The following is a 144,179-nucleotide window of genomic DNA, read 5'->3' on the forward strand; positions in this document are numbered from 1 at the left end:
CATGGCTTGGGGCACTCCCCATTTCAGATTTTCTCAGATAGTCTCAATATCAATGTTTTGTTTCCTTGTCCAACCAAGTCACCTTTCAAATGTGTATACCTTGCAACTCAGCTCTTTTCATTCTAAAACATAGCTTCAGGATATACTGTCAGGAGTACAAAAATCTATGCACAAGAACAGTCATCAGAACTTTATCATAAGACCAGGACTACACACTCCAAATAACCAAAATATTGTGATTTGCTTTTATAAATGATAGTATATCCACCCAATGGGATATAATGGTTACAAATGATAGTGGATAGGCCCTGGCTGGGTTGCTCAGTGGATAGAGTATAGTCCTGGCACACCGAGGTGACAGGTCTGATCCCCAGTCAAGGCACATAAGAGAAGCAATCAGCCTGACCTGTGGTGGCGCAGTGGATAAAGCGTCGACCTGGAAATGCTGAGGTCGCCGGTTCAAAACCCTGGGCTTGCCTGGTCAAGGCACATATGGGAGTTGATGCTTCCAGCTCCTCTCCCCTCCTTCCTCTCTGTCTCTCTCTCTCTCTCCTTAATGAATAAATAAAATAAAATAAAAATTAAAAAAAAAGAGAAGCAATCAATGAGTACACAACTAAGTGGAACAACAAGTTGATGTTTCTCTCTCACTCCCTTCCTCCTTTTCTTTCTCTGTCTCAATCAAGGGAATTTTTTTTTTAATGATACTGTATATACAGGGGCAAAAGTAGGTTTACTGTTGTGAGTACATGATTTTTTTTAATTTTTAAAATTTTTACTGATTGATTTCAGAGAGAGAGGAGGGGGAGAGGGAGAGAGAAACATCGATCTGTTTCTGTATGTGCCCTGTTGGGGGATTGAATCTGCGACCTTTGTATATCGGGACAATGCTCTAACCAACTGAGCTATTCTATATATGTGGCCAGAGCCAGCATTAATTCTTGCATTATTTTCCATATGGACAACTATAAAATAACTTTTGCTTGACCCTGTATTATTAGCACAGAAAGAAACTTAAGACCTTATTAAATGAAAATAAATTCTAAATAGTATGGGGAGGACAGATGACTTGGTTTCTTCAACAAAAATGGAGGGGAACTATAATAGATTATAAACAGCTTAAAAGACATAATCATGTGTAATGTGCTTGAGTCCTGATTTAATTAACCAAGTGTAAAGTGGTCACTTTTTTAAAAGATAATTAGGGAAAATTGGACTTCGATTGATGTAGTGTGAGATGGTACGAAGGAATTATTGTTAATTTTGTTAATGGAAGCATGATTGTTTAAATAAAAGTCCTTATCTGTTATGAGGAAAAGTGGAAAATGAGTAGGTAAAGTAATTCTCATTTCTGATTTTAATTATACATTTTATATGTATAGAAATGTATGGGGGAAAGCTAGAAGGAAGTACTCCAACTTATTAGCATCCCCGGAGAACAGGCTATGGCTGATTTTCTCTCTTTTTTAGCTTATCTGCCTTTATTAACAACAATGTACAAACGTGTGTGATAAGGGAAAGTACAGTCAACATTATCTCCTGGTGACCACAGCACTGTGAACAACTGACTTGAGGAGCCATTTGGGATTCCTGCCAGGAAGGAAGAGCTGAGACAGACTGGTGGAACCCAGGAGTCCCAGACACCTGGTGGTTCAGTGCACACAGAACCTGTGAGCTCACAGCAGGACCCACAGGGTTTCACACTACCCACCTGAAGCCTGGACCTGGTCCCGAGGGAGCTATCTCCCCATCATGCTTCTCTGGTGCTGGACCAGAACAGCCTCACCTTCTTCCTGCAGCTGCCTCCTCACTATGGAAGAACTGCTGCTCCACCCTCACCCACCTGGGCTGTGCCTCTGCCTCCAGGCCTATGTGGAGTACAGAGAGGCCAATCAGGACCTCCAGCAGGGAAGCGAGTGATAAGCCAGATCTCCCAGGCTCAGCTCTGGACTGTGTAGAACCCTTGGGGACCACACCTGGGAGACTGAGGGGAAGGAGCAGAACAAGGTACTGTACAGGTCACAGGTGTTTCCAGAGGCTGCCCTCCCCCCTTAAGCTACCCCCTTCACGCATACACTGGGTTGGAACTGAAACCCAAGAAGGCCCCTCACACCTCAGTCCTGAGGGACATCACCCCCCCTCAAGGAGGTTCTCACTCCCCAGGGCCCTATGGTGATGGGAACCATGTCAAATATCAGTTTATGGGCTGGAAGACCATAAGCTCATCTAGCCCAACCCTGCTATTAAGACAGGACGAAACCAAGGCTTGGATTGAAGTGACTTGGCAAATCACAGTTAGTTGGTGGCTGGCCCAGGATTAGATAGAACCCAGGGATCCTGGCTTTGAACCAGTGGTGGGATTCAGCCGGTTTGCACTGGTTCAGCAGAATTAATATCTAGTTTTTTGTTGAGTTCAGCAAACCAGTTGTTAAAATGGCACTTGTAATCAGGGCTTTCTCTAAGGTGGGTGCCTGGGCAGCTGCCCAATATGAAAATCACAGATTTACATTCCTTGCTTTTTTTTAACATTCATCTGAGCAGGAGCGTATTCTAAGTGTCCATAGTAATGTTCATTCCGTCCATAGGTGAAAAAAAATTTGATGGAAATATGTTTGCAGTATTAATTTATTCATTTCATAAAACTCATTATACCTTTGATGAAACATTTTAATCCCACGTTTGTTACTTCAGTAAGCAAACATATAACGTCAACAGAAAAAGTGCCAAACAACCAGGAGGTGACATGTCATTAGGTCATTAGGGCAGAGAAATGGTTGTTAAATTATTTGAATTTCACCACTGCTTTGAACCGTTTACCTCTGCCCCTTATAGGCCTCATGGGTCCAAGACCAGAGAACAGAGGCTTCTTCCTATGTGGCAACCCCAAGAAGCTCCCACAGAGGGTAAGATCCAGTAAGCAATCACAGCAGGACACATCCAGTGCCACTGTCAGTTGCCTAGGGAAGGACCTGGATGTCTGACTCTGCTGGCCGCCGGCCGGGGCTTTCAGGAGAGAAGGGAGTGGGGAGAGGGGTGGGGGCCATGGAGCGTGGCAGTGCAGCTCCAATACGCCAGCCAGTGCCTGGCCCAGAAAACAGCTGCTGCTGCCTTGAAGGCACTTTCCTCCAGCAATGTACTCTTCGCCAAGCCACTTCATCGCCACTTCTCCCTGCAACCTGTTCTTCCCTGAGCCCTGGAGGATCTTGGTGTGTGGAAAGGGACAGGGACAGTGGAGACCTGCCTGCCACCAAAGGATGTAGGCCCGTAGTTTATCTTCTGTACTCCAAGCCTAGGTTGAGATCATGTGCAGAGGACAATTCTAGGAAAAGGCAAAAATCCAATATTATCTGCCTCCTGACTCCTAACTCCCGGCTAACCAACTTCCCCATTGTCCGTCTTTGCTCTTCCAAAGGGAATAAAACAGGAGCCAGGAAGGAAGAGGCAGGACTGCGCTACACAAAAGTAGGACAGACATGGCCTGAGAACCGGGGATGGGGAGACCAGAGGTGACTTCATGTCAGCATATGTAGCAAAGGCAGACGGTAAGTAGGAGTTACTGGAGCTGAGTCCCCTTTCTCCTTAGGCATCCACGGGGCAGCCGTGCTCTCCCACCCATTTCCACCCTACACCCTACTCTATGCTGGGAGTGCCAGCTGGGTGGGGTCCTCAGTGTTGCCTGGAAGCTAACCAGGTGTCAGGCACTTGTGACAGAGCACACAGAGGCCAGGTGGGCCACCCACACTTGGGAAGCTCATGGGAAATTTATATTCCTGGTTCCAGGATTCCAGGGCTGATCCGCTGAGTCAAACAATATTTATTCAGCACTCAGTGTTGGCGGCAGGAATGAATTCTTGGGTTTCTTGCAGCCCCTTCCAAACAGAGGATGCAGAGTCAAGGGAGCCCAGCAACAGCTCGGGAATACTGACTGACTGGAGCCTCGCCACTTCAACAACTGAATTGGTGGTTCATCCATACCACCTCCTTTTCTGCCACACTCTGCCCTGCTTGGGTAGCTGTCAAATGTCTCCCTTGGGTGATTTGGAAATGGGAAGTATTCCATGAACTGCTGTTTTTCTTGTCCTTCTTTTCCAGGTGAGAACAAAGATAGACTCCTGCATGCAGAACCCATCCAGTCATCCAGTAAACCCCCTCTGGGGCTGATGCTCTGCCCATCTGGGGCCATGCTCACAACTGAGCTATTTTTAGCACCTGAGGTGGAGGCTCCACAGAGCCATCCTCAGTCCCCAGGGCAGATGCGCTAGAACCAATTGAGCCATGGCTGCAGAAGGAAAAGAGAGAGAGAAGGGGAAAGGGGTGGGGTGGAGAAGCAGATGACTTCTCTTGTGTGCCTTGATATAGGAATCAAACCCGGGACATCCAAACACCAGACGACCCTCTACCTCTGAGCCAACCATTCAGGGCCTGAACTGCTGTTTTCAATCAGCCGATTCGCTTAGGAATTGCCCATGTGGCAGGCATTGTGAAGCTCATTTAACAGACCAGAAAATCGAGGCTCCAAGGCATTGACTTAGAAGAAAGCCAACCCAATCACCATTATGTAATAAGTGACACGTTTTGATCCTTGGTAGTCCTACCTTTGCAGCAGTCCCCTCTGCAGCTCCTCAATCCCTTTCAGGTTCAGTGGCCTCTCCCCTCTCCCCCACCAATTCACAATCAAAGGAAAAGTGGCTCCTTTTGAACTTAACCCAGTGAGTCCACTTCCTTCAGGGGCATTTCTATTGGAAGCTTTCCAACTAGAAGAAGCCTTTCCTTCCGCATGAGAAACTTAGTGGTGGTGGGGCTTTGGGCACCACTGAGCTGGAAGGAGAGTTTTGAGAGAAGGCAGCTGGCAAGTCTGGCCCTGGGGCTAAATAGGACTCAAAGAAGTAAACACAGGAGGCGATGTGACTGCTGAGTGTGTGCATGTGTTGTGCATAGACAAGTCTCAGGATCCTACCCTCCTCCAGAGATGACATAAGAAATGTAGTTATGTGACCTTGGGCAAATTACCTCATTTCTCTATTTCTTTAGCTGTAAAATAATCACATGTATTTGGCTTGCTATGAGGATTAGAGATCATTAATTTAAATTTCCAACAGTCAATGAAATTACTTTTGGTACAAAAAAATGTCGTGCTTTCCCTCATGGGAAATGATAAACCTAAGCCCATTCCTCCCTAAACAGGCACAAATCATGACAGCAGTCAGGCACTACAAGCAGAATTTATTGCCCAAAGCAGATTGAGGAATTCCAGGCACTAGTCACAACCTTCCCTGGTCACAAGAGAACCGGAATCTCTTCAGTCACCCTCCCCCCACCCCCCAGGTGAAGTGAGGGATTAAAGGCTGCAGCCCAAGTTATGTCACAGCTACTACATCCTCATTCTTGACTAATAATCTAAAAGTCACGGATGGACATAATGTGATTAGACCCAACTCTTACACAGTCAAATTAAAGTAAGGCCACACTTTTAGAGATATCATTCAGATGGAAAGGTATCACGAGACTTAACTGGCTATGAGAAAGGAAAAGGTTTTCTGTTTACAGTTACCAGAAATATATGGAATTGTATAACAACCATGTGTTAGTTTGAGCCTAGGAGATGCTATTTCTGTGGTGCACCGACCAAACCTCCTGGGCCGATCAAAGGCATGATTTAAGGACTCCCATGAGGACTCCTGTGACTGTCCTTAGAAGGCGTCTCCTGGTTGCCTATGACAAAGAAGCCTGCAGTGGCTGCCCCTGAACAAGGAAGGAAGGGTGGGGGTGGGGAGTGTGGCAAGATGGTTATTCACCTTGCAAAGTAAAATACACAGAACTCTCAGGGGTTGAAAAGAGGCAGTCCTCAAGCAAGGCAGAGAAGTACCCTGGCTGTTTCTCCATCTGGAGAAGGCAAGCTGGTTTGACCTCATGTGGGATTTGGGGTTTTATTTGTTGGATTGGTTTTATAATTGTCCTAGACCCAGGAAGGTCAGTCCCTTATTCTCCTTTTGTAGTCAAACCAATGTCTACAAACACTGTGCTCTAATGTAAAACTGCTGACAGCCCCTCAGCCCAGACCCTGAGCTGCAGAATGTCATGAAAAACAGCTTCTGGGACAGTTAAGTCTTGATAAAGTTGTCTCTGAATAACTCATCTCCCAACCTCCACCTGGTCACATTCACAGCAGAACCAGGAACTCAACAGATTTTTTTCCTTCCTCAACTCAGGCACTCCAGGAAGAAGGGAAGTTCCCCGCACCTACCTGTCAAGCTCTGCTCCACCTGCTGAACTTTGCTCACCATGACTGGTAATTCTGATTAAAAGTTCCCCAAACTATCCCTACTTGTCTTTTTAAGGCACACCAACTCATCTGTGTGAGGCTCTCTGCTTATAAGGAATTATTTTAATTATTCTTAATACTTAAAAGGAAATTCTGACTTAAAGCCCGCCTTTGCCCAGCTGTTTAGCCCCGAGATGTGAAGAGGGTGGGAATGAGGGCAGAGACCAATTAAAATCAGGGATTTTGGTCTTTGGGGTCGCACTTGATCATGACTTTCAACCCCAATCCTTTTCTGGATGTTTCAAAGGCCTCCAGAGCTTTCTCCAGAGGAAACCTATGGGTCACTAAGGACTTAACATTCACAGAGTTGGATGCGAGCATCGAAATCGCCATCGGCCACCTGTAAAAGATTACAAGTATTGCATTTAACCTTCAGGAAGAAAGAGCTAGGCCCCCAAAGTACCAAGCACAATATCAACTTGGCTGTATGTATTTTCAACACTGTGGTTCTGCCTGGGCAATTCTACAGACCAAAAATGGTGGAGATGGCCTTATGACTTGTAATTTGGAAGTACCGAGCTTGTTCCTGAATGTCCCCTGGCCCCTCTGCAATGTCTGCCATGACGCCTAGAATTCTTATTCTTTTTTTTCTTAAACCTAGAATATTTTTGGCATGAAGGCATAAGGTACATGGAGGCCACTGTAAAAAGTCATAAGTCTCAGGGAGAAAGGCTAGGATAATGCAATCACACCCACTGGCAACTCAGCTTGAGAGAGTTTACTGGAAAACTGGCCCACTGCTGAAGGAATGACTATAGACTTTAAAGGTGGCTGGAAGGAACATTGGTGAGGGATCGAGTTTCCTAGCAGGGGAGAACAAGGGCTCAGGTGAATTAAGACCCTCTCGCTTTCTATGGTGGACCCCGGGGTTCTGGATTAGGAGCCAAGGGACTTGGAGAACTCCTCGCAAATAAATAGGCAGAGACTCTTGGTCCCAGAGGCCTGACCTGGTCTTGCTGACTACCTGCGACCACACTCACCCATAACATACTCACGTGTTACAATATCGAAACACGCCCTTGATATCCACTTCCCGGGTGGCTGCATGCACTAGAGGCACATTGGTCATCTCGGAACCGAGTCCCACAAGCACCAGCGTCCCACCAGAACAAGTGGCCTGAAAAGGAAGTAAGAACAAGACTTGAAAGAGAAGAAAATGAAGACTGCACACTCACAATAACACTGCTGTCACATAAATATCTCTTTTTAAATTATATTTATTTTTAAATTTAATTTTATTTATTCATTTTATTGCAGGGAGGGAAAGAGAGAGAGAGAGAGAGAGAGAGAGAGAGAGAGAAGGGGGTAGGAGCAGGAAGCATCAACTCCCATGTGTGCCTTGACCAGGCAAGCCCAGGGTTTCCAACCAGCAACCTCAGCATTCCAGGTCAATGCTTTATCCACTGCGCCACCACAGGTCAGGCCACAAATATCTTCTGATTGCATTCAAAAACTTTAGGGAATGATTCTTTCTATATTGTTGAACACTTCAACATGGTCATCAAACTCAACAAAGCACCAGAGTAAACATTTTAAAGATACTGAAATAGCTCTTTCCACCATCTTTCCGTGCCGCCATAATGGTGCACATGAATGTCCTGGCTGATGCTCTCAAGAGTATCAACAATGCTGACAGGAGAGGCAAATGCCAGGTTCTCATTAGGCCGTGCTCCAAAGTCAGCGTCCAGTTTCTAACTATGAGATGAGCATGGTTCTATTGGTTGAATTTTAAATTATTGATGATCACAGAGCTGGGAAAAACTGTTGTGAACCTCACAGGCAGGTTAAACAAATGTGGAGTAATTGGTCCCAGATTTGATGTACAACTCAAAGAGAAAAATGGCAGAACAACCCGCTCCCGTCCTGTCGGTTTGGTTTCATTGTACTGACACTTTGTGTTGCCACTGACAACCTCAGTGGGCATCAGGGACCATGACAAAGCAAGATGGAAATGCACAGGAGAACACCCAAAGGATTCTTTCTCTAGGGATGTAATACATATATGCAAATAAAATGCCTCAAAGGACAAAAAATAAAACCAGACACTAAAATAATATTCTTCCCCATTGGAGGACCAGAACAGTGGGAGCATCTTCTGCTATATACAACATCCCACAAAACATCCCACAAAATAGTCAAGGTTCTCCAGACCTCAGGGAAAATCTTCCCTACAAACCAGACTGATCTTCAGCAACCCTTGAGCATCTTTCAAAGCTTTATTAATTCATACCAGATGCTAGCTTCAGCCACTTCCTCATCTCACACCTGTTCCTCCTCCGGAGTGCCCACCCACAACACAGGACTTCTGTCAAACCTCTAAGGAACCATTCTGTTGGTGAGAAAACTGCTAAGCACGATACAAGTCGGGAGGGCTATTGGAATTTTGTGGTTTACAAACTGCCTTATACGCGTAAGCTGGCATTTAGCAGAATCTCTGTTTTGGAGACATGCATCCCGATAGTGTTGGTCATCATGGATTTTGACTTTCTTGAACATCTGCCTTCTCAGTTCCCTCCAGGAGTGGGCTGGAAAGTGAATTTTCTCTTGATAATCTCCACATAATTCCTGAGTGTTGTGCCTGCTCCACAGATTTTGGGGGATCAATGTGCTTGATGTCGTGAGACAGAAAAACGAGCAGTTCGTTCCAGTCCCTCTCTCTGAGGGGAAGAATATACCAGGGAGACAGGCCTGCAGCATGGGGGTGTTCGCACTTTTCAGCTGTGGGACCCCAGACCCTCTCAGCCAGCTCCCCAGCAGGGTTGCCAGAGGTACCAATAACAGTGCTCAGCATGAGGATGGGCTCACTGTGTGGCATGTTTCGAAGCGAAGCCCAGAATCGCTTACAAACCACCTGTGACAGATAAACTCTGTCAGGAAGGGGGAGAGTATCTCACAACTGGAAAATGTTGCTGTCTCCCCTGGAAAAGTGGGGGAGAGAGGTCAAAGTTGTGAGCGAGCCACAGAAAACTCAACCAAAATATTTTCTAGGAAAATTGTTTTCTAGGAAAGACATTGTCTAGAAAAGATATTTTCTAGAAAAATTGTTTTCTAGGGAAGACATTTTCTAGGAAAATTGTTTCCCCGTCGGCATGTCCTCTCAGCCTGGCGAGGAGGAGAAACACGGTCAAACGTGTTTCCTTCCCTGGCTGCCAGGAGGCTAGCAGTTTGCTGACCACAGACAAAGGAATGCTTTGACCACCTGACAATTGTTTTATGGGTGTAAACATCAACCCTACTCTAAACATTTGTCATTTCCCAGGAACATTATCTATGGTAGTCATTATCTGGTAAGAAAATGACTCTCTGATATGCCCATGTACGGTGCCTCCACCTAACCTGCCTGTTATGGGGTGGCCTGTAGCATTCTATAGCACCTGTCATGCATGAAATGGCTCCACGCCCCACTCAGGAGATGCGCAGGCCTCAGGCCTGGTGAAGCCCTTGAATTACATTTACCCTCACGCCCACCTCGGGTAGCCTGGCAACAGGGCCTCACCATTAACAGCTTGAGAGGCCAGCTGTTTCCAGATGCTCTCCAGGCAGGAGAAGAGGAAGGAAAGCCTTGCATTGAGACACCATGTCTTATACTGCCTCTCTGTGGACAGGGGTCACTGACCTGCCACCAACTTGAAGACAATAGCCATACCTTACTCAAGGTAACTAAGACATGTCATGGGCTGACTGATCACACGCATCCTTGTTTCTCTTTGCCTCTGGGCGAGGTTACCACCTGCTCCTTCCTCCTTCTACTGCTTATTCTGCCATGGGCAGCTAGTAGGAGAAGAACTGGGCAGCTCTGCCGGGGTGCCAGGCCTGAGGGCCCAGCCACACAGCTCAAGGGGTCAGCTTTCCCCTTGAGAATGTTCTGAGTGGTGCAAAGTGCCCTTGTACGTGACCCAGCTGTGACTCAGAAGGAAGGAGGAAGCCCTACTGCTGCAGGGAAGCAGTCTGGGAGGCAGGGCGGGAGTGCCCAGGGGTGGCAACTGTCATCTGTGCTCCCCCAGCCCCGCCCCCTCCCACCTCAGCATGCTTGCAGACGGGCTCCCTGCGCCTTCCTTCACTTCCTCTCCTAAGCAGTGGACAGAGTAGGGAGAGCGCAGGCATTGGAGCAGTGGGCTCAAAGCAAGTCACTGTGCCTCTCATTGTAAAATGTAGAAAATGATTACTAATTTCACGGCAATTGTACAGATTGGGCATCATGTTTATAAAGCACCTACCAGAAGACCTGGCACACAACAGGGCTCAGAACCTGTAACATTCTTTCTCCCCTCTTTTTCACACTTTGATCTGTCAACGCTACTTCCCCTCCCCACCTCCCTGCCAACTTCTCATAATTACTGATAGGTCCTTGAAGGATGAAATCAGATACTGACAGCTTATCTGTTCCTAATTCTGGGAGAGGCAGCAGTAACTGTGACCCTGAAAAATCACCTCACCTTTGTGATTAATGGCTATCACTTTGTATAAATGACTCAAAGTCAAGTTTTCCTCAATAAAACAAAATAGGGATTTCCCACACTTATTTAAGACATGGTTCCCTGTTCCTCCTATTGATCTTTTTATCAAGAGCATAAGTTTTATGACCACAGATACAATCATGACAGCAACCACATCATAAATGTCTGGGTCACTTATGTTTCAAGGACTGTGCATATGCGTTACCTTATTTAATCTCACAATGAAAAAAAAAACCACCCAAAAAACAACAACAAAAAAATACACCTCACAAGGACCCAATGAAAATGTAAGGATGGTGTCCTATTTCCATAACAGAGATAAGAAAAAGAAAACAGAGATACAAAGAGATCACTTAATTTTGCTGGGGGGACCACAGAGCAAGTCAGTGGAGAAGCTTGATCCTAGGGGCCCTGATTTCTACTTGGCTCACTGCCCTGCTCCGATTCCCTGGAGATGCCCACCAGTTTCAGCTGCCCTCATCCCACTCACGTAGATGCCCGCCTGGATGGCGGTCTCTGCCCCAGTGCACTCGATGGTGACTTCTGGCTTGCGCCCCAGGAGACCTTCCACTTTACTGGCGATTTCCTGAGGGCTCTCTTTGGAGATCTGGAGGACGAAGTCAGCCCCGGCTTCCTTGGCTTTAGACAACCGAGAGGCAGACAGATCTACAGGTGAAAAAAGGTTTCCTTCAAGCTGAGAAACGAAATGGTGGATTAGGGAGAAAATAAATACGGAAATGCAGGTTCTTTTATTATTATTATTATTTATTCATTTTAGAGAAGGGAGGGAAAGAGAGAGAGAGAAAGAGAAGGGGGGAGGAGCAGGAAGCATCAACTCCCATATGTTCCTTGACCAGGCAAGCCTGGGGTTTTGAACTGGCGACCTCAGCATTCCAGGTCAATGCTTTATCCACTGCACCACCACAGGCCAGGCCAAGGTGCAGATTCTGATGGCAGTTTTGCTTGAGTATAATGGGGTGGTGTCGCTGAGCCCAGCACACATGGTCTTGACCTTCACATTCCTATACATACCACACGTCTACACACACACACTCTGAAAGACATCCCCTCTTCAAGCAAGCACATACACTTTCACAGACATGTTCTACACACACACTCTCTCTGATAGCTTCTCACACGAAACACCCTCTGCATTCCCCCATCCATACATCCTCATGCCACAAAACTCTACATACTCACCCACACATATGCACACTTTCAGACACCTTACACACACACACAAATATTCTTTCTCACAGATGCCTTCTCCACCTACACACACCCTTTGATACCCCACATGTCCGCATGCATGCCACACCTCTCGAAACACACCCACACATGCTGTTGGATAACCTCACCTCATCTCACACATATACACTCACGTCTCTCCCCCATACCACCCACCTCATACACAAACATCCTCTTTTAAATATATCACGGTTCCCAATAACTCCATATCATACACATATACACCCTATCTCCTGGGCTTCAACAAATGAACCTCTTTTCAGGACTAAGTAGGCATCTCAGGTCCAGACATAAAGAGCCTGGTCCCTTCTGCACAGCAGCCACTCTCTCCCAGCAGTTTCAAAAGACTCTCCTCCTGAGCCCTGACCTGGTCATCCCCTGGGTGGGCTTTTCAACCCTGGAACCAGGAGAAAAGAGGAATCCCTTTAGAAACCCAGTACCCCAAGGAGGATCTTATGCCTCTGCCTCAAACAATGGACTCCGTTGTTTCCCCACCTCGAGGATATTTAAAAAGAAGAAAACCTTACCAGTCACCACCACTTGAGCTGCGCCCATTGCCTTGGCCACGAGCAAATTGACCAGTCCAATTGGCCCTAAATAAAGCAGAAAATTTGTAAAATATGAAACATCAGTTCTTCCCCTTGTCCAGGCTGTAAACAAGAACTATATATTTTGTGTACCTCTACCATCTATCCCAGTGCCGGACACATAGTGCGACCTTAACAACTGTGTGTTGAATGCATGAGGAATTGTTTTCTACATGAAATTTGCTCATAGGGCTGGGTTCTGTTTGACTCTCTCCTAAAACATATCTATGAGCGTCGGCCCGGAGTGAGGAAGTCCTGGGTTCGATTCCCAGTCAGGGCACACAGGAGAAGCACCCATCTGCTTCTCCACCCTTCCCCCTCTCCTTCCTCTGTCTCTCCCTCTCCAGAAGCCAAGACTCCACAGCCTCTGCCTCAGGCGTTAGAATGACTCAGGCCTCAAAGGAGCAAAGCCCCAGATGGGGAGAACATCGCCCCCTGGTGGGCATGCCAGGTGGATCCCAGTCGGGCGCATGTGGGAGTCTAACTGCCTCCCGCTTCTAACTTAGGGAAAATAAAACAAACAAACAAACAACAAAAAACTCCAGATCTATGAATCTTCTACTTACTCTTGGGTACTGCTTGGGGATAATATCAAAGAACCAAAGGACTCAAGGAAACATTTTTTTTTTTCAGAGAAGAAACCATCTCAGAAGGTCTGGGTACATTTTCCGATTTCCTCTTTGATCTCCTACCTTCTCAGAACCCACCACACCTCCCCAAGGAGAGACATTGTTTTTCAGTGCCCTCTGGGGACCACCATGGAGTTTCCTAAATGAGCTGGTTCCCAGAGCTGAGGCAGCTGTTCAGAAAGCCCCGAGATGTTCAAGTGACTAAGAATCAGCTCGGAGACCATCTGCTCCCCCACAGTTTCTACCTGCTGGATGCCATGATGATTTAAACACAAAAAACAGATCCACAAAATCAGGTTATGCAGAAAATCTCTGGGAATTTCCTTTTCTTTAATTGTTATTTATAGATTTTAGCAACAGAGGAAAGGGGAGAGAGACAGGAACACCTATCTGTTCCCATATGTGCCCTGACCAGGGATTGAATCGGCAACCTCTGCACTTCGGGAGGATGATCCACCTAACTGAGCTATCCGGTGAAGGCCTTTGGGGACTTTCTTTTTGGACACTTCCCTTGAAAATAATTTTATGAGTTCCCCCAGAAAGCAAACCACTGGAAAATATCTGAAATATCCAACAAAGTGATTAGTTAAATAAACTAATGTGGGTTACCAGTTAAAATTATGGCATAACTTTTATTTACTGACATAAAAAGTTAGTAATATATTGATTTTTTTAAAAATATTTATTTTATTGATCTTAGAGAAGAAGGGAGAAAGCAAGAGAGAGACAGGAACGTCATGTTCTCTCTCTTACTCTCTCCCTCTCTCATTAAAATCCCTGAATAAAAAAAATTTTTTTAAATGAGTAGGTAAAAAAATGAAGTATATTCAATACAATCTCATAAAGAAAGAAAAGAAAAGAAAATAGCTCTGGCCAGATGGCTTTATGGATAAAACATCCCAATGCACTGAGGTCACGAGTTCAATACCCAGAAAGGGCATGTACCAGAAGCAATCAATGAGTGCACAGCTGAATGGAACAACTAAGTGGAACAGTGAGTTGATGCTTCTCTCTCTTTCCCTCTCTCTCAAACCAATGGGGAAAAATAAATTTTTTTAAGAAGAAAGCTTCTAGGCCTGACCTGTGGTGGTGCATTGGATAAACTGTCGACCTGGAATGCTGAGGTCACTGGTCAGAAACCTTGGGCTTGCCTGGTCAAGGCACTTATGGGAGTTGATGCTTCCTGCTCCTCCCCATTCTCTCTATCTCTCCTCTCTCTCTCTCTCTCTCTCTCAAAATAAATAAATAAAATCTAAAAATTAAAATTAAAAAAAGAATCAGCCATGGATATATAAATAAATGGAACAGCAAAAACCAATGTTTCTCTTTTATAAAAGATAAAACTAAAAAAAAAAAAAAAGAAGAAGAAAGCTTCTATACCAAAATGTTAACAGTTATTCTCTCAAGCCGATGGGGCTATGAGTGAATTTCTGTGTGTGTATAACTTACCTTTTTATACTATAAGCAAAAAGGTATTACTTATGTAGACGTTTAAAAAAATCCACTGGCTCATTTAGGCAAGTGTGTTCTATACCCGTCACCCCACTTAGGAAGCCCGGTGGTCACTGATTTGGCTCTGCCAAAGCAAATCAGTCACAAAAGTATATGAGTATTAACTCAAAATGAATTAAAGTCTTGAGCACAAGACTTGAAACTCCTAGAAGAAAACATAGGCAGTAAGTTCCTTGACGTCATGCCATTGTATAAAAAAACCACACCTTTCTCTATTCATCCATGGATGGACACTTAAGTAGTTTCAATATCTTGTTTTGATTTTGGCAAAGACTTTTTTGGATTTGACACAAAACTAAAAGCTTCCACACAGCAGAGGAAATCATAAACAAAATGAAAAAGGCAACCTACCAAATAAAATATTTACAAATCATGTATTTGTTAATGAGTTAATATTCAAAATATATAAGAACTCATGCAACTCAATAGCAAAAAAATAAATTTGTAATTAAAAAATGGGCAAAGGATCTGAACAGACATTTATCCAGAAACATACAAATGGCCAACAGGTATGTGAAAAGGTGTTTAACATTACTAATTATCAAGAAAATGCAAACCAGAACCACAATGAGATACCACCTTACACCTGTTATTAAAGATAAGAAATAACAAGTGATGGGAAGACGTGGAGAAAAGGGAACCCTCTTATACTGTTGGTAAGAATGTAAATTGGTACAGCTACCACGGAAAACAGCTAGTCTGGAGGTTCTTCAAAGATTTAAAAATCAGAACTCTTAAATGATCCAGCAATTCCACTTCTGAGTATTTATCTGAAGAGAATTAAAACACTAACTGGGGGAGAGACATGAGTGTATATGTGCCTGGCCTATGTTGGCACAGTGGAAAAAGTGTCAACCTGGAATGCTGAGGTTGCAGATTTGAAACCCTGGGCTTGTCTGTTCAAGGTATATATGACAAGCAATCAATGAACAACTAAAGTGAAGCAATTAGCATTGATACTTCTCAACCCTCCACTCTGTAAAATCAATAAATAAAACCTTTAAAAAAAAAAAGAGAGCCCTGGCCGGTTGACTCAGTAGTAGAGCATTGGCCTGGCGTGCAGAAGTCCCCGGGGTTCAATTCCCGGCCAGGGCACACAGGAGAAGCGCCCATCTGCTTCTCCACCCCTCCCCCTCTCCTTCCTCTCTGTCTCTCTCTTCCCCTCCTGCAGCGAGGTTCCATTGGAGCAAAGATGGCCCGGGCGCTGGGGATGGCTCCTTGGCCTCTGCCCCAGGTGCTAGAGTGGCTCTTGTCGCAACAGAGTGACGCCCCGGAGGGGCAGAGCATCGCCCCCTGGTGGGCAGAGCGTCGCCCCCTGGTGGGCGTGCCGGGTGGATCCCGGTCGGGCGCATGCGGGAGTCTGTCTGACTGTCTCTCCCCGTTTCCAGCTTTGGAAAAATACAAAAAAAAAAAAAAAGAGAGAGAGATGGACCCACATGTTCACTGCAGCATTATTTACAACAGCCAAGAACTGAAACAACTTAAGTGTCCACTGCAATGCATGTACACACAATGGAATATTACTCAGTCATATACAAGAAGGAAATCTTGCTATTTTTCACAATATGGATGGATTTTAAGGGCATTATGCTGAGTAAAGTAAGTCAGACAGGGAAAGACAAGTATATAATCTCACCTGTATGTGGAATTAAACTTACAATTATAAAATAAGTCATATGAACATAACATACAGCCCAGTGACTATAGTTAATAATACTGTATTGTGCCTGAGTGGTGGTGACGCAGTGGATAGAGTGTCAACCTGGGACCCTGAGGTCCCAGGTTCGAAACCCTTAGGTTGCCAGATTGAGCGTGGGCTCATCTGGCTTGAATGTGGGATCATTGAAATGATCCCATGTTGCTGGCTTGAAGCCCAGGGCTGCTGACTAGAGCAAGGGGTCACTGGCTTGGGTGGAATACCCTCTCGCCATCAAAGCACATATGAGAAACAATCAGTGAACAACTAAAGTGCTGCAACTATGAGTTGATGCTTCTCATCTCTCTCCTTTCCTGTCTATCTGTCTCTCTCTCTCTAAAAAATAATAATACTGCATTGCATATTTGAAAAAATTGCTAACAGAATAAATCGTAAAAGTTCTCATTCATACCAAGATAAAAAACAACTTTGTGACTCTGCATAGTGATAGACTTGCTGTGGTGGTCATTTTGCAACACAGCTGACCCTTGAACATGGGTTTGAACTGTGCAGGTCTATTCATATGCAGATTTTCAATAAGCACGTACAGGACTGTAAATATATTTTTTCTTCCGTATGATTTTCTTAGTGTTTTCTTTTCTCTAGCTTACTTTATTGTAATAATACAGTAATAATACATTATAACATACAAAATATGTGCTAATCAACTGTTTATGTTACTGGTAAGACTTACAGTTAACAGTAGGTTATTAGGACAGTTTTTGGAGAGTCAAACGTTATTACAGGGATTTTCAACTGTGCAGGAGAGGGTTGCTCCTAACACCAGTGTTGTTCACAACTCACCAGTATATACAAATATCAAATAATGATGCTGCACACCTGAAACTACTGTTATACGTCAATTACTGAAAAAAAATTATGAGAAATATTAGATCACACCTACAAGGAGTGTGAGCATGCTGTCAAGTCACCAGCAGTTAGAAGTCTAGAATGATTCAGTCTGAGGTTTGCTGGGTTGGAGGAGAGAAGGCAGCTTCCCCGTGCAGGCAGGGCACAGGCTTGCAGTGAGCTGGGCTATACTTTCACTGATGGTGAGCAAGGCTCACCTCATTCCAGGATGGACCAGAAGGCTACTTCTATGCTATGATTTGGAAGTTCTAAAAGTTGCTCTTCCCTTTACTATCAAAAACATCTCCCTTGTTTCCTGTCTAAGGTTGAAAATATAATCCCAAATTGCATTCTTTAAATGAACAAAAGAGTTATGTTGCCTAGAAAATAACATCATTTCTGCAGATATTAGTTTATTTAGCAAAGTGCTGGTCACTGAGATTATGGGACACTGTAACCCTCTCCTACCTGGAAAGATCCTAGGACCAATTTCAGCCTTTGTAGGGAGCATGAGATGGCAGAGGAGCCCCCACATTCCCCTTTAATGAGCTCGTAACTAGGGTAGTGTCTGTTTCTTACCAGCTCCACATACAAAGACCTTGTTCCCCAGGGTGACTCCAGCTCGGCGGCAGGCGTGGATCCCCACAGACAGTGGCTCAATCAGGGCCCCTTCCTCAAAGGTGACATTGTCAGGAAGCCTGGAGAGTCAGTCATTCAACACACTCAGTTATTCCCTCTGGGTTGATAGGAATAACAATAGCTAGTATTTACTGAACATTTATTTATGTGCCAGGCAATGTGCTAAGCAATTTATATAAATTCACTCATGTAAACCCTCAAAACAGCTCTGTAGTAGGTACTATTATTCCTATTTTACAGATAAGGAAACTGAGCCTTGGAGGATTAAATAACTTGCTCTAAAGGTTCAAAACTAGTCAGGAGCTCCAAGGATTTGAATTTGAAACCAGGTATGTACATAAGCCACATTCCAGAATCTCATCTTTTTCTCAAACTGTTAAGCCTTTCTGGTCTCACTTCAGCAAACAATCCTGGCAATCAGCAGCTTTGCAAAGCAGTGATTTAGAAGTTGGCATCGTTCTGCTCATTGTCCCCATCGCACGTTCCTGAGACCACACCGGAGAGCAGCAGCTGCCTGGCTGCCCCAGGACTGGGGGAGGTAGAGAAGGGACCAGTCTCGAACACAGCTGATTAAGGCCGGGTCACCTTCACCACTGGGCTCTTGTTTTTCACTTCCACGTTCACTGGTATCTTGATCCTTTTAACAATCCCACTGACGATGACAGCAAACATTTGAATAAGACTTTACAGATTAGAGAGCTTTCTCACCCATTATCCCATTTGATCCCCACCATGACCTTGTCAGGTGGGAAGGACAGGCTTTATTTTTTATCTTTAGTCTACAGAAGAGGAAACTGAAGCTCAAGGACATTGAGAGACTTGCCAAAGGTTACAATGCTAGTGAGTGGAAAAGCAAGATTTGAACCTAGGTGTCCTGACTCCGTATCCTCTGCTTGTCCCGTATCAGCTGCACCATGGTACAAACAGTTCTGTAATTATTATCTAGTTTCTGCTTGCTCTTAACAGTCCAGTATTTATTTATTCAGTGCCCCAAAAACTCCACATGAAAATCCTCAAGTTCCAAAAAGAAATAAAGGTGGCAACCAAACCACGCACTCATCCCCATGATCCTTGTCACTGCTCACAATCCGCAGAGGAAATGACAAGGCCTACAAGGTGGCCTAGCTGCCAGCCACCAGCTTTTCCCTCTCCCCTCCTCTCTGCTTCTCTCGCACTGTTGCCTCCACTCCAATCTGCCCTCCTGCTCCGATTGCTATCATCACACCATCAACTCTACTGGAAGAAGAATGTTTGTGCCCTGGCTGGGTAGCATCCTCCCAATACACCAAGGTTGTAGACTTGATCCTGGGTCAGGGCACATACAAGAATCAACCAGTGAATGCATAAATAAGAGGAAAATTTTTTTAAAAAGGATGTTGTTTTTTTAAAAAAAGGAAAAATGGTGACAGAAAAGGATTTGACTTTGGGGTGATGGGCACACAACACAATCAACAGTTCAAATGCTAGAGAGATGTCTACCTAAAACCTATGTACTCTTATTGATCAATGTCACCCCATTAAATTTAATTTCTAAATGAAAAAAATTATAATAATAATTATATATAACAAAAACAAAGAAAATATGTTTGAAATGAAATAATGAAGATTCCCAAACTTGCACGGACCCAACAACACACTCTCAAGCACACCTGCCCCTTCCTGTTTGGGCCCCCTCAAAGCCTGTATTGGCTCTAAGCTGAGGGTGGCCTTCGGCCAGGAACTGTGTGCCCCTCTCCCCTTCATCCTGACTTCCCCTTGAAATGAGAGCACCAAGGAGAAAAGGAATTGGGGATGGTGCTAAGAGAAGATTGTTTTCTGGGAGATTATCCTACTGATTAGGCAGCTCTCGCATAGAGTATCTTTTCTTTCTTTCTTTCTTTCTCTTTCTTTCTTTCTTTCTTTTCTTTCTTTTCTTTCTCTCTCTTTCTTTCTTTCGAGAGAGAGAGAGAGACAGACAGACAGACAGGGACAGATAGGAAGGGAGAGAAATGAGAAGCATCAACTTGTGGTTGTGGCACCTTAGTTATTCATTGATTGCTTCCTCATATGTGCCTTTACCAGGGAGCTCCAGCCAAGCCAGCGACCCCTTGTTCAAGCCAGCGACCATGAGGTCATGTCTATGATCCCACACTCAAGCCCATGCACAAGCCAGCAACTTTGGGGATTTGAACCTGAGTCCTCAGCATCCCAGGCCAATGCTCTATCCACTGTGCCATCACCTGGGCAGGTTCACATGCCTTTTCAATCAAGGTGCCAGTCCACTAGCAATTTTGTGCTGGTCCATGAAAGAGTTAACCACCCTGATATTGTATAAGATTATAGACCAAATGATCTTAGTCAAATTCACTTATGCTCAGGGTGACTACCACTTATCAGCCTGTATCATCAATGAAAATACTACTGAGGTTGTCTTAATATCTTTTAAACTTGTAGGCTCGTTTGAACAACATTTTGCACCATGCAGACCATTTACAAATCATGCACAATAAACAAAAAGCATTTGGACAAACTTATGTAGTATTCAATGCATGATACATGTAGAGTTTAGAAAGCAAGCATCAGCTTCTACCTTGTTGCACTGTTACATGCAGTAAGATAAAACTTTATTTATTGCATGTTTCCATTTCTGGCTGGCTAGGTCACTGGTCCCCAAATGTAAAAGGTTGAAAACCACTGCCTTATCACATATGCAGCTAAGGTCAGCAGCATGGAGGCAGAAGCACTGGGCGCAGTCCTGGGGTCCAGCCCCTTCGCCACTAACCTTGGGAGAGTGACTGGGTCCTCCTTCCCTAACCTTATTCTCTGGGGGCTGAGGGAGGAAAGGGATAAGAAGACTCTACATATCTTTCCAGTTCAATCTGTCATGACTTTATAAACACTGGAGAATGACAAGGTAACCTGATGGTTTTCACAATAGGGTTCAGGAACAGGCACCAAACGCCCCCCCCCAAAAAAAAAAGCAGTTAAGAATGATCAAGAAGCCAAGGAGGAAGCAGGAAGATAAAATAAAAATAAGGTGGGTAGGAAGATAAAGAGACTGGTAGTGAAGAAATCTTCACAGAAAGAAACCAGGGAGGAAGGCTTAGTCCCAGGGCTGGGCTGGGACACAGAAAATACCCCAGGAGGAGAGGTCAGGGGAGGGCTGCATGTCCCCTAGAGGCCTTCTTCAGTCCTCCATCACCATTGCTAGCCAGAATACTCCCTCCCACACAGTTCCTTACAAACCACCCCATGCCCCTCCCCAGCCCAAGGCTTTCTTTCAGGGCTAACCCCGTACCATCCTCCAGTCTCAAGGTCATGGCTATGACATATGATGGCACCATTTATTGAGCACCTCCTATGTGCCAGGACTCGTGCTGAGTATTTGAGATGCCTTTCTGATTGAATCCTGTCAATAATCCTCTGCATTCCATCATATTGATGCTATTATCATGTCCATTTTCCTGGCAAGGATATTGAGGTTACAAAGTTTAAGTAACAACTTCAAGGTCACACAGTTGGTAAACTGAAGAGACCAGTGGTTAGTCTTGGCTTTACCACTTTGCTCTTCTGCTTTCTATGAAAACCTTGTTTGGCACCTTGAGTTGGAAAGGGCCGGCCCAGGAAAGGTGGTCTGGTTCAGGAACCACTTGCTGAAAGGTGGACTCTGCCCACACAACCTTTCTTCTAGAGCAGGTTTGGGTGTTGACTTAAACTCATCATGAGGTCTTCAGCCTGTGACTCCTCTCAAGGCTTCCAGTGGGCACTAGAAAACTCAGATCTGGCCTGACCGCTGGTTCAGTGGATAAAGTGTCAACCTGGCATGCTGAGGTCCCACGTTTGAAACCCTGAGATGGCTGGCTTGAGTGCAGGCTCCTCCAGCTTGAGCGCAGGCTCATCTGGCTCAAGCACATGCTCACCAGCTTCAGTGTGGAATCATCAGCATGATCCCATGGTCACTGGCTTCAGCCCAAAGGTTGCTGGCTTGAAGCCCGAGGTCACTGGCTTGAGCAAGGGGTCACTGACTTTGCTGAAGCCCCAGTTAAGGGACATAAGAGAAGCAATCAATGAACAAATAAAGTGCCGCAACTAAGAGTTGATGCTTCTCATCTCTGTCCCTTCCACTCTCTCTCTCTCTCAAAAAAAAAAAAAAGTACAAAGAAAATATCAGATCTCTCAGACTCCCTATGATTGGCACTTGGCTTCCATCAGACAAGCCCCATCGTTGCAGACAGAACCACCACTGGGACTCAGAAGGAAGGTGGCACATCAGCACCCCAGGGCTCCAAGGACTGGGGGGCATGTAGAAGGTGCAGCAACTTTGCTTCTGCCAGACAATAGTTCTCACTGCAAAAACCATTTTGAACTTTGGGGTTGTGCAGTGAGCACAGAGCAGGAAGGAGCTCCAGGATCACGGCTTGACTCCTAACTGCTCTGTGCCGGAGTCTATTAGCCTCCTCCTGCCTCTGCTAACCCTTACACTGAACTGCAGGACTGGTGCCCACCCCACTGTTGTTCTTCTGGGAGGGGAGATAAGATAAGGCATGCAAAGCACTTACTAGCACAAGACCAGGTATGTGGTTATAATAATTGGGACTTTACAGGCATTTCCTTATTTAATCAGCTGGTGATTAAATAGAACTGAAGCAGAGAAAAATTAAGTCATTTCCTCAAAGTTATTTTCTAGGAAGGAGTGAATTCAGGGTCCTCACCACACCGCCTCGGTAAACCCAGTAGTTGCTGTTATTGTTTGCTGTTATTGTCGAGGTCACTGGTATTATAAATTCTCTTTCCTGTAGCTGCAGGGGAAACCAATAATGGAAAACAAACACAAGGTTTCAACCAGGATGGCTGGACAAGTGTGAATGACTTTAGCAACAAATTCCTATTGCTGATCTTGGTGAGAAAAGTTAGACTGAAAACCTAAATCCAAGAACTGTAAGTCATTTTTAGCCCTCGTAAGGCTACCCTCCTCCACCCACCAAGGACAGGCCCATTTTGGGGATGCATCATATCTGGAATTGTGAGCTAAAAATGGCAAAGTAAGTCACCACAGGAAACTCCTAGAAGAAAGAACACCAAACAAATGGAGAGGGAGAGGTCCCAGGTTGCGAGGTTGGGCTGGGCACTAACTTGTAGCAGAAGTTGGCATTGTGCTTATAGAACCGGCAGAGATTGCCATCATCAGGGGGTGTGGCACAGAAGAAGATGGACGGTGACAGGTTGTATCGGCCAATCTTGCAGAACTCATCGATTTCTCGGGGAGCACCAGGCTCAATGGCAACACGATCACCTGGAGAGGAAAGCACAAGTAGACACGGAGATGCTGTGAAGGGACACAGGCTCATGGGCAGAGACCAGAGAGCAAAACTGGACAAATGAGCCACCCTCCTCCCTGGGGACCCAGGGTGTCCTAGCAAGCCCAGCCCATAGGAAACAGAATAAAGCACAGATTGACACTCTGGAAGAAAATGACCAGTTCACTTGTCTGCAGACTAGTTTGGCCTGCCCTTTCACCAACTTATGGACCAACCCAACCAGTCCCATCTCTAAGGCAAGCCGGCTTCAGTTCCCATCTCAATGTGCTGCAAAAGAGGTAGCTAGTGTTTGCAGACATTTTTTTCTTTACCTGTTTTGAAAACATGGAGCAAGGCCTTTAAAAAAGTCATAGAGTCTGGTTGTGCTTAGACAACTAGGAATCAGCTGACTCCTGGTTAGCAGAAGCATTAAGGCAAATGACACATAAAGTCCTCCAACTCTGGTATAGTGGAGAGAAACACTCAGGCTTGGGAACAGCCGGCTCTATCACACTTCTACTCTAGGTCTCATTGGGTCTGCTTGGAAATCCAGCATTAGAATTGCTCTTCTCTCTTCTTATTGGGAAAGTTTTCAAACATACAGCAAAGTTGATAAAACTTTGTAGTGAACACCCAGATAACCTCCATATCAATTATTCAATTAACATTTAGCAATATTCACTTTATCACACATTCATCCATACCATCTATCCATCTTTCCTCTACCCATCAATCCATTTTCTTTCCTGATGCATTTCAAAGTAGGTTGCAGACATTAGTACACTTCACCCTTAAATACTTTAGCCTGCATAGCATTAATTAGAGTTCAATACTTGTTTATGGTTTTTAAGTAAAATTTTGATATTGATGAAATGCACAAATGTTAAGTGGACCACTAGATGAATTTTATTTTTTATTTTATTATTTATTTATTTATTTATTTATTTATTTATTTATTGTAGTGGAATAACCCATTGCATGGCCTTGGATGGGAACACAGCCAACAAGAAAAGAATGTTTTCCCAAGAGAATTGTTTTGTGACTTCAAGGCGGGTCATTGAAACAGGTCTATGTGACTGAAGGCAGTTGCTGGGCTTTTCTCAGTAAAACATTCTCATAAGATTTCTGTACTTTCCAAGGTTATCCCTTAAGATAAGGAGAGGAATGATATAGGATCCATAGAAGCAATAGCAATTAATGCCTTCTGATATTATGTTGTTACTAAGCTATCTTGCAGGTGCAATCCATGTATCTTTAAAGTAAAAGTTACATTTGATGTTATGCCAATTTCTCAGCAAACAAGCTTTTTGAAGTCTTGTGAATAAAAATAGGACACAGCACAAACTCGGGGCCATTTGCCTGAGTGAGCAGTGGTCCTTTGCTAGTCCTTGATGATTTCATCTGCTGATCTCTCTCTCTGCACCCCCCGACTCACAACAACAATTTATTTTTTTGTATTTTTCCGAAGCTGGAAACGGGGAGGCAATCAGACAGACTCCTGCATGCGCCCAACTGGGATCCACCCGGCATGCCCACCAGGGGGCGATGCTCTGCCCAGCTGGGGCGCCGCCTGTTGCAACCAGAGCCATTCTAGCGCCTGAGGCAGAGGCCATAGAGCCATCCTCAGAGCCTGGGCCAACTTTGCTCCAATGGAGCCTCGGCTGCGGAAGGGGAAGAGAGAGACAGAGAGGAAGGAGAGGGGGAGGGGTGGAGAAGCAGATGGGCTTCTCCTGTGTGCCCTGGCCGGGAATCGAACCTGGGACTCCTGCACGCCAGGCCAACACTCTACCACTGAGCCAACCGGCCAGGGCCACTAGACGAATTTTAAAGACACATTCACCCGTGTGATGTAAATCCCATCAAGACACAGAACATTATCACCATCTTGGAAACCTCATTTCTTTGTGTTCCTTTCCAGTCAGTCCCCACTGTCACCCCCCCATCCTCCCCCACAGGGGTATACTAACGATGTTAGAGCGCTCCTAAGCCTGAGCAATGTGTTGTTAAGTCCCGGAGAAGGACCCCGAGAGGTCTGCTTTTTACTAATCAGAGACACATTAGGCTATTTTTTATTACTTTTATATTAAAAGTGCCCACAGGATAGTGTAGGATCCTAGTATGTCGTTAGTGCTCATTAAATTAGTGGTGGAACGGTGATAATAGTAGCAATAATATATAGTAGCATCAACTACTTTTATTATATTTATCATTATATAATTATCTGAGCTGGTATTATTGTGGAAGAAATTCAAACTATCAGCTAGATGACCAGATTATAAAAATTTTGTATTCTAAAAAAATAGTACCCACAGAAATCCCTGTGACCACTAAACATGTATGTCTCTCCTTCTAGTCCTCTACTTTCTCTGCTGCCCAGTGGACCTTCTTCAAACTATGCTTCTAGCATTGTCAATAAATTCTTCAATTTAGCATTCTGGATCCTCCGTAATTAGGTGGTTTATATTGTAATATTGTCATCTAATTATTATTACATTATAATAATATAATAACTCACAGTTATATATTATAACAGTATAATAAATCACTGTAAAAAGTCCCCCTTTTTAAAGAGGGATTTTTGTAGTGATTATGTAATTTTATAATCTCCACAAAACTGAACCTCTGCTCTGAGCAGCATAGATTTATCAACAACCCAGATTATGTAGCTCCCACCGCTATAATTTATTATTCTGTTCCTCTTAACTGGAATATTAGCTTCTGATCTCTCTAGTAGCTCAAATACAAAACCTTTCTCAAGTCTCCACAAGCTGGGCATCCCAATGGTTCTGAGAACTTGCTCTAGGGTCAGAAAGACTAAGTCAGGCTAGCTCTAAGACTAACTAGTGTGTGACCCTGAACAATCAGCACACTTCACTTTCTTTATCCATTCATGAGGAAAAGAATACCTGTTTCAAGAATGAAGTAATTTTATGTGTAAATATTTAACATGGAGACTAACAATAGTAAACCAACAAATGTTATCTGCCTTCTTCTTATTATTATAATTATTAAATGTCTAGCTCAAAGACCTATTAACTTCATGGACCTTTTTTACACACCTCTGTCCATGACAGACACCCTTCCTTTGAACTTCTAGAGCCTATTGTTTACTGATTTCACCCTATGGTCTTGTTCTCTAATTGTTGGTATTTATATAGTCCTGATGTCTAGTCTCCCCAACTAGATAGGAGCATCCAAGGATCTTATCCTCTCCATTTCCTATATCCTGCAAAGTACCTGGCCGGATAGCTCACTTGGTCAGAGCATCATCCTGTAACAGAGAGGTTGCAGGTTTGATCCCAGATCAGGGCACATACAGGAACAGATTGATGTTCCTGTTTCTCTCTCTCCCCTCCTTCCTCTCTATCTAAATCAATAAAACAAACAAACAAAAAAGCACCTGGCATAGGCTGAATCCATTGTCAATGCCGACTAAGCACCTATTATAACTTAAATTTAGAGAACCCTGCTCTTTCTTATGACATATATTAATATTTATAGATCCCATTTCACAAGTAAAAACCAATCAGTAGCTCTTGGAAGCTCTAAACCCTGCATAACCTCCAGGGTTTTCTTGACTTTACTGATAATGGAGCACCTGACTTAACATTCAAATGAGACACATGCCTAGCTTCTTCAGAGCTGGTCAATCCCTCCCCATGAAACTGGACTCAGGGAGCCTTCTAACTAACACAGGATGGCACCTCCTACCAACCTCCTTCTTCCTCCAAATAATCTGGTGTCATCCACAGGTTGTGTAGTGGCCTCATCAGCAAAGGATGATTAAAGTCAATGGCTAGCTATGCCAAGACAGCTTGGATTTAATTCACTGTGTTGGAGAACATATTATGGTCTGCTATAGCTAAGAATTCCTCCTTCTGGGAGAATGAATTAAGCAAGTCTAGAAACATATTGGTGGTTTCTTAGCCATCCAATGAAATCTAAGACTTCATTAAAGGCTCTGGTTCTTAAGTATGTAGAGACAGATTGTAGTTCCTAGGCCTGGAATGTTTCCCATACCCCTTTACCTGGCTTATTTGTTACTTGCCTGCAGGTATTAGCTTAACTGTCTTGTCCTTAGACAAGCCAATTCAAGAGTACAGGGTCTGAGTAGAATACATCAGTTGTACCCTGTACTCTTCTCTGCTGCCCTCAGCAAATTGTAGTTAAGTAACTATTTGTGTCCCAGCTCTGTTTCCCACTGAGGAAGGTTAAGAACCATGCATTTTGGGTCCTAGATTCTCTTGTTGATTGTTGCACAACCAGTGTGTAACAGACAGCCTGGTCCCAAGAAAGCACACACAAATATTGATGTTGAATGAATAAATTGGTCCATTAGCTGAAGGGCTTTGCTGACCTGGTTGCAGGTGCTTTACCAATGATCCCACTTTTACGACTGTTCCTGAAGCTTCATGGCCCAGCACCATTGGCTTTTTCACAACAAAATCCCCAATTCGACCATGCTGCCAATAATGGACATCTGAGCCACAGATTCCAACGGAATGCATCCTCAGCAGCACCTCTGATAAGAGAAAGGAGAAGAGAACAAGTGAGGGAAGGAACCACCCTGAGGCACCCTGACCATTCTCCTCAGGACAAAGGAGAGTGTTTGCTTTTCAAGGCCAGGTACAGAATTTAGACCACAGAAGAAAGGAAGCTAACCAGAGACCCTGACTGAGTCTTGGAAGGCAAGAACACTTTCACAGAGCAAAATAACTGCAAGTAAGAGTTAATTCTATGTGACTGCTTGGCTAGGCTATGGTGCCCAATTGTTTGGTCAATCACTAGATATTGCTGTGAAGGTATTTTTCTTTTTTTTTTTTTTTTTTAAATATTTTATTTATTGATTTTTTAGAGAGAGAGGAGTGAAAGAGAGAGACAGAGAGAGAGAGAAGGGGGAGGAGCAGGAAGCATCAACTCCCATATGTGCCTTGACCAGGCAAGCCCAGGGTTTCGAACCAGCGACCTCAGTGTTCCAGGTCGACGCTTTATCCCACTGCGCCACCACAGGTCAGGCCATGTGAAGGTATTTTTCAAGTGTGATTAAAATTTTAAGATATGGAGCCTGACCAGGTGGTGGTGCAGTGTAGGGAATATCGATCTAGGACACTGAGGACCCAGGTTCGAAACCCCGAGGTTGCTGGCTTGAGCGCGGGCTCACCAGCTTGAGTGAAGTATAATAGAAATGACCCCATGGTCACCAGCTTGAAGCCCAAGGTCACTGGCTCGAGCGAGAGGTCACTGGCTCAGCAGGAGGCCCCCAGTCAAGGCACATATGAGAAGTAATCAATGAACAACTAAAGTGACACAACTACAAGTTAATGCTTCTCATCTGTCTCCCTTCCTGTCTGCCTGTTTGTCTCTCTCTTTTTCCCTCACTGAAAAAATATGTATGTTAAACATATATACATATATATAACACACATATAAATATATATTATATAAATTTAACATATATATTTTTTAAAATATATATATATTTAAGATATGGAAACAACCTAAGTAGCCATCAATTGATAAACAGTTAAAGAGAATACAGTATATATACACAACAAAATAATATTCAGCCATAAAATAAGAAGGCATTCTTGCCATTTGTGACAACATTGGATGGACCTTGAAGGCATTATGCTAAGTGAGATAAATCAGACAGAGAAAGACAAATGCCATATGATCTCACTAATATGTAGAATCTCTAAAAGAAAAAAAGAAAAAGAAAAAATCATGTTCAGATACAGAGACTACATTGGTGGCTGCCAGAGGCAGGGGTGGGGACAGATGAAATGGGTGAAGACGGTCAAAAGGCACAAACTTCAAGTTTTAAAGTAAGTCTTGAGAATCTAATGTACAACATGGTGACTATAATTAATAATCCTGTGTTGTACGTATACTTGAAAGTTGCTAAGAAAATAAATCTTAAAAGTTTATCACAAGAAAAAACTGCAACTCTGTGAAGTGATAGATGTTAACTAGACTTATTGTGGTGATCATTTCCCAATATAGACAAATATTGAATCATTATTTTTGTTGTTTTTTTCCATTTTTAAAAATTGTATTGATTTGAGAGAGAGAGAGAGAAACATCAATTTATTGTCCCACTATTTATGCCTTCATTGTTTGATTCTTGTTTGTGCCCTGACAAGGGATGGAACCCACAACCTTGGTTTATCTGGACAACACTCCAACCCAACTGAGCAACCTGGCCAGGACTGAATCATTATGGTGTACACCTGAAACTAATATTTATATAATGCTGTATGTCAATTATGCCCCAATTAAAAAAAAAAACATTTAAATAATTAGACTTTGAGTAAAGCAGACTGCCCTCCATAATTTGATTAAGCCTTAATCAACCAGATCAACTCCTTAAAAGACAAGACTGAGGTTTCCTGAAGAAGTAGTTCTCCTCAAGACTGTGATATCAACTTTTACCTGAATTTCCAGACTGCTATCAGCCCTACAAATTCCAGACTTGCCAGACCCCACAACAGGTGAGCCAATAACTTAAAATAAAGCTTCCCCTACTCTCTCTATATATGTATAACAAATCTCTCTATATATAAATCTGTATAATAAATCTCTCCCAGTTCTGCTCCTCTGGAGAGCTCTAATAAACTGCATAAGCATGATATTAGTAGGAAGAAATGTATCAATCATATAAGAGGAAAAAAACCTGTTTTTTAGTAGTTACCTTTCACCAGACAATGAATATACTATGCCTGATTCTTATCTACTCCTAAAAGGGAGGCTGGCAGAACCTAGGCTTGGCACCACTTTGTGAGTGATCAGGCTGTCTTCACGCCTGTTGTTTTGTTAAAAAGTGCAGTGTTCGTTTAAACTACCCAAATATTTCAACTGGCATTTCAACCTTCACAGGTTTGAATATAGTGAGATTTGGTGGTATTGTTGTTGTCAGTTTTCCAAGTTTAATATAATGATTCTACTGAGCCCCTTTGCTGAAGTAAGTCCGACAGGATTACTGGCCTTGTCTGACTGAGAAGACCATGTTACAAGTATCTCCCTGAGAAAAACAAAGAGACCCAAAGTTGTGCTAGGCATTCAGTTGTCTCATGCTGTCCTTCCCACAAACCACGGGAGATTCACCCGGTTTGGCTCTATAGAACTTTCTCCATCTTTGGTTTTGGTGAATAGAGTAAGAAACAGCAGGGTGAATTCTGAGATTCAAGGTAGGGAAGTCATTTGAGTTAGGAAAATCATTTCAGTTTCCTCTCTTGAAGTTACCAATTTGTAATAAGAGGTTTAAATTCGACTTGCTAGAACTCTTGCTGAAATGTACTATCATTTCCTCTTCCAACTCAAGGACAGGGAGGCAAGAAAGAGAAAGTAGGCCTGACCTGTGGTGGCGCAGTGGATAAAGCGGCAACCTGGAATGCTGAAGTCGCCGGTTCAAAACCCTGGGCTTGCCTGGTCAAGGCACATATGGGAGTTGATGCTTCCTGCTCCTCCCTCCCCCTTCTCTCTCTCTCTCTCATTCTCTCTCCTCTAAAAATTAATAAAAAGTAAAAAATTCTTAAAAAAAAAAAAAAAAAAGGGAAAGTAGAATGCTGCTTCTGGGGAGAAAAGCTTTACCAGAGCGCTTTGAGTCTGAGATAACCCTGGTTTGGCTACCTCTAGAATCAACACCAACCTTTCAGGACAAAGTGAGCTGTCTCTTTCCCTTCTCTAAAAATGATAGCTTGCACCTGTGGTGCAGTGGATAGAGCATCAACCTGGGATACTGAAGTCCCAGGTTCAAAACCCCAATGTCACCAGGTTGGGCATGGAATCATCAACATGATCCCATGGTCGCTAGCTTGCAGCTGAAAGTTGCTGGCTTGAGCAAGAATCATTGGCTCAGGCTGACCAGGAATTGGCGCAGTGGATAGAGCCTCAGACTGGGATGCGGAAGACTCAGGTTTGAGACCCCGAGGTCACCAGCTTGAGTGCGGGCTCATCTGGTTTGAGCAAAAGCTCACCAGCTTGAGCCCAACGTCGCTGGCTCAAGCAAGGGGTTACTCGGTCTGCTGAAGACCCGCGGTCAAGGCACATTTAAAAAAAAAAAAAAAAAAAAAAGAATCATTGGCTTAGCTGGAGTCCCCCAGTCAAGGCCCATATGAGAAGTAATCAATGAACAACTGAAGTGCTGCAACTATGAGTTGATGCTTCTCATCTCTCTCCCTTCCTGTCTCTGTCTCTCTTTTTCTCGTTGCTAAAATAAAATAAATAAAAAAATAAAAAATAAAAAATAAAAAAGCGTGGGCCCTTGGCTGGACAGCTTGGTTGGTAAAGCATCATCCTGATATGCAAATGTTTAAGGTTCAATACCCAGTCAGGGCACTTAAAGGAAGAGGAAACAATTAGGCCTAAATACATGTTGTTTGCTAAGTACTGATAGAAACAGCTCTTGTTTGTATTTTTAGCACTGACCCAATAACCCAACTGGCATTTGAGTAGCAAAGCTCTCTCCATGGAAGCTACCTTCAATCTGATGTTCACACAGAAACTACAGGTGTGGGGTAAGGCAGATCCCCAACTCCTCATGAACAGAAAGGGGAACTAACTGGCTGGGTGTAAGGTGAGCTATTTGTAAACCCTCTGCCCCTTGCTCCCAGCAGGGTCCTGCAGATCATAAAGTGGGAGTCCAGGGATGGGAGGAATTAGAAAACTGTCAGAAGGGATCTGCCTCAGCTAATAGGGTGGCACAATTTCCTTAGGTACAGGCACCACCCAAGAAATGTGTGTGTAACTCAGCTGCCACCTCACAGAGAGAAGCCAGAAAGAGGGGAACAAATGTGGCAGAAACCCTGACCCAGTGTGCACACGCACTTTCTGCACCTGGTTGATTGGGGCAGTGGGGCAGGGTAGGCTCCATGCAGCCAGCTCCTCCCATCCCCACTGGACAGAAGGTCCTGGTCTTCCAGGAATGATGCTCCCTTTCCTAACTAAAACATTAAGTTCTGTAGACTTGCTACTTTTCAAAATTTGAATTTAGTCACCCAAATAATGGCTTATAGTAGATAGATTAACCTAAGGTCAAAAGAATAATTCTGCATTTGGTCCATAAATTGAAGACACTTTATGACAAAAACTCTTTGGGGCCTGACTTGTGGTGGTGCAGTGGATAAAGCATCGACCTGGAAATGCTGAGGTCGCCGGTTCGAAACCCTGGGCTTGCCTGGTCAAGGCACATATGGGAGTTGATGCTTCCTGCTCCTCCCCCCTTCTCTCTCTCTCTCTCCTCTCTCTTCCTCTCTGTCTCTCTCTCCTCTCTAAAAATGAATAAATAAAAAAAAATTAAAATTAAAATTAAATAAAACAACTCTTTGGGACAAGCCAGTAGTCTTATATGGAAACTGTTCTTGTTCTACCACTGTTTCTTCTACTGGACACAGCAGGCTAGTAGAGTCTATCCAGTCATGCTGTGGACAGTGGACTCACTGCAAAGCCTAACAAAAAGCATAGTTTAAATAGAGGCAGACGTATAAATTGAGCAGAAGAAGGGTGAGGGAGTAGTAATGTACATCTGTCTTCAGGGAAACAAGAAAATAAAAGTTGAGTATCCCAAGGACCTACCATTTGGGCCTGGCTCAGGGATAGGGTAGTTCTCCTAAGGGAGAAAACAAAAAGAAAGAAAGAAAAGTCATTTAACATGCATATATGGACATTTTCAATTTTTTAAAAATTGAAGTGGAGTTTCACTTAAATATTTCTTTTTTTTCTCTCTCTCTTTTTTTTTTTTTTCATTTTTCCGAAGCTGAAAACGGGGAGGCAGTCAGACAGACTCCCGCATGCGCCGGACCGGGATCCACCCGGCATGCCCACCAGGGGGCGATGCTTTGCCCATCCGGGGCGTCACTCTGTTGCGACCAGAGCCACTCTAGCGCCTGAGGAAGAGGCCACAGAGCCATATCCAGCGCCTGGGCCATCCTTGCTCCAATGGAGCCTTGGCTGTGGGAGGGGAGGAGAGAGACAGAGAGGAAGGAGAGGGGGAGGGGTGGAGAAGCAAATGGGCGCCTCTCCTGTGTGCCCTGGCCGGGAATCGAACCCGGGACTCCTGCACGCCGGGCCGACACTCTACCGCTGAGCCAACCGGCCAGGGCCATTTAAATATTTCTTCTCAGAATTACCAAAGGCTCAGGCTATACTGTTGCTGGGTGGATGTGTGAGGGGCTACACTGAGTAGTGCTGTCCTCACCCCATTCAATGGGGCCCTTTGCCCAGGACTCAGGAAAAAAGTACGCTATGTACATTCCCCAGACAGAAAGGATGATTAGGCTGCTTCCCTAGATCTGCCTTCCCTATCAGATCCTGCTCTCCTGAAAACGCATTGTTAAAAACACACTTGCTTGGTCTGGCAAACTTGCACAGGGAAAGGTATTTCTAGCAGCTGCACGAGAGCAGCTCCACGGGTTGTAGTCTGAGGCTGCTCTTTTTCCTGTACAGCAGGGCACACACCCTCACGTGGTCCCCCCTTTCAAAACATCCCATGTGGAATTTTAGAGGCCCCCTGAGAACACATGGCCTGTATTTTGAACTCTCACAGGTTAAAACAGCAATCTGAGTTATTCCAGTGTTCATAGCTATAAGTATTTTCCTTCAGTGCCAACTGGCTAGGAAATTCTTGGTGATGAGCGTGAGTGGCCAAATCCAAGTTTTTATTGTATTAATTCTTTGAAGGCAGCCTAGAAGAAGGGATAGAAATGTTCATAGCACCATCTATGTGCCAGACAGTGTTCTGAAATTTACACACAACATGGTACATGCCAAGTTTGCATGAGAGACCTGAGGCTGGCAAGTTTAATAACTTGGTCAAGATCATGCTGCCAGAGAGTAGATAAATTACAGCTAAACCCAGATGTGTCTGATACCCAAACCTACCTCAGTGCATTACACTGCACCCCCAACGTGGAATGTTACTTTTCTACTTCAGGGGTTGTGCAAGGAGCCATCAATTGGCTGATGAGAAGGTCGAAGCTGGGCCCCATGCAGAACACTCTGGGAGGAGACACTACCCAAAACTAGCTTCCTTCTGAAAGCCTCCCCAAGATGCTTTTATAGGCAAAAGCAGACAACACTGGGCCTATTTCGCTAATAAGATATTAACCTTGGCCCTGGCCGGTTGGCTCAGCGGTAGAGCATCGGCCTGGCGTGCAGGAGTCCCAGGTTCGATTCCCGGCCAGGGCACACAGGAGAAGCGCCCATCTGCTTCTCCACCCGTCCCCCTCTCCTTCCTCTCTGTCTCCCTCTTCCCCTCCTGCAGCCGAGGCTCCATTGGAGCAAAGATGGCCCGGGCGCTGGGGATGGCTCTGTGGCCTCTGCCTCAGGCGCTACAATGGCTCTGGATGCAACAGAGTGACGCCCCAGAGGGGCAGAACATCGCCCCCTGGTGGGCATGCCGGGTGGATCCCGGTCAGGCGCATGCGGGAGTCTGTCTGACTGCCTCCCCGTTTCCAGCTTTGGAAAAATGAAAAAAAAAAAAAATTAACCTTGATGCCAAAGACCATGCCTTCAATCTCTTCAGAACCATGTACAGTGCTCTGTCCCAAATCTGGTGGACTTATTATACTGGTTAAATATCCATTTTCCATAATAGTGTTTCCATGGAAGGTCTGAAGTTCTCGTTCATCTCGGATAACCAGCCCTTTTTGTTGAAGTAGCTCAATGCTAATTTGAGCTCCTTGTCTCCATGAAACAATGCCCAAAGTGATCATGCTGGTGCTGACCAACTTCTTTGTGTCAGGTCCTGTGCTAAGTGCTGTCCATGCTTCACCTCCATTAACCCTCACAACAGCCTGTGTGCTACCCTCTATTAGAATCCCATTTGGCATACAAGACTGAGAACGGTGAGATTTAGCAAACTGCCCATGGTAAATCTAAGGTAGTAAATGGCAGAGCTGCACTCAAAGCAACTGACCTGGGCAGACAGACTGGGCTCCAGGCAGTTTTTCATCTCTTAATAGTTTAAACTGGCTACTTCTAGAAGGAAGAAAAGGAGGGAGGGAGGGAGGGAGGGAGGGAGGGAAGAAGGAAGGAAGGAAGGAAGGAAGGAAGGAAGGAAGGAAGGAAGGAAGGAAGGAAGGAAGGAAGGAAGGAAGGAAGGAAGGAAGGGGGGAAGACAGGAGGGAAGGAGAGAAGGGGGTAGGAAATCTACTTAGAAAAGGAAGACCCAGGTACTTGCTTTAGTAGCACATATAGTAGAAATGGGCAACTCGGATAGCCATCACTGAAATCTTTTTCAAAAAATTTCTGGTCCCAGATCTGACATTATACATCAGGGACTGCTGTGTAGTTATGTTTCTATTAGATTGAGTGAAAAAAAATTTTTTTTTAATTAAGAGGAGGACAGATAGACAGACTCCCATATGCGCTCCCAACTGGGATGCACCTGGCAACCCCTATCTGGGACGCTTGAACCAACCGAGCCACTGGCTGCAAGAGGGGAAGAGAGACAAAGGAGAGAGGGAGGGGGGAGAAGCATATGGTCACTTCTCACGTGTGCCCATAACCAAGGATTGAACTGGGAACATCTGCACACCAGGCCAACACTCTACTAACTGAGTGAAATGTTAAACTGTAGGTTAAAACAGGCCTTTATTGGCCCTGGCTGGTTGGCTCAGTGGTAGAGCGTCGACCTGGCGTGCGGGAGTCCCAGGTTCGATTCCCGGCCAGGGCACACAGGAGAAGCGCCCATCTGCTTCTCCACCCCTCCTCCTTTCCTTCCTCTCTGTCTCTCTCTTCCCCTCCCGCAGCCGAGGCTCCATTGGAGCAAAAGATGGCCCGGGCGCTGAGGATGGCTCCATGGCCTCTGCCTCAGGTGCTAGAATGGCTCTGGTTGTGGCAGAGCAACGCCCCTGGTGGGCATGCCAGGTGGATCCTGGTTGGGCGCATGCAGGAGTCTAACTGCCTCCCCGTTTCCAACTTCAGAAAAATACAAAAAAAAAAACCCACACACACAAAAACAGGCCTTTATTTTATACATGGACTAGCACCCCACCCTGCCCCCTAAAGGCGCTAGTAGACAACTTCCCAGGCATTGAGAGAATTCCAGAGCATACTCTTCAGAGCTTGCCTCCAACCAGGCCAGGTCTGAACACTCCATTTGAGGGTGGAGAGGGGATAAGAGTCCAGCTCACAACTGTTAGGCACATGTATTTACTACTGGAAATATATGCTGGCGTTAACAGAGTACACCAGCTTTGATCTTACCACAGGAGCAAGGCTGCAGTGACTTTCCTAGACACTAGAGGGTGCTGTGCCAACAGCGTGGTTTTTCCTTAGTAGCAAAAAATTATACCTCTCCCCATAAACCAACTTTCCTTTTCTGTCCTCTTTCTTACTAACTCTAATCACCCATACAACTCAGCTTGGCTCCCTCCTGACTCCCCTCTCGGCGGGAGACATGCCACCTGAGCACAAGACCATGTTAAGATCAGCTCTTAAGTTTGTAAATATTATCGTAAGCACAGCTGGGGAGCTCATAATGTTTTAGAAAGTTATCACAGCATAGTTACTAAAAAAACCTTGCGTTTTGTTCATGGTTCCTTGATTTTTGTTGGTGATGTTGGCTACAGTCCTGTTTTCTTAGTCATCTTTTGTGTCTAAAATTTCGGCGGTGATATTCTTTCATTTATCTTATTTCTCATTTATCGAAGTTTCTTAGCTTCTCTGAGATACAGAACGTTCACTTTTATCCCCACAGTCCAATCTGGCATATTCAAGGTTTTCTAAATAGCACTTCTCATCTGAGAATGATAAGTGATAGGGAGATTAAGAAGAGTTGAGTGACTGTTCTTTATTGTAGTTATCATATTTCCCCATGTACAAGATGTACCCTTTACCAAAAAAGTTGGGGTCAAAAAACTGGATGCGTCTTATACAGTGATTGTAGATTTTTTTTACTTGCATTTCCTGTTTTTTCATGCTTGTCTTTGCGCTATTTTGCAGTTGTTACTGGTATATTACAGTAGGTTATGTTTTGCCACGCTCTGCCCTGAAATGGCTCAGAAAAGATTTTTTTACAGTGCTGAATTCAAGTTAAAAGTGATCCAGTTTGCAAAAGTAAATGGAAATCGTGCTGCTGAATGTAAGTTTGGTCCTCCTCCAACTGAGACATCAATCCAAGACTGGCTACAGGAAGAAGAAACCCTACTGAAAATGCCATGGCAGAAGAAGGCCATGAGAGGCAAGCCAGCAAAATGGCCTGATTTAGAGAGGGAATTGAAGATATGGATTGAAGAGCAAAGGGCAATTGGAATTCCTGCATCCACAAAAAATGGTTCAGCACAAGGCAAGAAGAATTGCTGATGAAAAAGAAGTTACTGATTTCAAAGGAGGACACAATTGGTGCTTCAGGTTCATGAAACAGAATGGACTAAACATGTGTACACACATCAGACTAGCCCAAAAGATGCCTGGAAGCTATGAGCAGAGGGCCCTTGAATTTCATCGTTTTGCCATTCAATGTCAGAAGACACATCAGTTTAAGTTGAGACAGATTGCAAATACGGACAAAGTTCCCCTTCAATATGATGTCCTAAGTAACAGAACTGTTGATAAGAAGGGGGTGAAAACTGTAACTGTGAAGACAAGTGGACATGAAAAGAGCCATTATACACTTGTTCTAGCTTATTGTGCCGATGGAATCAAGCTGCCTCTTATGCTGATTTTCAAATGCAAAACAATGCCAACAGAAGATATTCCTCAAGGAGTGATTGTTCACATTCATGACAAGGGTTGGATGAGTCAGAATGGGATGAAGATCTGGTTTGAGAAAGTTTGGAGAAGGAGACCAGGTGGGCTCTCTTATGCAAACCTGCCCTATTGGTGCTTGATCAGTTCAGGGCACACATAACAAAAAACACAAAAAAGATTGCTGCAGAGCAGAAAACAAAACTTGCTGTCATACCTGGAGACTTGACATCTCAGCTCCAACCACTTGATGTCAGCATTAACAAGCCCTTCAAAGCTGCCATGAGAAACAAATGGAACCAAGGGATGAAGTCTTCTGGGGACAATTTGACACCAGCAGGAAGAGTGAAGAAATGAACTATAGGAGTTTGTACCTGGGATAATATCAAGATTGAGATCGTTGTCAAGTCATTTAATAAGTGTGGTATTTCAAACGCCATAAATGGAACTGAGGACGAGGCAATATATGAAAACAGTGATTCGTCATCAGACACAGATGAGGACAAGCAAATGGATGGGAGTTTTGACAGTGATGAGGAATTGTATGAATTTTATGATGACTAAAACTTGAGTTCAATAACTTAGTGTAATACTTTTTTTTTTTCAAATTTTGGGCCCCAAAATTAAGGTATGTCTTATACATAGAGAATACAGTATGTCAGTTTCCTAGCATTTTTCCGTAAGTCAAATAGTCCATATATACATACGGTCCATTCTATCTCTTAGAGGTCTTTCCCCTCCCCCATCCCCAACCCTGATTAAATCATGAAAATACTTCAGGGAGTACCTTGGGAACATGGAATCATTTCAAGTGTCTCTAGCATCCTAAATGTTACCTTGCCTTTTCTAAATGCATTTTCTCAAATTAGCCTACACAGATTTCTAAGTATATCTTAAGGGTCCTCTTTCCCTTATTTTCACCTGCACATCTGAGTTCATGCCCTCAGTACATCTTACATGGGTTGTAGCACTGGTCTCAACATGTGAAATCAGGGGAAGATGGCTTTTCCCTCCTCTAGCCAACCTGAGTGATGCAGTGGTGAACGCAGAGCCTAGAATTGCCTGTTCATGTACAAACCCAGGTTCTCTTCCACCTGCTGCATGGCCTCAGGGTAATTACATAACCTCTTGATGCCCTCGATTTCCTCCTCTGTTTAATGAAGATAATCATAAAAGAGAGTACCCGACTCAGAGTAAATAAGTTAGCTTTTATTACAAAATAAAGAAAACCAAAGTTCTTTTTCTTTAACTAACTCACAGTATGGTTGAGCCAGCTCTGGACAGCCTTGTCCTTTTCCTTTTGAAAGGGTAGTTTTCATTTTTTGGAGAAAAGTGTATTTCCCTTGTTTCCATGTCAATATTAGGAGAATTTGACTGCTCCTTTAAAGGCTGGAATATGAAAGAATGTAAAGCAGGATTCCAGCAATGTTTGGGGCTTCAGTCTATCAATTGTAGATAGAGTATAAAAACCATACCCCCTGCCTTAAAGTGAGGGGCAGCAGGCAGGCCACCGAGGTGATCATCGATGTGCCAGGTCCTCAAAGCCCACCTTTTCCAACTCGCCAGGTCTGCTGTCAACCAGTTGGTTGGCTGACCTGCATGTGTAAGGAAAGCAGAGCAGGACACCTTAGTTTTGCTCCCCTCTCCCTCCTCAATTTTGCCTCCCTGGAGAGCCCGAAGGGTGTTTTGAGGGTGGGAGGAAAATCCAAAGGTTTCCCAGTCAGGCATTTTTTCGTGAGAGGCTTTGTTCTTGGCATTGGTCCTGGCAAACAACGTCAAAATAGAAGGGTCGGACACTCTCCCAAAGTCCATTCAGCTGGCCTCCAGCCCAGGCTCTCAGTGTCCTAGAATCCAAGCCTCCTGAATTCTCAACCCACCCTGCACTCACTCGCTGACCTCCGGGAAACCGTTTCACCACTGGATGATCCCTTTCCTCCTTCAAGATCCCACATGAGCCTGACCAGGCGGTGGCGCAGTGGATAGAGCGTCGGACTGGGATGTGGAGGACCCAGGTTCAAGACCCTGAGGTTGCCAGCTTGAGCAAAGCTCACCAGCTTGGACCCAAGGTCACTGGCTCGAGCAAGGGGTTACTCAGTCTGCTGAAGGCCCACGGTCAAGGCACATATGAGAAAGCAATCAATGAACAACTAAGGTGTCACAACAAAAAACTGATGATTGATGCTTCTTATCTCTCTTCATTCCTGTGTATCTGTCCCTATTTATCCCTCTCTCTGACTCTCTCTCTGTCTCTGTGTAAAAAAAAAAAAAGATCCCACATGAGGTGGAAATAAGGGGAAATTTGGGATGACTTCCTAATTCATGTGGGAACTGGGGGAGATTTAGGTCTGATGTGTTGGGATTATGATGTCTGAAGACATCCAGGTGGAGCTCTCCATTAGGTGGATCAGGGGAAGAGACTCAGAGATGAATCATGAGAACAGACTGAAGCAAAAACCTGCAAGAAGGCTTCCCTATCCTCCCAGGCCGGGAAGGTGGCCCCTTCCTCTCCTTTGAGCTTCCCCATCACCTAGAACTGAATCCATTCAGGAAGAGTAAAGGATTATTTAATTCTCAGCTGTGACAATAAAATACAAAGTCTCTGAGCTTTGTTGGGTGACCTAGTCCAGTGATTTTCAACCCTTGTCATCTCATGAGACTCATAAACTAATTACTAAAATTTTGTGTCACACCAAAAAATTTATTTTTTGATGACCTGACCAAAAAAATAGGTATAATTTTAATTCATTCACACCAGATGGCTATTGTGTCAGCAGTTGTCATTCTTTCATTTGACAATTTTTTTTTAGAGAAAGGGACAGACAGAAACAGACAGGAAGGGAGAGAGATGAGAAGCATCAACTCATAGTTGCGGCACCTTAGTTATTCATATGTGCCTTGACTGGGAGGCTCCAGCCAAGCCAGTGACCTTGGGCTCAATCCAGCAACTTTTGGGCTCAAGCCAGCAAACATGGGGTCATGTCTATGATCCCATGCTAAAGCCAGCAATCCCGTGCTCAAGCTGGTGAGCCTGCACTCAAGCTTGAGACCTCAAGGTTTCAAACCTGGGTCCTCAGCATCCCTGACTGCCCCTCTATCCACTGCGCCACTGCCTGGTCATGCTTATTTGACAATTTAAGGGAAAAGAGGTCAGTGTCCCTGACTAAACAGTCAAGTATCGCATATTTTAGAAATTCTTGCAGCACATTGGTTAAGAATTGCTGTTCTAGTTGTCAGTAACATTGAATACGCGCTCACCGTGTTCAGGCCTATGTAACTGAACAGTTACATTCTAAAAAAAGCTATTGAGCTGGATATCACTCCACAAAATCTGAACATGTCTTCCAGATATATGAGTACATATTTCTTCTTAATTTTTTGCCATGCAATTTTAAAAGAGAACCTTTCCCCCTCCCCATAATTCTAGTGTTCCCCCTCAGAGTAAGGTGAACTCTTACTATGTCTCTCTGCAGTACTAGGACATTGAAAAGAAAAGTTTAGCTTTTGCAGACAAAGGAACTGCCTTGCTATAAAACAGTATGTGCTGGATTTAATTTTCTGTTGTTTATCCAGTTTGGGTTTTGCTTTAATGCTGAAACATAATGAATATAAAGGGAAGGGAGCTATTTCTTTGGGCCATTTGCTACAACCCAGTCTTCCCTTTTTCAGAAGGACTTTTAAATTCTATTTAAACTGACTGATAAGTCCAGCTCAGGTATTAAAGGTTAATTAGCGGGTACGTATTCACTCATAGTAAATGCTGCTCCTTAAAAGCCATTGATCATATAGAAGCTGCTGGCTCTGTCAGCTGGTGGCAAAACTAACCAGGGAGAGAGGATTCTCAGGACCACTTGGGCTGCCGGTGTTCAAGGACCTCTCTTTCTAAATCCTCTCCTCACCCAGAAATCTTAACAGTAAAATGCATATACAAGGAAGGGGATATTTAATTATATTATATTAGAAATACAGAATTATCTTACTTTAAAAAATATTGTTACAGGTTCAAAGCAATTCTTTTGACCTAGGGTATAATACATTTCCTAAAAGAGTGAAAACTCATTGTCTTCTTGAAACTCATTAATGTTTAAACTTTATCCTGACACATGACTTTCTCTGTTCTTAATAATTAAACATCAATCCATCACCCTAAAATTATTTTTCTTTTAACTTGTTCTCACCCCATATAGCTAATCATAAAACATTTATGTGTGCATCAATGTCTAGAGATATACATAAATCCTATAGATAATCCTTCATGATATTTATCTCCCTGGACACGGGAACTATGTTATTCCTGTTCTCCCTTTCCAGATGCTAGTGCCTAAAACCTGGTAGAGCTAGCTACCAGGAATAAGGGAGATAAAGTGAACTCAGTGTGGTCAATGCACTACTACTGATATGTAATGCAATATGTACACAAATTGACAGCATTTAGAGATGTTTACAGAATCTCAACATTACTGCAACACTCAGATGCAGCAATGCAAACATACTGGTCCATGGCCATTGGGAAATAAAAATAAAGTTGGTCCTTTATCTTGGAAAGTTTGTGAAGGATTTGTAATGGGTGATTATTTGTATATAAGGATTGGATATTCTAAAATGTTCACAAATATAGAAACTAACTCATGCTTTTCAAATTCACATGATCTAAGATTAATCCTTAGTAAATAAAAGTTTGTTGGTTTAAGTAAAACAGACATATCTTTATTTCATCTGGGTCTTATAAAAATAAATCCATATTAATAATTGACTTGGTATCTATAAAATATTTATAAAGGTTAATATAGTTTTTTTAAAAATGAGTAGTTGGGGCTATGGGCAACCCAATAAGGCCACTTGCTTCTCTCCTGCTCCCTGGTTTACCATTTTTTGGTTTTGCATTCATTCTTACAACATAGTGAATTTAAGCTGGACTTTGATGAAGGAACTTATGAATAGACACTATTGAAAGATATCTTACACTACTGCCAATGTTCAATAAAGTCACTTCAAGGAAATGCCAAGGTTGTAACTGCTTTCTTTCTCAGCAAGCTCGCAGGAGACCAAGAATTTAGATATTGTTCTTTAGAAAGAATAAATAAATGAAATTCTCCAACTTTGCTGGAAGGAACTATATCAGGTGCCTACCACAAATGGACATCTAGCCCTGTCTCTGACACTCACCTCTGCTTACAAGGGAATTCAAAGAGTTCTCCAGAGTGAGAAGCTGCTGACATCATAGGTAGGCAGCTATCCCAAGACATCAACAAAGCCTGTATAACTATGGATTGGTATTGAACACAGAATTAATTTTGTTTGATTATCTTTTCCTGTCTGCTAATATTAGTCATATGAATAATTATACTTGCTCTTTGGATTTTTCTACAAAGTCCAATGGTTTACAGTTACTGAACATGTGTAAAAAAATGTTAAGCCTGACCTGTGGTGGCACAGTGGATAAAGCGTCAACCCGGAAATGCTGAGGTTGCCGGTTTGAAACCCTGGGCTTGCCTGGTCAAGGCACATATGGGAGTTGATGCTTCCAGCTCCTCCCCCCTGTCTCTCTCTCTCCTTTCTCTCTCTCTCTCTCTCTCCTCTCTAAAATGAATAAATTAAAAAAAATTGTAAAAAAAAAAATGTTAATACTCTTCTTGTGACTTATGTTAGTGTTATACTGATCAAATCAATCAGAGTCCGAAAGACCAGTGTAACAGGCTTTAATGAAAGGAAACTGCCGGGCTGTCTCTAAGCGAGAGCAGCACCCGGTTCTCTAACAGGTAGGGTTACATAGGGGATTTGAGGGTGGGGGCTGGTGGTCATTAAGGAAAAATGCAGCTTTCAGTGATTTATGGATTTATGTAAGATTAACTGTAAATAAGCTAGGGGACCTTCCACACCCGGGTTGGTCACACAGATGCCTGGGGGAAGGTGATCTGGAACATCTAGTTTGCCAATGTCCCTTTGTCCACGAGGAGGGGATCATGGCCCCCACCTGCAACCCTATCATATACTAGATGCCAAATACAGAAAAATGAGACAGAAGGCAAAACGGATCATAGTGGTTCAGAGGACTGTAATAATTCAGAGTGCTTTTTCACAGTGAAGGCCCTAAGACCTGAGTGCCTTCCGTTTACCTGTCCTTCTCTTTTTGAGAAAATGCCACCCTTACTCATATCCCATGGTTACAGTATTGCCCCATCCCTGAGAATCTAGATACCGAGACTTCCTAGGAACAAGCCTTCCTAACTGTGAGACCACACTATCAGACCAAAATGATGGTCATTGACACATCCTTCAGATTGATCTATGGCCAAAAGGAGAAATTACAAACAAAAAAAGTACTTCTATGGAAAGTAACTTCACAAGGTGATGTGATCCTAAATTCCTAACTGCAGTGAACAGTCACACCCCAGCTATAAAACTTCTTTAGTAAAAAAGTTTATCTTTGCCCTGAGCAAAACCTGCCCATTGTTTTTATGCATCAAGGTTAAAGCACCTTTGAAATGCTTCCTTTCAGACCCCTCCTTCTAAAGCAGATCACCCACAAGATAATACAAAATCTCACTAACTATCCTGTAATTCAATCCCCACCTAGCTTCCTTCCATTTTCATGTAATTTCCTTTACCTCCTTAATTTAAAATCCATTAAAAAGAAAAAACTCTGCAAAGCAGCATTTTCAGGACCATAACAGACCTTATTTCCTGGCATGTTGTTTGGACATTTCTTACAACATATTCAAGAATGAGCTCAAGCGGCATCCATCCAGGGCATGCCTCCTCCCTGTGAGGCCTTTACTCTCTGTGACCTCCATCAAAGTCCTCACATTTTTATTGTTTACTTCATCTTTTATTGTCTCCCTAGAGCAGCTTGGGGTTAAGGGCTGCCTGCCCTCCTCTCTGGGTGCCCAGCCCAGTGCTTTACACATGGAAGGCAGTCTCTCACCTAGTAAATGTTTATGGAATAAAGGACTTAATTTGAAATCACTCTGTAAACTGTGTAGAGCTATACCAGTTTCCCTTCCTTGTAATACCATCTGGTGTTGGTAGCAGTAAAGACTAATTGTGTCACTTTAATTCAGGACCTTGGGTTGAGGCTCTAGGTGAGCAAAGGGAGCACTGGAAGTCTGAACCTCTGAGTTCTTGCCTGGGGTCTGTTAATTAACCAAGCCTGTCACTTTAGAGATGGGACTTACTTCAAATGAGGAAATGGAGACTTGGCTCAAGGCAGGAGTTCCTAGTCTGGGGTCCACAGACCTCTAGAGAATCTATGGATAGGCTTAAAGAAAGTCTACTAACTTAAATTGTTGCATTCTGTGCGGAGAAAGACCACAATTCTCAAATTGCTAATCTGGATAATCTGAGTCTCTCCAATCTAGAACCTGGTGGTGTATGCTCTCTTTGAGGGGGAAGGTGTTAGGGAGCAGTAGAGATGGCTGGCACCCACCCCATGTACCCACTGCCATCCCAGGCCCAACTGAAATGGACTTTGTCAAGGGAGACCTGGCATGATCCCAGGGCTGACTCTGAAGCTCTCTAAACTTTGGCCTCATGAGCCAGGGAAGAGAGGCAGAGGCTGGGCAGAGGAGACATACATAATGCTCTTAAAGGCATAGGAGAGCAGTATCAGAAAGGAACAAGCCTGGAAAGTGAACCAGATGTGGACTAAGGGAGGTAAGAAGGAAAGGAGCTTTATAGACATACAGACTCTCAAGATCCAGAAGTCTGGCAAAGGCACAGGGAATACCAGGTGACGGAGGCCTATGCTGGAAGTACAAGAGGAAGGAGCTGAGTACCTAATAAGTACCGGGTACTCTTGTGATGATAGGAATTCTGCAAAGCTTTTATCAGACCCAAGACAGAGAGATTAAATAAGAGTTCTACAGCTTTAAATATCCCTCTGGCCCCCTTTCTACCTTGCACTATCTGCCCAGAAAAGTTTAGGGCATGCCCTCAGTCAGGCACCTCCCTGGTATTTATTCTGAAAGTGCAATGACAGAGGTGGACTACTGGCAAAGGAGGGAGGAGTCAATCATTTCACAACCTTCCAGGACTCCGGCCACGTGCCAGCCTTGGGCTAAATTCCGAGAGGCACGCGACAAGAATCCTGCTCTAAGCAGCTTAGCACCAAAGGCCAACCACCAACTGTCCCCCTCCCCCAAACATGGTAACCAACTGGGATCTGACTGAGTGGCCAGGACCCCCGAGGTGCAGGGCCGATGCCAGGCTGGAACTGGCCAGCTGGCCTTTGTTGGGCTCCGAGGCCAGTGGGCAGGGTCGCGCAGGCTTCCCCACTCCCCTTCCCGTTTTACCAGGCGCAGGTCCCCAGGGCCGTGTACCACCAGGGAGAGGTTCTCGGGCTTGGTCGCCGCCATGTCGCTCCTGCCTCCGGGGTTGAACCTGCAGTACGCAGGACGCGTGTAGGTTCTGGTGGCTGCAGACGAGGGTCAAGAGTAAAAAGCTGGAGGCAGGGCTTGAGCTTGGCGGCGAGAGCCTGGCCGGGGGCGGGGCTTCCTCGTTCCTGACAGCTTGGGCGGGGCTAAAGGGGAGGGGCGCGAGGAGCGGGGAGGGGCGGGGCTGCCCCCGCTCCCACAGGCGCTCGAGCCCTAGGGGCTGATGAGGCCGCTGGAGGAGAGAAAGTCTGTCCTCAGCTTCCATTTGCTGTACACTCTTTCTGTCAGCCTCATATCCATTGCTGCCTTGAAAACAGCTTGCAGAGGCAACAGCCACCAGACCAGTGTTCTCAAACTTTACCTGCAGAAGAGAGGGGATGTGCCACGTGGGGCAGGTTCTCAGGAACAGCACGGAAACTGATTAAGTATAGGTCTGCGAAGAGGCCTGAGGGTCTCTATTGTTAACATTGGAAATGCTGAGGTTACAGATGGGGCACAGCCTACACTTTGAGGAGCAGACACCAGACTGATGCAGCATTTGTGTTGAGCCTGTGTCCCCTGCATCCAGCAAAGTGCCTGGCTCAAGGAGGAGTGAATGAATGAACTGGTGCACTAGTGTAAAGAAGCTGTGAAATGGGGAGCATTTAAGATCTTGCTCCCTGGCATGTCTTCAGTTTGACTTAAGCTCAAAATTCTCAAAAATAAAAAGGAGCTGTGAAATGGAATCTGTGGGCCTCTTTTCTCTTTTATATTATATTATTTTATTATTTATTATTAAGTGAGAGGCAGGGAGGCAGAAAGACAGACTCTCGCATGCGCCCGGAGGGGGATCCACCGACAAGCCCCCTACAGGTCATGCTCTGCCCATCTGAAGCCGCTGCTCCGTTACTTCACAACCAGAACTATTTCAGAGCCTAAGGCGAGGCCATAGAGCCATCCTCAGTGCATGGGGCCAACTTGCTCGAGCCATGGCTGCAAAAGGTTGGGGGGGAGGGGAGAGAAAGAGAGGGAATGGGAAGGGTGGAGAAGCAGATGGTGGCTTCTCCTGTGTGCCCTGACCAGGAATGGAACCAGGGACTTCCACACACCAGGCTGAAGCTCTTCGATGCTCTAGTGCTGAACCAACAAGCCAGGGCCAAGCCTCTTTCTCTTAATTGGCGCTGCTTCTTATGATAGAAGCAGGATTTCTGCCTAAATTCTTCCTTAGAGCTTCTCTTCCTTCAAAAACAGTGAAGTTTTACTCTAAAGGGAAAGAGCTGCCTACTGGACAGGACTAAGTCCATAAAGGGCCCTCTCTTTTTGAGAACAGCATTCATGATTTTATTCCCCTTAGCCTCTTTTCCAGACCCTCTGCCAGATCTTTCACCTCCTCCACGAGATCTTTCCCCAGCCTTCAAAATGACTCTGTGGGGCACTTACTTCATGCTCCACACGTGAGACCCAAGCTACACTTTCAATCCCTTCCCCAATGCACTGGAAGCCCACTGGAGGCAAGGCCTCATTTCTGGGGGGGAAAAAAAAAAAAGCTGGCAAAATGTTCTGTACAGCATAGAGCTAAAAAAACTTTTGATAATGGATATAGGTCAAACTCTAGAACAGGGATCAGGAATCTTTTTGGCTGAGAGAGCCATGAATGCCACATGTTTTAAAATGTAATTCCGTGGGAGCCATACAACGACCCATGTACATTACGCATTATCCAATAAAAATTTGGTGTTGTCCGGAGGACAGCTGTGATTGGCTCCAGCCACCCCCAACCATGAACATGAGCGGTAGGAAATGAATGGATTGTAATACATGAGAATGTTTTATATTTTTAATGTTATTATGTTTTTTATTAAAGATTTGTCTGTGAGCCAGATGCAGCCATCAAAAGAGCCACATCTTGCTTTCAAGCCATAGGTTCCTGACCCCTGCTCTAGAACCTAAATAATGACAGAAAGAGAAATGTGTGGAGGGGTAGGGGGTGTTCTAAGCTGCAACAAGACAAGGGGATGGGTTTTTATAGGGGATTTACAGAGTCAGCTCTTTCCTTTGAGAGTCTGCCCACAAGGCTTGGCTGTGCTTGACTGGATCCTCCAGCAGCTCCTCCTGCACTCAGCTTCTTGATTGGATAGATGACTTGGGGGTTATCATCTTTCACTCATGTACCTGAACTTGAAACTTACCTTTCAGGCCTGACCGGGCGATGGCGCAGTGGATAGAGCATCGGACTGGGATGCAGAGAACCCAGGTTCGAGGCTCTGAGGTCGCCAGCTTGAGCAAAGGGCTCATCTGGTTTGAGCAAAAGCTCACCAGCTTGAGCCCAAGGTCACTGGCTTGAGCAAGGGGTCAGTCGGTCTGCTGAAGGCCCACCGTCACGGCACATATGAGAAAGCAATCAGTGAACAATTAACGTGTTGCAATGTGCAATGAAAAACTAATGATTGATACTTCTCATCTTTCTCCATTCCTGTCTATCCCTCTCTCTGACTCTCTCTCTATCTCTGTAGGGGGGAAAAAAAACTTATAAAAAAAAAACAAAAACAAAACTTACCTTTCAGGAGCATTTGAGATCTTCCTTACTGGAATACGTTATCAGTTTGACTCAAAATAAACTCATAAAAATTCTCAAAAACAGCCTGACCAGGCAGTGGTATAGTGGATGAAGCATTGGCCTAGGACACTGAGGACCCAGGTTCAAAATGCTGAAGTTGAGCTTGAGCTCAGGCTCACTACCTTAAGCATGGGGTCTCCAGCTTGTGTGGGATGATAGACATGATGACCCCATGGTCGCTGGCTTGAACCCAAACATCACTGGCTTGAAGCCCAAAATCACTGGCCTGAACAAGGGATCACTGACTCAGCTGAATCCCCGGTCAAGGCACATTTTGATTGAGAAAGCAATCAATAAACAACAAAGGTGCCGCAACTATCAGTTGATGCTTCTCATCTCTCTTCCAGTCTGTCCCTCTCTCACACTCTCTCTTGAACATGCACACACACACACGCACACACACACACGCACACACACACACACCCTCAAAAACAAACGAAAAAAACAAAAACCCTCAGCTTTCCTTCCTTGCCTGTGGGGTTCTCATACAGTCTCTCAAACATGTCTTTCCAATAAAGCTAAAGATAGAGAAAACCCTAGGAACTTAAACTGAGGGTTCTTATGACTTTGATTAAATTTAGTTTTAAATCCTAGCTCTAGAAATCATCAGTCTCTCTCACTCTCTCTCTCTCTCTCTCGCTCTTTCTTAATAACATCTTGACCTAAGTTATGTTTCTGTTCCTGAACCCTAAGGTAGAACTACCCCCTGGCTACTTTCCCATGACACCAGATAGAAGGACACCAGAACAGACCTCAGAGCTGTCCTCAGGACCTGAATTGCTAGAATCCATTTAAAAAATAGAAATGACCTGAAGAAATGATTTATTACTCTTACTTCACTTCTCACCAGTCAGCTCCCAGCACAGTTCCAAACCCCTAATATCTTGTAATTTTTCCATATACCATCTGTAACTTATACACAATCAGGGAGTTTGGACTTTTGAGCATTAGCTTCCTATTCTCCTGAGTGGTGCCATTCATAATAAAGTATCCTATCTTCTACCACTGCAGTTCTCTGTCTGGTGGCTCTGCTAGGGCTGGGTGGACTAACATTTTTTATTTGATAATAGAATAGTTTAAGAGCTGAGGGCCACTTGAAGTAGCTACTTTTTGACTTTTAAATTACGAAAACAGAGTACTAGAACCAAAGCAAAAGTCATTAAAATAATGACACAACAGCAACCATTCGAGTGGTATTTGTTTTCTTCTGAGCAATAATAAAACTGTTTTGAAGGGCCAAAGAGATTTGGAAAGGCAGGAGACAAATTCAGAAATGTATCCTGTGATGAGGGTACTTTATAGAAAAGCTGGGCAAGTTGATAGGATTCTTAAGAAACTGACATTTTTTAAGATTAAAAATAAAAGTTGTCATTATAGTATTGAAACAATTTGTTGTGACATTTCTACACAATTTCCTAACAGACTAGCATTCACAGTGGTGAGGAACAGACTTTTCTAGGCATTTTACTGAATAAGGGATAAAATGCTGACTCTGCCTTTGCTGGCGGCCTGCTTGGCACAGCTTCTCTGGGTTGCTGCCTGACTTTCCCGAACAGCACAGCACTCTGAGGCACTCTCTCCACTGAATACCACTTCAACAGGTTGTCGAGAAATTTCAGCTGTGAAAATTTATTTGGAATTTAAAAATTAATTTACAGAATGCATATCTTCTGGGGTCACATATCTAAAGAAAGGTGACTTCAGCCTAGGAATATCTTATCACAGATACTGGACTACTTCAGGTCTGTATTACACAGTGTGCCACAAGACCTTAGTGTTCCAAATGTCAGAACAATTGTAAAACCTTGATTTCCAGATTTCTCCATTTGGTCATCAACTATTCAATTACCCAAACTTGATTATTTACAACAAAAGAAAGAAAGAAAGAAAGAAAGAAAGAAAGAAAGAAAGAAAGAAAGAAAGAAAGAAAAAATACAACCCTAAGATTTCTTGCAGACCTTGAAAATAAGATTACCAATGAAAGTTAAACTAGTATTCATATACAATGAATAAGATGAGTGTTGGTCAAATAAGTTTGTAAATATGATATATATGTTTGCTCGCTATTAGTTTGCATTGGGTGTGAGGAAGAGGCTATAAGCAGGCAGGGTCCTTATAGCCTAAGGCTTAGATTTAAGACTAAGCCTTTCCTACCCTAAGTGACTTTGTATCAGACACTTCCTTGTTTGTATATTGGATTAAAAGGTTTTGATTTCTACACTATAAAATGGGACAGAGGAGCCCATGCGGGAGGAGAGCAGAGAAAGGCCACGTGGAGGTGAGGAGAAGCAGCCAAGAGAGCGGAGTGCTGAAGGAGAAGCCAGCTTGTGCAGAGAAAAGGAGATGGGAAATAGAGGTGAATAAGGCTGGTGAGGTACAAACCTTTGATTCTAGGAAACTTGGATAAGTCAGTGGCTTTGGGAGCCCTGAATGGAAAGAGAAGTGTTTTCACGCTGTGCATTTCTTGCCTGCCAGGTGCAAGCTAGGATTAAAGCTAATGGCCCACCAGTTCTTGGCTCCGTTGTTTCATTACCATCTGTCTGAATCAAATGTGAACCTGCACCGGCCAGGTGGCTGTGACAGTGGCCACAGCTACTGACTTTACAATGAGTGAACTTTCCTGAGAAACTAATAATACACGTGCCATTAACAAATCTCAAGAAAGGGTTAAGAAGGGTTAGAAAGCCCTGGCCAGGTAGCTCAGTCAGTTAGAGCATTGTCCCAGTACCTCAATGTTATTGGTTCAATTCCCAGTTAGAGCACATACAAGAAAGAAGGGTTAGGAAAAGGGACTCAGAGAACAGAGATTTTAGTCTAGAACTATCCAGGGAAGAGAGGGATGTTGGTGTAAGCAACTGTGCCTCTAGCACAGAATAATGGATGCAATGGGACCAATCAAAGGTTATGCTATCGTGGCCCTGGCCGGTTGGCTCAGTGGTAGAGTGTCGGCCTGGTGTGCAGGAGTCCCGGGTTCAATTCCTGGCCAGGGCACACAGGAGAAGTGCCCATCTGCTTCTCCACCCCTCCCCCTCTCCTTCCTCTCTGTCTCTCTCTTCCCCTCCCGCAGCCGAGGCTCCATTGGAGCAAAGATGGCCCCGGCGCTGAGGATGTCTCTGTGGCCTCTGCCTCAGGCGCTAGAATGGCTCTGGATGCAACAGAGCGATGCCCCAGTGGGGCAGAGCATCGCCCCCTGGTGGGCATGCGGGGTGGATCCCGGTCGGGCGCAGGCGGGAGTCTGTCTGACTGCCTCCCCGTTTCCAGCTTAGGAAAAATGGAAAAAAAAAACAACCCACACACAAAAAAAGCAAAAAACAAAGGTTATGCTTTCGTAAGGCCAGGGGCTGCTGCCATCATGGCCATTCACATGCGGGTTCTCATTTAATTCAGGCAGACAGTAAAGAAACAGCAGAACCGAAGGATGGTGGGCCATTCTGTTTATTGGTGTTTCACCAAGACAGGCAGGCCACAAGAAAAGCTTTTCCTGTGGAGGGCAAGGGGTCAGGGAGAAGAGAAAAAGAAATCCTAACGCACCTCTCAGTGGTGGGGGGCAGAATCAATGGCCCTTCCCAAGAAGGAAGGTAATTTGCAATTTCACAGACCACTATATCTGGTGCTGCTCAGCCTCCAATGCAAACTACAAGTGAGCAAACATAAAAATCATTTTTACAAACTTATTTGACCAACAGCTACACACCAGCTGAGGAATGATGACTTGGATGTGGATAAACAGTGGGTATAAAGATGTGAAGTGGAAAGATCCCAGATTTGTTTTGGAGGTAGTTTCCAAGGGACTTAGTAAGGGATCGGCTAGTAGAAGTTGGGGAGGAGATGGTGGAAATGTTGACTCTCAGATTTCTGGAATGAACTGGATGGAAGAGATGCTATTATCTGATATGGGCATCACTGACGGAAGAGGAGTAATTTGGGGGGAAAGACTAGGCAAGTAATTTTCAGTAAGCCAAGTTTGAAATGCCCATGAGACAGGTGAAATGACCAAAGGCCATGTTTGGGCATTGTAAAGCCAAGAGCCGTGGCCAGGGCCACTATCACAGCAGCCCGGCCCTTGCAGGTTCGCATTGGATTCGGACAGTCGGTAAAGAAACAAAGGAGCCAAAAACTGGTGGGCCATAGTCTTTAATTCTAGCTTGCACCCGGTGGGCAAGTAAAAATACACACTGGGCTCCAAAACCCAGTCACATTCAGTGCTCACAAAGCTACTGACTTATCCGAGTTTCCTAGAATCAAAGGTTTCTAGCTCACCAGCCTTATTCACCTCTGTTCCCCATCTCCTTCCTTATCCCAGATACAAACTCTACACAAACTGGCATCTCACTCAGCACTGCTCCATCTTGGCTGCTTCTCCTGGCCTCCTCCACGTGGCCTTTCTCTGTTCTCCTCTGCTCTCTCTTCTAATGATAATCTCAGGAACCAAAAAGAGCCCAAGCTCCCGTTCTACCCCTATTTTATAGTGTAGATTCAAAACCCTTAATCCAATATACAAAATAGGGAAGTCTCTAATACAAAGTCACTTTCTGAGGCATGATTGGATTGTACCACCCTACATCAAAAAAGGGTGGGAAAGGCTTAATCCCAAAACCAAGCCCCAGGCTACAAGGATTCTCAACACACATTAATATCACCTGGGCGACGGCATCTTTAACAAAGTGAGCATAATACATTTTATCCGCCCAACAGGCATGTTTGATATAAGGGCCTGAAAAAGTCTAGGCTTGAAAAGTCTACACTATATTTAAAAATCATTGATACATTGAAAGAGGAGAAACCAGTAGAATGCAGAGGAGAGGGGTGCCTGCAATGTCTGGGGTCTTACACTCCAGCCTGTGACCTCAGTGTTCTTGACTGAGGGAACAGGGCCAGACAGAAATGTTTGAAAAATAACAAACCACAGGTGTGGACCTTGCTGGTTATCAGTTCCTTGAAATGAACTGCAGCTCCAGGAAGAAGAATGAGTGGTAGGATTATGAATGATAGGATTATCAAGGACAGACCCTCCACCTATTTCTCCCCTTCCCCTCCCTAAGACATAAAAGTCACATAGGCCTGCAAACAAAGAAGTCCTAGAAATTAAGCATTTCTCACATGAAAGCTAAAGCTGTTAAGATTTATAAGATATAAGAAATCTAACTTCAAGGAGCATGTGCTTGGTTGCCTCTTTTGAGGGTCACGCTGCTCCTCCAGCTAAATAAATCCTACTTCCTTCAACTTGTCTGGGCGTTTTTGTCCTCCTTTGATTCCTGCAATAACATAGACTGTATCAAAGCAATAAGAGAGAATGAGATTGTTGGGCAGATAAAATATATTATGCTCATTTTGTTAAAGATGGTTCTGCCCACGTGGAAGCCCATTGACCAGGTGATTGCTTGCGATGGGCATGATTACATTAATATGTGTTGGGGGATGGATTTCACACCAAAAGGTTTTAAAAGGAAGAGAGAGCACGTTGTTCTGGGAGAAGAGTGATTATGTTCTAGGAGAAGCTCATGCTGTAGGAGAGAAGAGGCAGCCAAGATGGTGGAGTGTTGAAGAAGAAGCCAGTTTGTGCAGAGTTTGTGCAGAGAGAAGGAGATGGTGAACAGAGGTGAATAAGGCTGGTGAGGTAGAAACCTTTGATTCTAGGAAACTCAGATAAGTCAGTGGCTTTGTGAGCACTGAATAAGTGGGTTTTGGAGCCCACTGTGTGTATTTCTTGCCCACCGAGTGCAAGCTAGGATTAAAGCTAATGGCCCACCAGTTTTTGGCTCCATTGTTTCATTACCGTCTGTCCGAATCTAATGCAAACCTGCATGGGCCAGGCGGCTGTGATGGTGGCCGTGCCTACTGGCTTTACAGAGATGATCTAGGGAGTGAGTGTAGAATGAAAAAACAGAGGCAGCTCAGGTCTAAGCTCTAAGCATCTAACATTGAGGGCCAGGAAAAGGAAAGGGACCAGCAAAGGATGCTGAAAATCAAGTGAAGCCATAATAGTAAAACCAGCATTTTAAGAAGGATGCAACCAACAAAGTACTGATGTGATATAGCAGGGGTCAGGAAACTTTTTGGCTGAGAGAACCATGAATGCCACATATTTTAAAATGTAATTCCGTGAGAGCCATACAATGACCTGTGTGAGAAGCCACTGAGCCATTTCACCCGCAGGTGTTGTAAAGTACCAAAGGCTACAGAATTAATATTAATATTTTAGGAGGCTTGGAGAACATTTTATTAATTTGGATTAAGGTGTGCAGAGAAACTGTGAGAATAGTCTCTGTACTGTGTGCTTGGCATAACCAGGATGGCCCTTGGCATTGTATTGTAAATGCAAGGGGCGGAAAACATGGATTCCCAGACATTCCACCACACCTGTGGGGAAAGGGGTGAATGGCTAGCCAGGTGCAGGAAGAGAAAAGCCAAAATAAACCTTTCTTATAGCAATGAGTCATTTGCGGGCATTTGTCCCCACCGAAACTACCTCTCCTATGTAAATGTGTGTATGACTCTGGACAGAGAGATAGCAGATAAACACTAGATAATATAGGAATGCCTTTAATATGTAAAGAGACATCCTTCTACCATTGTGTTGGCTTGTAAACTTTGTTTTCCCCAAAATGATGTATAGCTTGCAAATTGAACGTGGTCCTATCATGTTAAAGGACATATGACTATATAACCAATAGTGGTAAGGGGCTCCTAATTGCAATTTTTGCTTCTGTACTTCCCACTTACAAAACTATAAAAACTAAGTAGAACAAAGGGCCGGCGCGCTCTCCCTCAGATTTCTGTCGGAGCTGCCGCCGCTTGGCCAAGCTAAACAATAAAGCTTTGGTGTGTAAACTACGGACCTTATTTCTGTCTTTCATGTTTTGGGTCCCTCCGAATTTGGATTAACACTGTGTATGTTACGCATTATCCAATAAAAATTTGGTGTTGTCCAGGGGACAGCTGTGATTGTCTCCAGCCACCCGCAACCATAAACATGAGTGGTAGGAAATGAATGGATTGTAATACATGAGAGAGAATGTTTTATATATATATATAAAACAGACAGACAGGAACGGAGAGAGATGAGAAGCATCAATCATCAGTTTTTCATTGTGACACCTTAGTTGTTCATTGATTGCTTTTTCATATGTGCTCTGACTGTGGGCCTTCAGCAGATGGAATAATCCCCCACTTGAGCCAGTGACCTTGGGTCCAAGCTGGTGAGCTTTTGCTCAAACCAGCTGAGCCCGCGCTCAAGCTGGCGACCTCAGGGTCTCGAACCTGGGTCCTTCCGCATCTCAGTCCGACGCTCTATCCACTGCGCCACCGCCTGGTCAGGCTGTTTTATATTTTTAACTTTATTATTTTTTTAATTAAAGATTTGTCTGCAAGCCAGATGCAGCATTCAAAAGAGCCTCATCTGGCTCGTGAGCCATAGGTTTCCGACCCTTGTGATACAGGTTAGTAAGCCAAGACAAATGGAAGAAACCGAGACAGTTAAACAGCCAAGCAGTTTACAGCCATCTAGTAAATTGCAAAATCCTATCTTCCCTAACCAAGGACACTTGAAAATAATTGGTTTACACTTCTCCTCCCCAACCAGAGGGTAAATAGTTTACATCACCCTACTCAGGGAGATAGATAACAGAAACCCAATTTAGTGTCATTTGTGCCAACCACAAAAAAAGGATTAAGTCAGGGGAGTAAATCTCATTTTGGTGCATCAGCATAAAGCTGATAAATATTTTATTGAGATTCTCCCCTAAAATTCCCACCTTTATAAAACAGATTAAGAACCCTCAAGACAACGACCCAGCTTGGGTTCTCTCTGGAGCACACTCAAGCCTTTCTTCCCTCTCAGACGTGCATCTTTACTTTTCTAAGGGTCCTCATGAGACCTGCAACAGGGGGAGCAAAGGGCAGCGGCAGCTCCTCCAGGTCTACCCCCTGAGTCTGTCTCCAAGGCCCCCTTTCCTCTGACTTCTCAGTGAACTAACAGCAGTCCCACTGTAGATCAAATAAGTTTGTAATTGTCGGTTGGCAATGGGGGAAGGTCACATGATGTAGAGCCAGGAGCCACGGCCAGCGCCACTATCACAGCAGCCGCCCGGCTCATGCAGGTTCGCATTGGATTCGGACAGTCGGTAAAGAAACAGCGGAGCCACAAACTGGTGGGCCATAGTCTTTAATTCTAGCTTGCACCCGGCGGGCAAGTAAAAAACATACACTGGGCTCCAAAACCCACTCACATTCAGTGCTCACAAAGCCACTGACTTATCCGAGTTTCCTAGAATCAAAGGTTTCTAGCTCACCAGCCTTATTCTCCTCAGTTCCCCATCTCCTTCCTTATCCCAGATACAAACTCTGCACAAACTGGCATCTCACTCCGCACTCCGCCATCTTGGCTGCTTCTCCTGGCCTACTCCACGTGGCCTCCTTCCGCTCTCTGCTCTGTTCCCTCCTCTATGGGAACCCAGAGCGGTTTTCTGGGACCCCAGTGGCCATTGACGGTTATGGGGGCCAAACTGTTCAAGTGACACCAATAACTATTCCATTGGGGATAGGGAGACTGCCTCCTAAGCCATATAAGGTGTATGTATCTCCTATTCCTGAATATATTTTGGGGGTAGATGTCTTGCAAGGACTGTGGTTGGAAACTACAGCTGGGGAGTTCCGGCTGCGGATCAGGGTTGTGAAGGCAGTATTGCAGGGACACGCATCACGTTCCCCTTTGTAATTATCCGTCCCTTGGCGTGTGACTAACACCAAGCAGTACCGCCTGCCAGGTGGTTATGAAGAAGTCACAAGGACAATCCTTGAACTAGAAAAGGTGGGGATCATCCGGCCAGCACACAGTCCTTACAACTCCCCAGTATGGCCTATGCGCAAAGCAGATGGAACCTGGAGAATGACAGTAGATTACAGGGAACTTAATAAAGTTGTTCCCCCTTTGCACGCTGCTGTTCCCTCGATAGCTAACATGATGGATCGGCTAAGCCATGAGTTGGGGACATACCACTTTGTGGCAGACTTGGCCAATGCTTTTTTCTCTATTGATATAGCCGCAGAGTCAAGACCAATTTGCCTTCAGCTGGGAAGGGAGACAATGGGAATCTGTATGTGAATGGCCATGATGGCGGTTCCTGGCCTTACACATGAGAAAACAAAAGAAGTGGCCACACCCATGCCCACCAATAGAAACGGCCCAGGAACATTTTGAAAAAGAACAATTGTCAGCCAATGAAATTTCACCACCCACCACCACCCTATCAAAGCTATAAATTACACCCCCTCCCCAGGCGGGAGAAGCTGTGCGACTTCCCTGGCCCCTGTCTTGCAGACCAGTGAACCTCACCCGGGAGCACTCTAAATAAAGCTTTTGCTTGTCCACACTTGGTGGCTACGTCCTTCTTTCTTCCTTGGCAGAAAATACCTTACAAAACCTGAGAGGAGCTTGAACTCTCAAGGGCCGCTCTTCTCCCTTCCCTTCCAAGGAAGACCAGGGACCTCTAACCTCCCGCCCACTTTGGCACATGGTGTGGTAAATCCCCTGCCTCCGGCTTCCCTTCAGTTCTTTCCAACTCGAAGACTCCCTGTCCATAATCACAGCTGCACCAGGGACCTCCTACCCTTTCCGAGTGTGTGTGTGCCCATGGAGACATCCCAGACACTCCCACTCTGCCTGACTGTCCAGTGGCCAGAGATTGAGTTGTGGGATGCCAATTCTCATCTCTGATCACCCCAAGGCTGAGGGCGGCCATGGGGGCACAAGAATCTAAACCTGGCTCAAAAACACCCCTAGGGTGCCTTATCCGGAATCTCTCAAACATAGATCCCTCCCTAGAGAAGAAGAAACTGATCTTCTCCACTATGGCCTGGCCACGACACCCACTGGATAACCAGACCAGGTGGCCTCCTGAAGGGACTTTCAACTTTAACACCCTCACCGATTTATGGAACTATTGCCAGAGAACTGGGAAATGGTCGGAGATCCCTTACATTCAGGGTGTAAAGCCAGTAGCCACGGCCACCATCACAGCTGCCTGGCCTGTGCAGGTTCGCATTTGATTCGGAGAGTCAGTAATGAAACAATGGAGCCAAGAACTGGTGGACCATTAGCTTTAATCCTAGCTTGCACCCGGCGGGTGAGTAAAAACACACAGTGGGCTCCAAAACCCACTCATTCAGTGCTCACAAAGCTACTGACTTATCCAAGTTTCCTAGAATCAAAGGTATCTAGCTCACTAGCCTTATTCATCTCTGTTCCCCATCTCCTTCTCTCTGCACAAACTGGCTTCTTCTTCAGAACTCCACCATCTTGACTGCCTCTCCTCTCCTCCATGTGGCCTTTCTCTGCTCTCTCCTCTAATGCTAATCTCAGGAACCGAGAGAGAGCAAGCTCCTAGTCTGCTCCATTTTATAGTGTAGAAATCAAAACCTAGCCCTGGCCGGTTGGCTCAGCGGTAGAGCGTCGGCCTAGCGTGCGGAGGACCCGGGTTCGATTCCCGGCCAGGGCACACAGGAGAAGCGCCCATTTGCTTCTCCACCCCTCCGCCGCGCTTTCCTCTCTGTCTCTCTCTTCCCCTCCCGCAGCCAAGGCTCCATTGGAGCAAAGATGGCCCGGGCGCTGGGGATGGCTCTGTGACCTCTGCCCCAGGCGCTAGAGTGGCTCTGGTCGCAACATGGCGACGCCCAGGATGGGCAGAGCATCGCCCCCTGGTAGGCAGAGCGTCGCCCCTGGTGGGCGTGCCGGGTGGATCCCGGTCGGGCGCATGCGGGAGTCTGTCTGACTGTCTCTCCCTGTTTCCAGCTTCAGAAAAATAAAAAAAAAAAAAAAAAAAGAAATCAAAACCTTTAATCCAATATACAAACAAGGAAGTCTCTGATACAAAGTCACTTATCTGAGGCATAATGGGATTCCTCATAAGAGGGCACCACCCCCTATCATGCAACAGTCAACGGTGTGGGGAAAAGCTTAGTCTTTAAACTAAGCCTTAGGTTATAACGAAGGACCCTGCCTGCTTACAGCCTGTCTACCACATCCAATGCAAATTTTTTTTTTTTTTTTACCATGCAATGAAACTTTTATTAACATTTTGAACAGGTTTAGCTATTACTGAAATGGTGATTTCTTTTTTTTTTATTTTTTTATTTTTTACAGAGACAGAGAGTGAGTCAGATAGAGGGGTAGACAGGGACAGACAGACAGGTACAGAGAGAGATGAGAAGCATCAATCATTAGTTTTTCATTGCGCATTGCAACACCTTAGTTGTTCATTGATTGCTTTCTCATATGTGCCTTGACTGCGGGCCTTCAGCAGACTGAATAGCTCCTTGCTGGAGCCAGCAACCTTGGGTTCAAGCTGGTGTGCTTTTTGCTCAAACCAGATGAGCCCGTGCCCAAGCTGGCGACCTCGGGGTCTCGAACCTAGGTCCTCTGCATCCCAGTCCGACACTCTATCCACTGCGCCACCGCCTGGTCAGGCGAAATGGTGATTTCTAAACTTAAATTGGGGCAAACAGCTAGAATGCAGAGTAATGCCATCACTGGGCACTATGAAAGCAAAACTGAAGAATTAATAGCCACCCCTCAGGCGCAGAACCAGGTGCAGGGTAGACTCTTTCTGGATGTTGTAATCAGAAAGAGTGCGGCCATCTTCCAGCTGCTTGCCTGCAAAAATGAGCCGCTGCTGGTCGGGGGGATGCCTTCCTTATCCTGGATCTTGGCCTTCACATTCTCAATGGTGTCACTGGGCTCCACCTCCAGGGTGATGGTCTTGCCGGTCAAGGTCTTCACAAAGATCTGCATTTTGACCTGCACTCAAGCGGGTGACCTCAGGGTTGCGGACCTGGGTCCTCCGATGCTCCATCCGCTGCGCCACCGCCTGGTCAGGCTGAACTTTCTCCCTTCACTGCACCAGATACTCGGCTCACCTCAACCATTTCCCCAAAACCTAAGCATAGCCTGTAAAATGGGAGAAAAAAGAAAAAGAAAAAAAATCCCACGGGACAAGCGAAACAAAAACCCCCGTTTAAGTGCGGGTGGGAGGCGACACCCCTACGTTGCGACTAGGAAAGAAATGGTCTCTAGAAGCCACAGTGCCTTTTCTCCGCCTGCCCCCTCCGACACCGACAGACATGAACCACCACCTGCTCTGGCGGCCGTTGGGCTCCCGCTGTGCACGGGCGCCACCCGCGCCTGCACGTAAACAAGGCCCGCACTTCAGGCAAGGCCGCCGCCCGCCCCTCCCCCGCAGACGCCCACGCAGCCCCCGAGAACCTGCCGGCTCCCCCTCACTAGAGCCGCCCCTCCGCCCTCCACTCCGAGCCTCGGCAGCTGCGGACCCGCACCTGCTAACCAACGCCTAGTCCGCCCATGTCGAGTGGCTCCAACCACGGTGTTGGGCAGATAAAATGTATGATGCTCACTTTGTTAAAGAGGCCGTTGCCCAGGTGATATTAATGTGTGTTGAGGATCTTTGTAGCCTGGGGCTTGGTTTTGGGATTAAGCCTTGCCCACCCTTTTTGATGTGGGGCGGTGCAATCCAATCATGCCTCAGAGAAGGGACTTTGTATTAGGGACTTCCCTATTTTGTATATTGGATTAGAGGTTGTGAAGCTACAGTATAAAGTGGGGGCAAAACGGGAGTTTGGCTCTTGGTTCCTGGGATGATTAGAGGAAAGAGCAGAGCCAGCAGCAGAAGGAGGCCACTGGAGGAGGCCCGGAGCGGAGTGCTGAGTGAGATGCCAGTTTGTGTAGAGTTTGTATCTGGGATAAGGAAGGAGATGGGGAACCGAGGAGAATAAGGCTGGTGAGCTAGAAACCTTTGATTCTAGGAAACTCGGATAAGTCAGTGGCTTTGTGAGCACTGAGTGTGACTGGGTTTTGGAGCCCAGTGTGTATTTTTACTTGCCCGCCGGGTGCAAGGTAGGATTAAAGGCTCCTGGCCTTGGCTACTGGCTTTACACACGGCAAACAAAATCCCCCACGGGGCTGCTGAGCGACCCGGAAGTCTTCCCATCTTGCGTCTTCGCCGCTCGGTGGCGGCCAGCTCGGGGCGCACGTACCACTATGGGGTCGTCAAAGAAGCACCGCGGGGAGAAGGAGGCGGCCCGGACGACGGCAGCGGCCAGCACCGGGGGCGCCACCGAGCAGCCGCCGCGACATCGGGAACACCAAAAACACGAGCACCGGAGTGGCGGCGGCGGCCGCAGCAGCAGTGGGGGCGAACGACGGAAGCGAAGCCGGGAACGAGGGACCGAACGCGGGGGCGGGCGGCGCGGGACCCAGACCGAGGTCCGCAGCGGTGCGCACGGACCGGAGCGCAGTCAGGCCGAGCCCTCCGAACGGCGCGTGAAGCGGGAGAAACGCGATGATGGCTACGATGCTGCTGCCAGTTCCAAAACCAGCTCAGGAGATGCCTCGTCGCTTAGCATTGAGAAGACCAACAAACTCCGGGCCAAGTTGGGGCTGAAACCCCTGGAGGGCAAGGCCGTCAGGAAGGAGGCGGGCACCGAGGAGGAGCCTGTGGCAGCCGATGTCATCAACCCCATGGCCTTGCGACAGCGAGAGGAGCTACGAGAAAAGCTGGCGGCTGCCAAAGAAAAGCGCCTCCTCAACCAAAAACTGGGCAAGACCAAGACTCTGGGGGAGGCTGACCCCTGGCTGGATGACACTGCGGCCTGGATCGAGAGGAGCCGGCAGCTGCAGAAGGAGAAGGGCTTGGCAGAGAAGAGGGCCAAGCTGCTGGAGGAGATGGACCAGGAGTCTGGTGTCAGCACTCTGGTGGAGGAGGAGTTCGGGCACAGGCGCCAGGACCGGTACAGCGCTGGGGACCTGCAGGGCCTCACGGTGGAGCATGCCATTGACTCCTCCCGAGAGACCATGATCCTTACCCTCAAGGACAAGGGTGTGCTGCAGGAGGAGGAGGACGTGCTGGTGGACGTGAACCTGGTGGATAAGGAGCGGGCAGAGAAAAACGTGGAGTTGCGGAAGAAAAAGCCTGACTACCTGCCCTATGCAGAGGACGAGAGTGTGGACGACTTGGCACAGCAAAACCCCCGCGCCATCCTGTCAGAGTACGACGAGGAGCTGGAGGGCGAGCGGCCGCACTCCTTCCGTCTGGAGCAGGGTGGCATGGCCGACGGCCTGCGGGAGCGGGAGCTGCAGGAGATCCGGGCCCGGCTGCGGCTGCAGGCACAGTCCCTGAGCACGGTCGGGCCCCGGCTCGCCTCCGAGTACCTCACGCAGGAGGAGATGGTGACCTTTAAAAAGACCAAGCGGAGGGTGAAGAAGGTCCGCAAGAAGGAGAAAGAGGTGGCGGTGTGGGCCGATGACTTGCTGCCTCTTGGGGACCAGACTCAAGATGGGGACTTTGGCTCCAGACTGCGGGGCCGGGGTCGATGCCGAGTGCCCGAAGGAGATGAGGAGGCCCTGGAGGAGGAGGAGGAGCCCGAGGAGCCTGCGCCTCAGCCCCCACAGTCAGATGACACTCGAGTAGAGAACATGGACATCAGTGATGAGGAGGAGGGTGGAGGCCCGCGGCCTGGGGACCTGGCGGTGCTGGAGGAGGACGAGGCGGAGCTGGAGCTGCAGAAGCAGCTGGAGAAGGGGCGTCGGCTGCGGCAGCTGCAGCAGCGGCGAGAAGGTGGTGGAGATCGTGAAGAAGCTGGAGTCCCGCCAGCGGGGCTGGGAGGAGGTCGAGGACCCGGAGCGGAAGGGGACTGTCGTGTTCAATGCTACATCGGAGTTCTGCCGCACCTTGGGGGAATCCCCACCTACGGGCTGGCTGGCAACCGGGAGGAGCGGGAGGAGCTCATGGACTTCGAAGGGGTTGAGGAGCGCTCGGCCAACGGCGGCTCCGAGTCTGACGGGGAGGAGAACATCGGCCGGAGCACAGTCAACCTGGATGAGGAAAAGCAGCATCAGGATTTCTCTGCTTCCTCCACCACCATCCTGGACGAGGAGCCCATCGTGAACAGAGGGCTGGCCGCCGCGCTGCTCCTGAGTCAGAACAAAGGTCTGCTGGAGACGACAGTGCAGAAGGTGGCTCGGGTGAAGGCGCCCAACAAGTCCCTGCCATCAGCGGTGTGCTGCATTGAGGACAAGATGGCCGTCGACAAGGACAGCCGGCGGGAGGAGTACCGCGGCTTCACCCGGGATTTTAAGGAGAAGGACGGCTACAAGCCCGATGTTAAGATCGAGTATGTGGACGAGACAGGTCGGAAACTCACACCCAAGGAGGCTTTTCGGCAGCTGTCCCACCGCTTCCATGGGAAAGGCTCAGGCAAGATGAAGACGGAGCGGCGGATGAAGAAGCTGGACGAGGAGGCGCTTCTGAAGAAGATGAGCTCCAGCGACACGCCCCTGGGCACTGTGGCCTTGCTCCAGGAAAAGCAGAAGGCCCAGAAGACACCGTATATCGTGCTCAGTGGCAGTGGCAAGAGCATGAACGCGACCACCATCACCAAGTGAAGCCAAACTTCCGGTCCTCTCCCCAGCTTTAATGTTAAATAAAGTTCCCTCCTTATTTAAAAAAAAAACAAAAACCCAGCACCAAATGCCAGTCGCCTCTCCCCAATGCAAATTATAAGCGAGCAAACATATATATCATATTTGTAAACTTTGTGTGTGTGTGTGTGTGGCAGAGACAGAGAGAGTCAGAGAGAGGGACAGACAGACCACATTTACAAACTTATTTGACCAACACAGAGCTTCTGGTATTTGCATTCCCATCCTAATCTCTGTGCCATCTGCTCTATGGCGCTGGTCCTTTTAGCCAGCGAAACCTCAGCTAAACCCTCCGCTCCTGATCTTTTCTCCTTGGCCGACCCCCTTGAGGAACTCTCTCCCCGTCCTGCACGACCCCTCCGTCCTATCAGAGCCCTCCTCTCCCTTCGCTGGATCCTGTTTCTCATCTGCCTGCAGATACCAGTCCCTCTCTCTCCTCCCCTTTCAGTGCCCACACCAGATCCCGCTCTGAGCCACAAGAGAGAGACAATCTTCTCTGCCCTTTCTGGGAGGTGGCTGGAGCGGAAGGAATTGTTTGAGTTCATGTTTCTTTTTCCCTCTCTGATCTGTCTGCCTACTCTTCTAATCCTACTGCCTATACCAAAGAATTCCAATATCTCACTCAGACATATGACCTCACTTGGCATGATCTCTATATTATTATGTCTTCTACCCTTACCCCTGACAAACAGGACCAGATCCAGATGTTGGCACGCACTCATGCCGATCAAGTTCACCTCAGAAACGACCAAATGCCAGTTGGGGTACAGACAGTCCCCGACACGGACCCCAATTGGTATTACTAGATGGGACAAACAGGAAGGAGACAACGAGACCAAATGATTGAATGTCTCATAGTTGGCATGCAGAGCGCAGCACAAAAAGTAGTTAACTATGATAAATAAGGGAAATTACTCAAGGACCTGAGGAAAACCTGGCCCTCATTTTGAACCGCCTCACTGATGCTATGGTCCACCATACTTATTTAGACCCTGCCTCCAATGCCAGGGCCACTGTATTAGCTACTCACTTAATTTCCCAATTGGCCCCGGACATTCGGAAGAAACTTAAAAAGGTGGAAGAGGGCCCCCAAACCTCTATCCGAGACCTGAAGAACATGGCATTTAAAGTCTTTAATGGTCAGCAGAGGAAAAGAGGACAGAGGGAAAGGGGATGGTAGGATGGGATAAACCTGAAGGGAAGGGGGAGGGTGCTATGGGGAGGGGGGCAAAGGAGATGTTGAGGGGAATATGGGGGAGGGGAGATGCATTCAGAGCAATACTAGAATCTATGTAAACATAAATTAAAATCAATAAAAATAGCCTGATCTCTGGTGGCACAGTGGATAAAGCGTCGACCTGGGAACACTGAGATCGCTGGTTCAAAACCCTGCACTTGTCTGGTCAAGGCATATATGAGAGTTGATGCTTCCTGCTCCCCCTTTTCTCTCTCTCTCCTCTCTAAAATGAATAAATTAAAAAAATCAATAAAAATAAAGTTTTTAATGGTCGGGAGGAAAAGGCCGAGGCTGCTTGCCAGGCCCGCATTCAGCAAAAGGTAACGCTCCAAACCCAGGCTCTTGTGGTAGCCCTGAGGCTGGCAGATCAACAGGGGCAAGGCATAGGAGGTTCCCAACCCAAGTCCAGGCTGCAAAGAGGAACCCCACCAGGAGCTTTCTTTAAATGTGGCAAAGATGGTCACTGTGCTGGCAGTGCCCCTGCCTGTGGCCACCCACTAAGCCCTGCCCTGACTGGAAGCAGCCCAGTCACTGGCAGAGCGATTGCCCCTTCGGGTAACAGGCTCTTTCTTGGTGTCCCCATGCGAAGGACAAGCCACCCAAATGGGAGGCCAGGCCAGCCAGGCAGGCCCATTGCTTCTCAGTCTCATGGACAACTGATGCAGCCTGAACTTGAAGACCCTCATCACCCTCACCGAACCCAGGATAATGCTGCAGGTAGTGGGTAAGTCCATCTCATTTCTTGTGGACATGAGGGCTACCTTCTCTGTTTTACCATCACACTCTAGACCTCTAGTTCCCTCACAGGTCTTGGTTATGGGAGTTGATGAGACCCCTTCTTTTCCTCTTCACACGCCACTCCTGACATGCTGTTTGGATGGAATCCCCTTTTCGCACTCCGTCTTAGTTATGCCCTCATGCCCTGTACCCCTTCTGGGTTGGGACATTCTACAAAGTCTTGGAGCCACTACTCAGCTGACAACATCTTCCCACCTACTCCTACTACTCCTGGCTGAAGGCTCTCCCACTATTACAGATCACCCTAACCCGATCACACCCCCTATTCTACCAGACATTGTCACCCCCCAAATTTGGGACACCTTGGCCCCAGTGGTAGTGACCTACCACCCACCTGTACACATCCACTTGAAGAATCCCACCCCATTCCCATCTAGACTCCAATTCCCCATTTTGGCGAATCATCAACAGGGCATTAAACCCATAATTACCTGCCTCTTAAATCAAGGCTTACTCATCCCCATGGACTCTCCCTGCAATACCCCCATCTGTCCTGTTCGAAAACTTTCAGGAGCTTATTGCCTCGTACAAGACTTACGCCTAATCAACGAGGCAGTAGTTCCCCTCCATCCAGTAGTCCCTAATCTTTACACATTACTGTCACACATTCCATCAGACACCACTCATTCATAGTCCTAGACCTCAAGGATGCCTTCTTTACCATTCCTGTACACCCTGTCTCTTACTTTCTGTTTGCCTTTACTTGGACTGACCCAAACACTAACGCAGCCCAACAGCTTACGTGGACTGTCTTTCCCCAGGGGTTCAAAGACAGCCCACACCTGTTTGGGCAGGTGCTAGGTCAGGATCTAGCTGCATGCGATCTCGAGACAAGTACCCTCTTACAATATGTAAATAACCTACTCCTCTGCAGCCCCTCCCTGTCTGCCTCAAGGAAACACACTGCCACCCTTCTTAACTTCCTCACTGTGAAGGGGTATTGTGTCTCCACTACTAAAGTTCAACTTCACTCTCAGTCTGTGGTCTATCTGGGCATTGCCTTAACCCCCACCACCTGAGGTCTCACTCTAGATCGAACTCAGACCCTCCACAGTCTCCAACCACCTACCACCCACCGCTGATCAGATTCTTTCTTTCCTCAGTCTAATAGGCTTCTTTCAACACTGGATTCCCAATTTTGCTCTTAGCCAAACCCCTCTATGAGGCTGCAAAAGAGACTCCCATGGGACCTCTCACATCCCCCAACACTATTAAAAGAGCTTTCTCTACCCTTCAAAATGCCCTTGGAGGCCCCAGCGAGATTGGCCGTGTAAGACCCCTCCTCACGGAGTGGGCTGCAGCAGACGTTGGTAGCTGGCCAGCCTCCGGCAGTTGCCGTTTGGAAACTGAATTTGGCTAATTTGAAACATTTGGAGTCTCAAGACTGTTTGGTAAGGAAGCTTTTGGTAAATAAGCTTCCTCTTTGAATATTTGGAAACAAAGCTCTGGTTAGAAAAGGGTGTAGTGGAGCAGGCGGGACGCCACCTGATTTCTCCCCATCCGGTTGGTCGGGGAACGCAGGACGCTGCCTTCTTCCTTTGGTTTTGGTTTGGTAAGGAAGCTTCCTCTTTAAATATTTGGAAACAGAGCTCTGGTTAGAAAAGGGTGTAATAAAGCAGGCGAGAGGCCACCTGATTTCTCCCCACCTGGTCAGTCGGGGAACGCAGGACGCTGCCTTCTCCCTTTGGTTTTGGTTTAGAAGTTTTTTTGTTTTGTGTGCATATTTGGTTTGTTTGTCTGCTACTAGAATGGCCAAGTTAAGAGCAGACTGGCCAAACCAGAAAGAAATTAGTCCGTAAACCTTGTAGTACGAAGGGCACACTATCAGCGTGCCAGCACATACTAGGGAGGACCCCTGACCTAATTAGCTTATAGCTACAGCTAAAGTAAAAAATTCTCATTAGCCCCAGCCTTATACCATTCTCGCCACTGATGAAGAATCAAAGATTTTATTTATGCCCAGAAAATATGGGGGAATGTTAGATTCAGGAAGTACTGACATGCTGGGGCTGCCAAGAGTGTACAAGGTCCCTGTGACGCCGAGAACAAAGAGTTCAGCAACATCCTGCATTAAGTCAGAGACCCTTATCAGAAGTTTATGTTTGAAATTCTCCACTGAGTAATACCCCCCCCCCCTGTAACTGCGCACGACCTCCCTAGCCAATAACTAACAGCCACATCAGCTTCTGTATGATGCTTGCTCATCCTAGACAGCCACCCTATAAAAAGGAGCCATTTTAGAAGCTCAGAGCTGCAGTCCCTGTGCAGGTTTGGGGGGGCTGCAGTCCCTGCACAGTTTATTGGCTGCAGTGCTCCAGTCTCTTCGGAGATGTGGGTTGCCTGCAGTCCCTGCACAGGTTTGGGGGGCTGCAGTGTTCCCCTGTGTGGGTTACCTGCATCCCTGTGCAGGTTTGGGGGGCTGCAGTGTTCCCCTGTGTGGGTTACCTGCAGTCCCTGCGCAGGTTTGGGGGGCTGCAGTGCTCCTTTGCATGGGTTACCTGCAGTCCCTGCGCAGGTTTGGGGGGCTGCAGTGCTCCTTTGCATGGGTTGCCTGCAGTCCCTGTGCAGGTCTGCAATAAAACGTATAAAATTTACTTTGTGTCTGCTGTGGCCTATCTCGCCAGGATGTAACACCCTCATCTCCTCTCCCCCTCTCACTTTACCTGACCCCAGACACCCCTTCCACCTTTTTATTGACGAAAAACATGGCAATGCTATTGGCGTGTTAACTCAACCTGTGGGGCCTACATACTTTCCCATAGCATACATCTCTGAACAATTGGACACCACCCTCAAAGGCTAGCAGCCCTGCCTCCGGGCACTGGGTGCGGCAGCTGAACTCACCAAAGAGGTTATTAAGCTCACCCTTTCTCAACCCATCACTGTCTTTTCCTCCCTCCAACTCACCAACCTCTTTTCACATAAGTCTCTCTCTGTTAGGTCCTTCCCGCTTACAAGAATGTCACCTCCTGTTCATCAAAAACCCTTCAGTCACTCTTTTGCCCTCTCCCTGACTCAACCCAGCCACTCTACTGCCAGCTCCAATGACACTTCCGGAACCCACACACTCTTGTACAGAGCTAATAGATTTCCTCAGCAGACCTCGAGATGGATTATCAGATTCTCCTTTAAAAGATCCAGATCTAATACTCTTTGTAGATGGGAGCTCTGTACAGGGACCCGACAGACGACGACGACAGGCAGCCTACACGGTGGTCACCACCTCCTCCACCTTAGAAACCCAACAGCTGCCAGAGGGAACCACCTCTCAGAAAGCAGAGCTAATTGCCCTGACACAGGCACTCACTCTGGCCGAGGAAAAATGCGTAACCATATATACTGACTCTAAATATGCTTTTTTATCGCCCACAGCCACGCTGCCCTCTGGAAGGAAAGAGGCTTCCTCACTACCAAGGGCTTCCCATAATCAATGCTACCCTCATTTCTAAACTTTTGAAGGCATTACAGCTACCCACTGAGGTGGCCGTGGTACATTGTAGGGGCAAACCTCTCAGGACCCGGTGGCCTTGGGAAATGCTCAGGCCCATGCGGTGGCTCTAAACCTCACCCTGGAAACCTCCCCCACTCCTCTCATGTTTCTCTCCACCTCCTTGAAACCTTCCTACACTCCTGAGGAAGAACAGACCCTCCTCAGAAAGGGTGGAGACATGTGCAATGTAAGGCCAGGAGCTGCCATCGTGGCCATTCACATGCAGGTTCCCATTGGATTCGGACAGACGATAAAGAAATGGCGGAATCGGAGGATGGTGGGCCATCCTATTTATTGGTGTCTCACCAAGACAGGCAAACCACAAAAGAAGACAAGGGAAAAGCAGAAAACCAGCTTTTCCCATGAAGGGTGTTGGGCAGATAAAATGTATTATGCTCACTTTGTTAAATAGGCCGTTGCCCAGGTGATATTAATGTGTGTTGAGAATTGTAGCCTGGGGCTTGGTTTTAGGATTAAGCCTTTCCCACCCTTTTTTGATGTAGGGTGGTACAATCCAATCATGCCTCAGAAAGTGACTTTGTAGTAGAGACTTCCCTATTTTGTATATTGGATTAAAGGTTGTGAAGCTACACTATAAAATAGGGGTAGAACAGGAGCTTGCTCTCTTGGTTCCTGAGATGATTAGAGGAGAGAGTAGAGCCAGCAGCAGAGAAAGGCCACATGGAGGAGGCCAGGAGAAGCAGCCAAGATGGCGGAGTGCTGAGTGAGATGCCAGTTTGTGTAGAGTTTGTATTTGGGATAAGGAAGGAGATGGGGAACAGAGGAGAATAAGTCTGGTGAGCTAGAAACCTTTGATTCTAGGAAACTCGGATAAGTCAGTAGCTTTGTGAGCACTGGATGTGACTGGGTTTTGGAGCCCAGTGTGTATTTTTACTTGCCCGCCAGGTGCAAGCTAGGATTAAAGGCTATGGCCCACCAGTTTTTGGCTCCATGGTTTCTTTACCGACTGTCCGAATCCAATGCGAATTCGGGCTGCTGCAAATCCCTGCATTTGCCGGGCTGCTGTGATGGTGGCCCTGGCCCTGCCTACTGGCTTTACAAAGGGCAAGGGATCAGGGAAGCCCCTGCAATTGTGATAGCAGGAACTGTGTTAGCCAGCTCCTGGTCTGTCCCACTTTATAGTGTAGTAAACCAAAAACCCCTAACCCAATATACAAACAAGGAAGTCTCTGATACAAAGCCACTTATCCGAGGCATAATTGGATTCCTCATGAGAATGCACCACCCAGATCATACAATCAGTCAAAGGTGTGGGGAAAAGCCCAGTCTTAAAACTAAACCCTAGGCTACAACGACCCTGCCTGCCCACAGCCCGTCCCCCACACCCAACACAAACCACAAGCGAGCAAACACATATATCATATTTACAAACTCATTTGACCAACATGCAACCAGGGATGGATATTTCTTGAAGATAGAATTGCCTTACCAAAAGGACAGGCTGAAACTCTCCTTTCTGATATCCACTATTCCTTACACATAAGACCAAAAGCTCTCTATTGATTCTTGCAACCACTCTTTTTCTTCTCAGGCCTCCAGCAGACTATCGAAAAGGTACACGCAGCATGCATAGTATGTTCCAAAGCCTCTACATAAGGGGGACTCTGCCCCCACTTCCCTACTCATCAGCTGAGGGGGCACTTACTGGGCCAAGCTTGGCAAATCAACTTCACTCACATGCCCCCTCACAAAAAACTCCATTATCTCCTAACTTTTGTTGATACCTTTTCAGGGTGGATAGAAGCCTTTCCCACCTCTCGAGAAATGGCAGACACCATTGCCTCCATTCTTGTTGAACGTATCATCCCGCAATTTGGACTGCCGACTACCATCCAGTAAGACAATGGCCTGGCCTTCACTGCCCAAATAGTCCAGCAGGTCGCCATCTCTCTCAGCATCACCTGGCAGCTCCACATACCCTATCACCCTCAGTCATCGGGTAAGGTGGAAAGGGCCCATGGCATCCTGAAGGGTCAACTAACTAAACTCTCCATTGAGACCAGACTCTCCTGGCCAAACCTTCTCCTCCTAGCTCTCACTAGAATCAGAGCAACCCTGTGAAACCCCACTGGACTCAGCCCCTTTGAGCTGGCTTATAGTAGACCATTCCTAATTAATCACAACTTACCTGTCAACCTCCCTCCTCTTGCCACATACCTCCCCTTTATATCCTTAGTCTGCCATCTTCTCAGGGAACACGCAGTCCGGACCCTTCCTCCCATAGGGGGTCCAGATGAAGCACACCTAGCAGTCCCCCTCCAGCCAGAAGACAGGGTTCTTCTGAGGGAGCTCCAGCCCGGCTCCCTACAGCCCAGGTGGACGGGACCCCATACGGTAATATTGACTACTCCTACTGCAGCCAAGCTCTTAGGGCAAACACTTTGGTACCATGTCTCTTGCCTCAAGCTTACCCCCATGCAGGACCACTGGCAATTGGAACCACTGGGCCCCACCCGTCTCCAGCTCACTAAAAAGTTGGGCCCTGCAGATCCTCCTGTTACTCCTGACCCTCCCACCAGGAACCTGCCACCAGAAGTGAATTAAAGCAGGGAGCAATGCTGTTACTATATCAGTGAGATTGGCCTGGTGGAAAAAAACATCAATGTCCTCAACCATCTGCAAGAGAAACTGCGCAAGGACCTCTCTTCCTACAACCCACTTAACTCCTGGTGGCAGTCACCCATCCTCACTTGGGTTGCCCCTATTCTAGGTCTTCTTCTAATTATCGGCATACTACTCATGTTTGCTTCTCTTCTTCTTACAGGGCCGCATCCGCAAGGTTTCTTGAGTCACAGTCAACCAGATGCTCCTACACCCATATACATGACTCCCCTCAGAGCCACCACCTTCCGACCTCCCTTCCCCATGATGCCCCTAGCCAGCAGGAAGTAGCCAGATGAATAGCAGCACCCCTATCTAACATAAAAGGTTGGAATGTGAGGTTGGTTAGCAATGGGGGAAGGTCACATGGGGAAACACACACGCCCATGCCCGCCAAAAGAAGCAGCCCAGGAACATTTTGAAAAAGAACAACTGTCTACCAGCCAATGAAATTTCGCCACCCACCACCACCCTACCAACGCTATAAATTACCCCCAGGTGGGAGAAGCTGTGCAACTTCCCTGGCCCCTGTCGTGCGGACCAGTGAACCTCACCTGGGAGCGCTCTAAATAAAGTTTTTGCTTGTACACACTTGGTGGCTACGTCCTTCTTTCTTCCTCTGTGGAAAATACCTTACATGTGAATATGATATATATGTTTGCTCGCTTATAGTTTGCATTGGGTATGGGGGACAGGCTGTAAGCAGGCAGGGTCCTTTAAGCCTAAGGCTTAGTTTTAAGACTAAGCCTTTCCTGTCCTTTTAATATTAAGATCTTCTCAAAACAGCTTTTCCCCACACCCTTGACTGTTGCATGATGTGGGGTGGTGCACTCTTATGAGGAATCCCATTTATGCCTCAGATAAGTGACTTTGTAGCAGAGACTTCCTTATTTGTATATTGGCTTAAAGGTTTTGATTTCTACACTATAAAATGGGGCAGACCAGGGGCTCTTGCTCTCTCTCTTGGTTCTTGCTATTAGCATCGCAGAGGAGAAGCAGCCAAGATGGCGGAGTGCTGAAGGAGAAGCCAGTTTGTGCAGAGAGAAGGAGATGGGAAACGGGTGAATAAGGCTGGTGAAGTAGAAACCTTTGATTCTAGGAAACTCGGATAAGTCAATGGCTTTGGAAGCCCTGAATGGAAAGGGAAGTGTTTTCCTACTGTGTGTATTTCTCTCCCGCCTGGTACAAACTAGGATTAAAGGTAATGGCCTACCAGTTTTTGGCTCTGTTGTTTCATTATCATCTGTCTGAATCAAATTCAAACCTGCATGGGCCAGGCGGCTGTGATGGTGGTCATGGCTACTGGCTTTACACCCACCTTGGCTCACTTCTTTCCTATAATGTTTCTTGAGAGCCAAAGCAGAGTACAGCCTAGGCTCTATCCTGTTGACTTCTACCCTAAGCTTTCTTTTGTTTCACTGTCCCCATCTTTAATAAATGTACCCTTAAAATCACCTGGACTCGTGTTGTGAAATCTTTCCTGCACAAAGTCCAGAACTCACAAACTACCAGCTGGCCTGAGGCAGACCTGCTCTGGTCCCAGTCCTTCCAGTGATAGATAGAAACCAAAAAGTGTCTAGTAGATTAAGCACCAAGGAGGTCATTGGTGATCATGGAAAAGAGTTTGGGAATGAAGGTCTGAGAGGGAGATGTGTTAGGTTGAGATTATTCATTCATTCAGTGAATATGTAATAAATATCTATGGCATGCCAGGTACAAGATGTTGGGAAATACAATGAATAAGACAGACACAATCCCCACTTTAGGGAGGGAAAGACATTAATAGATAATTACAAAATTAATAATGATAGGGAGAACTTAAGAGTTAAAATTTTAGTTTGGGTAATGATGAGTTTGGTTATGGTCAGTGAGCTTAATGGTTAATACAAGCTTTGTTCCAGGAAGTGGGATACTTGAGCAGGCCTACATGCCTTAATGAGATCTGCAAGTAATACACTTGTGCCCCAGGAGGTCTGCATGTAATCTACCTTTGTGCCCCAGGAGGTCTACAAGCAAAATTTTTGTGCTCCAAGGACAGAATGCCCACTGACTATGATCCAATTAACTTTGACTATGATCTGATTAACTCTCCTTTGAAATTCCAAAACCCTTACTTACCCTCTCCTCCCTATAAAAAGGTTGGCTGGGGATTGGAAGTTGTGATGGCTTGGGAACATAATCCCCATCTCCTCAGCTCACCAGCCATCTGGATAAGGTATCCATAAAAGATTCAATCCCTGTCTCTACTTATTTGGCTGAAATGTTGACAGTTAGTATGAACTCCAATATTTCTGGTTTCAGTAACTCATGATACCATGAAATTGTGTAAAAGGACAATACAGTCCAGCTTGAAAGCAAGGGAAGGTTGGCTAAAAAAGTCATGTATAAGCTGTACTAGCAAGTTTTGGATAGTCACAACAGTGAGGCAAAAGACAGAGAGTCCTAGAGAGTGGAGACCATCATTAAAAACCAGTAGTGTTGAGGAAGAAGACCCCTCCCCCCCTTTAAATAAGAGGCTTTAAGGATATTTTATAATTAGGCCAAGTGTTTAGAGAGAGTTTGTAAATATGATTTTTTGTGTAATTTACAAAATCTCAACATGGCCAATCATAGGAAGGGCTGTTATAATGTAAATGAAGGTTTTCATACTAGAAGGTTTTGTATAGAAGGAGGAAGGAGGCTTGGACCCCCTCCCTTCCATACACCTGGGTGAAGGAGAGTAAAACAGCCAGGAATATAGGAGGGGGAAGGGAGACTTGAGTAGCTCTTTCCTCTTCCCCTTTCTTTCTCCTTAATGGGCGATTTACAAATAATTATCCTCTGGAATCCTGTAAGCCCCTTCCTATCCTGAAATCATGTAATTGAGAACAAAGGAATTACGTGAATTTATGTTCTGTAAAGCAGTGATCCCCAACCTTTTTTGGACCATGGACCGGTTTAATGTCAGAAAATATTTCATGAATTGGCCTTTAGGGTGGGATGGATAAATGTATCACGTGACCAAGACAAGTGTCACGAGTGAGTCTTAGACTGATGTAACAGAGGGAATCTAGTCATTTTTTAAAAATAAAACATCGTTCAGAATTAAATATAAATAAAACAGAAAACTAATGATTGATGCTTCTCATCTCTCCGTTCCTGTCTGTCTGTCCCTGTCTATCCCTCACTCTGACTCTATCTCTGTCTCTGTAAAAAAATAAAAAATAAAATAAATATGCCTGACCAGGCGGTGGCGCAGTGGATAAAACGTCGGACTGGGATGCAGAAGGATCCAGGTTCGAAACCCCAAGGTCACCAGCTTGAGTGCGGGCTCATCTGGTTTGAGCAAAAAGCTCACTGGCTTGGACCCAAGGTTGCTGGCTCCAGCAAGGGGTTACTGGTCTGCTGAAGGCCCACAGTCCAGGCACATATGAGAAAGCAATCAATGAACAACTAAGAAGTCGCAACGCGCAACGATAAACTAATGATTGATGCTTCTCATCTCTCTCCATTCCTGTCTATCCCTGTCTATCTCTGCCTCTGTAATAAATAAATAAATAAATAAATAAATAAATATATAATAATGACAGATTATAGCCCATTGAATAAAATAGAAAACCACAAGATCATACTGAAAAAAAATTAACTAATTAATTGACAGTATGACAAAGAATGAGTTGTTATATAATCCAAAGCACCACCCCACAAAGTATTTATTTACTACACAGAGAAAAAGGAATAACTTTAGCTTTGGCTGGGTACCTTAGTTGGCTAGAACGTCGATCTGATATGCCAAGGTTGTGGGTTTGATCCCCGGTCAGGGCACATACAAGAATCAACCAATGAATGCATAAATCAATGGAACAACAAATTGATGTTTTTCTCTTTCTCTCTCCCTTCCTCTCTTTCTAAAGTAACTTTTAAAAACTTGAAAAAAGAGTAACTTTTATGATGGAGAATCCTGGCATACACCACCTTAATAAAGTGAGCAAATTTAATATCATCAGCCATGAAATTATGTACCATTTGATAGGGTGCAATAAGACAAAAACAGCATTACTACTGAGATATTCATCCAAACAAAATGCATAGGCTGATTTTAATGATAAGAACACATTAGACTATCAAAATTAAGAGACATACTACAAAAATTGGTCTGTAATCTTTAAACTTGTCAATATCATGAAGTCAAAGAAAGCCTGAGGAGTCCTGGCTGGGTAACTCAGTTGGTGAGATCGTCGTTCCAATACACCACAGTTATGGGTTCGATCCTTGGTCAGGGCACATGTAAAAACCAATCAAGAATTAATTCGGCCCTGGCCGGTTGGCTCAGCGGTAGAGCGTCGGCCTAGCGTGCGGAGGACCCGGGTTTGATTCCCGGCCAGGGCACACAGGAGAAGCGCCCATTTGCTTCTCCACCCCTCCGCCGCGCTTTCCTCTCTGTCTCTCTCTTCCCCTCCCGCAGCCAAGGCTCCATTGGAGCAAAAGATGGCCCGGGCGCTGGGGATGGCTCTGTGGCCTCTGCCCCAGGCGCTAGAGTGGCTCTGGTCGCAACATGGCGACGCCCAGGATGGGCAGAGCGTCGCCCCTGGTGGGCGTGCCGGGTGGATCCCGGTCGGGCGCATGCGGGAGTCTGTCTGACTGTCTCTCCCCATTTCCAGCTTCAGAAAAAATGAAAAAAAAAAAAAAAAAAAAGAATTAATTCATAGTAATATATTAATGTTAATTCCCTGTTTGTTTGTTTTTTCTTAAGTGAGAAGGAGGGAGGCAGAGAGATAGACTCCTGCATGCACCCCAACCGGGATCCACTTGGCAAGCCTCCTATGGTGTGTGTGTGGGGGGAGTGCTCTGCCTGTCTGGGGCATTGCTCCTTTGCCCTACAACCAATCTATTTTAGTGTCTGAGGTGAGGCCATCAAACCATCCTCAGCACCTGGGGCAAACTTGCTCCAACTGAGCCAGAAAAGAGAGACAGAGAGAAGGGAGAGATGGAAGGGTAGAGAGACAGACGGTCGCTTCTCCTGTGTGCCCTGACTGGGAATCAAACCTGGGAGATCCACATGCTGGGCCGTCGCTCTACCATTGAGCCAACTCATCATGGCTTTAATTTCCTGTTTTTAATGGGGCATCACATTGACAAGAGTTAGGAAATAAACTTCTTTGTATTGTACTTGCAACTTTTCTATAAATAAAAGTTTAAAAATAAATTTGAAGGAAAACTCAATAATGTTTTCATTTTATAAGAAAACAGCATAAAGCAGAGCTAAAGAAAAAGTCAAGAAAACAATAGTGAAATATTAGAAAAAAATGCAATGTGAGCTTGGAATACCTTAAGAAAGAAAGTGAAATAAAATAAAATCATCGACCTAACCGGAGTTAGACAAGTTGATAGAGCATTGACCTGGGACACTGATCCCAGGTTCAAAACCCCAAAGTCTCTGGCTTGAGCATTGGTTTATCTGATTTGAGCACAGGCAAGCTCATCAGCTTGAGTGTGGGGTCACTGGCTTGAGCAAGGGGTCACTGGTTGGTCTGCTGGAGCCCCCTGGTCAAGGAAAGTATGAGAAGCAATCAATGAACAACTTAAAGTGCTGCAACTGTGAGTTGATGTTTCTCCTCTCTCTCCTTTTTTATCTCTGTCTCTGTCTCCTTCTCTCATTCTTTCTTTCTCTCTCTCTCTAAAAAAAAATTAGACCTGACCAGGCGGTGGTGCAGTGGATAGAGTGTCGGACTGGGATGCCTACGACCCAGGTTCAAGACCCCGAGGTTGCCAGCCTGAGCGTGGGCTCATCTGGTTTGAGCAAAAAGCTCACCAGCTTGAGTCCAAGGTCGCTGGCTCAAGCAAGGGGTTACTCGGTCTGCTGTAGTCCCACGGTCAAGGCACATATGAGAAAACAATCAATGAACAACTGGGGTGTCGCAACAAAAAACTGATGATTGATGCTTCTCATCTCTCTCTGTTTCTGTCTGTCTGTCCCTATCTATCCTTCTCTCTGACTCTCTCTCTGTCTCTGTAAAAAAAAAAAAATTATCAAAACATGAAAGCAAAATCAGAAGTATCACAAAGGCATAAAGACAGTGACAAAAAACAGTAAGACTGAGGACAAGATTGAGAAAAGTAAGCAAAATAAAATGGAAATGAATATATTTAGAGAGAAAATGATAGATATGAAAGATGGACAAAAAGATCCAACATTATAATGTATTCCGTATGAAGCAGCCTAAAATGACAAAATATAAAATAATTTCAATGTGTCATTAAGGAGAATTTTCCAAAAATAAAAATATTTTGAATCTACAAATTAAAAAGTGATACGATGGCCCTGGCCAGTTGGCTTAAGGTTGGAGTGTCGGCCTGGTGTGTGGATGACCTGGGTTTGATTCCTTGTTAGGGCGAAGTGACCATCTGCTTCTCTACCTCTCTCCCCCACCCCCCACCCCGCTTCCCCTCCTTTAGTCATGGTCAATTGGTTCGATTGGTTCAAGCGCATGGGTCCTGGGCACTGAAGATGGCTCTGTGGAGCCACCACCTAAGGTGCTAAAAATAGCTTGGTTGCAAGCATGGCCCTAGATAGAGCATCAGCCCCAGAGGGGGGTTGCCTGATGGATCCTTTTTTTTTTTTTTTTTTTTAGCAGATAAAACAGGGAGCATCACTATTTCCGCCTGGTGGATCCTTGTCAGGGCACATGAGGGAGTCTATCTCCCGTCCTCACTTGGAAAATAAAAAAATAAATAAAAAGGATGATACGAGGTCCAAGTAAAAGTGAATACAGCAGGAAGATCAGCACTGAGATTTTACTTGGTTTTATAGATAAATAATTCTTCAGAAAGTGAGGCAAATAATCAAGTTGTTTATAAGGTAGGGGAAAATAATCAGCCTTATCTTAGACTTAACTGTAGCAACACTTATTGATAAAAGCAATGCCTAAAATGTCCTTAAGGAAAATGTGTTACCCACACATCCTTACACTCAACCAAACCATGGTTTGTATAAAAAGGCACAGTGAGACATTTTTTCTCTTTTAACTTGTTTTTTTGTTTGTTTATTACAGTGAGACTTTAAATTTTTTTCTTTTTTACAGTGAGATATATTTGAACATGCAAGAATTCAATAAATATTATTTCTATGAGCCTTTCTTAAAGTAACTACTAGAAGATGAATTTAGCCAACCAAGTGATGAATGAGAAAACTATAGCAAAAAGACAAAGGCTATAGAGTGCAAGAGAAGGCAAAACAGAAGAATATATATATTAATTTTATAATTTTCCCATATTAGGATGTTGATAAAATAATGCTTAAGAAATGAAGATGAGATGTGTAAGTTATAAAGACACCTACTAAAAAAAAAGCCTTTTTTTTGGAAAAAAAATAATACATACCACTACATTTTCAAAGTTTTAAAAGACTCTATAAACAAATAAAAGTCATCTAAGTTAGGTCCCCATACCCAATTCCAACCTGGGGGTAAAGGGGAGCTCACCTCACACTAACAAACAATTCTCGAACACCTGTCGGATATCCAAGAATTTAACTCAATTCTGACCTTATCTTCCCAGAGATAGAAGCAGATTTCACAGATTAAAAGTTCATTTCTACCTGACTGTGCTCCCCACTGCACACATTCAGATTCCAGCCGCAAGCCCAGAATCTTACCTGTGCTTCTGATCAACTAGCTATAGGTCAGAAGTTTCAACTATCCCTTTCAACTCAGAATGCCAATCACAAGTTGAGGTAGTTACTTGTATTTCTGACCTTCGGGCTGTAAATCAGAGGTTCCTACTACCTCTTCCTTGGGTTCAATTAATTTGCTAGAATGGCTCACAGAACTCAGAGACACATGTTACTTGCTAGATCATCAATTTATTGTAAAAAGATAAAACTGAGAAACAACCAGATGGAAGTGATACATAGGGCAAGGTATGTGGTGCAGGGGTCCCCAAACTTTTTACACAGGGGGTCAGTTCACTGTCCCTCAGACCGTTGGAAGGCCGCCACATACAGTGCTCCTCTCACTGACCACTAATAAAAGAGGTGCCCCTTCTGGAAGTGCAGGGGGGGGGGGGGGGGGAGGGTGGCAGGGCGGATAAATGGCCTCACGGGCCGTAGTTTGGGGACGCCTGATAGAGCTTTCATGCCCTGCCTGGGTGTCCATTCACCCAGCAGCTCCATCTGCTCACCAATCCAGAAGCTCTCTTATCCCTCATTTTGGGTTTTTTTTTTTTGGAGGCTTCATTACATAGGCATGATTAATTAATTCATTGGCTATTGGCAACTGATTCACCCTCCAGGCACTCTCCCCTGCCCAGAAGTCAGAGGTGGCAGGGTAGGGAAGTGGGACTAAAAATTCCAGCCCTATAATCATATGGTTAGTTCTGGTTACCAGCCCTCAACCATAGGTGCTCTGTGAAATTCACCTCATTATCAAAAATACCCTTTTTCACTCTTTTTTTTTTTTTTACAGGGACAGAGAGAGGGATAGATAGGAACAGACAGACAGAAACAGAGAGAGATGAGAAGCATCAATCATCAGTTTTTCATTGCAACACCTTAGTTCATTGATTGCTTTCTTTTTTTTTTTTTTTTGTTTTTTGTTTGTTTGTTTTGTATTTTTCCGAAGCTGGAAACGGGGAGAGACAGTCAGACAGACTCCCGCATGCGCCTGACCGGGATCCACCCGGCACGCCACCAGGGGGCGATGCTCTGCCCCTCCAGGGTGTCACTGTGCTGCGACCAGAGCCACTCCAGCGCCAGGGGCAGAGGCCAAGGAGCCATCCCCAGCGCCCAGGCCATCTTTGCTCCAATGGAGCCTCGCTGCGGGAGGGGAAGAGAGAGACAGAGGGGAAGGAGAGGGGAGGAGTGGAGAAGCAAATGGGTGCTTCTTCTGTGTGCCCTGGCCGGGAATCGAACCTGGGACCCCTTGCACGCCAGGCCGACACTCTACCACTGAGCCAACCGGCCAGGGCTTTTTTTTTTTTTTTTTCAGAAGCTGGAAACGGAGAGAGACAGTCAGACAGACTCCCGCATGCGCCCCACTGGGATCCACCCGGCACGCCCACCAGGGGGCGAGGCTCTGCCCACCAGGGAGCATGTTCTGCCCATCCGGGGCGTCGCTATGTCGCGACCAGAGCCACTCTAGCACCTGAGGCAGAGGCCACAGAGCCATCCCCAGCGCTGGGGCCATCTTTGCTCCAATGGAGCCTTGGCTGCAGGAGGGGAAGAGAGAGACAGAGAGGAAGGAGGGGGGGTGGAGAAGGAGATGGGCGCTTCTCCTGTGTGCCCTAGCCGGGAATCGAACCCGGGACTTCTGCACGCCAGGCTGACGCTCTACCACTGAGCCAACCGGCCAGGGCCCATTGATTGCTTTCTCATATGTGCCTTGACCGCGGGTCTTCAGCAGACCGAGTAACCCCTTGCTCGAACCAGCAACCTTGGGTCCAAGCTGGCAAGCTTTTTTTGCTCAAGCCAGATGAGCCCGTGCTCAAGCTGGTGACCTTGGGGTCTCGAACCTGGGTCCTCAGCATCCCAGTTCGACGCTCTATCCACTGTGCCACCGCCTGGTCAGGCCAAATATATATTTGTTATAAACTGTGCCCTGATAGGGTAGCTCAGTTGGTTAGAATATAATCTTGATGTGCCAAGATTGTGGGTTTGGTCCCCAGTCAGGGCACATACAAGAAGCAACCAATGAATACATAAATAAGTAGAACAGCAAATTGATGTTTCTCTCACTCTTTCTCTTTTTTATTCTCTCTCTAAAATCAATAAATAAAATTTAAATTAAAAAAATTAGCCTGGCCAGGCAGTGGCACAGTGGATAGAGCATCAGACTAGAACACAGAGGACCCAGGTTCGAAACCTCTAGGTCACCATCTAAAACACAGGCTCATCTGGTTTGAACAAGGCTCACCAACTTGAGCCCAAGGTCACTGGATTCAGCAAGCGGTTACTCAGTCTGCTGTAGCCGCCTGGTCAAGGCACATATGAGACAGCAATCAATGAACAACTAAGGTGCCGCAACGAAGAATTGATGCTCCTCATCTCTCTCTTTTCTTGTCTGTCTGTCCGTATGTATTCCTCTGTCTGTCTCTGTCACAAAAAATGAAAATTAAAAAGATTAAAAATTAAAAATAAAGTTAAAATATTAAAAATGGAACTGCCTTATGACCAAGTGATGTCACTTTTGGAAATATATATAAACAAATGTAAAACACTAATTAGAAAGAATATCTGTGCCCCTATGTTCATTGCAGCATTATTATTATTTTTTTTTAGTGAGAGACAGAGAGAAAAGGAAAAAGGAACAGAGATAGGAAGGGAGAGAGATGAGAAGCATCAACTAGTAGCACTTTAGTTGTTCATTGATTGCTTCTCAGGTCACACCACTGACCCCTTGCTCAAGCCAGCTCAAGTCAACAACCATAGGATCATTTTGATGATCCCATGCTCAAGCTGGCAAGCCTGCACTCAAGCCAGTTACCTCAAGGTTTTGAACCTGGTTCCTCAGTGTCCCAGGCTGATGCTCTGTCTACTGCGCTACCACCGGTTAGGTCATTGCAGCAATATTTACAATAGCCAAGATTTGGAAGCAGCTCAAGTATATAAAAAAGCTGTGGTACATTTATAGAACAAAACACTACACAGCCATAAAAAGGCAATCTTACCCTTTGCGATAGCATCAACAGACCTGGAAAATGTTATGCTAAATTAAATAAGCCTGTCAGAGAAAAGCAAGTACCATATGATTTCACTTATTATGAAATCTAATGAACAAAATAAACTAACAAACAAAATACAAACACTCATAGGTATAGAGAACAGACTGACAGCTGTCAGAGGGAGGGGACTTGGGAGGCTGGATAAAAAAGATAAAGGGATTTAGCCAAAAAGAAACCTTGCAGACACACACAAAGTGGCATGGGTATATCTGAGGAAAATATGGACTAAATTAGGTTAAGTTTAAACCTAATTAATTGCATAATAATGTGGGAAGAAAAAATGTGCTAGCAGAAGGGACACCTGGTTTCCAAGATCATTCTGGGAAGACAGTTGCCTGATCTAAGGACATGAGGAACTAGTCCCCACAGTGGCGACATCCCAATAATAAATGCGGAGGCATCAGGACATCAAAGCAAGTTGTCATCAGCCATTAGAACAATCCTGCATTCCCTCCCCCACTTTCTAGTTTTATGCTACTGGGTAACCTTCTAGTGACATTTTGGCTTCCTTTTAGATTTTCTCATAGGAAGGGGAGGCACTGATGAGCTAATAGTGGCCAATTTAATTCCCTTGGTACAGTATAGGTGAAAATCGAAAAGCCTTGGCCCAGGACCTTGGTTATCTCACTTACCCTAGTGCCTTAGAGATGTTGGTGAGGATACTTGGTTACTTATTGTAGTTTCCATCTTTTCCTCCCATCCCAATCTGGTTAGGTTATGTGGCAATAGGAAGGAAATTGAGGCTTTGGTGATTCAGGTTTTTGGCATAGTTGCTACATGATTCATTAATGACAAGACTGTGATGATGATTTCTCAGACTTACCAAATACTAGTACTTACCCATTCTGCTTTGTTTGTTTGTTCTTAGAGAGAGCAAAGAAGGGAGAAAGAGAGAAACATTGATTCGTTGTTCCACTTATTAATGCATTCATTGGTTGATTCTTGTATGTCCCCTGACCGGGATCGAACCCACACCTTGGCATACTAGGACGATGCTCTAACCAAGTGAGGACCATCACTTACCCATTCTGAAGAAAAACAGGCTCATTAAAAGATGGTTAAATTTTTTTTTTTTAAAAAAAGATTTTATTTATTGATTTTAGAGAGAAAGAGAGTAAGGTATGGGGGGGAGCATCAACTCATAATTGCTTTTTTTTTTTTTTTTTTTTTTTTTTTTTTACAGGGACAGAGAGAGAGTCAGATAAAGGGATAGATAGGGACAGACAGACAGGAACAGAGAGAGATGAGAAGCATCAGTCATCAGGTTTTCGTTGCGACACCGTAGTTGTTCATTGATTGCTTTCTCATATGTGCCATGACTGCGGGCTTTCAGCAGACTGAGTAACCCCCTGCTCGAGCCAGTGACCTTGGGTCCAAGCTAGTGAGCTTTTTGCTCAAGCCAGATGAGCCCGTGCTCAAGCTGGCAACCCCGGCGTCTTAAACCTGGGTCCTTTCGCATCCCAGTCCGACGCTCTCCACTGCACCACCGCCTGGTCAGGCCATAATTGCTTCTTGTAAGTGTTCAAAGCCTGGCACTTTGAACTGAATACTTTGGCATTCTAGATCAATGTCTCATCCACTGTGCCACCACAGGTCAGGCCAAATGGTTTAATTTTTATTTGTCCACTTCTGGTTCTTTCTCTTATGTTTTACAGAAAATCTTATATTAATCAAACTCCTTCTCCTCGTCTAGTTCTCAGACTCTCTTTTCTTCTTTTTTTATCATGTTTCATTATTTCTCAGAAAGGCAGTACCAACAGCATATACTTCCCTCACCTTTATTTTTCTTCACCTTGTGCTTTTCCCCACCATCAGCCAGAATGCTTATCACTTTATCCTTGTGGATATCTCTCTTCAAAGTTCATTTCCCAGTTTGACCTTCTTCTGTTGAATGATGTCCCTCTCCAACCCATCCCTATGATATGCTGAATTTAACCACCGTCCCATCACGCCAGAGAGACTAGAACATGTTGCATTAACAAAACACTATTCAGTCTTCTTCATGGAACAAAAGAAGATGTTTTCCTGAAGAATACTTGTTCTAATCTGTACTTGTTTCAGACCAACAGACCAGCTGATCTTTAGAAAATGAAACTAAACTTCTTTATTTCAACTCACCCTTCTCACTATGTCAGCCTTTAGGATTTGCAAAATAAGGATGTAGATTTTTTGTTTGATCACTATTGTCTGCACTTAATTATATTCATGGTCTCTAGCTTTGACAGTTGAATCAGCAATATTGATTTGTTTTCAGGATGTACAGAGCACCAATCTGTAAGGGAAAAGGCATGATATACTCCCATTCCTGGAAGAGATGATACTCTGTGGAGAAACACCTCCCCCCCCCCCCCCCCAAGAAAGCATGCATCAACTCGAATGACTCAAATAGAAAAAGCTAAGAACATGAGCTCTGGAGTTACTGTCTCCAGAATTCAGATGGAATTCTATTTACCATCTGATTTTAAACAACTACTTAAGCTCTCAAACTTCTTCTCTGTATGATAAGGTTAAATATAGTTTCACCTCATAAGGGTATAGTGAGGATTTAATGAGATACTACATATGAAGCGCTTATCACAGTAGTAATAATAGCTAATGTTTCTTAAGGATTTACTTTAGCCAATGTGGCATGCTGAATAATGGCCCCAAAGATATCCAAGTGCTGATCCTTAGGACTTACGAATTTTACCAAAGGGACTTTGCAGAACTAATTAAATTAAGGATCTTGAGATGGGGAAATTATTCTGGATTAATTTGGTAGATCCTAAATGTAATCATAAGTGTCCTTATAAGCAGGAGGCAGAGAGAAATTTTACTGCAGAACAAGTCAATGTGACAACTGAAGCAAGATGCTACTACACTGAAGAAATGCATTCTTCCCTAGAGCCTCAGGAAGGAGTATGGCCTTACAGACACCTTAATTTTGGCCTGCTGAAACAGATTTCAGATAGCTGACCTCCAGAACCATAAGAGAATAAATGTGCATTGTTGTTGTTTCTAGCTTTGTTGATATATATATATATCTTTTTTTTCCTTTCTTTCTTTCTTTTTTTTTTTTTTGAGAAAGAGAGAGAGAGAGAAAAGGGGGAGGAAGGAGGAGTGGGAAATATCAACTCACAGTAATTGCTTCTCATATGTGCCTTGACCTGGCAAGACTGAGGTGTTTTTGAACTGGCGACCTCAGTGTTCCAGGTCTATGCTTTATCCACCATGCCACCACAGGTCAGGCTGAGATATAATTGACAGATATCATTGTGCATGTTTAAGGTATATAAGAAGATGATTTGAGCCTGACCAGACGGTGGCGCAGTAGATAGAGCATCGGACTGGGATGCGAAAGACCCAGGTTCAAGATCCCGAGGTCTCCAGCTTGAGCGCGGGCTCATCTGATGTGAGCAAAAAGCTCACCAGCTTGGACCCAAGGTCGCTGACTTGAGCAAGGGGTTACTTGGTCTGCTGAAGGCCCGCGGTCAAGGCACATATGAGAAAGCAATCAATGAACAACTAAGGTGTCGCAATGAAAACTGATGATTGATGCTTCTCATCTCTCTCTGTTCTTGTCTGTCTGTCCCTATCTATCCCTCTCTCTGACTCTCGCTCTGTCTCTGTAAAGTAAAAAAAAAAAAAAAAAGAAAAAAAAGATGATTTGATACATGTATATATTCTGAGATGTTTACCACAATTAGGTTAGTTAACACATCCTTCAGCTTAATTAACCTTTTTTAATTAACATAATTACCATTTTGTTGTTGTTATGAGAAGAACATTAAAGTTCTACCCTCATAGCAACTTTCAAAAAGCTATTGTCAACATGCTATACATTAGAGCCTGAGAATCATATTGTCCTGGGCTTTTCTTTATTGGGAGATTTTTGATTGCTGATCAATCTCCTTACTTGTTATTGGTCTATTCAAATTTTCTATTTCTTTGTGAGTCATATTGAAACTTTTGGAATTTATTCATTCCTTCTAGGTTCTCCAATTTGTTGATGTGTAATTGTTTATAAAATTATTTTCCAATCCTTTGTAATTTTTGTGGTATCAGTTGTAATGTCTACATTTTTTTTTTTTTTTTTTTTTACAGTGAGAGAGAGAGAGTCAGAGACAGGGACAGACAGACAGGAACGGAGAGAGATGAGAAGCATCAATTATCAGTTTTTCGTTGCGACACCTTAGTTGTTCATTGATTGCTTTCTCATATGTGCCTTGACTGTGGGGCTACAGCAGACTGAGTGACCCCTTGCTCAAGCCAGCAACCTTGGGTCCAAGCTGGTGAGCTTTTTTTTATTTATTTATTTATTTTATTTTATTTTTTTACAGAGGCAGAGATAGGGACAGACAGACAGGAACGAAGAGACATGAGAAGCATCAATCATCAGTTTCTCGTTGCGAGTTGCGACTTCTTAGTTGTTCATTGATTGCTTTCTCACATGTGCCTTGACCGTGGGCCTCCAGCAGACTGAGTAACCCCCTGCTGAAGCCAGCGACCTTGGGTCCAAGCTGGTGAGCTCTTTGCTCAAGCCAGATGAGCCTGCGCTCAAGCTGGTGACCTCGGGGTCTCGAACCTGGGTCCTTCTGCATCCCAGTCCGACGCTCTATCCACTGCGCCACCACCTGGTCAGGCCAAGCTGGTGAGTTTTCCTCAAACCAGATGAGCCCGCGCTCAAGCTGGCAACCTCGGGGTCTCGAACCTGGGTCCTCCGCATCCCAGTCTGACACTCTATCCACTGTACCACCACCTGGTCAGGCTGTAATGTCTCCTTTTTGACTAACAATTTTATTTATTTGAGTCCTTTCTTTTTGTTAGTAAATTTAGCTAAAGATTTGTCAATTTTATCTTTTCAAGAAACTAGCTTATTTTTATTGATCTTTTCTATTTTTAAAATTTTCTATTTTATTTATATCTACTTTGATCTTTATTATCTCCTTTCTTCCATTAACTTTGGGCTTAGTTTATTCTTTATATTTGGTTCTTTTTTTTTTTTTCTGTATTTTTCTGAAGTTGGAAACTGGGAGGCAGTCAGACAGACTCTCGCTTGCGCCCGACCAGGATTCACCTAGCATGCCCACGAGGGGGTGATGCTCCACCCATCTGGGGTGTTGCTCTGCTGCGACCAGAGCCATTTTAGCGCCTGAGGCAGAGGCCATAGAGCCATCCTCAGCGCCCAGGCCAACTTTGCTCCAGTGGAGCCTTGGCTGCGGGAGGGGAAGAGAGAGACAGAGTGGAAGGAGAGAGGGAGGTGTGGAGAAGCAGATGGGTGCTTCTCCTGTGTGCCCTGGCCAGGAATCGAACCCGGGACTCCTGCATGCCAGGCCAACGCTCTACCACTGAGCCAACCGGCCAGGGCCTATTTTTGGTTCTTGAGGTATAAAGTTAAGTTGTTTATTTGATATCTTTTTTTTCTTAATGTAGTCATTTGTAGCTATAAAGTTTCCTCTTAGCAGTGCTTTTCCTAAGTCCATAAGTTTTGATATGTTGTGTTTCCACTTTCTCTTGAGTGTATATATACATTTAAATATGAAATGCTTTTATACCGTGCTCATGGTTAGGAAGAATAAACATCATTAAAATGTCTATATTACCCAAAGCAATTTATAAATTCAATGCAATACCAATTAAAATACCAATGACATACTTCAAAGATATAGAACACATATTCCAAAAATTTATATGGAACCAAAAGAGAACACGAATAGCCTCAGCAATCTTAAAAAAGAAGAATAAAGTGGGAGGTATCACACTTCCTGATATCAAGTTATACTACAAGGCCATTGTACTCAAAACAGCCTGGTACTGGCATAAGAACAGGCATATAGATCAATGGAACAGAACAGAGAACCCAGAAATAAACCCACAGTTCTATGGACAACTGATATTTGACAAAGGAGGCAAGGAAATACAATGGAGTAAAGACAGCCTCTTTAACAAATGGTGTTGGGAAAATTGGACAGCTACCTGCAAAAAAATGAAACTAGATCACCAGCTTACACCACTCACAAAAAAAAACTCAAAATGGATAAAAGACTTAAATGTAGGCCGTGAAACCATAAGCATCTTAGAAGAAAACATAGGCAGTAAGCTCTCCGACATCTCTTGGAGCAATATATTTAATGATTTATCTCCACGGGGAAGTGAAGTAAAAGACAGGATAAACAAATGGGACTTTATCAAACTAAAAAGCTTTTGCACAGCTAAAGACAGTAAGAACAGAATAAAAAGACAAACTACACAATGGGAGAACATATTTGACAATACGTCTGATAAGGGGTTAATAACCAAAATTTATAAAGAACTCGTAAATCTCAACACCAGGAAGACAAACAATCCAATCCAAAAATGGGCAAAAGAAATGAATAGACACTTCTCCAAAGAGGACATACAGATGGCCAACAGGCATATGAAAAAATGCTCAACATCACTAATCATTAGAGAAATGCAAATTAAAACCACAATGAGATATCACCTCACACCAGTCAGAATGGCGCTCATCAACAAAACAACACAGAATAAGTGCTGGCAAGGATGTGGAGAAAAGGGAACCCTCCTGCACTGCTGGTGGGAATGCAGACTGGTGCAGCCACTGTGGAAAACAGTATGGAGATTCCTCAAAAAACTGAAAATCGAACTGCCTTTTGACCCAGCTATCCCACTTTTAGGAATATACCCCAAGGACACCATAGAACGGCTCGAAAAGGAGAAATGTATCCCCATGTTTGTGGCAGCATTGTTCACAATAGCGAAGATCTGGAAACAACCCAAGTGTCCGTCAGAGGACGAGTAGATTAAAAAGCTTTGGTACATATATACTATGGAGTACTACTCAGCCATAAGAAATGATGACATCGGATCCTTTACAATAACATGGATGGACCTTGATAACATTATACGGAGTGAAATAAGTAAATCAGAAAAAAAAAAACTAAGAACTACATGAATCCATACATAGAAGGGACATAAAAATGAGACTCAGAGACATGAACAAGAATGTGATGGCAACAGGGGTGAGGGGTGGGGGGTGGGGGGAGGGGGGATGGGGTGAAGAAGGAGAGAGGGGTTGGGGGAGGGGAGGGGCACAAAGAAAACCAGATAGAAGGTGACAGAAGACAATTTAACTTTGGGGGAGGGGTATACAGCACAATCAAATGTCAAAATAATCTAGAGATGTTTTATCTCAACATATGTACCCTGATTTATCAATGTCACTGCATTAAATTTAATAAATAAATTAAAAAAAATATATGAAATGCTTCATGAATTTGTGTGTCCTTCTTGCACAGGAGCAATGCTAACCTTCTTTGTATAGTTCCAATTTTAGTATATGTGCTGCCAAAGTGAGCACTATTTCAATATAGTCTTTAATTTTATACTTGACCCATTGGTTGTTCAGGAGTAAGCTCTTTGGTTCTTCATCTATAGAAAATAGTGTGGTCTCTATTGTCAGGATTGTTATAAGGATTAAAATGAGATCATCTAAGTCCTGGATATGTCAATCATGGTGCACGGCATGCTCACAGCCCCTGCTGAGAGGAAACCTGGGCAGCCACGTGATACTCCACTATCAGCCAGAATCATAGGCTGAACAGATACTAAAAATGCAGCTTAGTAGCGAAAGTTCTGCCTTTAAGAGTAAAGTAGCAGCAGGTTTCTTTCTTGAACCTAAAATGGGAAATGAGAGAGAATTAGGCAATTAAAGACAGGAACTGAAGCTAAAAAGATGCATAGACTTGCCTGACCAAGAAGTGGCGCAGTGGATAGAGCATTGACCTGGGATGCTGAGGACCCGGGTTTGAAACCCCTGAGGTCATCCTCTTGAGTGTAGGGTCCTGGCATGAGCGTGGGGTCATAGCCCTGACTGCATGGTTGCTGGCTTGAGCCCAAAGGTCACTGCCTTGAAGCCCAAGGTCACTAGCTTGAGCAAGAGGTCACAGGCTCAGCTGGAGCTGCCCCACCCCCCTCCCTGTCAGGACACATATGAGAATAAATCAATGAACAACTAAAGTGCCACAAATACGAGTTGATGCTTCTTATCTCTCTACCTTCCTGTCTGTCTCTGCCTCTGCCTCTCTGCCTCTGCCTCTGTCTCTTTCTTGCTAAAAAAAAATGTAAGGGGAAAGGAAGAGGTGGGTCCAGAAGCATGTTGTGATAGTGAGGTCAAGAAAAGATATAGAATGGATGAGGAGGAAGCTGGGAAAAGTGAGGAACTCTCCCAGATTCTGAGTAGCTCAGTCACATAAATGGCAGAACAGTGAAGAATTCACTAACTTAGGCCACTGATATTCCTGGAGCCATCTTGAATTTAGAAGAGTTTCTGACTTTGAATTTCCGTGGTTTGTTTATCTTTCTTATTGCCACATGCCACCTTAAAATCCCATTACTTGAGCTACTCTATTAATTTGTATTTCTTGCAAAAGAGCTTAATTAAAGAAAAATAGCCTGACCAGGCAGTGACGCAGTGGATAGAGCGTCAGACTGGGATGCAGAAGACCCAAATTTGAGACCCCGAGGTCACCAGCTTGAGCACAGGCTCATCTGGTTTGAGCAAAGCTCATTAGCTTGGACCCAAGGTCGCTGGCTCGAGCAAGGGGTTACTCAGTCTGCTGTAGTCCCACAGTCAAGGCACATATGAGAAAGCAATCAATGAACAACCAAGGTGTCGTAATGAAAAACTGATGATTGATGCTTCTCATCTCTCTCCGTTCCTGTCTGTCTGTCCCTATCTATCCCTCTTCTGACTTTGTCTCTGTAAAAAAAAAAAAAAAAGAAAAGAGAAAAAAAAAAGAGTATCAAGGCTTGGAGGTAAATGTTAAGGGTATTGGTGAATGGAAAGAATCTGAGATAGTTAGACAGAGGGTTGTGAGAGATCAGAACCACAGGGTAAGAGCAGTTGAGTAGAATAGGGTAGTTGGGAACCTAGACACTAAGTTCTGTGTTATCAGGGGCTGAAGCTTTGTTATTCTCCCACCTCCTAGGTTTTATTTTATTTCAAGACGGTTTTAAAGGTCAGTCAATAATTGGATACAACTGATTAATGATCAAAGCCTACTTGTTATTATGAAAGACTCCACCAGCCCCTATCAGCACCATTCAGAAGCTGTTTTGTCTTCAAGGAAGCCACTTATAAGAATCACAGAAAACAAATCAGCTCCTTGTCACATTTGTTCCTGTGGCCAGAGTCACAGGGAAATACAGAAAGGAGAGAACCAAGATTCCTACCTAAGTCTTGACTTTGCCCCAGTCCAGATCCAAGTGATGACTGAAGTCCCTGGGCATCTGGACACAGGTCAGAGCTGATAAATACCACTCTGCCAGCATCCTGATTCAGTATCAGAGTCTGTCTGTTTCCCTCAAGTATTTTCCAAATTCTCTAGGCTCTCTCCACCTGAGAAACCACCTTTAAAACAGAGTGTCCAATAGAAATATATGTAATGAGAGCCTTGTATCTAATTTTAAATTGTCAAATAGTCACATTAAAAATTAAAAAGATCCCTGGCCAGATAGCACAGTTGGTTAGAGTGTCATCCTAATACACTACAGTTGTAGGATCAATCCCCAGTCAGAGCACATACAAGAATCAACCAATGAGCAGGCTCTCTCTGGACATGCTCATGCGTTTCTTTTGTCTCAGGTGTGCATCTTTACTTCTCTGTGGGAAACAGGCTATAAACTAACAAAGTCCTTACAGTAGGGCTTAGCCTAAGCCTAAACTCTTCCACCACCCTCTTAAGACTAAGCTCTTCCCTACACACTTGGCTGTTGCATGGTGGGGGGTGGTGCACTGTTAAGAGGATTCCTGTTTATACCTTAGATATGTGACTTTGTATCAGAGACTTCCTTGTTTTGCAAATGGCTTTGCTGTCTGCATTATAAAATAAAGCTCACCAGAGGTGTAGGGGCTTTGGGTAGGTCATCAGCCACCAGAAGACCTTCAGATCCCATTCGTTTTCTCTCTGTGTTTATTTCTTCATTCCACGCTGTTCTCCTTCAGGACCTGGACAATTACGAGTTGTGCTGGTTCGCGGCACTTCTCTCTCCTAAAGTCTAATGGCCCCCATGACACTTGAAATTAGGGGAAGAATGGGCAGTGACAGCTCATCCAGACTTACCCCCATAACCTACCTGTCTCCAAGTCCTCATTTTCTCTGACTTTTCAGTGAACTAACAGTAAGCCCACCTTGGCTTACTTCTTTTCCACAGTGTTTCTAGGAAGCCAAAGCAGAGCACCACCAGGCTCTCTCCTGTTGCTTCTTCTACCCTAAGCCCATCTTTTGTTTCACTGTCCTCCCCAGCTTTAATAAACGTACTCTCAAAAAAATAAAAGAACCAATCAGTGCATAAATAAGTGGAACAACAAATCAATGATTTTCTCTTTCTATTCCTCCCTCTTTCTGAAATTAATACATTTTTTAAAAAGTAAAAAAGAAACAGGTGAAATTAACTTTAATAATATATTTTATTTAAGCCAATATATCAAATTATTATTTTAATAAGTAATCAGTATAAAAACAAGTTTTGTGTACTAAATCTTCACAATCCAGTGCATATTTTACCCTTATGTGTATCTCATTTCAGACTAGCCACATTTCAGGTGCCCAATAGCTACATCTGGCTGGTGGTTACGTTAGACAGCATGGGTCTGGAATAACTTGATTTGCCTCTCCTTCCTGCTCTATCTCCCACAACCACAGGATGCAGGGATTTGAGTGGTGGGCCAGACAAGTTTAGGGATCTTGTTGTCATGATGATGCTATGTGTCCACTGAAAGAAACAAAATTGCTCTTCTTCTAAACTCTCCTCATCTATTCCAATATCCTTCTTCTTTCCTCTCCTGAAATCAAGGAGTGGTGCTCTCAGAGAATTTGGTTTGTACTGGATTATAGCACTTATTTCACTTTGCCTTACAGTCAGTTGTTTCTGTTTCAAACTCCCAAACTAGATTGCTAATGCCTTAGTGGTATTTGTCCTACGCCCTGTCATCTCCTTTTGCAATAGGTATAGCACTTAGTCATCAATAAATGTCTGTTGAATAAATGAATAAATGAACTCTTACAGGATTGATGAATGTGTATTATGGACACTTTTATTTCATCTGGCACCTCCAGGTCCATACAACCCATTTCCTGGTAAACAATGAGGCCAATCATGACACTGTTGGTCCCAACCTAGAAACTGAGGGCAACACTTGCCTTTATCCTCTGGGATCTCATGCTTGTAAATTCAACAGAAAGTTCCTGAACAGCTCCCATGTTCCGGGTACTGTGCTGGGTGCTGTGAGAGCTACAAAGATGAGTAACAAATATTCTTGCCCTCAAGTCCCTATGTATCTAGAAGGGGGCTTTGATAGGTATACACAAGTAATTATAAGTTTGAGTTGAGTAAGTTGAATGCTACAAGTGGAAAAAAGAGTCCTGTGGAGAGAGGTGGCAAAAAGGAGGACTCGCAAAAGAAACTCAATCAGCTTTATACTTTGAGATGATGCATGAAGGTAAGACAGGTGGTAATAGAGGAAGGGAAAGAAAGAGCTTTAAAAAATCTGACAAATGAGGAAGAAATACCATATAGAGGGAGTGTGGTGAAGAGATTAATTAGGACAAGGAAATGAAACTGACTCCAAATATAAGCACAGGGTGGAAGAAATCACAACAAGGTGGCAAACAATACACCCCATTAAAGGTGTGAGGACTCCACAGCAGGCAGGTACTCTTGCTTAAGAAGGCAATGCTGGCCTTGGCTGGTTGCTCAGTCTGTTAGAGCATTCTCCCCAAACACCAAGGTTGCAGATTCAATCCCTGGTCAGGCCACATAAGGGGAAGTGACCAATGAACATAAAACTAAGGCACAACTCAGTGGAACAACAAATGAATGCTCGCTCTCTCTCTTGTTCTCTCTTTCTCTCAGCAGTCAATTAAAGAGGAGAAGGAGAAGGAGAAGGAGAAGAAGGCAATGTCACACCCTGGCCAGGTAACGCAGCATCATCGCCATAGTCACAGGTTTGAACTCTGGTCAGGACACATGCAAGAATCAACAGATAAATGCATAAATAACTGGAACAACAAATTCATGTCTCCCCCCCCCCCCCCCACCTTCTGACCTCTTTCTTTTTTTTTTTTATTCTTTTTTTTTTTTTTTTGTATTTTTCTGAAGCTGGAAACGGGGAGAGACAGTCAGACAAACTCCCGCATGCACCCGACCGGGATCCACCCGGCACGCCCACCAGGGGGCGATGCTCTGCCCCTCCGGGGCATCGCTCTGTTGCGACCAGAGCCACTCTAGCACCTGGGGCAGAGGCCAAGGAGCCATCCCCAGCACCCGGGCCACCTTTGCTCCAATGGAGCCTCGCTGCGGGAGGGGAAGAGAGAGACAGAGAGGAAGGAGAGGGGGAGGGGTGGAGAAGCAGATGGGCGCTTCTCCTGTGTGCCCTGGCCGGGAATCGAACCTGGGACTTCTGCACGCCAGGCCGAGGCTCTACCACTGAGCCAACCGGCCAGGGCCTTCTGACCTCTTTCTTAAAATTGATTTAACAAATTAAAAGAAGAAGGAGGAGGAGAAGAAGAAGGTGGCAATGCCAGAGGCCACAAAGAAGAGCTCGCCAGGAGCAAAGTTGGGAATTCCAGAAGGGAGTGAGGTAGGGCTGTGCACATTCATGGTAGCAGAGGCAGGGACTGAAGAAATGAAGAGTCCTTGGATCAAGGAAGAAGAAATCTCCTAAAGAATGTTATACAACCAAATTTGAGTAAAGCCCCAGGGGTGAGAGAGAAAGCATAAGAAGAGATCAGGTAAACCCCAAAGAAGTTTACCTAAGCTGGAGATGTGGGTGATATTGTGGCTAGTCAGTACTGCGTGTCCCAGAGATCACAAGAGCAGTTAACAGCAGCGAATCAGACACCAGCCTGGGAAATTACCCCTGGGTAGGAGATGGAAGGGGAATGGAAACAGCAATGGACTGGGTTGGACTCCACATTACAAGTTGTGATAGCTTTTCCCAACCCACTAACATTAGGATTCGTGCCTGGAGGTATGGAGGTAGTTTTGTATTCATACAAAATTTACCCCCACAGCCCCCACAGCAGTGGGGAAAATTCCAACATGCACTGAGGCAGATGTACAAAAAGAAAACAGAGAGAATCTGATTTCAGGACAAAAGCAATTTACTTTCAATTTTATTTTAAAAATTTTAGAATACTTTTACTTCAGAATATAGACAGAGTAGGCCATGTTCCTTTTCAGAGCGTGCACCCAAGGGCACCTAAATAACTCACATTTTTGCACTCAATAACACACACTCAAAGCTGTAAGGGAGACTCATAAGGACCAGTCATCAAGCATGTGGCAACTGCCACACCCTGTACAATGTGCTTTTACAGGCATTAGCTCCTTGATTCCAGTATTACTCATGACATTACATTTAGTCCTATCTTCATTTCTTAGATGGGGAAACAGGTTATAAGATCATAAAGCTGTAGAAAGTTCTTTATATCATAAATTCATTATTTTTTATTGTTATAGAACTATTCAGATATTTTCTTATTTTGTGTCACTTTTAGTAAAATATTATTTCCTAGGAATTTAGACAGTTCAGTTAGGTATTACATCTTATTGGCATACGTTTGGTCAAATTTTGTCTTATGATTTTATTAATGTCTATAGGATCTGAGATCTAGTTCTCTTTTTATTTTTGATACCGGTTATATATACTTCTTTCTCTTTTTCTGGACAGTCTTGCCAAAAATGTATCAATTTTATTAGTCTTTTCAGAGAAACAATTTTTTGATTTGTTTTTTCTAAGTTTGTTTCCTATTTCATTAATTTCTCTTCTTATCTATATTATTTCCTTCTTTCTATTGTCTATGGATGCTTTATGGTGATTTTTTTCTAGTTTCTTGAGATGGGTACTTATCTCATTGATAGTTAGCCTTTATTCTTTTTTTCTTGTGGGAGAGACAGAGAGAGTCAGAGAGAGGAACAGATAGGAACAGATTGACAGGAATGGAGAGAAATGAGACACATCAATTCTTCGTTGCAGTTCCTTAGTTGTTCATTGATTGATTTCTCATATGTACCTTGACCAGGGGGCTACAGCAGACCGAGTAACCCCTTGCTCGAGCCAGCAACCTTGGGCTCAAGCTGGTGAGCCTTGCTCAAATCAGATGAACCTGTGCTCAAGCTGGCGACCTCGGGGTCTCGAACCTGGGTCCTCCACATCCCAGTCCAACACTTTATCCACTGCATCACCACCTGGTCAGGCTAGCCTTGATTCTTATCTAAAGTATGTTTTTAAGATTATATCATTTTCTAAAGCATGGCTGTAGCTGGTTCCCATAACATTTGTATTTTATTACCATTTAGTTTAAAATATTTTCTAATATCCATTGTGATTTCTTTTTATACATGGGTTATTTACAGGCATACTTCTTTAATATTCAGATATGAAGATTTTCTAGTTATCCTTTTCTTTCTTTTTATTTATTATTTTCTATTGATTTCTCACTTAATTGCACTGTGGTCAGAGAATATACTTGGAATATTTCAATTCTTTGAAATTGTTGAGACTTGCTTTATGGCCCAGTATATGGTTTATAGTAGGTTATATTTTCCAAAGTCTGTAGCAGGTTATATTTTCCAAAATAGCTGCACAAATATCTCCAATGCTGCACGATCTTTTGCTAAGTGATTTTCTCACTTCCCTATCAAGGGGAGGGGAGAGTTTATGTTTCCATCCCCTTGAATTAAGGTGGCCCTGTAACTAACCAAGAGAAAATAGCTGGCCTGATAGCTTTTGTTTCCAGTTTCTTGGAAGATGGCCACCATGTAAGAAGAGTGACTACTCTAAGACCACCATGTTGTAAAAGATTTAAGCCATGCGGAAAGACCCTCAAGTGTGGGAGACTGCAAGCTGACAAAGATCCTTGCAGTTTAAGGGTTAAGCCAAAAGCTAAACTCTTCCCCACATGTCCACTTGGCTGTGAAGCTGAGTGTTTCTACTAGTCCCATCCCCCCACCTCACTTGCTTGATTAAGTTGCTAGAGGACATGATTTACATGTCCTTCCTCCCACTCTTTGCTTGTTCTGCTGTTGGTTGATTTCAGTTATGCATGGTAGGGGATTCCTGTTTATGCCTTAAGAGGATTCCTGTTTATGCCTCAGATATGTGACTTTGTATTGGAAATTTCCTTATTTACATATGGTTTTGCACTATATAATAAAGCAAACCAGCAGTTTTGCTTTGTTCTGGCTTGCCATCAGCTTGCAGAAAACTTCTGATCCAATACTTCCTTTTTGAGTTTATTTTTTCATTTTGCACTGTTCTCACTCAAAACCTGGACAATTACGAGTTGCACTGGTTCGTGGCACTCAAGGATGAGATAGCTGGAGAAAAAAGAGGCCAAGGAGCACAAAGATGCCAGGACATGTGACTAAAGGAACCGTCTTAGATATCTGGTCTAGTCTAGACTTCAGCCTAACTGTGGTGGCACACTGGTTAAAGCGTTGACCTAGAATGCTGAGGTTGCCAGTTCAAAACCCTGGGCTTGTCTAGCCAAGACATATATGGGAGTTGTTGCTTCCCGCTCCTCCCCCGCTTTTCTTTCTCTCTCTTTCTCCCCTCTCTAAAATGAATAAAAATAAAATTTTCAAAAATTAAAAAAAAAACTTCAGATGATTTCAGTCCCAGCTGTTGCTGACTGCAGTCACATAAGAGACCTCCAGTGAAAACCACCTGAGCCACCAACCACTGAATCTTGAGAGACAATAATAAATTGCTATTTCAACCTCTACATTTAAGGATAATTTGTAATGTAACAAGAGTTATTTCAAATATGGTTGATTTGTTTAAGTGTTCTATGCATATTTAAAATAAATTAACAACTGTAATTGATGGTTATGATGTTCTATATGTATCAATTAAGTCAAGTTCATTAGTTTATATGTATATTCAAATCTATAGTATTAAAGATTTGGCTTGTTTTCTATAAATTACTGAAATAGTTATGTTGAAAATCTTTCACTCTGATTCTGTATTTGCCTTTCTCCTTTTAGTTTTATGAAATTTCAATGTGTGTATTTTAAGGCTAAATTATTGGGTAAGTGCAAATTTAATTGTGTATCTTCCTGGTGAACACAACTTTTTACCATTGCCAAGTATTCCTCTTTATCTCTACTCATGCTTTTGCCTTAAAGTTTACTTTGTCTGATATAATATAATTATGCCAATGCTCGAGAGGGGAAGAGAGAGAAAAGGGGGAGCGGGAGGGGAAGAGAAGCAGATGGTTGCTTCTTATGTGTGCCCTGACTGGGGATCAAGCCCAGGACGCCTACCTGCTGGGCTGACACTATCCACTGAGCCAACCGCCAGGGCCAATAGTGGCTTTTTAATTGAAGCATTTAGTCCTCTTACCTTTAAGATAACTATTGATATACTATACATATTTAAGGTAAATAATTAACATTTCTACTATATTTCTTTCCCTAAAAAAGAGAAAAAATTTTTCTTGGAAAAAAATGAGGGTTATTACATTGACGTTGTTCACTTAAAAACAAACTATTCTAAATACATTGTTTTTGTCATTCACGCTTTTTAAAAACTTTTGTTCAAGGTGCAATGATGTAATTGTCTTGGACAAATATATATATTTTTTACCTTCAGTTACTCTTGTCTCTTCCAACTGTTTCGGGGAAAAAAATGGAACTGTCATGAATTTTTTGTGTTCTATAGGAGATAACACAGAACTCCATAAATCTACTTAATGCCCCCATACACAATAATCCCAATTTGATTTTAGAAGGTACTAATTTGATAATCATGCATCATCTAGTTTGTGATAAAAAAAGCAGAAAATACTAGTAATAATAATAGTAATAATAACTATATAGCTTTATTATTAAACATTTACCAAGTGCTAGTTATTATCTCTAAACAGCTTACATGTATTACCTCTTAATCCTCACAATTTGCCTATAATTTTGGCACTATAATCTCCATTTTCCAGGTTAAGTAACTGGTCCAAGATCACACCACTGTAGTTAGAATTTAAAACAAGACAGTCTGACTCTGTGCTCTTAGCCATTCCTTTATATCATGGCTGAGATGTGATGCTGTTTCCAGTGCAGAGGGTATGGGTCCAAGTAGCATTTATGAGCATGTGTGTTGTGGCAAAATGCAGAATGCAAAGTCAACAGGAAAAAAAACCAGTTAGCTACTCCAGGAAAGGTCTTACATATTTTAAATAAAACTATAAATAGCTTCAAGTGGGTTCTCCTGGTATACAGTAGTAACAGGACAATAGATACATCACTGAGACATGAGGCCTTTCATTTAAGTACCTCAGGGAATCACTTGTGTTAAATGAGAATTTATGCTGTAAAGCCAGTAGCCACGGCCACCATCACAGCCACCTGGCCCGTGCAGGTTCACATTTGATTCAGACAGATGGTAATGAAACAACGGAGCCAAGAACTGGTGGGCCATTAGCTTTAATCCTATCTTGCACTTGGCAGGCAAGAAATACACACAGTGGGAAAACACTTCCCTTTCCATTCAGGGTTCCCAAAGCCACTTACTTATCCAAGTTTCCTAGGATCAAAGGTTTCTAGCTCATCAGCCTCTGTTCCCCTTTTCCTTCTCTCTGCACAAACTCTGCACAAACTGGCTTCTCCCTCAGCACTCTGCTATCTTGGCTGCTTCTCCTCTCCTCCACGTGGCCTTTCTCTGCTCTCCTCTCTAATGCTAATCTCAGGAACTGAGAGAGAGCAAGCTCCCAGTCTGCCCCATTTTATAGTGTAGAAATCAAAACCTTTAATCCAATATACAAACAAGGAAGTCTCTGATACAAAGCCACTTAGGGTAGGAAAGGCTTAGTCTTAAAACTAAGCCTTAGGGCGGTGGTTCTCAACCTTTCTAATGCCGTGACCCCGCAATGCAGTTCCTCATGTTGCGGTGACCCCAAACCAAAAAATAATTTTGGTGGCTACTTTATAACTGTAATTTTGCTACAGTTATGATTCGGAATGTAAATACCTGATATGCATTATGTATTTTCCGATGGCTTTAGGCGACCCCGCCAGGGTCACAACCCACAGGTTGAGAACTGCTGCCTTAGGGTATAACAACCCTGCCTGCTTACAGCCTGTCCCCTCACCCAAAGCAAACTATAAGCGAGCTAACCTATATATTATATTTACAAACTTATTTGACCAACATATGCTAAATACCATTTCTGAAAATAATTTATACCTGGTAAAAAATTTTATACTCATAGATCTGGAACTTCTCAATTATTCTAGCCCACTCATTTATGGTATTAATAGTTATTATCTTTTAGAGGTGACAGTCTAATAATAACTTTTTATTATTTACTTATATGCTGTCTAATTATTTTTATAAGAATACTTCATACAGCCTGACCTGTGGTGGCGCAGTGGATAAAGCATCAACCTGGAAACACTGAGGTCGCCAGTTCAAATCCCTGGGCTTGCCCGGTCAAGGCACATATGGAAGTTGATGCTTCCTGCTCCTCCCCCCTTCTCTCTCTCTCTCTCTCTTTCTCTCTCCCCTCTCTAAAATGAATAAATAAAAATATTTAAAAAAAAGAATACTTCATACATAATCAGAAAAATGAAGAGATTATTCTTGTTAAGACAATTTAATGAGGGAAAAAATAGTCCTTTCAACAAACAGTGCTGGCACAACTGGATATCCAGATACAATAGAATGGATTTGTACTTCTGCAAAAATTAATTCAAAATAAATCGCAGACCTAAATGTGAAAATTAAAATCTAAAAGTCTTAGAAGAAAACATACACTAAACCTTTATGATCTTGGTTTAGGCAAAGACTTCTAAGGTATAAAACCAAAAGCACAACTAACAAAAGAAAAATATAAAAATGATACTTCATCAAAATTAAAACTTCTGTGCTACAAACAATGCCATCAAGAAAGTGAAAGACATTGGCCCTGGCCGGTTGGCTCAGCGGTAGAGCGTCGGCCTAGCGTGCAGAGGACCCGGGTTCGATTCCCGGCCAGGGCACATAGGAGAAGCGCCCATTTGCTTCTCCACCCCTCCGCCGCGCTTTCCTCTCTGTCTCTCTCTTCCCCTCCCGCAGCCAAGGCTCCATTGGAGCAAAGATGGCCCGGGCGCTGGGGATGGCTCTGTGGCCTCTGCCTCAGGCGCTAGAGTGGCTCTGGTCGCAATATGGCGACGCCCCGGAGGGGCAGAGCATCGCCCCCTGATGGGCAGAGCGTCGCCCCTGGTGGGCGTGCCGGGTGGATCCCGGTCGGGCGCATGCGGGAGTCTGTCTGACTGTCTCTCCCTGTTTCCAGCTTCAGAAAAATTAAAAAAAAAAAAAAAAAAAAGTGAAAGACAGCCTGACCAGGCGGTGGCACAGTGGATAGAGTATCGGACTGGGACATGGAGGACCTGGGTTCAAGACCCTGAGGTCGCCAGTTTGAGCACGGGCTCATCTGGTTTGAGCAATAAACTCACCAGCTTGGACTCAAGGTCGCTGGCTTGAGCAAGGGGTTACTCAGTCTGCTGTAGCCCCACAGTCAAGGCACATATGAGAAAGCAATCAATAAACAACTGAGGAACTGCAACGAAGAATTGATGTTTCTCATCTCTCTCCCTTCCTGTCTGTCTGTCCATATCTGTTCCTCTCTCTGATCTCTCTGTCTCTGTCTCTGCTACAAAAAAAAAAAGTGAAAGACAGCTCAGAGAACAGAAGGAAATATTTATAAATCATGTATGTGATAAAGGGTTTGTATCCAGAATATATAAAGAACTCTTAAAACTCAGTAAGATGACAACTCAAATTTTAAATGGGCAAATGACTTGAATAGACGTTGGTTCGCAAATTCAGGAACTTCTTGGGTGAGATCTATAACTGGCCTGTGTACACAGAGGGCAAGAAGAGACTGAAGAAAGAGGGAGACTGTTCCAGATTGGTAAATGACAGGCTTCATCAGCACAGGAACTTACTACATATGAAACTGGTCTCGAGCAGCCACAGGACAAGCAGATCTTCACAACCACCTACCAGAATCTTAAAAGTTTATATCAGTGGTAGTCAACCTGGTCCCTACCGCCCACTAGTGGGTGTTCCAGCTTTCATGGTGGGTGGTAGCGGAGCAACCAAAGTATAAATAAAAAGATAGATTTAACTATAGTAAGTTGTTTTTTAAAGATTTATTCTGCCAAACTTAGCAAAATCCAACATAAAATACTTGGTAAGTAATTATTATTATATGCTTTAACTTGCTGTGACTCTGCTTTATAAATTTTATAAAGTAACTTCTCTTTTTATAAATCACCATTACTGTGGAACTGGTGGGCAGTTAGAAAATTTTACTACTAACAGAGATACAAAAGTGGGAGGTAGGTATAAAAATGTTGACTACCCCTGGTTTATATAGAGGTCTTAACTGGGTTCAGTCCCATATATTGTTCATCTGGTTTCAGCAACACATTGCTTTCTTCTTTTTTTAAAAAAAATTTATTCATTTTAGAGAGGAGAAGAGACAGAGAGAGAGAGAGAGAGAGAGAGAGAAGGGGGGAGGAGCTGGAAGCATCAACTCCCCTATGTGCCTTGACCAGGCAAGCCCAGGGTTTCGAACCGGTGACCTCAACATTTCCAGGTTGACGCTTTATCCACTGCACCACCACAGGTCAGGCCAACACATTGCTTTCAAGGCTGCGTCCTTGAAAATGGCTCCCACCATGGGAACTGTAAAGCCAGAAGCTAGGGCCACTATCACAGCAGCCCGGCCCATGCAGGTTCGCATTGGATTCGGACAGTCGGCAAAGAAACAACGGAGCCAAAAACTGATGGGCCATTAGCTTTAATCCTAGCTTGCACCTGGTGGGCAAGTAAAAACACACACTGGGCTCCAAAACCCACTCACATTCAATGCTCACAAAGCTACTGACTTATCCAAGTTTTCTAGAATCAAAGGTTTCTAGCTCACCAGACTTATTCACCTCTGTTCCCCATCTCCTTCCTTCTCTCTGCACAAACTCTGCACAAACTGGCTTCTCACTCAGCACTCTGCCATCTTGGCTGCTTCTCCTGGCCTCTTCCACGTGGCCTTTCTCTGCTCTCTGCTCTCTAATGCTAATCTCAGGAACCAAGAGAGTAAGCTCCCGTTCTGCCTCCATTTTATAGTGTAGAAATCAAAACCTTTAATCCAATATGCAAAATAGGGAAGTCTCTAATACAAAGTCACTTATCAGAGACATGATGGGATTGTACCACCCCACATCAAAAAGGGCGGGAAAGGCTTAATCCCAAAACCAAGCCCCAGGCTACAAGATTCTGCCTGCCCACAGCCCGCCCCCAACACACATTAATATCACCTGGATGACGACCTCCATGTGGGCAGCGCCATCTTTAACAAAGTGAGCATAATATATTTTATCTGCCCAACAGGAACCATGGACAGAATGTACATTCCAAAGACAAGAGGGGATAGGAGCTTCAGACTGCCTGGATCCAGCTCATGGGTCACCAGTGTCACATCCCCTTGATGACCTCCTCCAACAAAAGACATTTCTCCAAAGAAGATATAAAAAAATGGACAATAAGCATATGAAAAAATGTTCAGTATCATTATCCACATGGGAAATACAAATCAAAAACACAATGAGACACCACTTCACACCCACTAGGATGGCTATATTAAAAAAGACAGACAGTGGCCTGACCTGTGGTGGCGCAGTGGATAAAGCGTTGACCTGGAATGCTGAGGTCGCCCGTTCAAAACCCTGGGCTTGCCTGCTCCTCCCTCCCCTTTCTCTCTCTCTCTCTCTCTCTCTCTCTCTCTCTTTCTCACTTTCTTTCCTCTCTAAAAATTAATAAAAGTAAAAATACAAAAAGACAGATAGTAACAAGTATTGATGAGGATGTAGAGATATTGAAACTCTCATGTAGTACTCCAGCCTTCTGGCAGCTACTGGTGTCGAGTGAAATAAACCTAGTCAAGACACAAACTTATGTCAAGAGGAAGAGAGAGGGAAGCCTGCCAAGGGAGTCAAGACTTCCTGAATCTCCTTCTCTCTTAGCTTTTATTATCAGAAGCAGAACAGAGGTAACAAGATTGCAAGGGAGGGAGATCAGGTGACAAGGGGAAGAATGACTAATAGCAGTTTTGCTGACATGGAGAAAGAGCTAAATTGATCAGAATATTCTTTTCTTTTGCTAATTAACAAGCACAAAGGAAGGAGCAATCCAGAACCTCTAGGCTAATTTTTTAAAGCCTGTTCACATGCATTCCTTTGTGTCTGTACAAAGGTCACTCACTCACACTCTCTTGGTGTTTGCATCCAAGAAACATTTCACTGAGGGCTTTTAAGTAAAGTTTCCCAATCCAAGTCATAGAGGGTTCAAGGTTAGATGGTGATTCCCTACAATCATACATGGCTGGTAGATATGTAAAATGATGCAACTACTTTGGAAAACAGTTTGTCAGTTACTCAAAATATTAAGGCATAGTTACCATGTGATCTTAGATATATATCAAAGACAAATGAAAACATACATCCACACAAAACTTGTACACATAATGTTCACAGCAGCCAAAAAGTGAAAACAACTCAGTGTCCATCAATTGATGGGTAAATAAAATGTGTGTACAGATGATGTATTATAGAATTGTACACTTAAAGCCTATATAATCTTACTAACCAATGTGACCTCAATACATTCAATTTAAAAAGTTTTAATTGGCATATCCATACAATGAAATACTACATGACAAAAAAAGGAATGAAGTACTGCCTGACTCGTGGTGGGGCAGTAGATAGTGTCGACCAGGGTCACTGAGATCTCAGGTTTAAAACCTCGAGGTCACCAGTTTGAGCACAGGCCCATCTGGCTTGAACATGGGATCATCAATATGATTCCATAGTTGCTGGCTTGAGCCCAAGGTCGTTAGCTTGAGTAAGGGATCACCAGCTCGGCTGGAGCCCCCAGTCAAGGCACATATGAGAAGCAATCAATGAACAACTAAAGTGCCACAACTGTGAGTTGATGCTTCTCATCTCTCTCCTTTCCTCTATCTTGCTAAAAAAAAAAAAAAAAAAAAGGAATCAAGTACTAATACATGCTATAACATGGATGAACTCTCAACTTATGCTAAGTGAAATAAGCCTATCACAAAAAAGCACGTTGCAGTTTTATATGATTCCATTCATATAAAATGTCCAGAATAGACAAATCTATAGAGACAGAAAAATTAGTGGTTGCCTAGGGTTGGGAGAGGGGCATGGGCAATGATGGCTAATGGGTAAGTGGTTTGTTTTTTGGGTGTAAAATGTTCTAAGTCACACTGTGGTGATGGTTGCACAACTCTGTTGTCATACTAAAAACCACTGAACCATATCCATTAAATGTGTTAATTGTATAGTATGTGGTTATATATTTTATTATTATTATTATTAATTTTAGTGAGACAGAGAGGAAGAGAGAAAGAGAGAGAGTAAGAGAGAGAAGCATTCATTTATTGTTCCTCTTAGTTGTGCCTTCATAGGTTGCTTCCTGTATTTGCCCTGACTGGGGATGGAACCCATAACCTTGGTGTTTTGGGATAAAACTAACCAACTAAACTAACCAGTCAGGGCCAAAAAGAAAAAAAATGTCTATTTTGTTAAACTGATGCAATATGATTTAAGGTGCTACTCATTATTACTAAACATTAAGATTATTTTTTTATTGTATTTTTTTATTATTTATTTATTTTTTAATGGGGTGACATCAGTAAATCAGGATACATATATTCAAAGATAACATGTCCAGTTTATCTTGTCATTCAATTATGTTGCATACCCATCACCCAAAGTCAGATTGTTCTCTGTCACCTTCTATCTAGTTCTCTTTGTGCCCCTCCCCCTCCCCCTTCCCTCTCCCTCTCCCCCCTTCCCCCGTAACCACCACACTCTTATCAATGTCTCTTGGTCTCACTTTTATGTCCCATCTACGTATGGAATAATGCAGTTCCTGGTTTTTTCTGATTTACTTATTTCACTTCGTATAATGTTATCAAGATCCCACCATTTTGCTGTAGATGATCCGATGTCATCATTTCTTATGGCTGAGTAGTATTCCATAGTGTATACGTGCCACATCTTCTTTATCCAGTCATCTATTGATGGGCTTTTTGGTTGTTTCCATGTCCTGGCCACTGTGAACAATGCTGCAATGAACATGGGGCTGCATGTGTCTTTACATATCAATGTTTCTGAATTTTGGGGGTATATACCCAGTAGAGGGATTACTGGGTCATAAGGTAGTTCTATTTTCAGTTTTTTGAGGAACCATACTTTCTTCCATAATGGTTGTACTACTTTACATTACATTAAGGTTATTTTTAGTCAATATTTTATAGACATAAAGACAAATGAAATATTGTAAAATCTGTCAATAGTTTACCTACATAAAAAACTAATATCTTCTACGCAATTCTCTCCCATAGAACAAGATCTGCAGCCTTGCTTGTAGTGGCACAGCTGGTAGAGCATCAACCTGGAATGCTGAGCTTGCTGGCTGGAAACCCTGGGTTTGCCCAGTCAAGGCACGTACAAAAAACAATCAATGAAACAACTAAAGTGAAGCAACTATAAGTTGATACTTCTTGTTCTCCTGTCCTCTCTCTCTGTAAAGTCAATAAATAAAACCTTAAAAAAAAAAAAAAAGACAAGGTCTGCAGCCTATTCATCATCATAAGCCTCACTTATGATTTGTTTGAAAGTAAGAGACACAAAAGAGTGCCTTAAAGAAAACACTTTATTTCTCTGTCACATAGAAGTCTAGAGGTAGGTGATCCTGGCTGGAATGGCAAATATCTTTTTTTTTTTTTTTTTTTTTTTTTAACAGAGACAGAGAGAGAGAGTCAGAGTGAGGGATAGACAAGGACAGACAGACAGGAACAGAGAGATGAGAAGCATCAATCATTAGTTTTTCATTGCGCATTGCGACACCTTAGTTGTTCATTGATTGCTTTCTCATATGAGCCTTGACCGTGGGCCTTCAGCAGACTGAATAACCCCTTGCTTGAGCCAGCGACCTTGGGTTCAAGCTGGCGAGCTTTTTGCTCAAGCTAGATGAGCCCGCGCTCAAGCTGGCGACCTCGGGGTCTCAAACCTTGGTCCTCCGCATCCCAGTCCGACACTCTCCACTGCGTCACCGCCTGGTCAGGCGGAATGGCAAATATCTTTACAATGCCCTCAAGACCCAAGGATCCTTTCAGTCTTCTGTTTTGCCAACACTAGGGTATGTTCTCATGATTCAAATGGTAGCTATCACACTGGCATTCCAAACCACAGGGTGAAAGCAGCAGCAGGAAAAATCGGAGTGGAAGAAAAGGAAGACAAGAGGTACCTGCCAGATGTCTTTTAAGAAAGGCTCTGAGAGCTTGACCAGGCGGTGGCGTAGTGGCTAGAGCGTCAGACTGGGACATGGAGGACCCAGGTTCGAGACCCAGATGTGGCCAACTTGAGCACAGGCTCATCTGCTTTGAGCAAGGCTTACCAGCTTGAACCCAAGGTCGCTGGCTCGAGCAAGGGGTCACTCAGTCTGCTGTAGCCCCCGGGTCAAGGCACATATGAGAAATCAACCAACGAACAACTAAGGAACCGCAATGAAGAATTGATGCTTCTCATCTCTCTCCCTTCATGTCTGTCTGTCCCTATCTGTCTTCTCTCTGTCTCTGTCTCTGCCATTAAAAAAAAAAAAAAAAGAAAAAAGAAAAGGTTTCCAGATATTATTTCCACTGTGTATCATTGACCATTGTGACATAGTTATACTGGCCTGTTGGCTCAGGGATAGAGCATCAGCCTGGCATGTGGATGTTCTGGGTTCAATCCCGGGTCAGAGTACACATAAAAAGTGACCATCTGCTTCTCCTTCCCTCTTTCTCTCCCCTTTCTCTCTCTGCTTCCTCCCACTCCACCCCCAACCCATAGCTGGATCGGTTGGAGCATCACCCTGGGTGCTGAGGATACCTTAGCAGATTTGAGCATTGGCTCCAGACAGGGTTTGCTGGGTGGATCCGGTCAGGGTGCATGCAGGAGTCTGTCTCTATTTCCCCATTTCTTACTTTAAAAAAATGTGACATAGTCATACTTAATTTCAAGTGAGACTGAGAATATGGTCTTTATTCTAGGTAGCATGTGCCCAGATAGAAATAAGGGGATCTATCATCACGGAACAAAAAGGACACAATCAGAAACAACTAGCAGATTCTGCTAATGATTCATAACTTATCTAATGGCACAAAACCCTATCAAAGGCTAGAAAGAAAAATAATCTAGTCATAAAGGATGAAAGAAATAAGATGACAAGAGTTGTACACTTGAAACTTATATGATCTTATTAACATCACTACAATTTAATTTTTTAAAATTTAAAATTAAAAAATATTTTAAAAACATTTTAAAAACAAAATAAAAATAAGATGAACTAAGAACTACACACTAAATTAAACATTATGATGAATAGCTATGTGTAATAGTGAAAAGCATCAGAGAAGACATGTTTGCAAAAATTTAGAGAGACACCAAAAGTGTAGGAGCATTTTTTTTTTGTATTTTTCAGAAGCTGGAAACAGGGAGAGACAGTCAGACAGACTCCCGCACGCGCCTGACCAGGATCCACCCGGCACGCCCACCAGGGGCGATGCTCTGCCCACCAGGGGGCGATGCTCTGCCCCTCCGGGGCGTCGCTCTGTCGCGACGAAAGCCACTCCAGCGCCTGGGGCAGAGGCCAAGGAGCCATCCCCAGCGCCCGGGCCATCTTTACTCCAATGGAGCCTCGGCTGCGGGAGGGGAAGAGAGAGACAGAGAGGAAGGAGGGGGGGGGTGTGGAGAAGCAAATGGGCGCTTCTCCTATGTGCCCTGGCGGGGAATCGAACCCGGGTCCCCCGCACGCCAGGCCGACGCTCTACCGCTGAGCCAACCGGCCAGGGCCATGTAGGAGCATTTTTTACGACAATTTTGTTTTATTTTTTACTTAATTTATTTTTATTGAATTTATTAGGGTGACACTGGTTAACAAAAGTATGCAGTTTCCAGCTGCACAATTCTACAACATATCATCTGTGCACTGCACTGTGTTCACCATCCCAAGTCAAGTCTCTGTCCATCACCCCCTCCTTACGCCCCCACAATCACCAGACTGTTATCTTTTGTCCACGAGTTTTGTTTTTTCTTCCTTTTCGCTCAATCTTTCCACCCTCCATCCCAGCCCCCACAGCTGTCAGCCTTCTCTCTGTGAGTCTATTTTGTTTGTTCATTTTGTTCATTAGAGTCCACATATGAGTGAAATCATATGGTACTTTTCTTTTAATATGGAAGCCAGAGGCAATATCCATTAGGTAAGCTATGGCAAATAAAAAGAAACAGTTTAAATGAGCAATGGATAAAATCATAATGCTTTTAACTTCTCATTACGACAGTACTTTTAACAAAACAACCAGTTTATCTTTGCCTATTTTATTCGTATGATTCTTGAAAGGCTTATCAACTGATTTTATTGCTTCTGGAGTATTTCAAAAATATATCTTGCATCAGATCTTTTCTACATACACCTAGTGATATAATCACTTTGTTTAGGAATCACTTCTGTTTTGTTGTAGTTTTTTATTTACTATGTTAACCTATGTGTACTATATATGTCAGAAAAATACGTAAACACTCCAAATGTACACAATCCCAGTGTACACAGCTTAGTGTAAATTTATTTAATCCTTTTAATAGTTAAAGACCCACAGACAGGCTTTGTTTCTATTTAAGAAACATAATCAGCTGAATGTGACTAAGATACAGTATTCAGGAAAGACAATATTTATTATGTTTCAGGAAAAGATAACATTTAGGGGTTTTTTTGTTTTTGTTTTTTAGGTTTTTTTTTTTTAAATTTTACAAGTTTAGCCTGACCTGTGGTGGCACAGTGGGTAAAGCGTCGACCTGGAAATGCTGAGGTCGCCGGTTCGAAACCCTGGGCTTGCCTCGTCAAGGCACATATGGGAGTTGATGCTTCCAGCTCCTCCCCCACTTCTCTCTCTGTCTCTCCCTCTCCTCTCTAAAAAAAAAAAAAAAAAAAAAAAAAATTTTACAAGTTTAGAAAAATTTAACCAAAAATATGAATATAAATAAGGAGAAGTTACTATATGGGTAAAACAGTACTTTCAAATCCTGGTGATTAGATTAGTGCTAAAACTTTGTATTATAATATTTGAGTCATGGGAGAAAGACCAGAGCCCACATGCACTCAAATGATCCGAATACTTAAAAATAGTCATTTTCTTTAGAATATTCTACAGCTGACATGTACTTCCTAGGAGAGAGCATAGTTTTTTTGTTTGTTTTGTTTTGTTTTGAGCAAGTTAGAGAGAGAGAGAGAAAGAGGGAGAGATAGGGACAGGAAGAGAGAGAGATAAAAAGCATCAATTCTTTGTTGCAGCACCTTAGTTGTTCATTGATTGCTTTTTCATATGTGCCTTGACCAGGGGGCTACGGCCAAGCCAGTGACCCTTGCTGAAGCCAGAGACCTTGAACTCAAGCCAGCGACTTTGAGCTTCAAGCCAGTGACCTCAGGGCTGAAGGCAGCAACCATGGGGTCATGCCTATGATTCCACGCTGTAGCCAGAAACCCCGTGCTCAAGCTGGTGAGCTTGCACTCAAGCTGGCAACCTCAGGGTTTCAAACCTGGTCCTTTGTGTCCCAGGCCAACACTCTATCCACTGCACCACTGCTTGATCAGGCTGTTTTGTTTTTGTTTGTGTGTGGTTGTGTGTATGTGTGTCCCTTCCCCCCAAGATAGTTTTAACAAGATGATAGCTTCATGAATAATATGTCATTTATAAATCTCCAAAGTGCAATAAACCCATCAGTACAGCATGACCAGGTGAATAAAGAAGTTACCTTCTTGCCTCACAAGGCGGTGGCGCAGTGGATAGAGCGTCGGACTGGGATGCAGAGGACCTAAGTTCAAGACCCCGAGCTCACCAGCTTGAGCGCGGGCTCATCTGGCTTGAGCAAAAAGCTCACCAGCTTGGATCTAAGGTCACTGGCTCGAGCAAGGGGTTACTTGGTTTGCTGAAGGCCCGTGGTCAAGGCACATATGAGAAAGCAATCAATGAACAACTAAGGTGTCGCAATGAAAAACTGATGATTGATGCTTCTCATCTTTCTCCCTTCCTGTCTGTCTGTCCCTGTCTATCCCTCTCTCTGACTCTCTGTCCCTGTAAAAAAAAAAAAAAAAAAAAAAAAGTTGCCTTCTTGAAATCACTACATTTCAAGACGTCATATCACACAGGTTACAGCGTGTACCACGTGGGAGAGTAGGGAAGCACTGGCCTGGAAAACCAAGAGGACTGTGGTCCAGTCCTGGTTAAGACGCCCTTCTTTCTTTTAACTTTAAAAACAGCATTTATTTGTTTCTAGAATATAGGTCTGGAGCAGTTTTTTCATTTTTCATATTTGGAGGAGCGATGTCTCAGGAGTTCTACTTTTGGGAACCTATCCAGACTCCTGGTTGGGGAGATAACTTCAATTGTAGACATGCTTTGGGGACAAGCTCAACTATTACTGCCACCATCTCCCCATTCTTCAAGCCCACAGCACAGTTAGCATACAGTATGTTGTTTCTCTGTAAGACACTTTTCAAGGCCTTTGTTTCCTCATTTAAAACAATAAATGGGTTGGTCTCAATGTTCTCTTGGATTCTTTCCAGTACTATGATTCTAAGACATCTTGAAGGTTCATTTCAGATGACTTACCACTTGTTTATATTAAATCACTTCTGATACATTTGTGATTAGAAATTGTCCACACATAAAGTTTGAATTATTAAAATGTTTTAATCCACATTTTCAAGTCATAAACAGTAATTCAGAACTAATTTAGCATTCTAATTTTTTTAATTGAAATAAGATGACCAGAATCATAAATTTTGCATTCACATCACCGAACCTAGAAAAAAAAATGTGTAATAGAATGTTTAATGCAAAAGGGGATCTGACAGAGAGAGAGAGAGAGACTTAGTTTTTTATTTATTGATTTTAGAGAGAGGAGAGAGAGAGAAAGGTGTAAGGTGAGAGGGAGGACCTGGAATGTGCTCGGCAAGCCCGGGGTTTTGAACCAGCAACCTCAGTATTCCAAGTGAACGCTCTGTTCACTGCACCACAGGTCAGGTGAGAGAGAGAGAGAGACTTCTTATGAAGTATGTTTCAATGACAATTAACTCCATAACAACTGTACATTCAAAATTTGTGGACATGTGCTACAAGCTGGGGTAAAGTCCACCCAAATGTCAAAATACAGAGCCAAAATGATTCTGAATTTCCTAATAACACATTTTTGAGGAAGAAAGAGATGACATCATCCCCATTCTTTTCCTCTTAGCCCTGTCCCAAATGGGGAATTTAAAATTATGCACATCTTTAATAATATTTTATAGAAAACAAATGCCCAGATGGAAGGACAATTAAACTTAACATTTCTTCTTCAACTTGTTTTTTATAGTAGACATATTAATTTCATTTTGAACATGGTATGCCAAATATCCTGAACTTCCAGGAATGAAGTCATGTAGCTCCCCAAGGAATTTCTGCATGGCATCAATTGATATATAGCCTAAAAAACAAAAAAACATGTATATATTTGACATCTTATCATACTATCTGAGTTTTCATTGTCTTTGGTTTATTAGAGTTAAGATTTCTAAAAAGGTTCTTAGAAAAGAAAAAATAATGCCAGTGACAAGATTCCCCATGACACATGATAATTATCAGGGAACACCCTCCTTAACCCTTACCTGCTCCCCTCAACCTTCTACCACCTTTCATTAGTTTATTTTCCTATTGATTTGAGAGAGAGAGAGAGAGAGCAAGAAAGGAAGGGAGAGAAGTGTCAATTCATTGTTCCCCTTGGTTGTGCACTCAATGATTGCTTCTCATATGTGCCCTGACTGGGAGAGATCCAGCCCATAACCTTGGCATGCTGGGACAACACTTGATCCATTGAGCCACCCAACCAGAGCTACCTCCTTTTAAAACACAGATACTTAATTAACCACCTTTGACTATTGAGAGTGTGATGTCGAGTCGGGGATGGAACATTAAAGTACCTAGACCAAAAATCTGGGAAGTGTGTCTGGCTTAGAGTATAATCACCTAGACCTATCCAGCTAGCTAAAGACAGCATGAACAGTTCCTCTTCCCCAGTAGAGCAAGCAACACCTTTCTGCACTACTAACACTGAGATCATATTCTTTCAATAAAAAATTAATGGGAAAATCAATATTATTGTTTAGTCAGCAAAGGTTTTTGGTGTAATTTTGATGTCATGAATAATCTGAAATATATATGAGTATCAAAACCCTTGACCTGGTAACTGCTGGTCAGAGCATTGTCCCAATACACCAAGGTTGTGGATTCAATTCCCAGTCAGGGCACATACAAGAAACAACCAATGATTGCATATATAAGTGGAACGACAAATCAATGTTTCTCTCTCTCTCTCTCTCTCTCTCAAATCAATAAACCATAAATTAAAAAACCACCTAGAATGGGGAGAATTTTAGGACTCATTATTTTCAGCAATATTACCTTCATAGCAACTTTTTTTTTTTTTTAGCAAGAGAGACACAGAGAGGGACAGAGGCAGGAAGGGAGAGAGATGAGAAGCATCAATTCTTCACTGCGGCATCTGAATTGTTCTCATATGTGACTTGACCCCGGGGCTCCAGCCGAGCCAGTGACCCCTTGCTCAAGCCAGCAAGCTTGGGCTTCAAGCCGGCAACCTCGGGGTTTCAAACCTGGGTCTTCTGTGTCCCAGGCCAATGCTCTACCACTGGGCCACTGCCTGGTCAGGCCTTTTCATAGCAATTTTTATCTGAGTGATTATATTTTATGAATAACATAAATGTTTGTGTTGTTGGGACTGTGGTGGTGCAGGGGATAAAGCATCAACCTGGAATGCTGAGGTCACTGGTTGGAAACCTTGGGTTTACCTGGTCAAGGCACAAATGGGAGTTGATGCTTCCTGCTCCACCCCCCGCTAAAGTGAATAAATAAAAAAAATCTTAAAAAATTTAAAAATAAAGTGAAGCAACTATGAGTTAATACTTCTTGCTCCCCCACCTCTGTAAAATTCAATTAAACATATTAAAAAATCTTTGAAAATATAAATGTTTGTGGTATATACTAAAAGTAAAAATTAATTAATTTTTTAATTTTTTAAAGATTTTATTTATTGATTTTAGAGAAGAGAGAGAGAGAAAGGCAGGGGAGAAACAGAAAGCATCCACTCGTAGTAATTGCTCTCATATGTGCCTTGATCAAGGCAAGCCCAGGGTTTCCAACTGGTGACCTCAGCATTCTAGCTCAACACTTTAACCACTGTGCCACCACAGGTCAGGCAAAGTGAAACTTAATTTAAAAGTAAATCCTATAGCCTGACCAGGTGGTGGCACAGTGGATAGAGAGTCAGACTGGGATGAGGAGGACCCAGGTTTGAGACCCCGAGGTCGCCAGCTTGAGCGCAGGCTCATCTGGTTTGAGCAAAGCTCACCAGCTTCAGCCTGACCTGTGGTGGCGCAGTGGATAAAGCATCGACCTGGAAATGCTGAGGTCGCTAGTTCGAAACCCTGGGCTTGCCTGGTCAAGGCACATATGGGAGTTGATGCTTCCGGCTCCTCCCCCTTCTCTCTCTCTCTGTCTTTCTCTCCTCTCTCTCGGTCTCTCTCTCTCCTCTAAAAATGAATAAATAAATAAAAAAAAATTAAAAAAAAAATGTTTCAAAAAAAAAAAAAAAAAAAAAGCTCACCAGCTTGGACCCAAGGTCGCTGGCTCGAGCAAGGGGTTACTTGGTCTTTTGTAGCCCCACGATCAAGGCACATATGAGAGAGCAATCAATGAACAACTAAGGTGTCACAACGAAAAACTAATGATTCATGCTTCTCATCTCTCTCCATTCCTGTCTCCTGTCTGTCTATCCCTCTCTCTGACTCTCTTTCAGTTTCTGTAAAAAAAAAAAAAAAAAAAAAAGTAAATCCTATATGAAAAAAATTCTGGTAGTGCTCAAGAATGATTAAATTTAAACACCACAACCATCAACAGGTTATCTATTCATCTAGTTTGTTTCTAATGGTAGATAATAAATTCACAGTTAATAAATTAATAATGAATTCAATCATAAAATTGATTAGTATCTTTAAAGATATTTTAATCATAGTCATTTACCTCAGATAATCTCTTGAAGCACTGTTACTATATTAGTGATATTACCCATTACCCTATGATTCATGGTATTTACCAAATGGCTATGTTTCTTTGTAAAATAAACTAGTGCAGAAAATATTAATGTATAGCCAATTGCACATATATACTGTGTTAAGTTTCTAAAGATATGTGTGAGGAGCCCTGGCCAGAGAGCTCAGTTGGTTAGAGTGTCGTCCCGAAGCAGAGAGGTTCCCTGTTCAATCCTTGGTCAGGGCACACGCAGGAACAGATGTTCCTGTCTCTCTCCTGCTCTCTCCCTTTCTCTCTCTAAAATTAATAAAATAAAACATTAAAAAAAAGATATGTGTGAGGATAAGAAATTTTAAAATAATTACTATAGTAATAATAATAACTACAATAATAAAAACATTTCTGTAAGTATAAGGATATAACATTTGTGTATCAGAAATGAATTACTGTAGGCCCTGGCAGGTTTGCTCAGTGGTAAAGCATCAGCCTAGTATGTGGTTTTCCCAGGTTCGATTCCCAGTCAGGGTACACAGGAGGAGCAACCATCTGCTTCTTTACCCCCTCTCCCCCCCCCTCCCTTTCCTTCTTTCTTTCCCCTCTCCTGCAGCCATGGCTCAATTGGCTCCCAGGCACTGAGGATGGCTCCTGGCCTCCACCTTGGGCACTAAAAATAGTTCAGTTGTGGGGCAACAGAGTAATGCCCCAAATGGGTGGAGTATCGCCCCATAGGGGGCTTGCAGGGTGGATCCCAGTAGGGCCATGCAGCAGTTGTCTCTCTGCCTCCTCTGCTCTCAATTAATTAAAAAAAAGAAAGAGATATTGTAGCAGTTTTGAAGATTATTGTGGAGATAGTTTTGCCAATGCTAAATAAAGAGAAAAAGATTAATATACAAATGGTTTTCTAAGTAAAATTTCAAAAATCTATACTTTTGAAAATTGTTTTATTTTAGTGGGGGGGGGGAGGCAGAGAGACAACAATCCCGCATGTGCCCAGACTGGGATTCACTCAACAGGCCTACTAGGGGGTGATGCTCTGCCCATCTGGGGCTGTTGCTCCATTGTAACCAGAGCTATTTTTTAGCGCCTGAGGTGGAGGCCAACTCACTTGAGCCAATCGAGCCATGGCTGTGGGAGGGGAAGGGAGGGTGAGAGAAGGGGGAGGGGTGAAGAAGCAGATGGTAGCTCCTCCTGTGTGCCCTGACTGGGAATTGAACCCAGGACTTCCACATTCCAGGCTGATGCTCTACCACTGAGCCAGCCAGCCAGAACCTAAAAAATCTATACTTTTTAAATTGCTGTTTTGAAAACAATTCTTTTAAATTTATATTTTTAAAATTATCAGTGGCCCTACTAAATACTACCAGATCAAATATCCAAATATTCACTGCCTTAGCACTATCAAACCCCAGCAGCCACTCTTAGCTGGATCTCTTGGTTCTGTCCTCTCACTGTCAGCTTCAGTTAGCTGTCTTTTTATCAGGTGGTAGGAAACCCATGTATGGAGTACTTGGACACCTGGGTGACCCATGAATGGACTTCTGGTCATATGTGAGCCTCTTTAAATTATATGTAATTTGGTGTGTTATGTTTGTGTGTGTGCATATGAGGAAAAAGAACCTATGTTTTATCAGATGCTCAGAGGAAACTATGACTAGAGTTGTCCATATAATTTAACTTCTAAACTGGGACACTTGAGAGTAAAAACTAATACCAGGATAACAGGCATAAATGGGAACTGTCTTGTGTAAACTGGGATGTGTCCTCACCCTATCTGTAGACTAAATTTTTTTTTTTTTTAAGTAAGAGGAGGGGAGCTAGAGAGACCAACTCCTGCATGCACCTCGCCCAGGATCCACCTGACAACCACCATCTGAGGCCGATGCTCGTATCAACCGAGCTATCCTCAGCACTCGGGCTGACACTTGAACCAATCGATCCACTGGCTGCAACAAGGGAAGAGAGAGAAGGGGGAAAGGGAGGGGAAGAAAAGCAGATGGTCACTTCTCATGTGTGCCCTTACTGGGACAGAACCCGGGACACCTGCACACCTGGCTGATTGATGCTCTATTCCCTGAGCAAACTGGCCAGGGCTAGACTAGAGTTTTAGCACAGAACATATGGGACTATTTTTGGTTCAATTCTACAAATTAATGTATTTAATGTGCATATATAATAGAGGGGGTTCTACTTGCTAGGCTAGAAAAACAGCTTTACTATACAAAATATTCCCTTGTTTCTTCCTTACATGGGTTTACTCTAAATTTTCTTTTCTTAAAAAAAAAAAAATTTATTTATTTTACAGAGAAAGATGGGAGAGAGGGGAGGAGGAGTGAGAAGTATCAACTCACAGTTGCTTCACTTTAGTTGTTCATTGGTTGCTTGTCGTAGGTGCCTTGACCGGGCAAGCCTAGGGTTTCAAACCCATGACCTCAGCATTCCAAGTCCACACTTCATCCACTGCACCAACACAGACCAGGCGAAATTCTATTTTAAATTACCTGTTACCATGTTGTTCACTGGATAATTCTGAAGGGGGAAGTACATCTGCTTTTCTACAACTGGAGTCCTTATAAAATGCTTTTTAGTCCTGTAAAATGAAACATACAAAAAGTCATATTTATATTTGTTTTTTGGACTTGTTTTACAAAGGAGAAATTATTCCAGGCAATATACATAGTTACCTAATTGCTCTTGGATCCAGTTTCAGTCTTTTTTTTCTTTTAAAATTTTATTTATTTATTTTAGAGAGGGAAGAGAGGAAGAAGATGGGAAGAGCAGGAAGCATAACTCTCATATGTGCCTTGACCAGGCAAGCCCAGGGTTTCAAGCCAGCGACTGCAGCATTCCAAGTCGATGCTTTATTTACGGCACCACCATATGTCAGGCCCGTTTCCATCTTAATTGGATAAAAATGTTAAGTGTGAACTTCTTTTGTGGGTCTAAGAAATATAAGGGCCCATATAGATATTTTTTATTCTCTTGGCCACTTCACAAAACAAACATTTACTGAGTTATCTAGAGGCCTGGGACTTTTACTCAGTATTCTTGAATGCATAATAATTCCACAGTGCTTTATAATTAAATAAAATACATATTATGTATATAATGTTAACTATTCCAAATGAAAAGCATAGTAGGCCCTAATTTAAACAATGACATGATTTTTTGTTATTCAGTGTTCAAAAAATTGGAACTCTATTTACTGTCAGACTTTAAAATTTTTAAAAATGATGTCTGAGAAAATCATGGGTTACACTAAGATTTTGAAGTGACTTCTGAGTTAAAAAGAAAAAAGTTAAATTATTCTGAGTGTAACTGTATGGTATAATTATAATTTTTAAAGAGCTAATCTTTATTAGAAATATCCTATTTCCTAACTGTGCAAAATAACAATGTTTGCTATATTTAGATTACATATAACAAATAGATAATACAATTGTATAAAAATAAAAACCTTAGTAATAAAAAATTGGGGTGATCCTTACATTTATTATTTCCCTAAAAATTTAAAATTATACTGAGTGATAATATAGATTTTATTTTCAACTTGTTTAAAAGTTAGATTTCATCTAAACTCTTCTAAAAGAAACTATAGTTCAGTTAGAATGAAATCCTACAAATAAAGGCAAAACAATATTCCCAAAAATATCAGGGACTAAACAAGGATACTCATTATCATTATTATTTATCGTGGCTCTAAAATTTCTGGCCAAGCAATAAGAGATGGGGGAGAGGAGGAAAAGAAACAATTGGGATATTTAGTGAGAAGGCAAAAGCAATTCTTTCATTATTAACAAATGATATGATTGGGTACCCTGAAAAGCCAAGAAAATAAACTTAATTATTCTTATAATCTTAGATCCCAAAGGGGTAGTTATAAGACAAATACATCCAAATCAATAACTTCCCTGTATAACAGCAATAACTAATACAAAACGAAATGGAAGAAATCCACATAGTGACAAAAGTCATAAAAATCTAGGAGTAACCAGAGTAAGAAATTTATGATCCTACATGTAGAAATTTTTTTTACAAAAACTTTACTGAGTTATAGAAGAGAAAAATAAAGAAAAACCAAAAGCATTCTCCTGGATAGAAATATTGAAAATGATAAAGACAATAATTTTTCTCAACTTGAAGTTTAATACAAGTCCCAAAGAAATTTTAGAGCTTAAGAAAAATAATTCTAAAATCTACCTGAATATGTTAGATCTAATAGGAGACAAGACCAAATCTGTAATAAAATGAAAAAAACATACCTAGGAATAATCTTAAAAGTACAAGATTTATACAAAGAAAATATGAAAAAAATTCTCTAAGAACCACAAGAAAATACATGAACAAATGAGGGAAAAAATACCACTTTCTCAGACAGGCAGATTTGGCATCACAGATAGTGTCCCTAGTTAATATATACATTTTTTGTACTGTCACTAAAAATAACAACAGAAATTTTTAACAAAGTATGAACGTGATTGTAAAAATCAGATGGAAAAATTCAGAAAGAGAAGTTAAGAAAACTTAAAAAAGAGTTAGGAGGAGAAATTAGTTCTAGATATTAAATCATATTATAAGAAACTAAAACATGGTGGCACTGTTGTATCACAAATGAATGGAATACAATGTGTTACTATTTGTGTAAAAAAGGATAAATTAAAGAATATTTATATAAATTTGCTAGTATACACATTTATTAGAAACTGATAATATTGATTGCCTCTGGAAGAAAACTGGCTTATTCGAGTCCAGTAAATTTTCATATTATCCTTTTTTGTATATCTTGGATTTTGAACCATGTGAATATACTACTTTTAAAAAATAAAATTTGAAAATAGAAAAATAATAAGTAGGCATGAAGAGGTAAGGAAAAAGGAACTTGGGACTTGCCTTTTTAAGTATTAAAATACTGTACATAGATAAAGTTATCTAATTTAAAAGAATATTGTGTTGATATAAATATAGATTCACAGATTAATGGAATAAAACAGTCCAAAAATAGATCTCCAGCCTGACTGGTGGTGGCACAGTGAATAGAGCCTTGACCTGGGATGCCAAGATCCCAAGTTTGAAACGCCAAGGTCACTGGCTTCAGCATGGGATCATCGATATGATCCCATAGTTGCTGGCTTGAGCCCAAAGATCACTGGCTTGAAGCCCAAGGTTGCTGGCTGGCTTGAGCCAAAGGTCGCTGGCTTGAGCAAGGGATCACTGGCTCGGCTGGAGCCCCCCAGTCAAGGCACATATGAGAAGCAATCAATGAACAACTAAAGTGCTGCAATTACGAGTTGATGTTTCTCATATCTCTCCCTTCCTGCCTTTCTCTCTCTCCCTCTATCAAAAAATATTTTTTTTCAAAAAACTGGTGGAAATTTTTTTTTTAATTTTATTTAGAAAATTAAATTTAAAGGAGTGACATTGATCAATCTATGTACATAGGTTTCAGGTAAACATTTCTATAGCATTTGAACTGTTGATTATGTGGAAATTTCTTATTTATAAATAAATCAAAAATAAATTTAGATCTCCACTTTACACCAAAATAAATATTTGCAGAATAAAAACCTATTGGGGGCCTTGACCGGTTGGATCAGCGGTAGAGCGTGGGCCTGGCGTGCGGGGGACGTGGGTTCGATTCCTGGCCAGGGCACATAGGAGAAGCGCCCATTTGCTTCTCCACCACCCCCCCTTCCTCTCTGTCTCTCCCTTCCTCTTCCGCAGCTAAGGCTCCATTGGAGCAAAGATGGCCTGGGCGCTGGGGATGGCTCCTTGGCCTCTGCCCCAGGCGCTAGAGTGGCTCTGGTCGCGGCAAAGCGACGCCCCCCTGGTGGGCAGAGCGTCGCCCCTGGTGGGCGTGCCGGGTGGATCCTGGTCGGGCGCATGCGGGAGTCTGTCTGACTGTCTCTACCTGTTTCCAGCATCAGAAAAATACAAAAACAAAAACAAAAAAACCCTATTGGGAGCATTTGAAATCTTGCTCCCATACATATGTCTTCAGTTTGACCCAAGTAAACTCATAAAAAATCTTTTTTAAAAGAATTAAAAACCTATTTGATCTCTGAATGGGAAAAGACTTTTCTGAAGGTAAAAGCAATAAAAGAAATTATAAAGGAAAAGTGATTAATGTAATGATGTAAAAATTTAAAATTTGTATCTCTTAAACAGTATGAACCAGACAACAAACTGAGGATACAATGTGACAAACTGGCAAAGGGGTAATATAGTTATTATATAAAGATGTTGGACAAATTGATAAGAAAAACAGTACGGCCCCCCCCCAATAGAAAATGGAGAAAGAATAGAAACAAAAAAGGCACAGAAAAGGAAATATATATATTATATTATATTATATTATATTATATTATATTATATTATATTATATTATATATATATTTTTTTTTAAGTGAGAGGAGGTGAGATAGTGAGACAGACTCCTGAATGTGCCCCAACCAAGATCCACCTGGCAACCTCCATCTGGGGCTGATCCTGGAATCATCTGAGCTAACCTTAGCACATGGGCCAACGCTTAAACCAACCCATCCACTGGCTGTGAGAGGGGAAGAAAGAAAAGGGGGAGAGGGAGGGGAAGAAAAGCAGATGTCACTTCCCATGTGTGCCCTGACCAGGGATCGAACCTGTATGGGCACCGGGGATCCAGTGTATGGGAAGGCCCATATGCTGGACCGATGCTCTATCTATTGAGCCAGCCAGCCAGGGCTAGAAATATAAATTTTAATAAACAAATTCAAATAATTTTAAACCTGTTAGTAATCAAATAAAAATACAAATTAAAACTAGATGCCATTTTCATCTACTAAATTAGCACAAGGTTTCTTATTAACAATATAATTAGGAGAATGCAGTAAGATGAACACTGGTGGTAATTTAAATTTCTACTTTTGTGGGAAGCAACTAACAGTAGGCATCCTGGCCTTTAAAAATATTCATATCTCTTTACACTGTAAATTCACATCTGAGAATTCTCCTTAAGAAAAATTTAAAAACAGAGAAACATTTCTTTTTAAAAAGATGTTCATGAAGGTGCCGTAAGAGAAAACTTGTAAATAATTTAAAACATGTTTTTTAAAAAGGAAGGTGGTCAAACAAGATGAAATACCATATACAGCCATTACAAATGATAATATCAAGTAAGGCTTTTCAAAATGGGGAACTGCCCATAGAACACTAAATGAAAAGTTAAGAGATGGACTACATATTCAGTTGACATGAAGTCTATTTAATGTGTGTATTTGTATAAAACTAGCAAGAAATGTACTAATGTTGATGGTGGTTATCTCTGAGTGGTGTGGTTGCTTGTAGTAATTTAAATTTTCTTTATTCTTTTTTTGTATTTTCTATTTTGACAAATTACATGCATTATATTCATAATAATAAAATTATTATAACTGAAAACAGGAAAATAAAAAATCCATGAAGTTTTCTGAAGATTTTGGGAACATATGGGAAAAGAAAATAGCAGAGTGATTAAGAGTTTGGAATCTGGCCCTGGCTGGTGGCTCAGTGGATAGAGCGCTGGCCCAGCATGTCGATGTCCTGAGTTCAATTCCCAGTCAGGGCACACAAGAGAAGCAACCTTTTGCTTCTGCCCCCTCCCTATCCCCTTCTCTCCCTCTTCCCCTCTGGCAGCCAGGGGCTTGATTGGTTCCAGGGTAGAGCTCATCAGCCTCAGGCACTAAATATAGCTTGGTACTTGAGCATCTGCCCAAGATGGTGTTGCCAGTGGATCCCGGTTAGAGTACATGTGGGAATCTGCCTCACTATCCCCTCCTCTCACCTTAAAAAAAAAAAAAAGTTCAGAGTCTGAACCATCTAGCTGGCCTGACCTTGGTTTCAAATTCAGCTTCACTACTTAAATAATATTGGGTGAATTATTTAGGTCTCTGACCCCATTTCCTCAATTGTAAAATGGGGCTAATTATCTATCTTATAATGTTGTGTGAATTACTGTGAACTGCTGAACTCACAACAAGAGGCTTGTATTTAGCAAGTCCTCAATAACTAGTTCATCACCGAGAGTAAAGTACATTTAATCTGTGTTTGCACTGCCCCCTCTGGTGGTTCTACAAAGAAAAGGCTCTAGGTAGACACCTACTGAAGGTGTCTCTTCATACCCTTTGTCTGTTTTTGTCATTATTAGATCGGAAATATTTCCCCAGATTTATAAGCCTTCTTTGTATATTAAGGAAACTAGCCTTGGTCACTTGGTTTTTCCCAGTGTATGGTTTATTTTTACTTGGTTTATAGTATTTTTATTGCCATGCACGAGCTTAAAATATTTTTGGTAGTCATATTTATCCATTTTTCTTTTATGGTTTCTGTGCTTTGCAGGACAACTGATTCTTTTTTTTTTTTTTTTTTGTATTTTTCTGAAGCTGGAAACTGGGAGAGACAGTCAGACAGACTTCTGCATGCGCCCTACCAGGATCCACCCGGCACGATGCTCTGCCCACCAGGGGGCGATGCTCTGCCCCTCCGGGGCGTTGCTCTGCGGTGACCAGAGCCACTCTAGCACCTGGGGCAGAGGCCAAGGAGCCATCCCCAGCGCCTGGGCCATCTTTGCTCCAATGGAGCCTTGGGTGCGGGAGGGGAAGAGAGAGACAGAGAGGAAGGGGGGGGGTGGAGAAGCAAATGGGCGCTTCTCCTATGTGCCCTGGCCAGGAATCGAACCCGGGTCCCCCGCACGCCAGGCCGACGCTCTACTGCTGAGCCAACCGGCCAGGGCCAGGACAACTGATTCTTAAAGAACTTGTATATCTTGCATCGTTCCTAGTCAAGTCAATCACTGGAAGTCACTTTTTACTTCTATTTCCCAGCTTTGTCCTCCAAGGTCACTTAGGTTAACTAGTCTCTCCTCTATTCATTTCTTGAATATCTTCATGGTCTCATCTCTTCTATTCTCATTTTTCTTCATCTCCTTACCAGTTTCTTATCTCAAAAAGTATAACAAGTTCAAAGGGGGGTACACATCAAGATCCAAAAGACCTAAAATATGGATTCTCAAAATTAAGTAGTAGACTATCTAGAAGTCATACGACCATGAAGCAATGGTATACTAAACATAATTAAATATACAAATTTGATGTAAATAACAACTTATATAAAATTATAGCAAACCAAAATAAAGTGTGTGTGTGTGTGTGTGTGTATATATATAAATAAATAAATTACGCCCTGGCCAACTGGCTCTATGGTATTGTGTCAGCCTGGCATGTGGAAGTCCTGGGTTTGATTCCCAGTCAGAGCACACAGGAGAAGTGACCATCTGCTTCTCTACCCCTCCCTACTTGTTCTCTCTCTCTCTCTCTCTCTCTCTTCTCCTCCTGCAACCATGGCTCCATTGGAGCAAATTGGTACCAGGTGCTCAGGATGGCTCCATGGCCTCCACCTCAGGCGCTGAGAAGAGTTCAGTTGCTGAGCAATGGAACAACGCCCCAGATGGGCAGAGCATCGTCCCCTAGTGGGCTTGCTGGGTAGATCCCAGTTGGAGCACATGCAGGAGTCTGTCTCTGCCACCTCTCCTTTCACTGAATAACAAATAATTAAATAAATAAATAAAGTATAGCCTGACCAGGCAGTGGCACAGTGAATAGAGCATTGGCCTAGGATGCTGAGGACCCAGGTTCGAAACCCTGAAGTCGCCAGCTTGAGCACAGGCTCACCAGCTTGAGCACAGGATTGCTAGCTTGAGCATGGGATCATAGACATGACCCCATGGTTGCTGGCTTGAGCTCAAAGGTTGCTGGCTTGAAGCCCAAGGTTGCTGGCTAGAGCAAGGGGTCACTGGCTCAGCTGGAGTCCCCTAGTCAAGGTACATATGAGAAAGAATCAATGAACAACTAAGATACCACAATGAAGAATTGATGCTTATCTCTCTCCCTTTCTGTCTCTCTGTCCCTAACTCCCTGTCTGTGTCATGAAAAAAAATGTATATAAATATATATATGTAAATATATATATGAGAAAAACTTATAGTTGATAAAACTATATAAATTGAACTTATTTTTTATATTGAAGACAACTATTATTAATCATTTTTATTTGAGCAGTCAAATACCAGACTTTCACATAACCAATGCTCCCCTATGAATATTTTAAAACCACTGAGCTAGAAAATATGAAATTAGGAGTAGATAATAAATAAGCCTTCAACTAGGAGGACTCTCATAGATTAGCCTTAACACAAATGGTAAGTCCATGTTTGTCTTTTTAAATTTAATTTCTTAAACCAAAGTAATCACATTACAAACAATATGGAAAGGAGAGGGGGAAATCAATCAGAACTTCCAATACTAATAAGATTACTGCTAATATTTAGTATATTTTCTCATTAAAAATATTTTTTGAAAATAATGTAACAATAATCAATATAGATAAAATTCTAGTTTCTTTTCCGGAAGGTTAGTCTAGCATAGTAACTAAATGCATGGGCTCTCGAATTAGACTGACCCAGTTCAAATCCTGCTTCTCCCCACTTAGTAGAAGACTTTGGGCAAATTACAATCTAATCCTAGATCTCTTTTTCTATAAAATGGCGATGTGATAATAATACAGTCTCATAAGAAGATTGTGAAAATTAAATGAGATAAACATACAATCAGTGCTCAAAGATGTCTATATTGAATTGAATATCAATGAAGTATATGAAATCAATACCTTTTGGATAATTCCTTTTTGTGATCTGTAGCTAGTTCCCTGCTTTTCTTAAGGGTATTTATTTCATTTGGTGATATTGCATCATGCTGTGGATAGCAAAAGAAATCACATTTTTAAAAATCATACCAATGATCCAGTCAAGAATTTAAAAAAATTTTTTATTGACTTTACAGAGAGAGAGAGAGAAGGAGAGATTGATTTGTTGTTCCACTTATTTATGCATTCATTTTTTGATTCTTGTATGCACCTTGACTAGGGATCAAACCTACAGCCTTGCCTTGTCAGGATGACGCTCTAACCAACTGAGCACCAGGCCAGGGCAATAATTTTTTTAATGAGAGAAAAAAGTACATTGGCAATATATACTAAGAATCATAAAAATATTTATATACTTATGTACATTCAATCTAGTTTGGTGGAAAATTTTGAAATCTTGTACACACACAATTATATTCTCTATTTTTAGAGATACATAAAAAAAGAACAGAATTTTTAAATTTTAACTGTGATTGTATTATATTGTAAAAGTTTTGACTGATTTTATTCTTTTTCAATTTTTGAAATTTTCCCTAATGTGGTCATATTGCTTTTTAGTTTTTTAAAAATAAGAAAAGAAAAAAGTATTATTAAACTATCTTAAAATTTTTTAGTTGAAGATTCCTAGGCTGTTTGTGAGCTACAAATAAAAAATATGAAGTAGGCTAAACAAATTATGTTTCCCTTTAAAATTAAAGTGAAGTATTTAGCTAGGAGTTACAAAGGAGTTACAAAAGAACTAAAAGTATACAAAGCTTTTCCAAAAGATTATGTGACAGTAACTCAGATTGGTACCTATAACAATATATTTACTTAATATGCCAGTAAGAAATTTCCATATTTAGGTCACAAATCCACTCTAAATAATAACAATGTTCCCCAAATTACTTTCCAGATTTACTTTTGCTGTTGCAATTCAGTGAAATACCTTCTACTTATATATGGAATAATTATATTATAATTGGCTAATATTTAGTATCAATCAATATTTTGAAAGAACTAACAAAATATTTTATTATATATAATCACACAATTTCTAGACTCTATAATCTCCAGTCAATAGTCAATAATACAGCAGTCATGCTCTACTATTTCATAGAAAAAACATGGGACTGGATTGGAGCTGAGAACATTTTGTTCCACTTTGCTAATAATATCTGGCTATGTAAACCAAGACAGATTTTTACTTATCTTTAACCTCAGTTTTCTCATTCCTAAAAGTGCATAATTAAATTAATGATTTTAAAGGACTTTTTAGGTGTAAAGTTCTGGTATACTCAATAATTACTGTCAAAAAACTATTTTATCACCATTCATGTCCCTGTAAACACTGGGCTAAATCAAGGATTAAATATTTTGGTTCCTATGTACAACATAGACAAAGAATATAAAAGAACTATTATTTTTGAATAGTAATACTTTGGGAAGAAAAAACAAATTAATAAAAAGGAGTACAAAATGTATAAGTTAATTGCTTTGATTTAGACATATTATAAATATTTTCTCCCTAACTTTTTATTTTGAAAAATTTCAAACTTACTGAAAGTTAAAGAATAGTAAAATAGTACTATATAACTTTCACATTGATTCACAAAGTGTTAACATTTTTAACACCCTGCATTCCTTTTCTCTGTCAATTATTTTTGCTGGACTATTTGAAAATATTTTATTTTATTTTTTTAAATTTTATTTATTCATTTTAGAGAGGAGAGAGAGGGAGAGTGAGAGACAGAAAGAGAGAGAGACAGGGGGGAGGAGCTGGAAGCATCAATTCCCATATGTGCCTTGACCAGGCAAGCCCAGGGTTTCGAACCGGCGACCTCAGCATTTCCAGGTCGACACTTTATCCACTGCGCCACCACAGGTCAGGCTGAAAATATTTTATATTTGAAGATAGTATGATACTTTTATCTTTAATCTTTAGCATGCATTTTCTAAAAATAATTTTTTATCTTTCTAATACCACTATCACAATTAAGAAAATTAATGTTAATCCAATATCACTTAGTATACAATCCATATTTAAATTTTTCCTATTGTTCTCCAAATGTCTTTTTTTTGCCTTTTTTTTAATTTTAAAGAAATCCAGAATCAATCAAAGTTTATACATCACATTTGGTTATGTTTTACAGTCTTCCAGCCTTTTTTTTTAATGACATTGTTTTAAAAGACCTAAACCAACCAGTTGTTTTGTGAGATATTTCCAATATTATAGAATTGCTCAAGTGTTTATCCATAATTAGTTTCAGGTTAAATATTTTGAACAAGAATATTACAGGAATAATACTGTATACTTTTATTATTTCACATCAAACTGAACATAATGAGAGTTTGTTCCAGTATTCGTGATGCTAAATTTGAGCAGTTGGTTAAGGTGGTGTCTGATAGATCTCTTCAGTGTAAAGGTACATTGCTTACCTTTATAATAAGTAATCTGTGGGATGATCATATGAGATCATGTTTTTAACATCCATTAATCACCCTTGCCTAAACCAATTATTTTATTGGGAGTCATAAAATAGGGGTATTTTTATTCTAACAGTAGCTTCTATTTTGTAAGGAAAATTTCTCCTTATCCCACTTTTTTTTTCTTTTTTCCTCCCTCCTTCCCTTCTTTCTTTCTGTTCTTCCATTTCTCCTTTCTTTATGCTTTTGAGAAGCCATTATAGAATCATGGATTTTTAAAAATTTTTAATGTTTATAATCCATGACCATCATTTGTTATTTTTAACCCTTTGAGTAGTGAGGTTTTTTCATGCTCACTGACCCCTGGGAGTGAGGTTTTTTTTCAAAAAATGAATTAGTTCCAGTTCCAGTTTTATTAATCTAAAATCATGTTTGTTTGATAACCAATTTATGGAAACAAAAACATACATTTGCCTTTTTTTAATGTTGCCTTACACATGCATGATATTACTCTGGATGGTCAGGAGGTACGAAGACATACATGCACGTTCGTACTACTCAAATGTTCAAATTATCCAAAAATTGGCGATTGCATAAAGATTCTGAAGTCAAAAGAATAAGCAAGCCTGGCCTGTGGTGGTGCAGTGGATAGAATGTTGACCTGGAACACTGAGGTCCAAACCCTGGGCTTGCCGGGTCAAGGCACATATGACAAGCAATCAATGAACAACTAAAGTGAAGCAACTATGAATTAATACTTCTCATTCTCCCCTCCTCTGTAAAATCAATAAATAAAAATATATATTTTTAAATAGCATAAGCAAGTTTGAGTCAGGATGGCAAAAGCTATGAAGTCAATTTTTAGTATTATATACATTTATTCAAAACATTTAAGAAATGGCACAACACAATAATCAATCAATTAGAATCTACACTGATAGTAAAGAACTGGTATATACTGTGCAATTATTACTCCCTTAATATTACTGACAGAGGCAAATTTTCAAATTATGTGAGTAATTTTACTTACACAAAAAAACTCAACATTACCAATGTACTAGTATAAAAACAATGTCAAATCAAATGGTGTTCAATAAAAGTGTGGCCTTTAAATTCCTTAACCTGGATCGTTAGTGCTAACATGTCACAGGTAAACCCTGTTAAGTTTACATTGCTTTCAAAACTTTTTGAAACTGAAGATTCTAATTAAGTACCTTATTTTTTACTCTTACCTTTTCTGTCAGAAAATCTTGGTCTTGTTCCCAAATAAAACTACCAATATTTCTTCTTATTTCTGTGGTAGGAAAAACAATACTGTTTTTCTTTTTTTTTTTAAAGTAAATGTGGCCCTGGCCAGTTTGCTCAGTATACAGAGCATCTACATGCCGTATGAACATGCCAGATTTCATTCCCCATTCGGTCACACAGGAGAAGAGACTTTCTTTCCATTTCCCACATCCCTTCCCTCCCTCCTCCCTCCTCCCTCCCACAGCCAGTGGCTCAACTGGTTCCAGTGTTGGCCTGGGCCCTGAGGATAGGTCCTGGGAGCATCAGCCTCAGATAATAAAAACAGGGTGGTTGATTCATCAGCCCCAGACAAGAGCTGCCAGGTGGATCCCAGGGCACATGCAAGAATCTGTCTCATTATCTCCCCTCCTCTCACTTAAAAAAAAAAGTAGATGTAATAATTTCTAAATTTTACTTGTAGTCTGAAATTTCTAAGCCAGTGTTACTCTACTTGTATCAAAATCACCTAAGAGGCCTGACCTGTGGAGGTGCAGTGGTTAAAATGTGAACCCGAAACACTGAGGTTGCTGGTTTGAAACCCTGGGCTTGCCTGGTCCAGGCACATATGGGAGTTGATGTTTCCTGCTCCTCCCCCACTTCTCTCTCTCTTCTTTAAAATGAAAAATTAAAAAAAATTTAATCACCTAAGGTACTTGTTTAAAATGCAGATTCCTATTGAATCAGATCATTGAGAAGGAGTTCAGGAATTTGCATTTCTAACAAACTTTCCAGATGAGAATCATTGTCAATTTTTCCTGCCGGAATATATATTTTCATTAGCTCTGTCTTTAGGCCAAGCATTAATAATGATCGTCCAGTTAAAATAAAAGCTATAAAATTCCTGAATTTGTAGAATAGAGGTCCTCAAGAATTCAATAATTTACTTTGCTTAAAGAAGGGTGGAAGAACAACATATCTGGTGGGCATGGTATTGCAGGAATTCTACAATGCTCAGTATGTCAAAGAACTGTGTCATCCTAACTAAAATATCTCAAAGTTTCCACAGAAGCCCACTCAAGGACAAAAAGGTAACATTCCTCTAGTTCTATTCTGCCTAGTAGTTGCCACTAGACTAGCTACATGTGGGTACCATATTGAAATGTTGCTAGTCCAAACTGAGATGTGCTGTTAACTATAACATAAAAACTAAATTTCAAAGGCTTAGTATCAAAAAAGGACTGTAAAAGATCTCAATAATTTTTATATTGGTTATATATCAAAATGGTATTTTAGATATATTAGGGTAAATAAATATATCTTGAAATTAATTTCACCTATTTTTAAAATTTTTTTAATTCAATTTATTGGTACCTATTTCTTTTTATTCTTTTTAATGTGGCTACTACAAAACTTAAGATTAATATGTGGCACACATTTGCATCCTCCTACTTCTCCTAGACAAAATTCATCTAGGTGGATAATAATGTATAGCTTTTATTTTTAAAAATTAGCATATTTTCATTTCTGACTTTTTCTTTTTAGTGAGAGAGAGAGAGAGACAATGAGACAGTCAGAGAGAAGGAAAGATAGAGACAGGAAGGGAAAGAGATGAGAAGCAGCAATTCTTTGTTGCAGCATCTTAGTTGTTCACTGATTGCTTTCTCAGTGAACAAGGGGTGGGGGTTCCAGCTGAATCAGCTTGCTCAAGCCAGCAACCTTGGCCTCAAGGCAGCAACCTTGGGCTTCAAGCCAGCGACTTTTGGGCTCAAGCCAACAACCATGGGGTCATGTCTATGATTCCACACTCGAGCTGACAACCCTGCACTCAAGTTGGTGAGCCTGCACTCAAGCCAGCAACCTCAGAGTTTTAGACCTGGGACCTCTGCATCCCAGGCTGATGCTCTATCCACTGCACCACTGCCTGGTCAGGCCATTTCTAACAGTTTTTAAAATTTTAAATACATTTTAATGTAAGATGCTAAAGTCAAAGATAGGAGTCACTAATTTATTTATTTGCATAACCACTTAGAGTAATTTGTTGTTATAACTAGGTCTCAACAAGGCATTAAAACTATAAAAGGAACTCAATCTTTGGGGTTTCTAAAACTCATCTATAGAAATATTTTTTAAGATTTTAAAAAAAATACTTGTCTCACAGGGAATTTGTACTAGCTTTTGTCTGGCTTGCTAGGGATAGACACTACACATCAAGAATTGTAATAATGTAAGATCTACACAACTGGGATATTTATAGTTGACCAAATAGGTAGGGTTTGAATACAACAGGATAAGAAAGTGTGTTCCAATTGGGGAAAACTAAAAGAACCACTTCAGAAGCAATTTATTTACCTGCCCTTTACTTCACAGGGTTGCTGAAATAATGTGAAAGTATTTTCAAAAATACAAAGAACAATAATCTATGGGTTTATTACCATTATGAACCTTTAAATGTCAGAAAAGAAAAAAAAGGTTTTTAGAAATATAATAAAGAGATTCAAAACTAGCAAAATACATTCTGTTGAATGTTCACATCAGACCGCTTATATTATCTCATTTTATCCTCAAATCAATTTGGGAGAAATTGCTAAAGATTATAGAACTAGTAAGTGTTAGATACCAGCCAGAGAACACTGGACAAGAACTGCATGTATATTCTTCACCACCAAAATCCCAGCACATGGGTTCAAACCTGGCACACAGTAGGAACTCAGTGAATGCGTGAATGAAGAATAAACAAAACTGGAATATACAACCAAGCCAATCTGATCCAAAGTCCACACATTTCCACTTAGATCAGTATAATTGGGTGACTTAGCTGGATTTGACTATCTAATAGGCACTGGATAAATGATCTTTGCTAACCTTCTTGCAGGCATGCAGGAGGAAGAATGAAATGACCTAAAGCCACCGAATTTTTTATTTCAGCATTTGCTACTGCAGAGAGGTAGTAGGCATGAAAAACTGTAGCATTATCTTCTATGTAATCGAGGCTCTGATATACCCTAGGAAAATGAAAGGAAGTATTTTAGGTTATGAAATAAACAAGAATGTATTCAACCCTTCAAAATTAGAATAAATAAATGAAAGTAGGGAGAATTCCCCGCCAGGGCACACAGGAGAGGCGCCCATCTGCTTCTCCATCCCTCCCCCTCTCCTTTCTCTGTCTCTCTCTTCCCCTCCTGCAGCCCAGGCTCCATTGGAGCGAAAGATGGCCCGGGCACTGAGGGATGGCTCCATGGCCTCTGCCTCAGGCGCTAGAATGGCTCTGGTTGCAACAGAGCATCGCCCCCTGGTGGGCATGTCGGGTGGATCTCGGTCGGGGGTATGTGGGAGTCAGTCTGACTGCCTTCCCCTTTCCAGCTTCAGAAAAATACAAAAAAAAAAAAAAAAAAAAAGTAGGGAGAATTACCTGCAGATCATCAGAAGACTGGGGTGAAAGGGGCTGGGGAAGGGAGGTAGACAGGGCAGTGATTAGACCTCTGCTTTATATACATAATGGACAGCAGTCTGAAGGGAATCAGAAGTGGACAGATTGAAGGCAGAGCAACCTCTCAGAAAAATACCGTGAGTGTCAGGCAAGAGGTAATCAGAGTGTGTACTTTAAAGTAGTGACAGTGAGTACTAAGAACATTTACTGGGGCACATTCCCTGGTGTTTTAGCCCCTTCCTGACTAACGTGGGTAGGGTATTGTTCTTTTGTTTGTTTAAGATTTTTATTTACTGATTTTTGAGAGAGGAGATAGAGAGAAAGGTGAGAGAGTGGGGAGGCGCAGGAAGCATCAACTCGCAGTTACTTCTCGTTTTGCCTTAACCAGGCAAGCCCAGGGTTTGCAACCCGTGACCTCAGCATTCCAGGTGGACACTTTATCCACTGCGCCACCACAGGTCAGGCTATGTGGGATTGTTATGTAAAAAAAAAACTACGACGGTTTTAAGCTTGAGAACACAGGATCGGTTGCAGGTATGAGGGGCAATTAGATTTGGTTTAAATGTATTGAATATGAAGGGCCTTCAAGTCAGGTGGAGTGGTGGAAGAGACAGCTGGAAACACTGGACCTCGGGGAGTGGCTCGGAAACCAGGTAGGAGGCCACGCCATTGTGGCAGAAAGGAGAGCAGAAAGGTTATCTATTTTAATCCCCAGCTCTAGGAAACGAGCAGGTTTCCAGTCGCTTCCAATCATCCACATGCAGACGGATTGCAATGTCCACCTCCGACTCCGGACTCATCACGACCCGAGAGGCAACGCCAGTTGGCAGTCAGGTACCTCAGTGTGTCTGGGTGCGAAGCGTCACAGCTGAACAGGAAGTCGGCGTCTCTCAGGTCACTGATCATCCCCCCTTCCGACACTGTTGAGGCAAGAGCAAAGAAAAGGTAAGTCAGCAAGAACCTTGGAGACAAGGCACAAGAGTGGGAAACAGTGCTATCCTCACCACCTCACCCACCCCTTCCTCCCTGCTTCCTACCCCAGAATTGCCTCAGGTCTCCGCTGACGCTGCGGCAGAACCAACTGCGCTGCCCCTGAAACATGGCGTTGCCGGCAGACGAGGACCTGGGCGTGGCATTAGCAGAGATCGCTGATTGGTCCGAGGTCTGAAGCCAAGCTCAACGATTGGTTCTCAGGGAAATGGGCGGGAAAAGGCTGAGGTGGGAGGAACAAGGATCCCTCTCTACCAGACCGAGCCGACCAATTCGTAGCATTGTGGAGAGGACTCTCGGTTTCCCCTCCCACTGTGGGGACAGGTCGGTGGTCATGCTTGGGAGTTTTAAACCCAGATTATTAAAATTATTGTGTCATGTTGTACAGCATGGGCGCAGGTTCTGTAGCATGAATTTTTTTAAAAAAACTTTTCCAATGATTTGAGGGAGGGAGGGGGGGGAAAGAGAGAGAGAAGAGTCAATTCGATGTTCCACTTAATTGTTTTATTTGGTTGTGCTGTCACTGATTGCTTCTCCTACTTGTCCTGACCAGGGATGGAACCACCGACCTGAGGATGACACACTATCATCCACTGAGCCACCAGGCCCAGGGCCTCATCAGTTTTTTTTTGTTTGTTTGTTTTTGTTTTTTTGTATTTTTCTGAAGCTGGAAACGGGGAGAGACAGTCAGACAGACTCCCGCATGCGCCCGACTGGGATCCACCCGGCACGCCCACCAGGGGCGACGCTCTGCCCACCAGGGGGCGATGCTCTGCCCCTCCTGGGGCGTCGCTCTGCCGCGACCAGAGCCACTCCAGCGCCTGGGGCAGAGGCCAAGGAGCCATCCCCAGCGCCCGGGCCATCTTTGCTCCAATGGAGCCTTGGCTGCGGGAGGGGAAGAGAGAGACAGAGAGGAAGGAGAGGGGGGGGTGGAGAAGCAAATGGGCGCTTCTCCTATGTGCCCTGGCCGGGAATTGAACCCGGGTCCCCCGCATGCCAGGCCTACGCTCTACCGCTGAGCCAACCGGCCAGGGCCTCATCAGATATTTTTTAATTGAAGTATAATTGACTTAAAATACATATTATACTAGTTTCAGGTATACCATATAGTGATTCACTATTTATGTACACTACAATGTGATTACCGCCATACAAAGTTATTACAGTACTATTGATTATTTTCTGTGTTGTTTGTTATAATCTGTGTCTTATTTTATCAACTGGAAGTTTGTATGCCTTAATCCCCTTCATCTATGTCTCCTCCCTCTGGCAAATACCAGTTTGTTCTCTGTGTGTATGAGCCTGTTTCTGTTTTGTTTTATTTGTTCATTTGCTTTGTTTTTTAGATTTCATATATAAGTGAAATCATAAGGTATTTGTCTTTCTTTGTCTGATTTAGTTAACATAATGCCCTCCAGGACCATGCATATTGTTGCAAATCACAAGATTTTAGTCTTTTTTATGACTAATAAAATTCCATTGTATGTATACCCCACATCTTTATCCATTCATAATATCCCATGAACACTTATTTTGGCTATTGGAAACAATGCTGCAATGAACATAGGGATAAATACGTCTTTTTGAGTTGGTTAAATCCCCAGAAACATAATTGTAGCATCAAATAACATTCTGAAGCAAAACTTATTTTATCATTTCATTAATACATGTTTTAATTAGTCTTTTTGAAAAAAACATAACCACAATACCACTATCATACTTTAAAAAAAATTTTTTTTAATACAGCCCTGGCTGGATAGTTCAGTTGGTTGGAGCATCCTCCCGAAGCCCAGGGGTTGCCAGTTTGATCTCTGGTCAGGGCATATACAGGAACAGATGTTCCTGTCTCTCTCCTGCTCTTTCCCTTCTACTCTCTAAAATCAATAAACATTAAAAATAATAATTTTAATAATCAAATACCACCTATGCTCAAATTATCAGTTTTCTCAAAATTATCTTTTATAATATCCATCCCCTCCTTAGATCAGTTTTTTGTTCTTTTCCCTTCTTTTCCAAGTAAGAGGAGGGGAGACTATGCATGCACCCTGACTGAGATTCATCCAGCAAGCCCCATCTGGGGCCAATGCCCTGCACATCTGGGGCCATGCTCACAACTGAGCTATTTTTAGCACTTGAGGTGGAGGCTCCACGGAGCCATCCGCAGCGTCTGGGCCAATGGTTCAAACCAATCAGCCATGGCTGCAGGAGGAGAAGAAGGAGAGAGAGGAGGGACAAGGAAAAGTTGGAGAAGCAGATGGTCATTTTTCCTGTGTGCCCTGACTGGAAATTGAACCCAGGATATCCACATGCTAGGTGATACTCTACCACTGAACCAACCAGCCAGGTCCAGATCAGTTTTGATAAGCTATATTTTCTGGTGTTGAGCCCATTTAATCTAAAATTTCAAAAGTACTAATGTAAAGTTGTTCATAAAAACTTATTGTCTTTTTAAATATCCACAAGACTGTAATAATGGCTCCTTTTTCATTTCTTTTTTTTTTTTTTTACATTGACAGAGAGAGAGAGTCAGAGAGAGGGATAGGATAGATAGAGACAGACTAACAGGAACGGAGAGAGATGAGAAGCATCAATCATCAATTTTTCATTGCGATACCTTAGTTGTTCATTGATTGCTTTCTCATATGTGCCTTGACCATAGGCCTTCAACAGATGGAGTAACCCCTTGCTCAAGCCAGCGACCTTGGATCCAAGCTGGTGAGCTTTGCTCAAACCAGATGAGCCCGTGCTCAAACTGGAGACTTCGGGGTCTCAAACCTGGGTCTTCCTGGGTCTTCAGCATCCCAGTCTGATGCTCTATCCACTGCACCACCACTGGTCAGGATCCTTTTTCGTTTCTGATATTAGATATTTGTGCCTTCTTTTTTTTCTTAGTCTCACCAGAGCTTGTCAATTTTATTAGACTTTTCAAAGAAAAAACTTCTGGCTTCACAGATACTCATATATTTATTTTCTATATCATTAATTTCTTCTCTTATAATTTCCTTTGTTTTAGATTGCTGTTTTGTTTCTAATGTCTTGATTTTCATCCTTTATTTTTCTGAAATGTGCATATGTCTATAAATTTTCTTTAAACTGTGTGCCAACATTTTTGAGATGTCATTTTGTATTATTTAATTTAATTTAATTTAATTTTGAATTTCCAATGTAAGTTATTCAATCCATGTGTTATTTAATTTTTATTTTATTTATTCATTTTTAGAGGAGAGAGAGAGACAGAAAGGGAGAGAGAAGAGAGAGACAGAGAGAGAGAGAAGGGGGGAGGAGCTGGAAGCATCAACTCCCATATGTGCCTTGACCAGGCAAGCCCAGGGTTTCGAACCAGTGACCTCAGCATTTCCAGGTCAACGCTTTATCCACTGCACCACCACAGGTCAGGCTAATCCATGTGTTATTTAAAAATTCCCAAATACATGGGGTTATTTACCATATTTCCCTATGTATAAGACACACTCCTTTTAAAAAAATTTGAGGTCCAAAAACTGGGTGCATCTATACAGTGGTTGTAGATTTTTTTACTTGCATTTCCCACTTTTTTTGCACTTGTTTTTGTGCTCATTATTGAAGGCAGTGATTCATCATCAGACATAGATGAAGACAAGCTAATCAATGAATGAGTTTTGACATTAATGAGGAGTTGAATTTTATGATGAATAAAACTTGAATTCGATAACTTTATGTAATACATCCTATTTTTTCAAATTTCAGGCCCCAAGATTAAGGTGTGTCTTATACATGGGAGCATCTTATACATGGGGAAATACGATAGTAGTCTTTTTTTTTTTATAAATATTTATTTTAATGGGGTGACATCAATAAATCAGGGTACATACATTCAAAGAAAACATTTCCAGGTTATCTTGTCATGTAGTTATGTTGCATACCCATCACCCGAAGAGAGATCGTCCTCCGCCACCCTCCATCCAGTTCTCTCTGTACCCCTCCCCCTCCCCCTCTCCCTCCTTCCCTCCCCCCACCCCCCATAGCCACCACACTCCTGTTCATGCCTCTTAGTCTTGCTTTTATGTCCCACCAATGTATGGAGTCCTGCAGTTCCTGTTTTTTTTCTGATTCGCTTATTTCACCCCGCACAATGCTACCAAGACTCCACCATTCCGCTATAAGTGATCCGATGTCACCATTTCTCCTAGCTGAATAATATACCATGGTGTATATATGCCCCATCTTCTTCATCCAGTCCTCTATTTTTTTTACAGTGATTAAGAGCCTTTAAGCAAACTCTTGGCGAATACAGCAAGAATCCATAAATGAGTAGTGTCCTTAACATGTTCCCCAAGTCCAAGTTGACCCCATCACCATGCCAAATCCCTGAAAAATGCAACCCAACCACAGTTCAGTATGTTAGGAGCTGTCACAGGGAGCAGGAGTCCAGGAAATTTCCCCACAGGAAAAGTCCGCATGGCACTGGAATTGTTGTCACCATTCTATACTTTGCAGCTCATGTCCAAGTCCCAATGACCGCTGCTTCTAGCTGGTAATGATTCAGGTAGACTGGAAAAAGCCATTTGCAGCATGCGTGGATATGGAGCTCCTGTTCTCCTCTGCCTGGAGAGTTGAGACCAGGTTGCTTTTCCCTGGAGCTCTGTGACTGTGGCCTGGTAAAGAGAACCTTGGGATACACTAAGCTGGGTGGCAAAGGTAAATTCATAATACAAGTTGGCAAAAGAAGGAAAGAGAGCTCTAAATTAAGAGTAGGTCCCAGCCTGAAATATGAGTGGGGCATTGAGGTAGGAGGGATAAAGGAAACACTATATATTAAGCAAAGCAGCAGAAAATAGGACTATCAACACCCACAACAGAGATCTTTGAGGGAAGAATAAAAAACCTGACTATTCAGGCAAGACATAGTTAAGTGGCCCTTGTGCGAATGAGATCAGTTTACCTGCTTCTTGGAAGAAATACCCTAGGCTCGTCCACAGTGTTGTAGATGGGGCCGACGGCCCTGGGCACCTTCAGCCTTCAGTGGCAAACCCCAGCTTTCTGGGCAAAGTTAGGTCATAGGTGGCTGGAGCAGGGCTGGAAGAGACTAAACCCTCCCTTAGAGGAGCGAGGGGGAAGCCCACCTTCCAGTGTCCCTGTTTCCTCACAGCAGAGGCGTGTAAGCCTGGCAGGCTTTAGCTCAATGACCTTCCTTTCCACTATTGAAGCAGGACCCAGATGGCATCCTATGAGACCCCTTTGGGGTGTTGGAGCCTTTAAGGGTGTATCCTAAAAGCTGGTAGTTCCCCCTGATCTCTATTGGGCTTTTTCTGCCTCTAGGTATCTTAAGAGCCGTTCTCAGAAGATCTCGCTGAGGGGTTTGAGGATCCCCATCCGCCTATATAAATCTTTTCCATATATCTGGAGCTATTTGGAAAAAAGACAGAACAGTGTTATTAGCTAGATCTAATAAAGAAGGTAGTAGTTTGCAGGCGAAAAAGATTTGGTGTCTCCTGTTCATCAGCATTCAAAAGAAATGTAAATTTTTTTTTTTTAAGTAAAAAGCATGATATGGTAGACCCGTCGGAGTCATTGGCCTGGTGTGCAGGATTCCTGGGTTCGATTCCCCGCCAGAGCACACAGGAGGAGCGCCCATCTACCTCTCCACTCCCTCCCCTCTCCTTCCTCCCGGCCCCCCTCCTCCCACCCACAGCCAAGGCTCCACCGGAGCAAATCCACCCTGGGCACTAAGAATGGCCCCATGGCCCCCGCCCCAGTCGCTAGAATGGCTCCGGTTGTAACAGAGCAACATCCCAGATGGGCAGAGCATTCCCCAAGGTAGGCATGCCAGGTGGATCCCAGTCAGGCACATGCAGGAGTCTGTCTGACTGCCTCCCCATCCCCATCCTCAGAAATATACAAAAAATAAATAAATAAAAGAAAAAATACTAAAAAAAAAAAAAACCACAAAAAGGGGGGGGGGCATTCCCTTGTGCTAAAGCTCCAGGGAGCATGGAGTGAGCTTGAGTATGTCCTATGAAACATGGAGCTCTATGTTTACTTATAAGTCTTTGAAGAAGGAGGAACTGCTGAAATAGTTTATCAGCATTTGTCCCTAAGACAGCAGTCTTTATAGTGGAAACACCATACGTAAATATTTGCTGTCTGTAGATTAAGGGGGGAATATGGCAAATGCTGAAAAGCCATGATCTTTGTGCCCCTCCCCTCCCCCAACACCCTCCCTCTCCTCCCCCCACCCTGTAACCCCAACACTGTTGTTCATGTCTCTGAGTCTCATCTTTATGTCCCACCTATGTATGAAAACATATAGTTCTTAGTTTTTTTCTGATTTACTTCTTTCACTCAGTATAATGTTATCAAGGCCCATCCATGTTGTTGTAAAAGATCCTATGTCATCATTTCTTATGGCTGAGTAGTATTCCATAGTATATATATACCAAAGCTTTTTAAGCCACTCGTCCTCTGATGGACACTTGGGCTGTTTCCAAATCTTTGCTATTGTGAACAATGCTGCCATAAACATGGGGGTGCATTTCTTCTTTTCAAACAGTGCTATGGTGTTCTTGGGGTATATTCCTAACAGTGGTATAGCTGGGTCAAAAAGCAGTTCGATTTTTAATTTCTTGAGGAATCTCCATACTGTTTTCCACAGTGGCTGCACCAGTCTGCATTCCCACCAGCAGTGCAGGAGGGTTCCCTTTTCTCCACATCCTCGCCAGCACTTATTCTGTGTTGTTTTATTGATGAGCGCCATTCTGACTGGTGTGAGGTGATATCTCATTGTGGTTTTAATTTGCATTTCTCTAATCATTAGTGATGTTGAACATTTTTTCATATGCCTATTGGCCATCTGTGTGTCCTCTTTGGAGAAGTGTCTATTCATTTCTTTTGCCCATTTTTGGATTGGATTGTTTGTCTTCCTGGTATTAAGTTTTACAAGTTCTTTATAAATTTTAGTTATTAGCCCCTTATCAGACGCTATGTCAAATATATTCTCCCATTGTGTAGTTTGTCTATTTATTCTGTTCTTATTGTCTTTAGCTGTGCAGAAGCTTTTTAGTTTGATAAAGTCCCATTTGTTTATCCTGTCTTTTATTTCACTTGCCTGTGGAGACAAATCAGCAAATATGTTGCTGCGAGAGATGTCAGAGAGCTTACTGCCTATGTTTTCTTCTAAGATGCTTATGGTTTCACGGCTTACATTCAAGTCTTTTATCCATTTTGAGTTTATTTTTGTCAGTGGTGTAAGTTGGTGGTCTAGTTTCATTTTTTTTTCAGGTAGCTGTCCAGTTTTCCCAACACCATTTGTTGAAGAGGCTGTCTTTACTCCATTGTATTGTCTTACCTCCTTTGTCAAATATCAGTTGTCCGTAGAGCTGTGGGTTTATTTCTGAGTTCTCTGTTCTGTTCCATTGATCTATGTGCCTGTTCTTATGCCAGTACCATGCTGTTTTGAGCACAATGGCCTTATAATATAACTTGATATCTGGAAGTGTGATACCTCCCGCTTTTTTCTTCCTTTTCAGGATTGCTGAGGCTATTCGTGTTCTTTTTTGGTTCCATATAAATTTTTGCAATATGTGTTCTATATCTTTGAAGTAAGTCATTGGTATTTTCATTGGTATAGCATTGAATTTATAAATTGCTTTGGGTAATATAGACATTTTAATGATGTTTATTCTTCCTAACCATGAGCACGGTATATGCCTCCACTTATTTGTATCTTCCCTGATTTCTTTTATCAATGTTTTATAATTTTCCGAGTATAAGTCTTTAATCTCCTTGGTTAGATTTATTCCTAGGTACTTTATTTTTTTGGTTGCAATGGTAAAGGGGATTAGTTCCCTGATTTCTCTTTCTGGCAGTTCATTATTAGTGTATAAAAATGCCTCTGATTTCTGAGTATTGATTTTATATCCTGCCACCTTGCCAAATTCTTTTATCAAGTCTAGTAGTTTTTTGACTGAGACTTTAGGGTTTTCTATATACAATATCATGTCATCTGCAAATAATGATAGTTTTACTTCTTCTTTTCCAATTTGGATGCCTTTTATTTCTTTTTCTTGTCTGATTGCTGTGGCGAGGACTTCCAGAACTATGTTGAATAAGAGTGGTGAAAGGGGGCACCCCTGCCTTGTTCCTGATCTTAAGGGGATTGCTTTTAATTTTTGCCCATTGAGTATGATGTTGGCTGTGGGTTTGTCATAGATGGCCTTTATCATGTTTAGGTATGTTCCCTGTATTCCCACTTTGCTGAGAGTTTTGATCATGAATGGGTGCTGGACTTTATCAAATGCTTTTTCTGCATCTATTGAAATTATCATGTGGTTTTTCTCCTTTCTTTTGTTTATGTGATGAATCACATTGATTGATTTGCAAATATTGTACCAGCCTTGCCTCCCAAGAATAAATCCTACTTGATCATGGTGTATTATTTTTTCCATATATTGCTGGATCCGGTTTGCTAATATTTTATTGAGGATTTTTGCATCTAAGTTCATCAGGGATATTGGCCTATGATTTTCTTTTTTTGTGTTGTCTTTGCCTGGTTTTGGAATCAGAATTATGCTCGCCTCATAAAAGGAGTTTGGAAGTCTTCCTTCCTCTTGAATTTTTTGAAATAGCTTGAGAAGGATAGGAGTTAGTTCTTCTTTGAATATTTGGTAGAATTCACTTGTGAAGCCATCAGGCCCAGGACTTTTCTTTTTTGGGAGTTTTTTTATAGCTGTTTCAATCTCATTTGTTGTAATTGGTCTGTTTAGGTTTTCTGATTCCTCCAGATTGATTTTTGGAAGATTATATGATTCGAGGAATTTGTCCATTTCATCTAGGTTGTCTAGTTTTTTGGCGTACAGTTCTTCATAGTATTTTCTTACAATATTTTGTATTTCTGTTGTGTCAGTTGTTATTTCTCCACTCTCGTTTCTAATTTTATTTATTTGAGTCCTCTCTCTTTTTTTCTTGGTGAGTCTTGTTAAAGGTTCATCAATCTTGTTTACCTTTTCAAAGA

The 144,179-nt window shown here is 43.2% G+C and overlaps 2 protein-coding genes, 1 long non-coding RNA gene, 1 other non-coding gene and 1 pseudogene across 5 annotated transcripts; 2 read left to right on the forward strand and 3 right to left on the reverse strand.

Moving 5' to 3' along the window:
- Positions 1-5,189: 5,189 nt before the first annotated feature.
- SORD (sorbitol dehydrogenase) lies at positions 5,190-46,375 on the reverse strand. 2 transcript variants are annotated; one of them, XM_066276578.1, is made up of 9 exons: positions 46,192-46,375; positions 32,789-32,822; positions 27,573-27,737; positions 23,052-23,211; positions 17,880-17,998; positions 12,555-12,620; positions 11,270-11,445; positions 7,318-7,439; positions 5,190-6,662 (listed from the first exon to the last, which is right to left on the reverse strand). In XM_066276578.1, exons 1-9 carry the CDS (start codon positions 46,252-46,254, stop codon positions 6,497-6,499), a joined length of 1,071 nt encoding a protein of 356 aa, XP_066132675.1. In that variant the 5' UTR covers positions 46,255-46,375; the 3' UTR covers positions 5,190-6,496. The 2 variants fall into 2 exon arrangements, with proteins under 2 accessions (XP_066132675.1, XP_066132676.1); XM_066276579.1 differs by lacking the exon at positions 46,192-46,375 and adding an exon at positions 38,121-38,150.
- Positions 46,376-61,919: 15,544 nt separating this feature from the next.
- On the forward strand, positions 61,920-64,322 carry LOC136334220 (U4/U6.U5 tri-snRNP-associated protein 1 pseudogene; annotated as a pseudogene).
- Positions 64,323-90,432: 26,110 nt separating this feature from the next.
- Positions 90,433-90,539, reverse strand: LOC136336969 (U6 spliceosomal RNA). Its single transcript, XR_010731701.1, has one exon. It is a non-coding gene; the product is annotated as a U6 spliceosomal RNA (small nuclear RNA).
- Positions 90,540-94,844: 4,305 nt separating this feature from the next.
- Positions 94,845-107,851, forward strand: LOC136336297 (uncharacterized). Its single transcript, XR_010731407.1, has 3 exons — positions 94,845-94,894; positions 95,096-95,158; positions 107,656-107,851. It is a non-coding gene; the product is annotated as an uncharacterized lncRNA (long non-coding RNA).
- A 5,821-nt stretch (positions 107,852-113,672) lies between these two features.
- Positions 113,673-135,417, reverse strand: TERB2 (telomere repeat binding bouquet formation protein 2). The gene is made up of 7 exons (XM_066276692.1): positions 135,238-135,417; positions 135,039-135,120; positions 133,636-133,775; positions 130,779-130,840; positions 127,105-127,190; positions 118,932-119,020; positions 113,673-113,815 (listed from the first exon to the last, which is right to left on the reverse strand). The coding sequence occupies exons 1-7, from the start codon at positions 135,299-135,301 to the stop codon at positions 113,673-113,675; spliced, it is 666 nt and encodes a 221-aa protein (XP_066132789.1). The 5' UTR covers positions 135,302-135,417.
- Positions 135,418-144,179: the final 8,762 nt, after the last annotated feature.

The sequence above is a fragment of the Saccopteryx bilineata genome, chromosome 4, assembly GCF_036850765.1.
Source record: "Saccopteryx bilineata isolate mSacBil1 chromosome 4, mSacBil1_pri_phased_curated, whole genome shotgun sequence".
Classification (NCBI taxonomy): domain Eukaryota; kingdom Metazoa; phylum Chordata; class Mammalia; order Chiroptera; family Emballonuridae; genus Saccopteryx; species Saccopteryx bilineata.

Bases quoted from the DNA above. Each gene is read 5' to 3' on its own strand.
- SORD (XM_066276578.1), bottom strand. From the start codon at position 46,254: ATGGCGGCGACCAAGCCCGAGAACCTCTCCCTGGTGGTACACGGCCCT. The intron at 12,621-17,879 runs GTAAGAAACAGA...TGCTTTATTTAG, and splicing joins GGTCTTTGTATGTGGAGCTG to GGCCAATTGGACTGGTCAAT. The intron at 6,663-7,317 runs GTGAGTATGTTA...AATCTTTTACAG, and splicing joins GTGTTTCGATATTGTAACAC to GTGGCCGATGGCGATTTCGA.
- TERB2 (XM_066276692.1), bottom strand. From the start codon at position 135,301: ATGTTTCAGGGGCAGCGCAGTTGGTTCTGCCGCAGCGTCAGCGGAGAC. The intron at 127,191-130,778 runs GTAAGAGTAAAA...TGCTATCCACAG, and splicing joins AAGATTTTCTGACAGAAAAG to CATGATGCAATATCACCAAA. The intron at 113,816-118,931 runs GTAATTTAAAAT...TTTGTTTTTTAG, and splicing joins AGTGAACAACATGGTAACAG to GCTATATATCAATTGATGCC.